The sequence below is a fragment of the Pinus tabuliformis genome, chromosome J (assembly GCF_031772625.1).
Source record: "Pinus tabuliformis cultivar Carrire ecotype Pingquan chromosome J, CPIR1, whole genome shotgun sequence".
Lineage (NCBI taxonomy): Eukaryota > Viridiplantae > Streptophyta > Pinopsida > Pinales > Pinaceae > Pinus > Pinus tabuliformis.
In genome coordinates, this window is record NC_142295.1 from 234,194,403 (window position 1) to 234,338,581 (window position 144,179).

Genomic DNA, 144,179 nt, shown 5'->3' on the forward strand with positions numbered 1-144,179 from the left:
CCAGTCAACTTTTCTTAGCCTAGGATGTTGAGTGCCTTCTACCTTTGATGCATATTTTATGATCTCTCCCTTTCTTTTCACACACTTCATTCCCAAGAGCTTCCAATCAGAGTTTCTTAATTGTAGCCAGCTTCCTCATGGTTCATATGAGAACATATTTATGTTGATTTCATCTAGTGTGACTTACGATTTTATGCAATCTTTCATAGGAGGATATCCTTTCTTCTTTTGATCATATTTCCCAAGGTGGAAATAGTGATCCATATTATCTGCAACCATATGAAATGACTTTGATAATAATCTATGTAAGCATACATACCTCATCTTTCCTTCGTGTCATATAGACTTCCGGCAACAGCTTCCTTTGAACGAAAGGGTTTTATCCTGCTTCACTGTTATGTCATCATACCATCATCCCTTGAATCCCATGAGTTGGAATTCTTGATGAAACACTTGTTTTCTCTCTAGATTGGTGAATCCTTCATACCCTCACCCAACATATGTTTCCTTATTGACTATTGCATGATGATCCCAATCGATGATGACCTCTACTTCTATCTATAAGTATCACTTGAGATTTCAATGAGGTTTCCAAGGGCCCTTATTCTTTGTAATCAATAGAATTTATTCCAGACATTATTTTTGCTTCTCGTATCAAGATCTCTTGCTTCTAATGCTTCTACCATGATGTTATAATTTGATGTATCCTGTCTTATTTACATTGATTCCTACCTATAAATTACAAGTGGAAAGTACCTTCTAGTGAAGAAGATCATCTCAGTCAGAGTAGAGAACTTTCACTTCTTCCTTCTTAATCTTCTTTGTCTCAGGTTCTTTCACTTCCTCAGTATATGGGCTTCTTCCCTATTCCTTTTGTCCTTGTTACATTCAAGACAATATCTTCTATAGTGCCCAAGTTCCTGACATCCATAGCATCTTACCTTAGCCATGTTCTTCCTTTTGAGGACCAAACTTTCTAAATTTACCTTTTCTTTTTGTCACTGATTCATCCCTTCTATCTGATCTTTTGTCACTTTCTTTCTTCAACCTGTCTTCTTCTGCCTTGCATAGGGACCATGTAAAACTAATGTAGATGTTCAATGTATTTGATTGGTTTTCCATTTTCAAATGTTTATTTGTTGGACATTTATTTTTATAATGTATTTTATTTTTTTGAAACAGGAAACTACTCATTTGAATTGAGGCATAGAGTTTCTTTCACTTCCTCATTAATATGGGCTTCTTCCCGACTCCTTTTGTCCTTATTACATTTAGGAAAATCTCTTCTATAGTGCCCAAGTTCCTGACATCCATATCATCTTACCTTAGCCATGTTCTTCCTTTTATTTTGAGGACCAAACTTTCTAAATTTACCTTTTCTTTTTGTCACAGATTGATCCCTTCTATCTGATCTTTTGTCACTTTATTTCTTCAACCTGTCTTCTTCTGCCTTGCATAGAGACCATAATTTTATGAAAGGGATAGCTTCCTCTTCCTTAGTAGATATGAGGTTACCTTGTTCATTAGTCAGTGCATTTAGAACAACGGAGATCATTTCTTTATCAGATACCATCTCTCTTAGATCTTGCAATTGACCTTTTATTTGAGATGCTTTTGAAAGGCATGAATATATCCCTTCATCCTTTGACACCTTCAATTTATATAGATCATATCTAGGCGATATGGTCTTTTTTATCATGCTTTCAGATAAAATTTCTACCAGCTCATCATATATCTCTTTAGATGTCTCCATCTTGACTACATAAAAGATGAGAGGATTTTTGATAGATTCCTTAAGAATATTTTGATCCTTTAGATCTGTTTCCATGTATTCAGTTAAGGTTGGTTCTTCGAATAGCTTGGAGACCTTTCCATGCACATGATCAATGACTTCATTTACTTCGAGGACTATGTATATCCTTCTTTTTTTTCATACAAGGAAGTTTGATATCTTAACTATCTTATGGTTCTCCTTGAAACATGAAGTCAGTTTTGCTATATTAGATTATAAGAAAAAGGTACTTACTTGTGAAGAGATAATATTCAACTTGATAATGATGATGAACTTGTTTCTTCAGATGATCCTTTTAAGAAGGTTCTTACTTCGACAAGGGAAGACTGCCTTCTTTAGGTTGATCTTCTTCCAAATGAGATTCTTGCTTCAATAAAGAGAAGATTGCCTTTCGATCTAGCCTTCCTTAGTTTTGAAGACCTTCCACTCCTCTGATGATGTATGAGTGATGATCTCATAAGTTCTTCTAGGGTTTTGGTCTTTCTCCTTGCTTCCTTCTTGAAGATAATTTAAAGACTCTTATTAGAGTATATTTCTTCGATCTAGGGTTTTGGTATGATGAATATCTTGCTTGGTGTTTTTTGACTTGCCTTGATCCTTCTTTGAAGCTCGATTATCATGTGTCTACTTGCTTTAACGCCCCTTCTTGACTTCAACACCTTAGCTATGATACCATGTTGAGAAATCTAGGGCATAAGGAGTTAAAATATTTCTCTTCTTGATAATTGCTTGTGATATACTTTTACTTCTTAGCGTATACTCTTCTCTTTGTTATATTATTATTGTGTTATTTTCATTAAGACAATTACCAATATGCACATTAGAAGACAAGTGACACAGTATGTAGGCTTGTAAGCCAGTGCCAAAACCTCTAATTCTTTGAGAGGAAACCCGAGAAAAATTCTTCTTATAGATATTCAATTAACAAATACCAAGACCATGACAAAGACCCTTGACTCTAGTATCCTCCCAAGAACCTTGTCACTAATGTTGATGTTCTGCCTCTTCTCTGCCTTGACTTCCTTCTACATCTTGAACTTCTCTCCTCGGCTTCTAGAGAAACTTGGTCTCTATCCTTCACACTACCTCTTCTAGTCTTCTCCTAGAGAAACTTGGTCTCTAGAATTTTACTGTTTTCTTCTAGAGAATCTCGGTCACCTAGAGAAACTCGGTCTCTTAGGTTTACCCTAGAATAGAAACCCTAGTCTCCTTGATGTAACAATAGGTTTTGTTAGTGTCAGTCTTGACTGCCTTCCACCAGTTATCAAATATGCTTTTACCAAGTCTGTCAAGAGTCCCAAGGTCAAATTTTATCATGTCACTAAGTTTACAGGGTAAAATTTGGTCACTGGCTAGATTTTTTAGGAATGTTTTCATTCTTTTGGAAAAATCACACATGTTGGTCGCCTACCTCACTCAGATGAAGGTATCATAATAAAAAGGATGTTTTCATTATATCAATCATCCTCATTACCATTCCACTCAGTCTCATGTCTTCATGAAGTCATTAGGGTTTCTAGGTCCAACATCATCATGTGTAAATCCAGCATTAAATGAATCGGGACAAGCAGCTCTTTGACATTAGCTTGATGAATTTTCACAAGTTCTTCATGATTTCAATCTCAAAGGTTCTAGGAGAAGAAGTTTCAATGTTCAAAAGGTAAAAATGCAACTCAGGTTTCAGCTCTCCAAAGTGGCTCAGTCTTAAAGGTGAAAAATCAGTTTTTGAAAAGGTATGTGGGACCCATTTCTTTTCAAAAGGGAAACATACTTGCCTATAAAAACCCAAAAATCCCCAAACTCACTTCACTTGCCTTCTATTTCCCTTTGTTCATCAAGCTCTCCCCTCCATTGGCGAAAAAACACAGGTTTCTAGGAAAAATTGGCAAAAATTTGCAGGCGTTGCGCTTCCAAAGACTGTGTTGTGCTTCTGAGGTCGGCGCTGCGCTTCTGGACACTGCACTGCACTTCCACACACTGCACTGCACTTGTGCCAGAGCAGCCCAAAACCTTCCAGAATTCACCCAAACTCAAAATTGAAGCTTGCAATATAGTTTCTTGCTAATATAAACTTGTATACAAGTAAGTACAACACTTTACTTACCTTTTTCCTTTAGCAAGATGAATTCAAATGCAAGATTTCTTCATCTAGGGTTTTAGGTGAAATTGTCATGCTATAAGCTAGGGTAAATGATGGTTAGTCTAGTTTTGATATTCTAAACATGCAAATCTTTCATCTCACACTTCTGTACATGTTTAAAATACATTTTGACCCACTAAACCAACTATAAATCATTAAATTACCTCACCTATAACTAAACCCTAGCTCATTCCTAGCAATTTGGGTAGTTTTCCTAGAAGCTCTGTTTTTCATTTCTCACAAGCATTCCTTTCCCTCATTTCACCTCATTTAAGTTTCATGAGTTGTTTACAGTCCCTATTCATCTCCTATAAATTCCCTTACCATTATTTCCACTCCTCATACCCATCATTTCATCTTTTCACTCATCCCTCACTGTTTTTTCCATTTTCCTGCTTCTAGGGTTTCTATCATCATGGAGGGAGATTCTTCACCAGAGAGGAAAAGACACCATAAAGGAGGCAAAATTCTCAGATATGAACCTACCAACTGCAATGAAATCAACACATCACCCTTCATCAAGTAGTGTTTTGAAGATGTAAATTGTCTAGAGATTTGCAAAAGGGCGTGTGAAGTAGGCTTTCATGAACAGTTGATAGATTGGATCGCCACTCATATGAAAGGGGAAAAGGCCATCATAGCTGGGGTTGAGTTCACATTTTCAGTGGCTGCTATTTCACTTGCTACATGGATACCTGATCATGGAGAATACTAGTTTAAGGGCATGAACTTGGATCTTGAACATTACAGGTCCTTCTTGAAAACACCCTATAGGGAGACTCATACACACATCATCCCATTTAGGTACCTGTTGGATAAGTATGCCCCATTAATGAAGGTTGTCATGAAATTTTTCACATGTGAGGGAAGGTTTTCTAGATTGTATGCCTATCACATCCGGCTTCTAATGCACTTCACAGCTCAAAAACCTCTCAACATGTGCAATTATCTGTGTAGAAGCCTTGTCAAAATGTCCGAGAAGGTACAGGTGAAAAACAAAGAACACTATCCTAGTCTTTTTCATCATAGTTTGATAAAGACTGTAGTTCTCCATCAGCTTGCAGAGAAAAACATGACATGGGATTCTTTCATGGAGACAACTTTGAAATGGCATGAGACTAATGTTTCAGTTCAGCATCCAAACATGCCAACACAGCAGATGGAGGTAGGATCATCAAGCCAATCAATGGAGGTTCCTAAAGCACCTAGACCTGAGGTGACTAGGATGTATCAAAGGGGAAAAAGGCTTGTGTTTACTTCTCATGTTGAGAAAGGGGCCAAGCCTTCTACATCAGCAAAACAGGGATCATAGGTACATGATAAAGACTTGATTGAGCATGAATTTGAGTTGGTGGACTTGGAAACAGAAAATGTGCCTTCAAACATGCAGCAGACTATCAAAGAGAAATATTCTCATATCAGAGAACTCATGGACAACATGGCAAGGGAAAGGTTTGTTATCTCATTCCTAGAACAAGAAAATAGTCAGCTAAAAGCTAGACAACTCATTATGGAGAAAGAGCAAGCTAAATTGTTGTAGCAAGCAGGCAAAGGCAAAGCAGTATTAGAGACCAATGAACCTGAGGAAACTAAAAAACAAGGCAAGAAAAAGAGGCCAAGGACCAAAGGACTCAAGAAGGCATTGAAAGAGGAGAAAAAACACATCTTGCTAGATGAAGAACTAGATATGGAGGACATAATTGCCTTAGATATAAATGAGGACAGGGAGTATTGGTTAGACAAGGTCAATGACCATTTGGAGAAGATTCTTTACAAAGCCAATAGAGATAACCAACTACTAAGGCACATGGAACATCATTACCAGACCAGAAATATGATTTGTAACATCAAGGTCAAACAGTTGGAAAACAAGCTCAAAGAAACCCTAAAAGACCAAAATGAGAAGGGTAACTTAGAGGTGCTTTCTGAAGCATCCATGAGGTCTTAACATACCTCGTTTTGCATCTCATGACCAATTTTGGAGGAATTATGAGTACTTTTGGTTTTTTGGCTATTTTGATGCCTAATTCAAAAAATTGGCTAGTCAGAGAAGCATGGTACCTTGGTGCTGCACTTTTTCCTCAGCCATCCAAATGAAAAATGGTTTGTAGCTCTGGAAATCCCATGGCATACTCTCAAAACCCATTTCATCAAATTTTTTAGAGAGAGCCAAAATTTTGAAAAAAAATGAAAAAGGGGTCAAAAATCAACATTATGCCCCTCTTTTTGACAGGCGTTGTGCTTCTGGAGACACCTTGGGCGAATGAATTTTTGAAGGCCTTCCCATGGGCCATTTTCAAAACTTCAAGATGTTCTAGAAACTAGACTTGAAAATATAGTTGACCATTCTTTCAGAGCTTCATTTGGACCATAGAAACTCACCTTAAAGTGGGCTCAAAGTCGATGCTAATCTTCTGCAAATTTCTGTGTTTTTCATTTAAATTTCACTGTGTAAATTTCCTAGTTTTCAGTTTGACTTGGTCAAAGTCAAAACTCATGATGTAATTGAAGTAGTTCGAGGTTAGATGATGTAATCATGAATAAATAGACATGATAGGTTGTTTTTATGGTTAATTAGGCCTCATTAAGGAAGCAAAACTCAAAACAAAGCCTAAGAGAAGAGTTTGTATTTGACCACCTCACTCTTACCTGTTGGTTAAGAGAATCTTGGAAACAATTCCACCACTTAGGAATTCGACTTCTGAAGGTGGAGAAGTTGTTTAATTTAGTATATATGTATAATTTCTCATTCAGAGAGAGAGGTTGGACTTTTGTGGAGAAGGCTTGTATGTTTATGTTCTCTTCAGCTAATACAGGAGCAGTTGCAGCTATATTTCAGGAACTCTAGTTCAGTGAGTCTATGGTGTTTTTTCTCTCTTTCTATCAGTTTCTAATGGATAAATAATCTCCCTTTACATGCTTTATCTTCTTCCTATGAATTTCCTTGCAGTTATATAGGCAGGAATCTTGAATTAAAGCTTTGCTTATATGGAATTCATACTTGTGTTTCCTTTTTTCTAAAGCTAATGAATTCATGTTTTTAGATGCTCATTAGTTTCTTTTAAGCTCAAAAATCTATACTAAATTGACAAACACTCCAATTTCCCCATAACACACTAATATCTAGCTCTTATTTATACTTGTCTCTGCATACTTGAATCCTATGTAGGAATTTACAGGGTAAGTTCCTCAGACAGAACACCAAAGGACACCGCTCACAAACAGATCACAGATCAATACACCAGTATTCTTGATGTGGTTAAAACCCTCAAAGAGGGAAACAGTCCATGGCCCGAGCCAACGTGGCCACTCCAGGAAATTTATTAATAAAATAAATATAATTTACATAAGCTTCTCCCACGAACGGTCACCCTACAAATAACCCTCCATGCTCTTTAAATAGAGATCATGGACCAATCGAGTGTTAAGCCACAGATCAAGTGTCAGTAATGCCGAGGAGAGAATGAACCGTCAGATCACTTCATGTCTAAAACATATCGTGACTGTCGGATTGTAAGTTACCAAAGTACATAGTAAAGAAACACACTTTACCTAAATCTACACTAGACCAAGTTATACTTAACTATTTCCTATGTGTCGAAATATCCTAACATCCCCCCTTAAGAAAAACTTGGGATAGGATTGAAGGATGTACAAATATGACATAGTAGGAGAAGGAAGGAGACATTAGAGCCTATCCCCCCTTAGTGACAACTTCCTGAACTCCAACCATAAATCGAAGTTTAGTAAACTTCGCCTCTGTGAGAGCCTTTGTAAAGATGTCTGCAACTTGATCATCGGTTGAACAATATTGTACTTCAAGAACATGGTCATGAATGAGATTTCTCGTGAAGTGCATGTGTAGTTCAATGTGTTTCCTGCGTTGATTTTGGACTGGATCTTTGCATAGTTGAATGTCACTTTGATTATCACACCAAAGTGTAGTCGGATGTTATTGCTGAAAGCGAAACTCTGACAGGATCTAACGAAGCCACAGGGCTTCCTTACTAGCTCCTATAGCACCACGATACTCTGCTTCTGCTGAAGAAAGAGAAATGGAACTTTGTTTCTTGCAAGCCCATGTAATAGGTCCAGAACCAAGAGTGAAGACATAACCTGCAGTGGACTTCTGATCATCAGGGTCACCAGCCCAATCGGAATCAGTGAAACCAACCAATAGAGGAGATGCTTTTGCACTGTAATGAATCCCAAACTAAGATGTACCCGAACATAACGAAGTATTCTTTTAGTTTCTTTCCAATGACTTTCATGTGGGTTTTGCATAAACCGAGCAATAAGGCCAATAGTAAAGGAAAGGTTAGGACGAGTATGGGTCAGATACAAAAGTTTTCTTACAAGCTGACGGTATAAGCTAGCATCAAATTTAGGGGAAGTACAAGTGACTGAAAGTTTGGCTCCAAACTAAAAGGGAGAAGGGGTTGGCTTACAGTTTTCCATGTGAAAGTGGCATAGAAGATCATAGGCATACTTGGACTGGGAAAGGGAAATACCTTCTTTGGATTGCAAGACTTGAAGACCAAGAAAATGATGCAAGTGTCCTAAGTCTGTCATTTCAAACTGCTTTTTAAGGCTGGATTCACATTTTTTATAAGGTTGGGATCACTACCAGTAAGGATAAGATCATCAACATAAAGAACAAGAATGATAAGAGACTTACCCACTTTCTTGGTGTAGACAGTATTGTCAGAATGGCACCTAAAAAAGCCAGTATCTAAAAGAAAGCTATCCATTTTGGCATACCAAGCCCTAGGGGCTTGCCTGAGACCATAAAGGGATTTCTTAAGCCGACATACAAGGCTGGAGTTTGTTTGTATAAAGCCAAGAGGTTGTTCCATATAGATTTCTTCATGCAAGTCCCCATGCAAGAAGGAAGATTTAACATCCATCTAATGGACTTCCCATTTGAAAGAGGCAGCAAGGGAAATAACAAGGCAGATAGAGTTCATTTTGGCAATAGGGGAGAAGGTTTCAGTATAGTCAATGCCTTCAACTTGTGAAAAACCCTTAGCAACAAGATGAGCTTTGTGTTTATCAATTTTTCCATCTGGTCCATACTTGGTTCTGTAAACCCATTTACATCTAACAAGTTTTCATCCCTTTCGAAGAGGAACAAGATCCCATGTATCATTTGCCAATAATGAATGATATTCTTAATTCATAGTTGCGTAACAATCTGGATGGCCTAAAGCTTTTGCAAAGGTGTCAGGATCATAATTTGCTGAAGCTTGAGCCAGTAAAGAAGAGGCTCTATTGATCTAAGAATGTGTACGTCGTTGATCTGTAGGATCACCTACTGCATCCAGAGTAGCATGGACCCATTTTGGAAGCTGGGGAGCTGAAGGAGGATCCTTAGAAGGTGGGGGAGGATTGTCATCCTCATTGTCATCATCTGAAGAAGAAATATTTTTAGAAGTAGAAGGGATAGAGAGAGGTGGCACATCTGCCGAACTAGGCTTGTAGGCCAATATATTTTCAACAAACTTTACGTCTCTTCTAATGATAACATTTTTGGACTTAAGTGGAATAAGTCTATATCCTTTGACATCTTCAGAATGTCCAACAAAAATATATTTTTCACTCTTAGGTTCTAAAGTTTTATGTTTCTCATCTAGAATATGGGTCCATGCTTCACTTCCAAAAACACGAAAGTGACTTACATCTGGTTTAATTGAGCTCCATGTTTCTTCTGGAATATTATTTAAAACCTTAGTAGGAGTGCGATTTACTATGTAATTTGCACAGTTAATTTCTTCTGCCCAAAAATTAAGACTAAGTCCTTTAGATTGAAGCATACAATTAGCCATTTCCTTTTAAGGTGTGATTCTTCCTTTCAGCTACAACATTTTGTTGTGGAGTATATGGAACAGTATCTTGCATTTGAATTCCATGCTCAGTGCAAAAGTTGATGAATTTGTTGTTAACATATTCTCCGCCATTATCAGATCTTAGCTTAAGAATTTGATGTCTAGATCGTTTCTCAACAAAGGCCTTAAAGGCTAAGAACATGTTAAATACTTCACTCTTGAGTTTTAAGAAGTATACCCAAGTGCATCTGGAGAAATCATCAATGAAAGTTAAGAAATACTTGTAGCCAGAGAATGAAACAACTATAAGTGGACCACATAAATCACTATGCACAAGCTGTAAAAGGGTTGAGGCATGCTAAGAGGCATGTTTTTCAAAATTATCCCAATGATGTTTTCCAAGTACACATCTGGAACAACACCATCTCTACAAGATACCATAGGAAGACCTGTCAACATATTTTCTTTACATAGATTATGAAGGAAGCGATAGTTTAAGTGACCAAATCACTCATGCCAAAGTTTTCTCACTTCATCATTATGAGCAACAAATACCAAGGGAAGTGTTGATGACCCAAAGTTGTTAAACTTATAAAACCTTGTAGAATCATCAGCAATGCCAGTAGCTAAAATCTATCTAGGATCTCTTAGGTCCTTAATTACAACATCGTGAGGTGAAAATTCAATTGTTTTACCTTCACCTAAATCAGTTATCTGATATACAGATAGAAGGTTGCAGGATAAGGATCGAACACATAATACATCATTAAATTGACTATTGTCTAGATGAATAGTTCCAGTCCCTACAACATTAAGAGATCTATCATCACCAAAATATATAGTTTTGGTGTTACAATCATTTAAAGAAGAAAACATGGCTTTGTTTTTGGCCATGTGATAAGAAGATCCAAAATCAATGAGCCACTCATGAGAATTGGAAGAAGAAGACACATTTAGTGCATAACCAAACCGAGATGCTTGACAATCACATGCAAAAAGTGTTATTCCTAAAGATGAAGTTGAAGTTGAAGAGTGCTCCAAATGGATGTTATGCTTCTTCATTGCTGCTTCCAAGGCTTCCATCTTCTTAAAGCATTTGGATTCTAAGTGGCCATCTCGATTACAAAAGTGGCAATGTCTATCAGTCTTCTTCCCTTTGTTTTTATTTGCCTTATCATTTTGTTCAAATGATTTTTCATTTTGAGACTGAAATTGCTTAAAACCCTTGTTTGGTTTAGGACCATTCTTTTTAGGATATTGCTTCTTAGGATTCTTTGAATTTGGTTGTTTATGGGAGACTAAGGCTTTCTTAGAAGAGTTTCCAAGATTAATAAGATAAAGATGTAAGAGTTTTCCTTGTTCTATTATTAAAGAATCACAAAAAGCATAAATAGAGGGGGACTTGTAGTCTTGCCCTTGAGAAATAAAGGCTTCTCTAGTAGAATGGAAGGTGGAAACAAACACAGAGTAGGCTAGTCCCAACTTAGTAAAAATGGAATAGATAATGCTACCATCTTCTTTCTTAACCTTGACACCTTCCAAGAGAAGTCTAAGGGTCTTGAATTTGGACAAAAAATCTTCAATGGCAGAAAAAGTATTGGGATCCAATGTAAGCAACTCATTTTCGAGTTGATGGGCTCGAATTTCATTTTTAATTCCAAAAACTTTAGTGAGTTGTTTCATTGCTTCATTAGGGGATCAAGTTCTGCGATATGGAATCTAAGGTCTGGAGAAATAGACATCCCTATCAACCCACGTGATTGATCTTGCCTATTTTCCCATTTGGTTTCCTTATCTTCATCTTTAGGTTTAGTTTTTTGGCCTGAGGCTATTCTATAAAGACCTTTGCTTCTAAGTAAATCCACAATGTAGGACTACCATTGGAAGTAGTTGGTGCTGTCAAAAATAACTTGGCATGGACTTTCCATTTTAGCAAAAAATTAAGCTATAGATGCTAAAACTAAGTGTTCCAATGGAAATATCTCGAAAAATTAGGCCAATTAAAAAAAAAATGGCTCTGAAAATGGCTTCTGAATGAAGAAGTTATGGTTTTTTAAAGAAAAGTTGTTGAAGATGCCGACGAAGTGCGTGAATGTGTGGAAGTGAATGATAATGTTATATTTTTAAACCCCCCCCCCCCCCCCCTCGACCCTCCCCTTCCCCCCGCCCCCGCTCCCGCTCGCACCCCCGCCCCCTTTCCAAACTTAATCTAATTAGCTCACTTAAAAAAAAAATATGTAACCCACTTTTATAAATAAGTGAAAATCACTTTTACAATGGTACTTTATGAACTACCCAATAAATTGTAACTTAAATAAAAGATAAAGAGACTTTAGAATTATAAGTGACCCACTTTTTATAATGGGTGAGAACACTTTTGCATAAAGTAACTTTAAAACATAAGTTACATGTGCTTTTTGAAAAAGTAACTCAACAAAAAGAAAGACTTGAACTCAAGACCTCTATTCTCATAAAGTAACTTTGGACCAAGTGAGCTAGTTTAAAAGGTTAGTAATTTTTGGAAAAGAGGAAGAGGGAGTTTTTTTGTTTTGTTTTTTTTTTTTTTTTTTTTTAAGTCACTGAAGCTTTGGGGTGCGTGCTTACTTGAAAAAACTCTTTTTTCATACAAAACAAAAACCACAAAACCCAACACGGACATACAAAAAAAAACTTATGGCTTGAAGTTAGCTTTCGCTGGAAACTGTATATTTTTCTTAATGTTTCTAATTTTCCGAGATAACACTAAGGCGCGGTGAAAAACAACACATGCATGAGAAAAATTCTTCCTTCTGTTTCTGATTTTCCCAAATCGCACAGTCGTGGGGCAAAGAGCATACGCAGAAATGAAAGGTATAGACTCAGTAATAAAAAACAAAGAGCTAAATAAATTGAAATAAACAGAGAGATGAATAACTAAAACTGCAAATAAAGACTATATACCTCCAGATCTTAAAAATACATAGCTAGGGCTATTGGAAACCTTTTCGCGTGAAACGAAAGGGTTTCCTCACTAAAACAAATGCTCCTAACACAATAGACCAGTCCTCTCGGCCCGAAAGTAGTCAGAAATAGTAGATCTAGGAAACGACAGTCGGATGCAGTTGTACTGGCTTTGGATTTGGATCACCAACGGATGCGGCCCTCAAATGGCTCTGATACCATGTAGGAATTTACAAGGTAAGTTCCTCAGACAGAACACCAAAGGACATCGCTCACAAACAGATCACAGATCAATACACCAGTATTCGTGGTTAAAAACCTCAAAGAGGGAAACAGTCCACAGCCTGAGCCAACGCGGCCACTTCAAGGAATTTATTAATAAAAGAAATAAAATTTACATAAGCTTCTTTCATGAATGGTCACCCTACAAATGACCCTCCATGCTCTTTAAATAGAGATCATGGACCAATCAGGTGTTAAGCCATGGATCAAGTGTCGGTAATACTGATGAGAGAATGAACCATCAGATCACTTCATGTCTAGAACATATTGTGACCCTCAGATTTTAAGTTACAAAAGTACATAGTAAAGAAACACACTTTACCTAACTCTACACTAAACCAAGTTATACTTAACTATTTCCTACGTGTCGGAATATCCTAATAGTCTAGACCTAATTACCTACCCTAAACCCTAGTTCAGCAAACCTAAATTCACAAGAACTCAAAACAAAGTTATGTATCTAGCCTAAAACCTGTCTCTTTGCATATATTCATTGACAAATATTTTGAGAGATCCCTCTTTGGCTTAGTAGGGCTAGCTATTGAGCTGAAAGTGGTTCGAGGTTACCTCTTTCAATCTCCCCCTCAGCTTAGGAAATTGTAGAGGATAACAAGTTCTTCCTTCAATCTTCATGTGATGTCTTCATTCCTTCTTCCTTCGCTTGAGGGGGAGTATATAACCCAAGATAGGCCCCAGAAGAATCCTTCCTTCGTTTGATCCCATAAGAGTCCTTTCTTCACTATCCCCAGAAGAAACCTTCTTTTGTTATACCCAAAAGAAACCTTCCTTCATTATCTCTTCTTCACACTTCTATTGTTGAGCTCTTGTTCACACTTGTTCTTGATCGAATGCTTGTTGAGTTACTTGCCTCTAAGTGAGGTCGAGTGTGGTTACTTATAAACTTCTTCTCATGTCCCTTAGGCCAACATGATCTCAAGTAGGGAGGCCGACCTCTTCTAGCAAGTTCTATCTTCGTTGTAGGCCGACTTGAAGAGGATAAGTGACAAGGTCTTGGAGGATAATTTACATAGACACGTTTGACCTTTTACAAAGTGTAACATGACAATGACTCTAATATTTTATGACTAGATGATAAATAATTCCTAAAGACTCTCAATGGGAGTCTTGACTCAAAAAAAAAATCTCTTTCTCACGAAACCCATGAAACAAGCAATACAATAATTTTATTTTTCTTCTTTACATCTCATTACATAAAATCATAATTACATGTCTATGAAGGCTGAACCTAGTTACACTTTTCAACACAAGAGTCATGAGGAAGCTCAAAAGTCATTATGCTTGTTATAAATAGCTCCTCATAACTCAAAGGATGGGAATTTTTTCGAGCTTTTGGAGGCCTAGCCTTGGATCTCTTATACCACATAGGAGATAGATTATTCTTTGGAGAAGCAAGTGTGACTTCGTGTTCCACTATTGGATACAATGATTCGCTCACGTAAGAGTGTACTTGGGACCTTGCACTTATAATCAGAAGCTCAATGAGTCAACATTCCTTCATACATGTATCATAGATGTAGTTGGACTATTCTAGTTATGTGTATGGTATATGTTGCTTTATTCAGATACTAAGTTAATGAACTATTTTGTTGTTTAGCTATGGAAATTATTGAATGAATTTTTTTATGTTTTAACAATTATTGCTTATTATGTGGACTAATCTATAGGTACCCAATAAATATTTCTCTTATCCTCGGACCCCCCATTAGGATAGTACTATTACATTTCTAACCGGTGGCTCGTTTCTCTCTCTAGCCGTGTAAGTCTCCCTCGTACACCTTACATTGGGAGTCTCACAAAGATCACATTCTTGCTGACCCAAAGAGGCATTGTATTCTCTTATGTCTAATTATAACCCAGGCATTTCTTGGGAAACCATTCCAAAGACGGTCAGGTCATATGACCAAATGGGACTCTTGCACCAAAGGATGTAAGTTCTATTTGGGGCTTCACAGTGGGGAGATCCCCTTACAATGTTGGCAGAATCCAACACCGCCAACATTTTTGGTGTTAAAAGGAGGGTTGGATGAAAATTTTATCCTATGAAGTCTATTTGAATCTCTTACCTTCAATGGATTCATCCCAAATCATAATCATGAGGTGTTTTTCCAAAGATTTAGATCTTTCAATCCCCGTGGAATTTATTCATAACTTTTCATGATTTAAATTTAATGGTAAGGGTACAACAACCATCCTTGGTTATGTTATTGAATTTTTTGAATTTTGCTTCTTAAATGGTGTTTATTCAAAAGAAACCCTTGCACATTTTTTTACCCTTACACTAGATGGTTCTATGAAGCAATGGTGATAATCTCTACCCACTGCTTCTATCGCATCTTTCGATCACTTGGTTCACGAGTTGATCGAGATTTTGATAAATATGAATATCAGGATGTTATTAATGAAGTTGATAAACTTAAATTGATTGAATCTCTTGAGCATTTTGTTGATCGGTTCCTTCATCTTTGTTATCAGTTTCCAAATGAGGATGTGGACTAGAAATTTTTAGATGAGAAGTTTCAATTCTTAGTCCATATTTCAAGGAAATCCTTCAAATCAAATTCATCATGTCCTTGTGATCAAGAAGAATTTCAACATCCAGAGGAAGAACCAAATATGGTCTTTGTCCCATGTCCTCCTCTCTTTGATGTTTTGTACGTTGGACCTAGACCAATTATTGAATTAGAAGATCATCTTGCAAACGAATAACTTATATTTCTTTCACATCTCTAATCTTATGGTGATTCATCCAACCTCATCAATCAATTTTATTCAAATCATGATATTCCTCCCATTAATCTTTCACCCATCGATCAAGGTGAACCCTTGGATGATCATCATCCTGATGAATTTCTTCTCTCTGAATTATATGGTAATGGTCATTCAAGTAATCTGGATGAATCTTTGTTCCCACATGAAGATTTGGATTTGTAGGAGTTTCAAAAGGAGTCTAAAACAATTATCAAAGATTTTCTTTCAGGTATATCTCCTTTCAATCAAGAAGATGACATGCTTATCATTAATATTTATGCACTAGTCTGGAACATCTATCTTCTGCTGAATCTCATGAGTTAAATATTGAATCTTGTTTTGATAAGCTGCTGACCATGTTTTCTTAGAATCCAAAATTGATTCAAATGAGTAGGGCACTTCAACTAAAGTTAATGGTTATGTCAAGTCCCTGTCACCATGACAGTATTTGTGACTTCAGTCAGTTTTTTATTTTATGTACAACTTTTTCATGGATGTCATCACATGGGATGTTGAATCCCTCCTGAGGGATACTTATTTTCTTTACATAAAAAATTTCAACCCTCAAGGAAGGAAATTTAATTTTAATATTGAACTTCCACCACTTCATCCCATTTCAACCAAATTTCAAATCTATAATGTAGGAGCAAGGAATAATCTTAATGAATCTCTTACATCATCCATCAAATAATTTCATGTGCATGACAACTTGGATTGTGGTCAACCTGATGACATGGCTTATGAAATGGATTTTTCCTTATGTAGTATTTTTTGTATGTCTTTCACTAAGGGTTGTATCTATGATCCTATTGCAGATTCATTAGAAAAATATTTTTAGTCTGGGCCCATGTCTCATGGCCTGCACTTGCATGCGCTTTTTCGAATCATATGTGGTCATAGGCCCAGTGATTATTGTTGTTGTGAAGTTCCCCGTTTGGTAGGGCAGTCGAGTGTAATGCACTGTTGTGGTTTCACTTCCTATTTCCTTTGGTCAATGTAGATGCTTGCACAATTTCTCTTGTTCACTGCACTGCTTTCATTTTTTACTTTTCACAATCACATCCTTTGGTTTAAAGGTCAGGAGAAACTTCTATGGATGCATTGGAAGTTCCACTTTACATGATCTAGCTTTGTATTGTTTAGTTTAGGTTAGGTTAAGATGCATTGCATTATCTTTTATCTTTCTCATGCTTTGGTTTCATTTTTTTTGGTTTGATTAGTCCTAAAATAAAGTCAATTTTGAGCTTTGAGATGGCTTGGCTAATATTTTGTGAAAGGAAAGTTGTAGCAGCTCATAGCCATTGGCTTATCTATCACCCTCTTCCTTGATTTGGTTTACATCTTTCATGTCAATTATTTTTCGATGGAAAATACAATCCTTCAACTAGGAAGCTACAAGAAAACCATGAAACCCGTACATATTTAAGTTTCTCATTCCCACACTCGATCCTGTTAAGAATGATTCTTGCTTGTCTATTTGTGTAGAGTAAGATAAGGGGAAAACTTTTAGCAATTAAAGCATTAGAGGTCTAAAATCATGTCTCTAAAGGAATAACCTCTTATGCTCTCAATAAGTCGAGATCCCTCTTCCGCCCATGAAAAATAATAAGTGCATATGCACAGTCCTATGGAATAAAAGAAAAATAAAAGGGTGAAAGAAGAGAAAGGCTTCTTGCATAGGAAGGTGAAGCAAGCAACTTCGTCGGGGTACCTTCCAGGCTCGCTGGCAACGAAGCAACATTTGTGTTCCTGAAGCAACTCCATCGGGGTACTATTTAAGCCTGTTGGAAGCAGAGCAACGCCAAAGAATTAAAACTCAAACTCTGATTGTTTTATTTCACGGTACTATATTACCCTTACTTACATCGACAAGATATTGATATGGATTGTTTAATGTTTGAGTTACACCGAGTAGTGGAATTGGGAAAACTATTTCTTTAACTAGTTAGAATGGGGAGTTGAAGGTAACTCATTGATCAAATCAATACTTCCTGGAGAAATGAGACTTTAAGCTTACAATGAAACCATTTTAGAGAAGTTGGGGCTCTCCTAGTGTGTTTCCAATGTTGTCGTCGCAACAAAGACCCTCCAAAATGTTTTCCTATGTCAATTTTGGAGCCTACACTAACTGTTGTTTCAAGCCACCATGTGTCGTCATGTGGTTTGATTTGATATTTGTGTGTTCTATCCTAGATTCGTATCCTCTGAAGTCAATGTGTCTCAATCATCATCACATAATCATTAGAAGTAGTTGAGTTAGTAAGTTTATGGTGAAGTGAACTCACGATCCGTCTGGACTTAGAAACCTGTCTTCTAGCCATGCACACACTCAAAAAGTACACAAAAGTGGAAAAAGCAAGAAAAAAGCAAGAAAATCTCTCACAAAAGCAAAAGTGCACTTTGAGTTGATGAAGACATGCATTTGAGGAGAGCACACTCTTTTGATTCGAAGAAGTGCACCCTACCTGGGCGCACTCCTTCGTGTCGAACACATGCGCCCCATTCAGTTGTATGCATGACCCAACTTGTTGCATGAGGGTGCATTCCTAGAAAATAGAAGTTGCCTTAACTCCTTCTTAACTAATCCTTTCATGCGACAACAAGTGGCACTCATGCACGAATTGGTTTTGCATGTTAATTTATTTAAATAAACTCAGTTAATCATTCTTTCCATAATCATTTCATCTGAGTTGAGCGCACAGCCGGAGAATCAAGAAGCCCTTCATCAACCAGTGCAACAAGTAAGTTTTCATGCTCAATATTTTCATTGCTTTTCATCATTTCACTATCAAATCTTGCTTTGCTTGTTGTCAATGTCTTGTTTTGTAGTTTGTTAGCTAACATTTTTGCTAAATATCCATCTTGGAAGTGTAAACCACTGTCGCATGCAAGAAACTCTTCACATTCTTGAAACCCTCCATCTTCCACCATGCATGTGATAACAACTATAAATCCTTGCAGATCATTCTCCTCCTCATCTTAGCATTGAATCTCATTGATTGAACCTGTTTTTGTTCTTTTTACAGTGAAAGTGCAATTCCTGAGTTTGAAGCTCCTTTAGCCTTGAAAATTGTTCCCTATGTAACCCAGTTTCTTCCTGAGCACATGGACACATAAGGAAGACCTGAAGGCCCATTTTTCCATTCCTTCAACCCTTGAAGCTGCGACAGTGCACCCTAGCTTATTGTTGCCTCTTTCTTGAGCACATGAGCACACTACGAAGCCACAAATGACCGTGCATGCCCCTTCGTGCTTTGAAAGTGTGCCCTCCTAATTTTCATGTGTATTTTTGCTTCATGCAAGTTATTTTTGGTTTTCGTTCATAGTTTCTCGTGATCTATCATCCGTGATGGCTCTTTGAACATGATTTAAAAGTATTGTTGTGTAGTTAGTTTTTTTAAGTTAATCTTGTCATTATGAGTGTGATTCCACAAACATGTTGTTGAGTTTAGGTATGTTCTATGCTAGAGAAATTTATTAATTTCTTTTCCATATTAGCACTCACATCAGCATAAAGTAAACTGTAGATAGAACATAAATATAAATCGCAGAAGACAAGCCAAGACAAGAGGACACAGGATGTGGCGCAAGCCAGGGACAAACCGCACAATGTGTGGGGAAACCCTTGATCAATTCTTCTTTTATGTTCTTCAAAGTTCAACAGAGAAAGAGAGAGAGAGAGAGAGAGAGATAATACATTTACAACAGAAGTCAACACTTTGACTTATCTAGATATGGGCATAGATCATCTCCTATAATGATGAGATCAGTTGAAGACATTCTACTTCAACTGATTCTCCAAGGTGACTCCTTCACCTATCATCGTGCTGCATCTGGTTCTCTTGTTGTACCACTGCATACTGCACCATACTGCACTAATCACGCTGCTCATGTCCATGATCTTATCCATCATCATGCTGCCCATACTAATGTACATCATCATCATGCTACCCATACTAATGTACATCATCATCATGCTGTTGTTATAACAAATGGCATTCTATCACTGTTGTTCATTGTGATAGGGTCGCTACAGGTATGTCATTCTACCACTGTTGTTTATCATGCTGCATCTTTACTTCATCATTCCTTCCGCTGAGATCATCATGTTGCACATTCATATTAGAGCCATCGAGATCATAAGAACATACGAAGATCATTCCTTATATACTTATTGATCACCAAGTATAAGTCATATCCCTACAGATGACGAATGTCGAGATATATATAGTGATCTTCTATGCTATAATAGTTATGCAGAGAACGTAGTCCTTCTACTTCAAACCGTAACCACTGCTGGCTTGTGGGTTCCATACCTGACTGTGTTCTTCATATATGACCTGTGTTCCATATATAAACTGCGGGCTTCATGTATTATCTGCGTTCCATATATAATTCAACTGCGGGCTTCATGTATTATCTGTGTTCCATATATAATTCAACTGCGGGCTTCATGTATTATCTGTGTTCCATATATAATTCAAACTGTGGGCTTCATGTAACTACTGCGGCTTCCATTTGTTAATATTGTGCATACTATAACAGCGTATATGTTAGTGCTATGACTGTGTATACATACATATACTATATGAGTCTCTCTGCGGCTACATAATAGCGTGTTAATGCTATGACTGCATATGTATACTATATTAGACTTTGTGTTCCTCATTATGTACATCATGGACAGCGTGGTATATGAGAGCGTTCCAGGATGGCTGCATGGTATCCAATATATATCTTGTGTTCCATTATATATATGTTGACTTACATATGATTCTGTGTGGTATATTAACATGTGTATTGGTGCTTCAGCGTATCTATGTCTTCCATGAATTACGTATGGGATAACTGCTCCATTGACTGTGGTGCTCCCTTTGATTGTGATCATTACAGCATGTTAGGGTTTACAGCGTATCAGTGTACCATTAACAGCGTATAGGGTTTCCTGCAAAAGATTCCATATATTGCAGTGTTCAATTTGTAGATGAATACATCTCAGTGGATTCATGACTGCAGCTCTTTTATTTTACTGCGGCTACATTTATGTTGGACCGTGTATAGCTGAGTATATACTAGTATATCCATCCACGCATAAGCTAGGGCATCATCCCATGCTTCTTGTGTATCTCTCCTTCACCAAAAACCCAAGACGTGGTGAGGAGGAGATCACATGAAGAGTGTCTCAAAATAACATCGAATCCTCTACTATTTATACCAAAAACGTATAGGATGAATACACATGACATTTGGGCTTCTTGAGCCTACATAAGTCACAGGTCGGCTTGATAATAATTACAGCGTCAAAATAAATTCATATCTCCATAAATACTTATTGGAATCGAATGATATTTAGATCAATCCTACACCTCTCGATGAGAGGGATCCAATAAAAATATCAGCTGCCATAAATAAGATGACCCACATTGAGTTTGGCCCTAGTTGCCAATTTAACACATGTGTTCATGCTACAAGTGTCCACACTTTGTCATCATCTGTTGGAGACATGTCACCATGTAAAGTAGCCTCTAAATAAATTTCACAAGCAAGCACTGATGAGCCCATCGAAATTGTAAATCCAAGTATTCCTATATATGTAGACACTCAGTGTTTTATTGACAAGATGATAGAGGTTACTTAGAGCACGATCTACAACACATTCATGCAGGAGAAGTTTCCTGAGGACTTAGAATACATGCATGCATACATCAACATTAAGAAGTCCAGGATACACAGGATCACATGCAGATTCCTAGTCATGCCATGTGTTGAAGCTATTGAATGGATCATCACACACATGGATGACTCTCACCTTGTGCTTCGCAGTGAGAGTGGCGGTCACCTCGCCACCTATTATGGTGAGGATATGCAGACATACTATAAGATGCTCAAGCCTAATGAGTACGAAAATGAAAAATTCTACATGAAATGGGCTACCCTCAACATAACTGATGTTATCAAACAATGGTGTCAAGACCCTACCAAGTTTCGCCATCACCCATCAACAATTTATCCCACAAATATCTTAAGAGACACATATCAGTACCTAATAATTATGTATTGTCGGATGTATGGGCTTAAGAAAACTAAGGTGTTCCAAGAGAATTGGATATATACACTCAATTTGGTCATGACACGTGGTAAAGTTGTCAATTGGGCGGATATATTATCATATGAATTGCAGCAAAAAGTGGTTCAGGCCAAAGCATCTTTACAGGCAAATCAAGCTCCAAAATTCTACATATCTTCTGGATGGAATCTATGCATGGTATGTGTTCTTGAAACTATATTGGAATTGGAATCCTAAAGAGAAGTTCCTAGTTTATTTCCAATACAGGGTGTTATCAAAAGGAAGCTTCAGAGGTGCATACAAAAGATTGGTCGAATACATCTTTGCAACCATTTTTCGCATGATATTCGAGATCGTTTCGCCGTGCATGATAGATCAAGTGAAGGAGTCACTTCAAGATATTGTGGACTGGTTTGCAACTCTTGAGGGCACATATATAAGATGCTTCAGATGTAAAACAACCCCTCATATTATGCCGCAATATGTGACAAATAAGGTGTCCATGCAAGAAATGGAAAATCAATTGGACAAGGCACTGTCGGGAACTCTTCATAAGAACAAGAAAGCCCATTGGCCTATATTTCCATTAAGGATCAGATTGTATGAATTAAAGAGTCACAAGGCATTAGCAACCAAAATTGAAGAGTTGATTTGCCTACACTTTGCCACCAAAGTTTGCACCAAAGACTTCCACGCAGATGATCCCAGGCGAATTGTTAGACAACATTGTCAAAGGATCAATCATAATACGAGGTATTCATCAATATGCAAACCAGAAGATGAAAAGATAAAGAACTAATACAGTGCCAAAATAACTACACATCCAACCATGAAGACCAGTTCACCCCATGATCCATCAACTCAAGACTTCTAGGAGCAGGAGTAGGAGGAAACAACACCTCAAGTAAAGAAGTTAGCTCCCAGGAAAAGGATTATGTATTCATCGAGTGAGAGCAGCAAGAAATGGAAGGTTGATCCTTTAAACACAAGAGCTACACAAACAGAGTCATAGAGGAGAGAAGGGGAAGAAGAAGAAGAGGCGCAGGAGGAGGAGGAGGAGAGTAGGAAGCAGGATGAGTTGCTTGAGAAGTAATAGGTAGAAGAAGAAGAGAGGAGACAAATAGAGGAAGAACAACAGAGGCAATCTCAGGAGGAGGAAGTGACATTAAGAATGGAATTAGAACAATTGACTCAAAATCTAGAGGAGGAGAAGTTAAAGGAAGAAGATACCATCCAACCCATGGATGTTGAGCCCAATACTCTAGATGAACAACCACTCATAGGAGGATATCTTCCATTCGTAGATATGGGGATTACACCTCCACCAGCAGATTGAGTCATGGATGTATGTAGTGTAACATTTGATCAGCTGAAGAAGAGGATCATGCAGCAAAGGCATAGATAAATCCCATAAGATCCTTAAAATCTAGTCTCAGTAGAAACAAAAAAGGTGATCACCTCTAACACTAGAAGAAATTTGAGGGCAATTATGGTGGCAAATGTTGCATTCGCTACAATGGTGTAGGATAACTCAACATACTTTTTGAATGAGATTGTCAGATTGAGAAGAGAATTGGTTGCGGTGAAGCAATAGGTAGAACATCTTGTAGCGAAGAACCAATGGTTGTCATCACAGAACTCCAACACCACGGAATGGAAATCAACCATGCAAGAACTAGGGCCAATGGAGGACCCCATGACATGACTATATGACGAGATGATACTTATACAATAGGTCATGGCTCCTCTCATTGGCATTCAAACGAATGCATAGGAAGTGGTGAAGCTCCTGAAGATAACAAACAAAGTAGTTCAGCTAGATGTAGGAGTGGACTGTTGTTGGGCATGGGATCCCTTGCAACAAGTTTTGGGGCTTAAAGCCTAAGTTTTGGTCAATTGTATTGTAAGACTCCGCCAAGTGCGAGCGCGGAGCACGAAAGTCTAGAATGAGTCATAGGGTTGTCTGCCCTAAGAATTGTAAAATAATGTAAAGTTATGTTGGCCTACACATGGTTTGTAGACCATGGGATTGTATAAATAGAGCGCGGCTCTAAGTGTAAAGACAATTTTGGGAAAAGCAAGTAATAGATAGATGTGAAGGCATGGTTAGAGCATAGAGTAAAAGTTGAAGTGTATTGGGTCGTAGTAGTAGGAAGAGGCTCTGCAGCTGAGTGCGTAGAGGCATAGTAGAGTCCGCAGCTGAGTGCGTAGGGCGGAGTCAGGTCTGTAAGTGGGATTGTACTTGAAAAGGAATACTAATAAAGATAAGTTTGATTCAGAATATTGTGCATCTATGTTTCTGTTTATCTTTATGCATTTATACTGTTTATGATTATGCGCACTTACCTGAATGTTGAATGAAGTAATAAGAATATTGGGCCCTCACAAGTTAAGTTAAGCACTAATATAATAGCACAATAAGAATAGAGATCAGGGTAGTACTTTCTTCGTACCATTACAGAGGTGCGTAGAGGTAGTGGCATAGGTCGCGAAGGATAGACAGCTGCGCGAAGCAGCGCAAGCGCGCAGGTTCGAACTGCGAACCTCCAAAAACTTCATCAAGACATCCCTAGGGTGCGGAAATTTGGTTCCAACACCCTCCCATACTACTTCGGGTGAGACCTCAGTTCGCGCTCCATGGAAAGTTGCTGAAAGGGCCAATAGTACCAGGATTTGCTTGGCTAAATCACTTCCGAACCTAGGTCAGGCCCCACTAAGCCAACAAATGGTTCCGTTGCCGGGATCAGGATCTGCATAAGGGATGTCTGATGTTGTGCCACTGGAACCCAACAAAGAAATAAATTGAAGAGTGGTTGGATAATAAGGTTCACGAGTTTGCACCACAGGGAAACATAGCTCCGCAAGTATTTGAGAAAAGGTGGCTAGATCACTACTTGTATATAGAAATCCACGAGATTTTCTTTGCATCCTTTCTGTCTGAGCTATATGAGTGAATCGCAAGGTTAGACGACAGCCAAGGAGGGTATAGGCTCGACCAACCAATAGTGTGGACTCTAGAGCTAGTTTGCAGACTAGAAGCTTCAGAGGATAAGATAGCGCGAGTTGTGGACCACTGGCTCGACTGAATAATAGGAGGATTTATTACTGAGTTCGCAATGGACATGACCGTCAATTACAATGAGGCAGAGCGACGTTTTCTCAAGGGACCGCGAGGTAAGTATATTAAATCTTTGAATACTTGGATTAAGATGTTGTTATGTGAAAAGCAGGTTATGCGAATAAATTAATGTTTGGGACTACGCGAAGCGGAAGAATCTACCAAAGTAGAAGTAGCGAAGAATTAGAAAATAGTCCCTTAATTTCACCCTCACGAGAGAGCAAGGACGATCTCACGAAAGTTTCTCCGAGAAGCGCGGTCAGTTTGATAAGGCAGCAGATTCCGCAGTTACTACCCACACCGCCACCCACTTCACCTCCTTCACCTCCATCTCCACCCACTCCACCTCCACCACCTCCATGGTTCAGTATAGTGAGCACGATCAAACTACCAGTATTTAGAGGAGTAGGGAATGAGGATCCAGACCAATTTTAGTTTGTGGTAAGAGCAGTATGGGAAGCACAAGGTGTCACGGACGACAATATTAAGAAGGCTACAATGGTGAGCGCGCAGTAGGATCGCGCATTAATGTGGTACATCAAGCACTCTAACGACCACCCAAACGCAGGGATAGAAGAGATCCAGAATGCATTGAACAGAGAATTTAGCAGGCCTAAATCAGAGACGCAGTCAATCATCAGGTTTAAAGAGATCGCGATGCTTCCAGGCGAGACTCCCTGGGATCTAGACCAAAGACTGAAGAGTACAACCCGTGAGGCCAATATGGCGTTAACGGATGCACAAAATCGCGCATGGTTTGTAGCATCTTTGACACCACACTTGACGACAGTGCTGTCACAACAGAAACTTTCTACCCAGGCCAAAGCGTTGGAGATGGTGATGAGATTACATGAGACCCCGATATAAGACCCTGGGTTGGGAGTTCAGAAAATCCACGCGCAACTACAGAATCTATGTTTGGAAATGCAAAGTTGAAGCAGGATAGGGCACCATGACTAGAGGCGCGCGAGGAAGTATGGTGCATAAAATGCAAAGGCCAGGGTCATGACAAGGATCGTTGTCCAGTGTTCACGAACTACTTGGCAGGAGGAGGGCCAATGCTGTTGAGACCGGAGGTGCAGGCAGGGCCGAGTGTTACACCTGCTTTATGGTGCGTGATCTGTCAGATAGGAGGGAAACACACGACGAACAATTGTCATTTGCTACAGAAGTATACGCAGACACCCCAACAATTGTTTTGTAATTTATGCAGGTCGGTAGGCCATGATAAATGCACTTGCCGCAGTTACGAGCTAATGATGGATCGGACCTTAGCCTATAGAATGCAGACCGAAACACGAGCCCTTGACCCAGATGTGGGGATGGCATGCACTAGATTTCAGGGGTGGGGTCGAGGACGAGGAGGAATAGGACTAGGCAGGGGCCGCGGACAATTAATTTGTTACAATTCTGGAGGACCAGGGCACTATGCCCGCGACTGTACCAACCCGATGAGGATATCCTGTACGTATTGTGCTTAGTTTGATCATGAAACAATAGACTGACCTACATTGATCACAAAGATGCGTGAAAAAGGGGTATTCCAGCCTCTCCCTAACTCAGAATATACAAATGATGAGGTCTGAACCACGCGAAGAGGACTCGAATGTAAACATGATGCTCAGAAGTGGTGCGACAACAGGAGAAGATAAGGGAAAGCAGCTAGAGGAAAGTATGTGGGTTTGCAAGGCTCCTACAAAGTAACCTGAGTTTGACTTAGAATGCGTAAAGGAGACATTCATGGAAGCTAAGAAGAGCTTCGCGAAGGCCTCCACTTCAAGTAGTAAGGATAAACAAGAGCCAAGAATGGATCCTTCAATGCTTACTACCTTTCTGGAGACATGTATGAAACTGCTGCACGACAACAAGGCAGTTAAAGGACTATAGGAACTGATCACCAGGTGCGCGGGGTCAAGAGAACCGCGCGTAGTCTGAAAATTGGGGAAGCATGCACTGCGCACTGGAAGAGAAATGAGGTTGACTGCACAGATTGGGGAATATGAAATGGATCAGGTAATCCTAGATCTGGGTTCAGACGCAAATGTATTACTGAAGCAAACATGGGAATGTATGGGCAGGCCCATGTTATAGTGGTCCCCTATTCAATTACGAATGGCGAACCAACAAAAGATTTTTCCCATGGGAAGGTTGCAAGGGGTAACAGTTGATATTGAAGGCGCGAGCACATAGATGGATTTTGAAGTGATAGAGATTGTTGATGACAACAATCCCTATCCTGCGTTGTTAGGAATAGACTGGGCCACCAATATGAACGGAGTCATTAATCTGAAGAAGCACAAAATGATCTTTTAGAAAAAGTCGCTACGCGTAGTAGTCCCACTGGACCCAATCGAAGGGCCGCGCTACACTAAACTAGTGCGCAATGATGATCTTGATTGTATTTACAAGATAATTGCGCGAGACCAGGATTGGGTGAATCCGACTGTAGATGGGAGGATCTCGTGGGAGCGCAAAAGCTCCTACACTTCGGATTCAGACGAGGAAGTAGAGCGATGGCAGAATTGGTTGCACAAAGTGACAACGCTGAATTGCAACATGATGATTAGATCACTGCATTGCGTGACAACAGAGGCACGAGAGCTGCCGACATATGATGGATTGACAGAGGTGGATGAATTCCTGAGTAAATTTGAAAGCGTATTACCGAAACAGCAACGGTTCGATGTGTTGAAGTGGGCACTGCGCGCAACACCCGCACGATGGTGGGGTACACATCAAGGAAACTTTGAGGACTGGCGCGGATGCAGAAGGATGATGCGCCTACGGTTTGGGAAGCCGCAACTACGATTAGAAGACAAATATGATGGACGAGATGACCCACGTACACACCTCGCGAAATGGAACAGGGCCTACGGGGAAGAACCACAGCGCGAATGGGTACACTTATTCTACCATAACTTGGATGTAATACCCATGAACTGGTATACTGAGACCGAAATCCGACATGGTATGGGCGAATGGAATGTCTTGCGCAAAGGATTCTTGTTAACATTCACATTTGAAGACCGGTGATCGGATATTGTTGACGATGCGCTGCAAGCAGTAAAAGCTGCCATGTTCAAAATACCACAGGAGCCATTGGAAATGCTGCAGCCAGAATGGGTGGTATAGTTAAGTAGTGCGCTGAGTGTTATAACATGCAGGTGGAGGAGGATGATGACAACCCCCGAAATATTGATATTCCAAAAACTGAAGGCTGTCGCGAGGTTCAAGGACCATCAATTGAGGATCCTGACATCACCGCACCGCTAAAAACAAAGTAGGTAAACATTGGCATAGAAGCGGAGCTGAAGTATGCGATGATGGGAGACTATTGGGATGATGCTATGGTAGATAAGGTCGCCGAGTTACTCTGTGAATACCAAGACTTGTTCCCGACCAAAATCACGGACTTAAAAGGGATCATTGGTGACTTAGGGATGATGAAGATCACCTGAAACCAGACGTGAAGCTAGTTAAGCAGTGGCCTTACCGCTTGAACCCAAAGTATAAAGAAAAGGTCTGCGATGAATTAGACAAAATGCTCGCAGCCAAAATTATTGAACCAGTGGAAGAATTCGATTGGGTGAGTCCTATGGTAGTGTAGGAGAAAAAATAGAAAGGCGAAATAAGAATATGCGTGGACCTCAGGAAGCTCAACAAATCCTGTGTTCACGATCCATTCCCAACACCGTTCATAGATGAAGTATTGGAGAATGTTGGCGGTCAGGAAGCTTACTCATTCACGAATGGCTTCTCAGGGTACCATCAAATCAAGATCGCGCTGGAAGATAGGAGAAAAACAACCTTCGCAACAGAATGGGGCTGCTTTCAGTACACCGTTATGCCCTTTGGACTGAAGAACATGCCAACGATATTCTTGCGCATAGTGGTGGCAGCGTTCAAAGAATACATCCACAAGTTCTTGGAGGTCTATCTGGACGATTGGACTATCTTTGGATTAGTTAAGCACCATGTAGCGAGCTTATGGTTGATGTTGGATACTTGCCGCCGACACCAGATTGTGCTGAACCTTAAAAAGTGCACCTTCCTCATTCCCTTTGGAAACTTGCTACGCCATGTGGTCTACAAACAAGGCCTGATGGTGAACCCTGTGAAGATTGTTGTTATTCTGAATCTGTAAGAACCACCCAGTGTCAAACAGTTACGCGCTACTTTGGGACACACTGGCTACTACAGGAAATTTATCAAGAGTTATGCTCAAATAACCGCGTCGATGGAAAAAATATTGAAAAAAGATTTGACATACTGTTGGAATGATGATTGCATGAAGAGTTTGGATGTCCTAAAGAGGAAACTTGCCTCTGCGCCAATTTTGGTCTTCCCAAAATGGGACATAGAATTTCATGTACATGTTGATGCGTCATGTATTATGTTGGGAGCCGTACTCACATAGGACTGCACGGAGGGTGTGGATCACCCGATCATGTTTGTGAGTCAAAGATTGACCAAAGCAGAGAAGAACTACTCTACCACTAAACGCGAGGGGTTGGCGATGGTGTACACACTCCAGAAATACCGACACTATTTACTTGGAGGACATTTTAAGATGTATACCGACCATTCCGTGTTGAAATACTTGGTGAACGAGCATGTGTTGGGGGGGCGCATATGCATATGGCTCTTACTATTTCAAGAATATTATTTTGAAGTCATAGTCAAGCTAGGACACTTAAACGCAGGACCAGACCACTTGTCATGAATTGAGACAAGCGAGGAACCAACAAATTTGGAGGAGGGACTACCAGATGCACAGCTCTTTGCAGTACGCATCGCAGATGGACACTTCAAAGATATAATCCATTTTCTAATAACAAGGACTGCGTCGAAGGAGGACTCAATCCAACAGAAGAAGGAATTTGTCACGACCCAATTCTTTTTTCGTTAAATTGGCCGGGTGCAGCACCGCCTAAGTAGTTAACATGTTTCATTGTTAGCTTACTTTACGAACTACGCCTTAACATTCATCTTCATTCATGAATAAACATAACATTAATGTGCGGTATCCATTAACATTATAAACATCAACAATATAGAATAGTAGGAGAACACATCACATGTAAGAACAATATTTTATTATATATGAGAAGATTTTTACAAGTGACCGGGAGCTAGGCTCAACCGGTGTTACAAAGTTGGGCGCCCACTCGTGCATGACCGCACGGTGGTCTCACCCTCCAACTGATTATACAACACAACCGAGTCTTATTATCAAGTCGGTCAGGCGCGCCCGTGCACAACCCACCGCCCAACTTACAACCTCAACCCCGTTCAAGACTTGGCGGGGGGGCGCCCTTGCACGCCCTCCACTCGCGCCCTTAACCGAACCTCCAACTCGTGCCAAGTCCGTGTACACTGCCCGGTGAGCGGGCGCATAGCCTACGCCTTCGCTGCGGCTGCTTCACCTTACTCGCACCTCCGTTAGATGATTGAAGACCGATGCTTCGATGCCAATTTTGATGGTTCAAATGCCATACTTCCATCACAAATATATATGTGACCTTCGCGTGGAGGTCGCGCCCTTGGCTGACTCTCCATCCTTCTCCAACCGCCACGCCTATGCAATAATTATGTTGCCTTTATGTGGTCAGCCCACACATGGCACGGGACTGCCCACCAACCTCGCCCGCACTTGCATTCGCTCCTCGGTCAGCTTGACATGTCAAGCTCCCCCAACTCGCCATATAAACAAGGAACGCCAACCTTGCCCGCGCATAATGTATAACGCCTCATTCCTTGGTCGCTCCTTCGTCCAATTTCATGACTTTGGCTACTTCGCGTGGTGAGAGGGCGCGCCCGGTTGGTGAGTCAACCGCAGGGTGTTACATCCTCCCCCACTCGAATCATTGTCGCCCTTGACAATCCCGACCTCCTCAGTAGCTTCCTGTCACACTTCTCAATCTTCTTCTTCCATCTCCAAAGTGAGTCCTCCGATTCCTAGCTTTCCTCCTCCAGTGCATTCTTCCATATGACAAGAAATTCCTATTTCATGTGGCAACCAATCCCTGTAGTTCTGAAGCTCAAGATCTTCTCCAACTCCAAATCTGGCTTGTCCACAATCCTGGCTGGTCCTCTCCACATTTCAGTTCTCTCTGGATGATCAGTGTCAAGTCTGCATCTCTTCAACTAACTCATGTGAAAAACCGGATGCTTCATGTGCATATGGTGTGGAATTTCCAGCTCATAAGCAACTTCCCCCACTCTCTTCTTTACTCGGAATGGCCCCTCATACTTCCATGTCAGCTTGTTTGTAGTCCCCTTAGGCACCTGAAACTGCTCCCCGGTTATCCTGAGAAACACCATATCTCCCACACTGAAGTGTACATCCCGTCTTCCCTTATCTTCCCATTTCTTCATTCTCCTTGCAGCTTCGTGCAAGCGCAACCGTGCCAGCTCCAAGGTCTCATCCCAAGCCTTCATGAACTTCTTCGCATTAGGACTCCTCAAGAAACCTCCTGTCACTACGGTATGCGGTGTGATTGGCATCTGCCCATTCACCAACTCAAATGGACTGTACCCCATCGCAGAACTCTTTTGAATGTTGTAGCTGAATTGAGCAACATCCAAGAGTTCAGGCCAATTCTTCTGATCAGCCATCACATAATGTCTCAAGTAGTCCTCCAACAATGCGTTGATCCTCTCGGTCTACCCATCTGTCTGCGGATGGTAACTCGAACTCATCAACAACTCTGTCCCGACTAACTTGAACAATGTAGTCCAAAATCTACCTGTAAAACATGGATCTCGATCCAACACGATGCTTAATGGCATCCCCCAATACTTCACTATGTTCTTAAAGAACAACTCCGCAGTCCGCTCGGCTCCACAAGGTATCTTTGTTGGAACAAAGACAGCATACTTGGAAAAATGATTAACCACGACCATTATCCCATTATACCCTTGAACCTGTGGCAACTGAGTGATGAATTCCATCAAGACACTCATCCATGGTCTCTCAGGAATCGGTAAAGGCTGCAACAGACCTCCTTGCCTCTGAGTATCCGATTTGTCCTGCTGAAAAATGATGCATGTATGTACATACTCCTCTACATCCTCCCGCGTATTCTCCCAAAAGAATCCTCTCTCCAACAATACCAAAGAACGACGCATCCCTAGGTGGCCAGCCTATGGCGAGTCGTGGCACTCCTTCAAAAGGTGCCTCCTGAGCCCAGATGACTTTGGAACATAGAGCTGTTTTCCAAAGAACAAGAATCCATCTCGGAGAAAGAACTTTTGTGTCTTCCCCTTCTTCACCTCTTCACTATAATCTGCACCTGAGTATTGGTCTCAACACTTTCCTTGAGCTTATTCTGCATCTCTTCTGACATCTGAACTCGACTCCTACTCCTAGCTGCCCGGTCTTCTCCTTCCTCCAATGCTACAAGTTGTCCCTTCTTGCTAAGGGAATCTGCTACCACATTGTGTCTTCCTGGTCTATACTCGATAGTCATGTCGAATGCTGCCATGAAGTCCTGCCAATGAGCTTGCTTCGCAGAAAGCTTCGATTGTGATGCAAAATAACTTGCTGCAACGTTGTCCGTCTTGACAACAAATGGCTTCCCAATCAGGTAATGCCTCCACACATGAAGACAATGAATGACTGCAGTCATCTCCTTCTCATGAACCGGATACCTCCGTTCTCTATCCTACAACTTCTGACTCTCATATGCCACTGGATGCCCATCCTGCATAAGAACCCCTCCTATGGCAAAATCTGAAGCATCTGTGTGTACCTAAAATGGTCACTCGAAGTCCGAAAACTTCAGTATCAGTGCTGTAACCATCCTCTTCTTCAAATCATCAAATGCCACCTGACATTTATCCGTCCACTTCCATCTCTTGTCTTTCTTCAATAGGTCTATCAGTGATGATGTTACCTTGGAGTACCCCTCTACAAACTTTCGTTGGTAGTTGGTCATGCCCAAAAACACCCTCATCTCATGGACATTCTTCGTTTCAACCCAGTCCTCGATCGCCTTCACTCTGCTCGGCTCCATCCGTATGTACCCTTGACCCACTATATGTCCAAGGAACGGAATCTCGGTCTGAGCGAACATACACTTAGACTTCTTCAAGTACAACTGATTTTCCTTCAGTGCCTCGAACACCATCGCCAAGTGCCTCTTATGATCCTCCATGTTGTCACTGAACACCACTATATCGTCCAAGTATACTACTACGAATGAATCCAAGTATGGTCATAGGACATCATTCATCAAAGTGCAAAACGTAGCAAGAGCATTGCACAACCTGAATGGCATAACAAGGAATTCAAAACTACCATACATCGTTACTATCGTGGTCTTCTTCTCGTCTCCTTCAGCTATCTGCACCTGATAATATCCATGCCTCAAGTCCATCTTGGAAAACACTGAGGCTTTCGCAAGCTTGTCAAAGCAATCAGCAGCCAATGGCAAAGGATACATGTTCCTTACCATCTGCTTGTTCAATGCACGGTAATCATAGCACATCCGTAGCTCATTCGAATCCTTCTTCCACTAGAACAATACTGGAGCACCATAGGGGGACCTTGAAGGTCTGATGAAACCTGCATCAGTTAACTCCTTTAACTGTCGTTTCAACTCCTCCAACTCGGGTCCTGACAACCAATAAGGTGCTTTAGCCGAAGGTTGCTTCCCTGGCTCAAGCTCAATGCTATGGTCCACTGCACGCCTTGGTGGAAGTTTCTTTGGTAGCTCATCAGGCATCAAATCTGCATATTTGGCTAGTACCTCAGAAATCTCGGCTGGAACAGGCGTCCCCACTCCATCACCTTTGACATCCTTGAACATCACCGCATATGTCTCCATATCTTACTCCTTCATAGCCTTCTCCAAACTCAATGTAGAAACATGCTGCACCTTGACTTCCCTCCTTTGCCTATGAGTGGGCAAAGTCCAAGTTTGTGACTGTCCAACCAGCACCACCTCATCACAGAAGGGGACAACAATTGCCTTGTTTCCCTTCAAGAAATCTTGCCCCAATATCATATCAAAGTTGTTCATCTCCATCATTGTGAAGTCCAACTGACCCTTCCAGTGTTTTATCTGCACAGGCACTTCGTGTGCCAAACCCACCACTTTAGCTCTAGAGTTCACTGCCTTGACTTCCACATTCGATGGGAAGATCATCAGTCCAACCCCTTTTTCTAACCGTGTCGTCATGAAGTTATGAGTGGCCCCCGTGTCCACCAGAGCTTGAATGGTCTTACCATGAACCATCAAGTCCACGAAATCCAGACTAGTAATCCACGATTTCTCCATAACTTTTCCCTGCATACATGTCTGTTCTCTGCTTCCGTCAAGCTCCTTCATCCTTGAATCAGCTTCACCTGTCATGAGAAACCCTGCTCTGATACCACTTGTCACACCCCGAATTCTTTTTTCGTTAAATTGGCTGGGTGCGGCACCGCCTAAGTAGTTAACATGTTTCATTGTTAGCTTACTTTACGAACTACGCCTTAACATTCATCTTCATTCATGAATAAATATAACATTAATGTGCGGAATCCATTAACATTATAAACATCAACAATATAGAACAGCAGGAGAACACATCACATGTAAGAACAATATTTTATTATATGTGAGAAGATTTTTACAAGTGACCGGGAGCTAGGATCGACCGGCGTTACAAAGTCGGGCGCCCACCCGTGCACGACCGCACGGTGGTCTCACCCTCCAACTGAGTATACAACACAACCAAGTCTTATTGTCAAGCCAGGCAGGCGTGCCCGTGCATGACCCACTGCCCAACTTACAACCTCAACCCCGCTCAAGACTTGGCAGGCGGGCGCCCTTGCACACCCTCCACCTGCACCCTTAACCGAACCTCCAACTCGTGCCAAGTCCGTGTACACTGCCCGGCGAGCGGGCGCATAGCCCGCACCTTCACTGTGGCTCCTTCACCTTACTCGCACCTCCGTTAGATGATTGAAGACCGATGCTTCGATGCCAAGTTCGATGATTCAAATGCCATCCTTCCATCGCAAATATATATGCGACCTTTGTGTGGAGGTCGTGCCCTTGGCTGACTCTCCATCCTTCTCCAACCGCCGCGCCTATGCAATAATCGTGTCGCCTTTGTGTGGTCAGCCCGCCCATGGCACGGGACCGCCCACCAACCTCGCCCACACTTGCATTCGCTCCTCGGTCGGCTTGACATGATGAGCTCCCCAACTCGCCATATAAACAAGGAATGCCAACCTTGCCCGCGCATAATGTATAATGCCTCATTCCTTGGTCACTCCTTCGTCCAATTTCATGACTTTGGCTACTTCACATGGTGAGAGGGCGCGACTGGTTGGTGAGTCAACCGCAGGGCGTTACAGAATTGGTGGTGTGCGCGGCAAACTTTTTTGTCATCGTAGGGAACCTCTACAAGATGGGCAACGATGAGATATTGCGAAGATATGTACCTGAATTTGAGCGAGGTTAGATCCTCACGGAAGCACATGGGGGTGCTGTAAGAGGACACTACGCAGGACGCGCGACCACACAAAAGATTCTTCGCGCAGGGTTATGGTGGCCAACCCTGCACCAGGATTCGAAAGCGCATTGTAAGGCCTGCGATATATGTTAAAGGACGGGAAAACCATGAGGGAGGGACGAGATGCCATTAAATCCCCAATGAAACTACAACCATTTGAGAAATGGACAATCGACTTTGTAGGCCCAATCAAACCTCAGGGAAAGATGGGTGCACACTACATCATCACCGTGGCTGAGTACCTGACACAATAGGTGGAAGCACAACCGATCAAGGACTGCACGGCTGCCACGACTACAAAGTTTTTGTTCGAAAACATGTTGACACGATTTGGCTGCCTAAAAATCTTAATGAGCGATCGCGGAACACATTTCTTGAATGAAACCATCAGCGCACTCACATAAGAGTTCCAGGTTTATCACCAGAAAAGCACACCATACCACCCACAGGCTAATGGAACAATAGAGGCATTCAATAAAATACTGGAGACTGCGTTGACCAAAATATGTAACGCGCAGCAGAACGACTGGGACCTGCGCGTACCCACTGTGTTATGGGCGTATAGGACAACGTGCAAGAAATTGACGAGATAGACACCATTTCAGTTGGTCTATGGTACGAAAGTAGTCATGCTGATGGAATACATCATACCTAGTATGAAAATAATAGCGCTCACAGGCATGTCAAACCGCGAAGCTTTGGAAGAAAGGCTTGCACAATTAGAAGAACTCGAGGAAGGACGATTTCTAGCCGGATTTCACCAGCAAGTACAAAAGCAACGTGAGAAAGCCTGGCATGACCGCCATATCAAGTTGCGCACCTTCAAGGTAAACGACTTAGTGCTGCTATATGACAACAAGTTTGAAAAATTTCCCAGAAAATTCAAAATGCACTGGTTGGGACCATATGTGGTAAAAAAGGTCACAGACAGAGGCGCAGTCTAGCTAGTCAAGCTTAATGGAGAACCCTTCCCAGGAAAAGTAAACGGAAGTTGCCTGAAGCCCTACATGGGTGGGCTGACTATCTGACTAACCAACTGAAGCACAGCCTTTGCAACCCGAGGAGCCAGACAAGGGCGCAGGACTATAAACACAAGCACCAGAAGCGGTACCAAAGAAGAGGCACGAGTCAGACGCATATGATTCAAAAGCAGGAATGGAGCAAATTCAGTAGACGACATAGCAGTGTGCTACGGACCTTCGCGTAGCACAGGTGCAGTTGGAGGGGCTCTGTGCCAAGATCGCAGCACCAGCAGAGTAACTCGGGACGAGTCACGATGATTGTGTTGGGGGCCTGTTGGGCATGGGATCCCCCGCAACAGGTTTTGGGGCTTAAAGCTCGAGTTTTGGTCAATTGTATTGTAAGACTCTGTGAAGTGCGGGCGTAGAGCACAAAAGTCTAGGATGAGTCATAGGGTTGTCCGCCCTAAGAATTGTAAAATAATGTAAAGTTGTGTCGGCCTACCCGTGGTTCGCGGACCATGGGATTGTATAAATAGAGCAAGGCTCTAAGTGTAAAGACAATTTTGGGAAAAGAAAGTAATAGATAGATGTGAAGGCATGGTTAGAGAATAGAGTAAAAGTTGAAGTGTATTGGGTCGTAGTATTAGGAAGAGGCTCTGCAGCTGAGTGCGCAGAGGCCTAGTAGAGTCCGTAGCTGAGTGTGCAGACCCCTGCAACTGAGTGCGCAGGGCGGAGTTAGGTCTGTAAGTGGGATTGTACTTGAAAGGAATACTAATAAAGATAAGTTTGATTTGGAATATTGTGCATCTATGTTTCTGTTTATCTTTATGCATTTATATTGTTTATGATTACGTGCACTTACCTGAATGTTGAATGAAGTAATAAGAATATTGGGCCCTCACAAGTTAAGTTAAGCACTAATATAATAGTGCAGTAAGAATAGAGATCAAGGTAGTACTTTCTTCGTGCCCTTACAGAGGTGCGTGGAGGTAGTGGCACAGGTCACGAAGGATAGACAACTGCACAGAGTAGCACAAGCGCACAGGTTCAAACCACGAACCTCCAAAAACTTCATCAAGACATCCCTAGGGTGCGGAAACCTAGTTCCAACACCCTCCCATACTACTTTGGGTGAGACCTCAGTCCGCGCTCCGCGGACTGTTGTCAAAAGGACCAGTAGTACCAGGATTTTCTTGGCTAAATCACTTCCGAACCTGGGTCAGGCCCCACTAAGCCAACAACTGCCAAATATCCAAATGCTTTGCAACACTTGGAAAAGAAGGATAAGGTTGCCACAAAAATTGATAGAGTTCAGTTGAGACTCCACCTACAAAATTACTCGCATCTTGGAGCACAGTCAGTTAACATCATGGCTACCTACAACCGACTGCATAATGGGTTTAAGTCTCTTACACAGAAGCACGACATGTCCGCCATTAGATCTCTTGAAGCAATCAAGGGCAGGGAAGTCATCTTTCAGGAGATCAGAGAATACATTGAACATATCAAACATGCAATGGAAAGGGAACGCACATTATTCAACAATATGTCTTTGCACCATTCAAAGTGCACATGAAGCTTTCATGGTTGTGGAATAATGTACAGTCGAGCTCCAAGAACATACTGACAGAGGCATTGGAGGTGAAGGTGCGCTACAAAGGGGGTTTGGTAATCTGTGTCAAAGCCATCACGAAGGAGTTCAGAGCATGGCACACTTACATCACAAGTGAACTCCATGAAGAAGCAAATGATCTATCCATTTGATGAGTTTTGTCCTTTAGAAGTTTTGTCTTATTAGGCCACCATCTCATTTGTAAATTGTTTTATGTAATAAATGTTGTGTAATGAAGTCCAAGGGACACATGTGGAATATGAATAGCCACACATTGGAATGTAATGAGTCATATTAGAATATGAACAATCATAGGAATTCAAGAGTCATGAGGAAGCTCAAAAGTCATTGTGTTTGTTATAAATAGCTCCTCATAACTCAAAGAAGGGGCTTTTTGTTGGGCTTTTGGAGGCCTAGCCTTGGCTTCTCTTGTACCACATAGGAGATAGATTATTCTTTGGAGAAGCAAGTGTGGCTTCGTGTTCCACTATTGGATACAATGATTCACTCATGTAATAGTGTACTTGGGATCTTGCACTTATAATAAGAAGCTCAATGAGCTGACATTCCTTCATACATGTATCATAGATGTAGTTGGACTATTCTGGTTATGTGTATGGTATATGTTGCTTTATTCACATACTAAGTTAATGAACTATTTTGTTGCTTAGTTATGGCTATTATTGAATGAATGTTGTTATGTTTTAAATATTGTTGCTTAGTATGTGGACTAATTTGTAGGTAGCCAACAAATCTTTCTCTTATCCCTAGGACCCCCTTTAGGATAATACTATTACTATTACATTGGGAGTCTCACAAAGCTCACATTCTTGCTAACCCAAAGAGGTGTTGTATTCTCTTATGTTCGATTGTAACCAAGGAATTTCTTGGAAAACCATTCCAATGGTGGGCAGGTCATATGATGGGATGGGACTCCTACACCAAACGGTGTGAGGTCTAATTGGGACTTCACATCGAGGAAATCCCCTTACAATGTTGATGGAATCCAACACCGTCAATAAACCCCTTGTTGTAGACTTGAAGATCCTTGGAGCAGACTTGAAGAACTTTTGAGCAAAGTTTCTACTCTTCCATGAAGCAGATCTTGGAGAGCATTTTGAAGCAGATCTTGGATAACATCTTGAAGCAGTGTTGTATATTTCAACAATGATTTGTAGCACACTTCTGAAGTAGAAGGAATCTTGAAGCTAGCTAGGGTAAGATCACCTATGTTTTGATGATCTAAGTATTTCCGACACACACACACACACACACACACACACATATAACACTTAAAAATCAACATTGAAAACAAAAATGTCGATACATTATAGATTAGAAGATTTAAAATGTCAAGAAATTGCACCATACAAAAAAAGGGTGCTATCAATATCACTACTTTTCAAAACGAGCATAAAAATCAGCACTATAAGTGACCTCTAAAAAAAAGGAGAACTAAGTCAAGTTATCGTTAAGTTAGTAACTTTGTTTATTGTGCCTGTTTTAAATATACTCACTCCTAGCTATCTATATATCCTTTAGATTAGATATATTTTCATTCTAATCGATATTATATCATATCCAAAATCTCTTTAGTGCCAATCAGACGCACATACTAATGGAGATCACTACAACAAATGAGAGTGGATCCAATTGGGACATGCCATTAGGTGATCCTCCCTCATTATTGTTGGCATAATTTTCTAAACCATCAATAGAGCATTACCACTTAATAAGTCCAAGTTCCATCAAATTGCATTAAATACACTAGGACTATTGTACGAATCCACCTTGAAAAGAGAATATTAGACATGGTGTGGTGACACCCAAATATTATGTGGATTTATTATTGCATTGAATTCATTCAAATAAATGATCAAACCACAATCCAACTATACATAATCCTTTGATTACATGTCATTGTGTTCCTCATATCTTTGCAATTAGCTTATGTAATCAAACAAGAGACCCACATCATCAAACCGTGCACTTGTAAATTACATGCTTATAGGCTTGATCTTAATAATTTGTTAATGAGATTGTGCTTACAACAAAATAATCTCATTGCATCCTTAAATAAAAGGGCAACCTCATTGCAACTAATTTTGTTTGAAGCGCCTTTATGTCAAGTGACTACATGATGAGGTATTGCGACCTTTTATGAATGTGAAGCCCACCTCAAAACAACAGAGTCACGTAAAATTGAAGGAGATTCTATATCATTACAAATTGAAGAATGCATCAAACACAAGGATAACCAAGAATGGTGAAAAATTAATAGCATTACCATGTGGATTGCATAAAACATTAACTTAAATATGTTGACTGGTTATGTAACAACATTATATCAATTGACGAGATTTAAGGATATGTTTTATATGTGGCTCAACATTGAGCTCACCATTGTCAAATATGCTTATGGCGACATAAATAACAATATAATTTATGATGTTTCCACAACATCCAACTCTTGAAGCTTTTGTTTATGCAAAGAAACACATAAGAACTTTTATCTTCTTTACTTTGCAATTGATGTAGAAAAAGGTGTTACACATCCCACTTCGTAAACATTGCTATTACCAATTCAAAATACTTGGGAAAAAACTAATTATGGCTCAAGGTTTGATTGTAGTGCGATTTTAGATATGCACATGGAATCACTAAACATGTCTAGAGGTGTAAATTTGAAGAAAAAGGGCTTTTATTTTCCATTATGGAACTATTAAAAGATCAATAATATGTCAAATGAGAGGTGAGTAAATCCTCTAACACTTTATAATAATGACATTACAATGTATATTAATAACTATACTTGATTAGTGGTTGAATTTGTCATTAAATATATTTGATAATTATCTCAACATTAATATCCAAGTAAAACATATATGTTTATACATTTATTTTTATTCTTTTAAAACTAAGTAACTTTATATAATTAATATAAAAGTGAATGTCATCTAAACTTTAAACAAAATTCCATTAATTTTACTAAAATCCTTTGCATATTTCCATAACCAATCTAACTCCATGATCAATAACAACAATGAATGACTTACTACCAACCAAATTGAAATTGAATAGTGTTGATATGTGCCTCATCGATTTTAAATATAACTAATAAAAAATTATATAGTGACTTTTCAATTATGTGTTTCTATGAAATAGTAAGAAAACAAATAAATATATATAACTAATAAAAAATTATATAGTGCCTTTTCAATTATGTGTTTTTATGAAATAGTGAGAACACAAATAAATATATGATTAGGAAATCTATATTAAAAAATTATTAACACCCAATTCAATATCAAAAATGACATCCTAGCATCATCGGGCCTTCATAGACTATGTATTTCATACCTACTCTCCTTCCACTTTACATTAATTATTTACCTTTAAAAAGACATATGTATTAATTATATAAAAATGAGATATAAATGAAATTGTCTTGCCTAAATATATTTCCAATTGTCATTTTTTAATTTGTGCTTTTTAATTTTCACATTTTAAATAATCATTTAAAAATAATTCTAAAATAAAATAATCTTTTTAACTTTTAAAAATATTAATTTAACTGGTTTTCATTCAAATAAACAAAACTTTCACATCATTAAATATCATATTTAAATCTTAAAAAGAATATTCAAAATATTTATATTCTAATAATATATATATTTTGAATTTGGGTTTAGAATATTTAAAAATGTTTATGTTTTGATAAGGTTTTGTTTTTTCATTTAAAGTTGCGTGGTTTTCCTTGAATAAGAGTAATGACTCAACATACATTAGCCATTGTCTTTCTTGTTGGTTTGACCACTGAATTATGATAGCTTTTCCCACTTGAAGTCGTACATTTTGAGCCTTCAATAATATTTTCCAAATTGTATCAAAATATAGCCAAAACTTCAAAAAATCTTGCAGTAACAGTAGCAGTATTGGAATCATGTGTTTTTTTATCGGTATTTAAATCATATTTTTAATAATGGTAAAAACAGATTCACACAATCAAAAACCTTAAAACACCCAAAATATTGAAATTTGACAAATATAAATTGAATTTAGAAAAATTCCTACACATTTGATCAAAATAAAGCCAAAATTTCCGTTATTTTCAAAGGCAAATCAACAGTGGTTAGACTACGGCTTTAAACATGGCCATTTCCTTTTACAACACCTGTAGTCGATTTTAATACCGCCAAATCCACGTAAAACCTTCCACTTATTCTCTCAATCGCTGCCGTCTACTCTTACTTAATTCCTCCTTTCTCGGATTCCACTGACGCTGCTCTCTACGATTGATTCTTCTATACATTTTTGACAGTTCTGAGGTTCCTCTTCTCAAAAGGTTCAAATCATTATCATTTATTGTAGATAATTAGGCAAATGATCTAAAAGGTTATTGTGGGGTGAGCAGAAGGTTTCAATTTTACTGATGGATTGTTGTTGTTTCAGGTTGTTGGGGGTGAGCTCAAGGTTTCAATTTTACCGAAGGATTTTTGTTGTTTCAGGCTTTGGAATTCTATTTGAGTTGGGTTTGCATATTTTAGCCTTTTGGAGCTGGGCTTGATCATTTTTCCTTTTGGACCTCCTTTTTCTGAGTTGGGTAGATTATTTAGCAGCTAATGCAATAATAATTTTCCTGAGGGATTCTTGTCGTTTCAGGTTTTAGAATTCTATGAGTTGGCTTTGGGTTTGCATATTTTAGCGTTTTGGAAGAGTTTTGTTGTTTCAGATTTTGGAATTCTATTTGAGTAGGTTTTGGGGTTGCATATTTTAGCATTTTGGAGGTGGGCCTGGATCATTTAGCCTTTTGGAATATTTTTGGGCAGGGAAGGGAGCGGGGGAAGATTTGGGTTTGCATATCTTAGCGTTTTGGAGGAGTTTTATTGTTTCAGATTTTGGAATTCTATTTGAGTTGGGTTTGGGTTTTGCATATTTTGCATTTTGGAGGTGGGCTTGGATCATTTAATCCTTTGGAATTGTTTAGCCTCTAATGCCCATTTGTTTCCTCAGGGAAATTTTGGAATTCTATTTGAGTTGGGTTTGGGTTTTGCATATTTTAGCATTTTGGAGGTGGGCTTGGATCATTTAATCTTTTGGAATTGTTTAGCCTCTAATGCCCATTTGTTTCTTCCGGGGAATTTTTTGGTTTGCCTGAGCGACGCTTCAGTGCGCCCACGACAACGGTAAGGGACAGCCACTAGTGTTGGCCGCGGTTGTTGCTGTGGCGACTACGAAATGTACAGTGCTACATTGGGGCAGTTTTACTTTTGGAAGAGAGATGGTGACCCAATCTAGGCATGCTCCCTTCATAAACGCGCCACTCATCAGGGCTCCAAGGCGGCGGCGAGTTCTGAAGGGGCATGCACTGTTTGTAAAGTTGTGTGGCCGCGTTACCGAGGTTTATGCATGCAGTGCAGGTTCAGCAGAGTTTGGGTTGCCGCGGCCAAAGGTTTCAGCCAGAAAAAATGCACCGAAGGCAACAACACGCATCAATGGCACGTGGCAGGAAAGTGAGGAACTGCGGGAGGACGTGTTCAAACCAGGTCGGTTTCCAGTTCAAATCCTCACAATACCCCACACGACAACGCATGGATCCACCACACCAGCAGCACCTAAGCCCTTGCTCCTCGCTCTCCCTGACCAACCTGGAGAGTACCCTGTTCTCCTGTTCTTCCATGGCTACTTGTTTCTCAATTCCTTCTACAGCCAACTTCTTCACCATATCGCCTCCCATGGATACATTGCAATTGCTCCTCAGGTATTTTTATATACTCGAACAGAACATATGCATATATTCATTGTATATATGCATGTCCAGCCTCGGACTAATGGAAGTAGCCTTCATTTACTTTTTACAGATGTACCGTGTAACTGGAGCTGACGCAACCCCTGAAATAGCTGACGCAGCGGCGATTTGTGACTGGCTGCCGGAGGGGCTTTCTTCTTATCTGCCTGACGAGACCCGGCCGGACTTCCAGAATGTGGCTATGGCTGGGCACAGTCGCGGCGGCAAGGTGGCATTCGGGCTGGCCCTGGGTCGAACCTCGCAGACAACAAAGTTAAATTTCTCAGCCCTTGTGGGTTTAGATCCAGTGGATGGTATGGCCCGTGGCCATCAAACTCAACCGCGGATCCTCACTTATAAACCCCAGTCCTTCAACTTCATCATCCCGAGCTTGGTGATCGGATCGGGCCTGGGGCCATTAAAGAGAAACCCTTTCTTCCCTCCCTGCGCTCCGGAGGGGGTCAGCCACCGTGAATTCTTCAATGAATGCCGGGCGCCGGCGTATCATTTCGTGCCGTCGGATTACGGACATGTGGATTTCCTAGACGATGAGACTGGAGGGATAAGGGGGAAGTGGAGTTACTGTCTCTGCAAGAATGGGGTATCGCGGGAGCCAATGCGCAGGTTTTGCGGTGGAATTATGGTTGCCTTTCTCAACGCCTATCTGAGAAATGATTCCGCGGCTTTCAACGACCTTCTCATTCATCCCTCGCATGCCCCAGTAAAGCTCGAGCGCCCGCAGTCTCTTGTCCCGGAAGTTGAACAGAATTCAGGAGAATCTCTGCTGCGTCGGACGGTTTAGTTCATCTTTGCTATTCAAACAGGACCTTGTGGCCTGCCATATCCATTTCATCTCTGCTATTCAAGCACGACCTTGTGGCCTGCTCATATCCATACCCATTTCCTGCAAATGTTGCGGGGCTCCTCTATGTCAAAAGACTTCCAATATCACGGTAGATAGCACTACCGTCTATTCTTATTTAAATTTGAAAATGGATTTGATTTACTTTCACACAGGTCTATTCTTCTATACCTCTATGTTCTTTTCTAAACAAGAACAAATTACATATATTGCGAGAGCAAGATTACAGATGACAACCCTATTTCTGGCGGTTTAGCAGAAATAAAACTGCTTGGAGAGGGCTTTCCTATTTTGTGTGCATGGCTACTATTAGATACATGGAGACTGTCTTTTACATCTAAAAACCGTATTTTTAGAGTGCAAGACAGAATTCTATTTGGTAATTGCAGAATCTACCTTGAGCCTGGAATTGCCGAGTTCTCAGTCACCAGTCTGAGACTCCAAAGTCTATACGAGAAGGTATGGACAGTCTGTAGTGCTGTTGGGAATTTTTTACTGTTGATAGCTTCATCGTTGTTGGGTGATCTATTCCTACAAATGCTTTGAAGGGGCAACACCTCTTCCAGGAAACATTTGTCTGATATTGTGTTCAATTTTAACTTTGACAGAAAGGATGACCTATTAGTTTCTACATCTCCCTGTCTCGACTTAGGCAAAATTGTTGCACTTGGAGTGGAAAGATTTTTGTGACATTACAAGTGAAGATTACTTTCCTTGGTGACGTGACAGAGATAAATAAGTCAAGAATATGCCATTTCTCTTTGAAATAATAAGGAAAAGCAACACTTGTACTCACCATATTTTTTTGTGAGATTCTGAGCTAAGACTATCTTGAACCTGACTCTGTCGCCTCACATAAACAAATAAAAAAAGAAGATATAAAACAAGAAGATAGAAGTGTCACTTCAAGTTTGCTCGAATCTCAAGCAGTAGAAAGTGAATGGTTCATAAACATAAGTATACAATCAAATACGTATTTATCTATGTATATATTCAGCTTGTATATGTTTAGTTTGAACATTTGAAGTTGTATATTTTTGGGTTCCAACATTTTTCCTATACTTCCTTGAGAAGAAGGGATGGGAAGTGTATCATGCTGTTGTTGGGGAATTTTGACTGTTGACATATTGATTGTTGTTGGGTGATTTATTCCTGCAAATTCCTTTGAAGGTGCAACACCCCTTCCAGGAAATCTCTGACATTATGTTCAATTTTGACTTTAACTGAAAGCATGAACTCTCAGTTTGTACATCTTCCCCTCGACCTAGAGGCAAGATTGTTGCACTTGTACTCGCAAGATTTATATGTGGCATTCCGAGGAAAGACTATATGCCTTTGTGACGTTACATGTACAAATAAATCAAGAAGATGCCATTTCTGTTTGAAATAACATAGCAAGGCAGCACTTATACTGGCAAGATTTCTGTGATATTTCAAGCTTAGACGATTTCAAGCTGCCTCTGTCATACACAAATAGGACAAGAATTTTAATTTCAACGATGCTGGCATCTCAAGCAGGAAATGTAAGTTGGAAATATAAGTATAAAATCAAGCATGTATATATTCAACTTGTATATGTTCAATTTAGACATTTGAACTTTTATATTTTTGGGTTTGACATTCAATCAACCAGCGAATTGTGCCTATGTAGAAGTAATTATCTCCCACCGTAAAAAAAAGAATGGACAAAGTGGTTGAATGGAACATTGAAAATGTCAAACCGATGAATTTTTACCAGGAAAAGGGTTTTGTCTAAAAGATGTAAACTATATTCTAAATTTCCAATCACTGTTTTGTTTTTGAGTTTTTAAATTCTGGGCACGAGGTCAATCTCTACTGTTGCATCGGTATTGTTTTTTTATATTGAACAGGAGGTTTAATTTCTGCAATTAGTTCGGTTTCGAGTAAGAGGTTAATTTTCACAGTTGCTTTGGTCTATTTAGTTAAGTACTTTTCCTTTGTCATAAATTGTTGGTCCATAGATATTCTGTTCTTGTATTCTTTGTCATAAATTGTTGGTCCATAGATACTCTGTTTTTGTATTCTTCATTTTAAATAGAAGGTCTAATTTTAGGTGCTCTGTCCTGTTTTTCTATAATTTTAAATAGAAGATTTAGTTTTTACAGTTACTCTGGTTGGTTGGTCTAGTTCTTTTTCTTTGCCGTAAATTATTGGTTGTTAGGGATCAAAGAACCTCAGAGTGAAAGTGATAGCGGCCATATGCACTTGCACCATTGAAACAGTTACTCTGGTTAGTTCGTATAGTACTTTTTCTTTGTCATAAATTATTATTGGTAGGTTGGGAAGTATTTGTATAGTACTTTTTCTGTCATAAATTATTATAGGTTAGTTGGGAAGTATTTGGGGAATTTGCAGAAGTTACAAAGTCAAAGCTATCAACTTATCAACTTGTTTTATATGCGGTTATATTAGGATAACATTGTAATACAAGTATTTTAAGAAAGTATTTATTATGAAAGTAATATAAGTATTTTAAGAATATACTTTTATTTTCATCGAGGGACAAAGCAAAATTTAAAACCATTAAATTACTTTATCCATTACAAAGTAATCTAAGAAAGTATTTTTATATTTTTATTATTATTTTTCAATCAGAAATATCTTTATATTTTATATCACAGTATTTTTATATTTTTTCTTATTATTTTTCAATAAAAATTATCTTTATATTTTATATAAAAAAACCTGGAATGAAGATACAGATACATCGTATAAAGATACAAAATACATGGTATAAAGACATGGTGAGGGATAAAGCCAGGCTTAAAACCTAACAAAATTTATCATGTCATTTTCAGTAAAATAAAATTTACTGAAAACCATTACAACAAAATTCAACATCTCCATCAGCAATCTCTTTAGCCAAGTTTATATAGCTTTCCATCGGGTTGGTAAGGATTTTCCAATCAACTGGGCAACAACTTGTGAATCTGCCAGCGACGCAATTTCACTTGGTGTAATTTCTATAAGCGATTGAACGGTTTAAGAAAAGCCAGGGATACAGCCAGGTTGTTGGTTTCTTCTCTAATATTCTAAGCGGATTTCTTGCAAATCTTCTTACAAGGATATGATAAACTCCCTCTGGGCCTGAAGGGCCAGGATTGCTTTTTGGATGCTCCATAAAATTACTGTGTATGTTTCTGTCTCGAAATCCATTCTTCTGTGTAACTGTTTGGAGGTGTTAACTTTTTTCTGAGAAGATTTTCGAGTTTTTTCCAATAGTATAGGAGATTCACAAGTTTATACTCCATCTTTTCAAAAGTTTATACTCCAGGTTTAAAGCCATCTCCTATTATTGTTGTTAACCGTAGTCTATCTATTACTTGTTTGGGATGTTTTTTCCACTTATTTGTGGGTCTAATTGGCTCAGAATCTTGCTGGGATTTGTTAGTTGTTTAGGAGGTTTTTCCTATTTATTGGTGGGTCTAATTTGCTTAGAATATTGCTGGGATGTGTTGAAGTCACAAGTTTGAATTGTAAACTTTCCACAATCCCAGTATCCCAAGGTTTTCCAGGGTGCTGAATCCATGTATGCTGTGAAAAACCTAATTTAAACAACAAAATTTGATGAATTTTTTTTAGCCAAATTCCAATCAAAAACTCCAAAACAAAACCAAATTCTAACTAAAAATTCCAAAACATAAACCACCCAAAACATAAACCACCCTTTACTGTTAATCCCAGTGCCAAAATTTGAAACCTACCTTATTGTTAAGCTCAGTTATCCAAAAATTTGAAACCCGTTACATTCAGCTGTTTGCCTGAATAGCTATAATTGGAGTTGGTTTTCAACAGTGTATGAGATTCAAAAGTTTATGCCCGCTATTTAAAAATACCACCTATTATTGTTAAGCTCAGTTCAAATTTTGAAACATGTTACATTCAGTTGTTTTCCTGAATAGGTCGACATGCATGATAATTGGAATTGGTTTCCAATAGTGTATGAGATTCAAAAGCCACCTATAATTGTTAAGCTCAGTCATCCAAAATTTGAAATTCGTTACATTCAGCTGTTTCCTTGAATAGGTCGACATGCATAACAAATACGCCTTGGGCATAATTTATTGTCTCTGGAAATGTCATCGCTTTCATGGTTGGATATCGTTATCATGGGTGGACAGCGAAATTTTCGAGGGCCTAACTTCCCGGCAATAGTTTATGGGTGGTAAGTTGTGGAGGGTTTGTCCACATATTTTCTGGTTTAATTTGCTCAGAAATAGATAAGAATTTGTTGGAATTACAAATTTGGGTTGTGAATATTTCTCAATTTAAGCTTTTCTAGATTTATTTAGATTTAATTGCCCCAAATATTTCTAAAAATGTTGAATCTTTAAATACAATCAAAAATGGAATTTAAATAACAAAGTTCAAAATTTGACCAAATTAACTTATATGCAGTAGAGTGTTGAATCTTCATATACAATAAAAACAAATTTTAAATAACAAAATTCAAATTTACCAAAAAAAAATAAAATTTTAAACAATAAATTTTAAACCATACAATTTAAAACAAATTTTAAATAACAAAATTCAAATTTACCAAAAAAATATAAAATTTTAAACAATAAATTTTAAACCATACAATTTAAAATTTGACCAAATTTGTATTTGCCTGATCCTAAATCAAAAACTCCAAAAACTTATAAATGATGGAAAAGGATAGATAGAAAACGACTTTTCCATGAATCGGTGTACAAATTGCTTTTAACAGCGGGATATTCTTGAGATGTACAAGGTAGGAAGAGTATCAGCTTTCTAGCATTTGTGCTATCAAATATGCCATGGCTTTATGGTTGTGGTTCCATATCAAGGATATCTCCAAACTTGGTCAGAGATGTTACATTCAAAAAATAAATGATGGGATGTTTCTTCGTTACTTTTGCAGAAGGGGCTTCTCGACTGTTCCTCCTTTGACCTAAATTTCCCTGGTCAGCAGTTTCCCACGAGCTAACAGCTAGAGAAACAAACCGATTTTGAGAATTCAAAAATCGAGCTATACATTCCTCCATTTGATTTCCTGCGAGAGGGGAAGGAGGTTTCTAATCAGCAGCGAAGATACTCCTCTCTGAATATGTTTCAGATCATGATCCCCATATGAGAGTGTTTGTTTGCACTTTTCTGATAAAAAATAAACCAGTGAGGTTACATTGCTCCAGAAAGGAAACATTGATGAGTCTAGCCTTTGCAAAGATATGGATCCGGAGCCTCCCCTTAAAGGTATGAGAGAGAAAAAATATTCATGACCTTAGGCGATGTGCAGAGAGAAATGATATTTTGATTAAGGGAGGAGAGCTTAAGAAGAGTGCTTGGGGTCGTTTTTAGCAGAGAAGTCCAGAATTTCAGCGAGTCTATTCAGTGTGCTATCATTAACATTAAGGGCATATAATTACGTTTTATATTCTTTAGTTGTCCTATGGAAGCATTCAACATTTCGATATTTGGATACAGTACCTTTAAATCTTCTGCAATAATTGTTGAGTCTCCTCCCATCAACAGAGTGCCACCCCCCGGAAGCATTCAATATGCGGCATTCAGATATGTTGATGAAGTACCTTTAAATCTTTTGCAATAATTTATGAGGCTCCTCCATCAACAACAGCGTCATCCACGAACTGGGAACGATCTATTTTCCTTGACCCTTTGAACCATTTCAGTGCCAGGAAATTTTCCTCTCAAGCATAAGCATGAGGCGGAGGCGGCAGCCCTGCCATATTGTTCTGGATGCGTTGAAAAACGCGGCAGCCCTGCCATATTGTTCTGGATGCGTTGAAAAACTCTTTGCTGTAAGTGTTAAATTTATTTTTCAATGAATTTTCACAGTTTCGCTGAACTGTGTTGAGGTTGACTTCAATAACCCATACCCGTAAAGGAATTTTTTTGGGGTATGTTTCGTTATTAAATACCATAAAAGAGGCCTTATTTAGTTATTTAGTTTATGAGGCCTATAGGTTTTGGAGTTTTTAGCAGGATGTATGTAACTATTATAAGTTCTGGAGTTTTTTTGGGAATGTATTAGAGTTTGGTAGGAATTTATGTGGGAAATCTTATTAGTGTATAAGTTTTGAAGTTTTTGGTGGGAATTTAGTGAAATATTTTGGAATAGGGAAATTATTTTTAGTCAAATCTTAGTTTGTGTGCATTAAACTGATTTTTTTACTACATATTTAATATATAACTCAAATTTGTGATTCCAACAAATATCTTAAATTTCACAACTCAAACTTGTGATCCCAACGAATCCCTTACTCAATTATAATCAAATTAGATTGGAAAATAAGCCAAAAAAATCGTCAATACATTTAAAAGAAAAGTCAATAATATTTCATTCTAATTTTTTGTATGCATTAAACTGATTTTTTTTTATTACATATTCAATATACAAATCAAATTTGTGATTCCAACAAATATCTTAAAATTTACAATTCAAACTTATGATTCCAACAAATCGCTTTCCCCATTATAAACAAATTAGATTGGAAAATAAGCCAAAAAAATAGTCAATACATTTAAAAGAAAAATCAATAACATTTCATTTATTAAATTAAAGAGTAAAGATAAACATGTTTTCTATTAAAATATATATATTATTAATTGAAAATAAAAAATAAAAAATAATATATATATATATATATATATATATATATATATATATATATATATATATATAATTTAAAAATAAATATATTCAAATATAATTATTACAAATTAGGATATGAAATTACATTTTTTTTAAAATCATTAATTAAAAATATATATTTATATTTTTTAATAAAATTTATAATATGAAATTATATAAAAATAATATTATCAATTAAAAAGATTTTTTTAAATAAATAATATAATTTAAAAAATATTTCTTCAAATAAGAAATGTTCATAGTATGGAATCAGTATAATAATATTAATAATATTAATAGCAAATATGAGATATTATTATTAATTAAAAATAGGATTATAAAACTTTGATGGTGTTATGGAAAGTGTTATCAGCCACGCCATTATCACTCTAAGCATTAAATAAAGATGTTGTGGTCAATGAATCTCATGCACTCACATATGTTCAGGAGTCATGACAATGTAGAGCATTAAATTAGAAACATTCATGACCACTTAATATTCTTAGTGTTGTTGGAGACACTTTACAATTATTTGGAGCCTTTGTTGCATCATCGAATTGCTTGTGGGATTTTTCCTCCTCTTTGTCAACACTTGTGGTATGTCAGTGGAGAAAAGTCCAAGCCTTCTTGGTTTGACCTTCTAGTGCTCACTATATATTGTTGGTTGTACACTAAGCAAACCTTAATTGTTCATGGGGGTGAATGCAGTTGATTGGTGCGCTGACTGGTGGGATGGCTAGTACAAGGATTCTTCTAGGGTCTTATGGAACTCGTCTCCTCCAAGCTCGTTGGTAATATTGTTGACTTATAACCCTTCCATGTGGTATTGTCGTTGCAATTGTTGTGGTTCTAGTTTTTTGGTTCAAGACATTGGTTTTGACCCTTCGGCTAGTGACAACAACTTGTTGTATCTTGTGGGGAGGTTACTTGGTATTTCTCCATTTCCAGGATACCTCTCTGTTGCATAGTTTTGCTTCCAAGACTTCCCTGTGGATCCCTTGGCTTTTGCTATATTTGACACCCCCGCCCCAAAAGTTCTTTACCTTGCCTACTTCACATTGGTCTTCCCTTGACCTTCAATCCCCTGCCCTTCTCCTGTCTCATGGGTTTCCTCTAGCTGGGAACTTAATTCTCCTATTACCATGTTGTGGCAATGCATGTGCTCGAGGTGTGGCTTTGGTGGCCAAGGCCCCACTGGCAGGCCTCAAGCCCAGTCTCAAGCTCAGTGAACAGTGTATCTTTACCATTCATCCACCCCCTGGAAATTCAAGATGAAATCCATTTACCCAAAGCTCGGGTAATCCGCAACAGGAATGCCACTTTGACTCTGAGATTCAAGCCAATGTTGTTGATTGGGTTCTAGACCCTGGACACACCTAGGGTCACAAGAATCAATACTTCCACTCCATTACTTTGTACTGGCAAATGAAAACAATGTTGGGCCATGTCATCTAAGAGAAGCAATAAAATCATAATGAAATCACTGTTCAACTCAATAATATCTAGTGATTCCAAAAGCATTTGTGCTCTTGCTTAGTCAGCGTAGACACTTCATTGGCACATACAAAGACACATTTTTGGTGTGGGAGACATACCTCACTAGGTCCGAGCACATTGGAACTTGCCCTCGCAACTTCTTTTGAGGAGGTTGAAAGCCCAGGTTAACTATAATTTTACGCTTATATTTTGTGAATCTCATTTTACAATTTCCTATGTTGTACAACTATGGTTTATTTTATACATCGAACTATTATTTTGTAATCTCTATGATGGCATTGACATATATATTTCATGGTCTAGAGATAGTTATGTAATAGCTCTACTATAGGTAATTTTGATAAACAGAGAAACTTTGCAATATATTTATTTTCGTTGGTATGGTTTTCCAGGTTATGATAGTACCAACCTAGATCCATCTCAACTCCTGATGTACCAAGCGTCTTGAGGGATCAAATCTCAATAGATTTGATCCCTCTCAACGCTCAGTAGATCTGGAGTTAAGATGAATCTAAGTTGATTTGATTATTAACAATTATTAATTATAACTACTATTATCTTTTTAATGTAATTTGATCGAGTCAAAATGTTTTAATTAATAATTATAATATTAAATACATTTTTTTTTAAATTTAATTTTATATATATATATATATATATATATATATATATATATATATATATATATATATAACCAAATCAAAATGTTTACATAATATTACAACATTTCTTCTATCTTAAGTTGGAGGCCTCTTGACACAAAAATTGATATTTTTGTATGATTAAATTATGAATCAACATAAAAATTATTATTTTTATATGATTAAATCATATCAATGAAAACTCACAAATTAACCCAAAAAAAAACTATAAAACTAATAATATCGATAAACAAAATTAAAATAATATCATTGATTAAAAATAAGATCTTTTTATAAATTAATATCTTGAGTGCATAAGAAAAAATTAAAGTTGAGTATTGTCAAGTCTCACTAGCACAACTAGTTGAGGATGGGCTTCATTAGCAAGGCGACCCGAGATCAAACCTCACGGGGGTCGTTATGTATATGCTAGGGGGGAGATATGCTAAAAAATTGAGTTATCTTAGGGTTGGTGTGCCTAGTCTGGGTGCGATCCCTCAGTGACTTTGATGGATTAGATGCCCCTAGGTCACGGTTTCTCAAGCCACAGGTCAAGTCTACAAAATCACAGACAACTCGACAAGCAAATAAAAAAATAAAATTGAATATTTATCAATCAATGTAAACCATTAAATTCAAAATTTGATATTCTCCTATAAAATTAGAATTACGTTAGCAAGCTAACAATCTTGTTAAGACCTATGAACTTGTAGCGAAAACATTAATATGTCGTTAATAACTTTATCACAAAATCTCCTTTCATGTATAAAAAATAATGTATTTTTGAAAATTATTTTCATCACTTTATATATTTCTATTGAGTTGAGTAAATCACCATTCCACATTCAACTATTGTTAACTTCCATCCTTGACAAGGATGGTTTTATATATTAATATAATAATCAATTTGTAAGATTGTCTCTTTTTAGTCCTTTCATTTTTAATTACCAAGTAGTCTTCATGAATTAATGTTGAGTAAAATTTTAATTAATGAATAATTGTATCTTTATTGGATTGATTACTCAATTTTGTATAAATGTCATGTTATCTTCAGCTTTAGACATTTTGTCATTAACATCCCAATATGAAGCTTTTACATTTTGAAAGATGTAAACGATGAAAAATTTCTTTAAAATGATTTCTTCCTTCTTACATTTTGTTAATGTGTAGTGTTCTATCTTTTTTGAAATGTTGAAGTATTTTTTCTAAACTTTTGACTAATTTTCCTTAATGGTTATAGAGTCTTTTGAGATATCTCACCCTTTTACCCCTTCAAATGTTGGCATATATCTGGTTATTTGTGGTCTTGTGAGGTGTAGTCGCTCATGCTCTTAAAGCCAATTAATGTATACCCATCAATCCAATTTTCAAATTTTAACTATTAGCTATGGGTTCTATTTTTTATTTTTTATACATTTAAGATAAATTCAATTTACATTTAACTATTATGCCACTCCAATATTGCAACAATTGTGAAAAGAAAAGGAATCTCCTCTTCAACCAATGCACGATCTTCGTGGACTGACCTCAATCCTCCCCTGCGCATACAGGATTTCATATTAACAAATATAGAACAAGCGCCCTAGTCTTCAGAAATAGCAAACACAGTTCCTTTGCATTCATGGCTAACATGACTTTTCATGAACTCTAAATTACACGCACACAGAGTTCGACCATTCCAACATAATGAATATTATTTACGTAAGTTTTCAAGAGGCCCTCTTTATGGCCATATTTACATTGAATGGCACTTTTGGCCTCGTGGCACTAACTCGACCCTCAAATCTTCTCGAACTCTCTCTTTTACACACTTCTCTCCCCCTTGGATATTATGAAATTGATTACATTTATACAAGATAAGATTTTGAACTAATTCATTTCAAATCCATAGACTCTTCACCTAAACCTCTATTCAAGGATTTTTAGATCCACCAATCTTCCAAGGAATCCAACTATCCTCAAATCTCTCTAACTCACTCAAATATTCACGAGATCTATCCTAAGGAATATCTGATTATAATTGCTTTCCTAATTACGTATTTTTCTAGAAATCCTTAAAAACATAAGAAAATACAAATGATTAATCAATTACATTTAATTAGGTAATCAACTCCCATGTAAATAAATGACCCATAGTCTAGTCAAAATACATTTTGACTTGGAAGTTGAATGTTCCAGTGTCATAGTCTCACTACATAATACATCAAGCATGTCATCTATCAATCAATCAACCATGAAGCTCTATTGTTATAGACATACATGACCCATCTTGGGAATTTCCCTTCGTTGCATACAATGACTTAGGAAATCACTAGTAGGTTATGTAATAATGCATGTAAAAAGAGACTAATTGTTGATTTCCTTATTGGAACACTTGGTGGAGTAATTCCTTGCTTGAGAAGAAGTCACTAATTTACATAAGCATGCAAATGATGGGTTCCTATGTTGCTAGCATTTACACTTGCTTACAACCACTTATTTCTCTATCAATGTAAGTCAATTTACTCTAACACCAATAGAGAAACTTTCCATGTCTCTACCAATTCACACAAGTTTCCAATTCCTAGATTCATGATGTTGGATACTAGTTGTTATGGGCTTTGCATGGAATAACATAAGAAAGCATAGCATGGGCATATTCATAATGGAACGAAGACCATGAAGAATGAGTTTTATATGATGAGGTAAGGAATGGAATGGGAAACTATCTCATTTTCCCAAAATATTGGTACCTACTTTTACAAGGCACCTCTCCCATTCTACTTTACTTAGATGCTAACTTTCCTTCACCACCTTCTACATGCATTCATATTTTTCTCTCCAATTAAAGGTGTCGGTAACCTTCTTTTTTTTGATAAGTAAGAGATGAACCTTCTATTAATCTTATCAAATTACATAATATACAGAGTGCCCCAGACAACAGGGGTGGCAAAAAACTAGTGACCGAAGCTTACAAGATTCTTACAAACAGCACAAAGTGGTGCCTACTGCATCCACTAAATGGACCCGATGGCAACAATGAAAAGTCCACTAAACAAAACGGGTTCGAAACCCTCAGGCAACAGGCAAGAACCAATCCTCGCCGTTGAAAACCTACCCCCAATCCAACGGCCAACAAGCAAAAGGAATCCACAAAGGGACCCACAATCGGGCAACTAGCACAACCAATCCCAGCCGTTGAAAGCAAAGTCCCGATCCAACGGCTAGCGGGGATATCGCGTGGATGAGAAGCATGGAGGTTAACCGCGCGATGAGAGCAGTTTTCTCTCACCTCTCGTTGCCACGTGTTACCCCCTGAGTGGAATCGCATGCATCTTCCACAAAACCAGATACCAACCATGTCCCATGCGATATACCAAATAAGGTTTTGGGGTTTTGTGTCCATGGTTTCATGGAAAGCCCGGGGTCCATACAGGGACCCACCGTGGACCCCACTGCCCCTTGCAAAACGGACCCGACCTCAACTCTAAACTGGGTCCAAAAAACAGAAACAGGTCCGGAGCCCTAAGGCAACAAGCCCACTCCATCTCAGCCGTAGAATACATAATCCCGATCCAACGGTCATTAGGGATATTGCACGGACGAGAAGCGCGGAGGTTAACCGCGCGATGAGAGCAGTTTTCTCTCACCTCTCGATGCCACGTGTTACCCACTGAGTGGAATCGCATGTGCCTACCAAAATACCAGATACCATCTAAGTCTTGCACGAAATACCACTTATGGTATTGCGTTCGAGGTTTCGCGGAAAAGCCAGAACATTCCCGCAGACCTTGCTGAGCCTTCCACCTGGAGTCGCCAACAGAGACCCGCTGAGCCAAATACACCCAGGCAGTTCGTTCTGTGTCACTGCCCGACTTGAAACCTTCGTCATTCATCCGAAAGTGAACAAAGTTGTGGAGAGCAACCATATCCCAAAATCGTGGACGAATTAGGTGATATCAACCTCACTCCTGTCTCCCGAATCCCTTCGATCAGCGTTGTTCATCCATAAATCCCAATCTTTGGCTGCTAGGATGAAACAGTCCTCTCGTAGTTTCCCTTCAGGTAACAACTCCCATGCATGCCGAGAATCCCTGTCCTTATTGGCCACACCTTCGTTGGCCAACCAATCTGCAAGCATATTTTCCTTCCTTCTAACATGAACAAATCTAATCATTTTAAGGGTCTGCAAGTGAGAGTGGATACAGTGAAAAACCTGTAGCAGCTTCCAGTGCTTCGACACTTTATCTGGCGAAGTTCCATTGTGAATCTTCTTGGCTGCTCTGATGATCAAATCCGAATCTGCTTCAATGATAACATTCTGTAAATTTGCCTCCACCAGGATCTCCAAGCATTGATCTAATGCCAGAAGTTCAGCCATGTTATTGGTACCCTTTTCCAAGTGGCCATGGAAGATATATTTTGTGTGCCCCTGAGGATCTCTTATAGCACCCCCAAAGCCAGCTTCCCCCGGATTTCCCTTAGAAGCTCCATCAATGTTTACTTTGAAGAAGCCTTGAGGAGGGGGCTGCCATCTACTGGTGTTAATTGTTCTCACTTCCTTCCTTATTCCTTGAGGATTGAAGGATTGAAGGCCCAAATTAAGAATAATAATCCCCTCATGAGGCAGAGGAGGATTCGTGGGAATTGACCTCAAAAGGCTTTTAACTGTTTCTTTAAGCTGTTTTAGAATTTGATTGATTATGTGTTGTGGCTCACTAGATTTATTTATGAAGATCCGCTAATTGCGTTCTTTCCAAACATTCCAAATGACAAAGTCGTACTAGCATCCAGGCTTTGTTGATGATCTCACTCTGAGAAGTGCTTCCTCCAGTTTTTCAGAGTGTTGGATATGCTGAGACTGTCCTTGTCGGTTTGTTTGAAGCTTGAGGCCACCCAGTCCCACACCCTAGTAGAAACAGAACAGAGGTTGAGCAAGTGCTCAATCATTTCCTCATGTGAGCCGCATAGGTGACATTTGGAAGGGCCACTGAAGCCTTTCTTGAGGAGGTTTTCCCAAGTTAGGATCTTTCTTTGGTGCACAAGCCAGATAAATAAATAGCATCCAAGCTTTGTTGATGATCTCATTCTCTGAGAAGTGCTTCCTCCAGTTTTTCAAAGTGTTGGATATGCTGAGACTGTCCTTGTCGGTTTGTCTGAAGCTTGAGGCCACCCAGTCCCACACCTTAGCAGAAAAAGAACAGAGGTTGAGCAAGTGTTCAATCGTTTCCTCATGTGAGCCGCATAGGTGACATTTGGAAGGGCCACTGAAGCCTTTCTTGAGGAGGTTTTCCCAAGTTAGGATCTTTCTTTGGTGCACAAGCCAAATAAATAACTTTATTTTCATCTAGTGAGGAGTTTGCCAAAGCTCCTTCTAGACTTTATTAGCATTTACAAATTTGAATCCTGTGATTGCTTGTTTCACCTCTTTGAGGTTAAAGTTACCTTCATTATTCTTCCCCCATCTTAATTGGTCGTGTGAGGAGGAAACTAGAATCCGTCTGTGCTTTAAGTCCATGGTGAGAGCCTCTGCCATGGCCTTCAAAGGACTCTCCTCACTGTAACTTAGTTCCTTCCACTTCCTCCATTTTTCATTGTTCCTTCCCTGATCCCAGAAATCTTTTACCAATAATAGGCCTTTGCTGTCTGTGTCTCTTTTGAGGGCTACCAGGTCAATCCTATTCCTATTTCCAGCTGTCCTCCCATAATCGAGCTCGGTCCCCTGCTTGGATTTCCCAAAAACAATGTTGTTGAACAATGCTTTTGTTCTCCCAAGCAAGGTTCCATATGTGTGAGCCTCTGATTTGTCCTGTCATTCTAATAAGATCCTTTTCCTGCTAGTGCTTGGCGTACTTCTGTTTCCAAAGCTTGGCCCAGGGGGCATTCGGCTCCTTGATCCATCGCCACCAAAGCTTAGCTCCCGAAACTTTACTGAGAGTTTCCGGATCATGCAGCCCCAAGCCACCATGGCTTTTGGGCTTACAGAGCTTGTCCCAGGCAACTAAAGCCCACTTTTTTTTCTCTTCCCCTCTACCCCACAGAAAGTCCCTTTGAATGTTCCTTATCTGCTGCTTAATACCTTGAGGAGCAGGGATAGCTGCAAACATAAAAATGGGAATGGCTTGCAAGACCGCCTGTGTGAGCACAAGTCGCCCTGCTAAGTTTAAGGATCTGCATGTCCATTTTCTGATTTTGTCCTGAAGTTTATTTAAAATTGGTTCCCATATTTTCTTACTGAGAGGTTTATCAGTAAGAGGAATGCCAAGATATTTGGAAGGCAACTGTTCCCTTTGAAAACCAAGAATCCTGGTAATGTTTCTTTGTATAGCAATATTAGTGTTAAAGAAAAAAAAATTGGACTTGTTTAGGCTTACCTCTGTACCTGCTGCCATAGCAAAGTCATTTAAGATATCTTTGATTGCCCTTGCTTCCCTGACTGTGGGTATGCCCTGCAGCATAGTATCGTCCACAAATTGTTGATGAGTATTAGCCTCTCCATCTGGGGTGAGCTTGATCCCTTGAATTTGACCTTCAACATTTGCCATTTTGATTGCCCTGCCTAGCCCTTCCATCATGAGGACAAAGAGGAAAGGGGAGAGCGGATCGCCTTGTCTGAGCCCTCTGGAAGGTGTGAAGGTATTTGAAGGAGCTCCATTAAGAAGAATGGAAAAACTGGTTGTGGTGATTAGTGCCATAACCCATCTTATCCAATTCTAGTCAAAGCCATATGCTTTCAGAGTAGCTCTGATATAAGACCAACTGAGTTTGTCATAGGTTCTCGCAATGTCCAACTAAATAATCATGCTTGCTTGCTTGTTGCTTTTGAGAGAGTGTACCACCTCATGTGCTTGGATGATGTTGTTGAGAATTTGTCATCCCTTCACATAGCTTGTTTTCTCTTCCGAGATTAGGGAAGGTAGTAGAGGCTTGAGTTTATTGGCTATCACTTTGGAGATGATTTTATACACAACATTACATAAGGCTATGGGTCTAAATCCATCCGGAGTCATAGCATTTTCCTTTTTGGGGATTAAAGCTATGAAGGATGCATTCAGTGCTTTTAGAACCTTTTTGTATTTTCTTGAGTCCTCCACAACCTCGAGGATGTCTTGTTTGACTGTATCCCAGTAGGATTTGAAGAAATCAACATTGAATCCATCCGGGACTGGTGCTTTTACACTTTGCATTTCCTTGATCACTTCACTAACCTCCTCTTCTGAGACTGACCTATTGAGATTATGGTTGTCCTCTCTAGTGACCAACTTGGGAATACACTGGGTGAATTGATTAATGAACCTAGATCTATCCTCCATTGGCTCCTTTGCAATATTAGAGAAGTGTTGTACTAGATTTGATTCCATGTCCTTGTGGGAGACAAGCTCAACACCCTGAGAATCCTTAATCTTTGTGATTATGTTATGTGCCCTGTGGGCCATAGTGGACTTGTGGAAGAACTTAGTGTTTCTTTCTCCCTCTTTGATCCATTGAATCCTGGATTTCTGTCTCCAGAAAGTTTCCTCTTGTAGGCATCGCTCCTCCCATTCTTCCTGCAAAGATTTGGTTAGCTTTTGCCTCTCTTCATTGAAGCCCTCTATGATATTGATCTGATTGATATTCTGGAGTTTCTGTTCAGTCTCAATTCTACCCTTGAGGATATCGCCAAATTCCTTTTTGTTCCAAGCTTTAAGTTTGGATTTAATATATTTTAGTCTTTGCTGGAGCATGTACATCTTAGTACCCTGAATATTCAGATCCTCTTTCCACCATTTGTCAATGTTATTGGTGAATTTGGGGTGTGAGAGCCAGGCATTCTCGAATCTGAAGGGCCTGTTCCTCGGAGTGCCCATAAAGGTAGCTTCTAACTAAACTGGCCAATGATCCGAACCCCCAAAGGGCAGAATGGACGCTGTGATGGCTGGTCCTGTGATGAGGAGATCCTCAGAACTGATAAATCTATCAAGTTTTGAAGCCCCTCCCCTTTTTTTTCCACGTGAAGGTTCCATTTATTGTCTTAGTGTCCACCAGTCCCATGTTCACGATGAAATCTTGGAAGGCTTCAAAGTCTCTGCCTAGATATCTTGTGCCTCCTTTTTTTTTTTTTTTTTTTCCGAAAGATATCTTATCATATTGAAATCACCTGCAACTATCCAAGGCATATTGGGATATCGTGCTCTTAGATCTTCCAGGGAGGTAAGAAGCTTGAGTTTATCTGCTTGCTTCTGAGGTCCATAAACATTTGTTATCATGTATATCTCTTTATCACCTACAGGACTGCACACCAAAGATAGATAGTTCTTGGATGCTTCAGCATCCAGGATTCCAAATTTCTGTGGATCCCACAACGTAAGAATCCCACCTGCCGAGTTATTTGCCTTAACCTCTAAATACTCATACTTGATTAACCATTTACTATGAATTTCTCTTATTTTCTCCATTGAACATTTGGTCTCCTAAATGAAGATCATATCTAGTTTTTCTTCTTTTATTCTGTTACTCAAATTCCTTTGTTTCCTTCTACTACCTAAGCCTCTAATGTTCCAACTTGTGAGCTTCATCAAGAAAGGTTGGTAGAGGAGTAGTTGGTAAGATCTTTCATATTACCTTAGTTAATCAGTAGTTTTCCACATCCGTTTAGCAGTTCATTCTGTCTTTTCCTTCCTCTTTTCCTTCTTGAGTTCTTTGGAGATTGTGCCTGTAAGTTCTCCATCATTTTGACCCCACTCTGCTCCTGGCTTTCATGGTTTCTCTTGACACCAGTTCCCTTCAATTGTGCCCTCCATAGAAAGAGTTGCTGAACTCGATCATAGTCTTCTTTTGGCAAGGAGTCCACTCCTTTGTTCCTGCCTTGTTCCAGAAATAGTTCTAGATCCAGATGTTCCCTGTCTAGAATCTCCTGTAGTTCATGGTCCTCTGTTCCTGCCTCACTTGGAGTCATCTCATAGTCTTTACTGATCTCCATGCAGCTTGGTAGATCCTCCTTCTGCTGGTTGTTTACTGTGATATCCTCCATTTCAGCTTCCGTTTCCTGCTCCTTAGATGTGTTTTCCCTGTCCTGGACTATCTCCACATTCTCCTCTACTTCCTCTAGGATTTTGAAACTATTGTGTCTTGTATTTCTATCTTCACTGCTTTTCTTGTGTGGCCATTTACCCCCTTTCCCTTTGGCCCCAACCTTGGTAAAACCCTCGTGATCTCTATCCAAAGAGGTTTTCCCATTGCCTTCCATACTGTTTGTTGGGTAGTCTCTAAATAGATGGCCATGTTCATGACATTTGTAGCACCTAAAAGGTATGTGCTCATAGTCCACCATTTGCACCCAATCTTCATTGTATACTTCTAAAATTATTGCTTCCAGAAGGGCTCCAGATAGATCCATTTCTACACATATTCAGGCAAAGGAGGTATATTTACCTTTGAGAGTTGCCTCTGATATCTTCAGAAAATTCCCCAGCTTGTTGCCTATGGTTTTCAAAGATTCTGGTAGCCAGTAATCCAGAGGTAGTGAGTATAGTATGATCCAAACTGGTACAGATGTAAATTTTTCATCCGAGACAAAATTCATCATCCATGGTTGCATGTAGAGTCCTGCCGCAGCATAGAAATATGGCCCCCCTTCAAACACTCTATCTTTGTCCTCTAGGTTCACGAACACCACCGTGAAGAAGCCCTTAGAACCTAGATGTAAATGTATTTCTCCCTTTGGCTTCCAATGGCTTCTAATCCAGATGTGTAATGCCCTTTCCGTTGGCCATAACCCCATGAACTTGTAGATAATCGCATGTTCTTTCATATGGTCCCTGTGCACTTGAATCGCTGGATCACTCAATATGACCCGGGGTATGATGCTCGATTTAGGTTTGCAGACTCCCTTGGTTCTTGTGGAAGTCGTTTTTCGTTGTCGCCTCCCTTCTCCGTTTCTTTACTTGTTTCCTGTTGATTCCCTTCTTGACCCTGGGGTTCATTTCTTCCAACTATCTCCTTACCTTTTGCTTCTGAAATCTTTTCCAATGGTTTTTTGAAATGCTTCCCTCCTACTTCCTTGCCTCCTTCTGTGACTACCTGACTGTAGGAGGGAGCGGCGCTCCCCCTGCACGTCCCGCCATGGAACCCTAATGCAAAACCCTAGCTTCAACTTCGATCCTCGTTCAGGTTCCGCTCTCGACTTTTTCCCGTTTTGATTTTATGTTTTCATTATTCTTTTCAGTTTTCAATCAAGGTGTCGGTAAGCTTCATTTAAGGCACATGGTGGAAAAGTTGTGAGTTCTTAAGCTAACATTTGGCAACAATGATCTCCTTTTTGACATGCCCGTTTTCATCTTCCCCTCTTGTGGACTCAAACCCTTTCCCCTCCTTGTAGACATCTTGGACCATTATATATTATATTTCAACGTTGAAGATAACATTAGGGGAAATTTGAAGTCAAAATTGGACCTCAATAAAAAATTCACTAAAAAAATCAACTTTAAAATAGCTAATAGGATTCAAGACGATGATGACATCCTTTGGTGTAAATATTCTTGGAGGGAAAAGAAAAAACTACATCTTTTAATTGTATTGTCAATTTATCTCCCTGTCAGATTACTCAAATGTCAAGTGTAGGCACTCGTTGGATGCGAAATTAAATTTTGCATCCAACAAGTAGCCACATTGCATACTTTTGAGTAGACCCACACTAAGAAAAAATTTAAATACATAAAAAAAAAAAGTGTGTTTCTTGAAACACACTTTTTTCATGTATTTTCAAATTTTCTTGATATGGGTATACTCAAAACTATGTAATGTGGGCACTCGTTGGATGCAGAATTTTAGTGTCTACACTTGACATTTGAATAAATTTACAAGGAGATCCAAAGAAAATAAAACAAAAATGTAGTTTTTCTATTTTTCCTTTGCAAATACATAACTATTATTTGATTATTTTAACTATTATTTGATTATTTTCCCTAAGACGCCCAAGTTAGACCTCAAAAGTCCCTTAATGTTTGAATTGTTATATATCATATTTTGGCATTATGCTTTTACATACGATAGAGTGCACCATTGTAACTCCACTACAAGTTCAACATAAAGTACATTTACAACATCTAGATGCCTAACAAAAATCTAATCAGGGCATGGCCTTGAGGTATATAGTTGAAATTCATAAAAACAATTTTTTCATGTTTACATGAGGGGCCATGTATTTAATCTCACATGACTTGACATTCGTCATAATGATCACATCTATGGTTTTGCAAGGGTCAAAACTAATATCCTTGATTTGTAAACTATTGTGGATATTCCACTAGATAGTTCCTCACAACAGATCTATTAAAGTAAGGGAGATCTATAGTATGAATGGTTAATTCCTTTAGATTCCATATTTTTTATTATTTGTTTTGTTATTATGCATGCAATAGATAAAATGTAGAAAATAGAGAACAATGAAATACAAACACAAACAAATCACAATGAATACCAAGACATGATATGGGAAATGTTTTTGGGAGAAAACCCAACTGGAAGATGAGGTTTCTCTGCTATCTTTTGTCTGGAATGGAAATAATGCAAATACAAAGGAAAAGGAACTCTCTATGGAGTTACCTAACACATGTGCCCATTGCAATACCCATTCCAGTCTTTGATGTATATATATGTACTTTGATATTAGGCTAGTGAGTCAGAGTCACTTTGCAAACCTATGTGCTTATGTGTTTATGATATATATTTTTGGGGCCATCATGCCCAAGAATATATGTCAGTTTTGGTTAAGTGGTCAGAGAGCCAAGATTGTAAATATGATGTAACTAATGTACTTATTTTTATAATAATATAAAATAAGTTCATTGCAGAACCCAATCCACGATAAAAGAGTATGGGGGGCGATGCAACTCCATGGTGGCAGGCAACATGGTGTTTGGTGACAGGTGTTGGTTACAAAGGGCATCTATGGCTCACATGGCTTTAGTGTGCACCACATGGTAGAGAGGCCATGCAGTAATGGAAAGAATATGCTTGCTTGGAAAATAGATGGAGGATTATTATTATGATCAACATTATTATTATGTTGATTATTATGATTACCATTCTCATGCCATTTGTTAGTATGATTATGGTTATGATGAGGATTATAGACAAAGATGGTTCTGGTGATTTTAGTGTTGAGAAACTAGCTAGTGAGCCCTAAGCTTGGTTTCTAGACAAGTTGAGAGATGTTTCAATTTATGGCCTTGAGGGATCCTAGAAGCCCTACAAGCAACATCAGCTCCATAAAGCCCTATGTTGAGAAGTTCCTGGCTTGTCCTAAGGCATCCTAGAAGTTTGGCACCGCAGAGGGATTGACAAGGCCTGGAGAAGGGTGTGCCACTTGGGTGTAGGTTCGAGGAAGAAGAGGTTTGTGGTTGGAGTCATGGTTGTTGGGTTGGTACCTTGGTCATGGATATGCTAATGTTTTTGGTTTATCGTTGCCTGTGGAGTTGCAACCCTGACTTGGGGGTGATCTGTGGTTGAGCTTGATGAACCATGTGGTCTATGGTAAGGTGGAACATGGAGAGCTTGTAGGCAGTCAGTTTCATTTTGGAAAGATAAGTGTTCCATTTTATGTGTTATACCGATTATTGAATTGATGCTGAAACTCGGTGCATTTGTATGTGTTTATGCGTTTGTGTGTAATTTCATATGCATTTTCATGTTCTGATGATAAACACTAATGTGGGTATATGTTGTATTTATTGGTTACATAATGATGCAAACATTTACATGAATATGTCTACGAACCTTAGTTTGGGTTTGGTGCTAATGTGTTTAAACGTGGAAAATTAATCATTAATTCCACTGTGCAATTAAGTATGCATGGTTTATATGGTTAAATATTTGTAATTTGAACAATTGGAATGCATTCATGCCAACTAGAAAAATTCCAAGCTTAGGAACAACCATGGTAGAATTGGGGTTTTTCACTTTTGTAGTTGAATTAGAAATTTCTAAGTTACGGGCTTGTGATATTGTTGCCCAACAAGTGGATGGGGACATTACACCGATGGATTGCTACATAACACAAACCCCCTTTGTAATTGTTGAGGTATTGTCATTGATGTCAAAGTAATGGTTAAGCATGGTCGTGATTGTTGAGAGGTTTGTAATTGATTTCAAGACAAGATAAGCCCTTAGTCTAGTTGAGGTGGTGGAAAAGGACTTTAAGCCCTTAATGTTCAAATGAGAGCTAGAAGTATTGCCTGAAGTAAATCAAGATTTTGGTAGATAGAATCAAGGAAAACAGAAGAATTGATTACACCATCTTACGGTTTTCATCGAGATCTTTCCAAAGGTAGGTGGCATGCCTCCTAACTCCTCACGGTTGAGGAGATATGAATTTTTGAAATGCATATGTTGATCTCCTTGCCAGAGCTCAAGTCGGCCTTACTACATGTCAAGTCGACCCTGTTTGGGGGTCAAAACGACCTATAAATAGGTCATCTCCTCACTCATTTTCTCACTCACCTAACTCGGATTTTTTCCAAGAATAAACCAAAGGTTCACACCTCATGAACCTAGTGTGAAAAGAAGAGTTAAGTGTGTCTAAGTTTGAGGGATGATGTATTGCTTCTATGAGACTTCTTTCATTGTTTTGGGGCTCTTTTTGTCTACTTTTTGAGAGGGATAGTATACTTGTTCATAAGGACATTTCAACCTTATTTTCAAAAGGATTTGTTGACCTATTCTAATGTAATTTCATACCTGGTGCAAGCTCATAATTTGGCCCGTTATGAACTCGAATTTCTGACCTGTTATTGCCTCTATTTTTGCCCTAATTTGGACCTTTGTTTCTTCCCTAACTCAGACCTATGTTTCTGCCCTAATTTGGCCATGTTTTAGCCTCATTTTTTTCCTTGTGGAAGCCTCATATTTGGCCGTATGATAGCCTCAACTTCAGCCCTATGACAACATTAGTTTCAGCCCTGTTACATCCTCAGATTTGGCCCTATTGTAGCCTCAGATTCAACATTGTTTGCCTCAGTTGTGGCCTGGTTATGATTCATTTTCTCCATTGTCCATGTACAATATATAATGCTATAAATGTCACAGTCTTGGACACATAGCACGTGATTGCAAAATCAAATTGATATGGTATCCCAAGCAACTCAAAGAAGAAAATATTCCTACTAGACAGAGAAAATCCCACCATAGTTTGGAGAAGAAAACAAGAAGTGCCAAAACAACTTGAACTTGCTTTGAACGACCAAAATTTAATCTTGAATTGTTAAATCTTGCATGATGCAAACTTAGAGCCACGTCTTTTTTATTTTTATTTTATTTTGCGGCATATAAATGGCCAATGTGCAAACCAATCTTGTTGCAGAGTCCTAGAATGTTTTTGAATAGAAGGTTTCTAACTTTCCAATTTACAACATGGTAATACCAACAATTGATGGAGGGTATATATGATGTTATTAATCTCATCTCATCATTGAAGAGTGATCGTATGAACTCTTTTTTTGGGAGTAATTGATGAGGAACATGATGGACATACTTCAATGGAAGCTCCAAAATATTTTGATCTTGAACATTTATTATTTTTGAGAAAGTTTGATTACCATTTGAGGTTCTTGAAGCAAGCTATAAATGTTTATTGGAACTGTGTTATGGTGTTGAGGATATTTAATGCAATATATTTTTTTTCTCAATCATATTTATACACAATATTATGTACTTCTATTTATGCAGAATCTCTTCTACTCTTTATCCAAATGGCACCTTTATGTTCCACAGAGCATATTGCACTTGGAATTCTCATAAATAAAAAAATTGCAGGTGATACAACAGAGCTTGGAATTATTTGAGAAGGAAAGAAAATGAATGTTGTAACAACATTGAAGCCTTGTGTTCATCTTGATACAATGACTGTTGTAGGTTATCCACTAGGAGGAGATACAATCTCAGTTACTAAGGGCATAGTTTCATGTATTTAAGAGTTGTTTATCTATTGGGTATCCTAATTGATGAAACAATAAATCTTGGAAACTGTTGGGATCCAACTTTTAATGATAGTGGAGAGTGCACTGTAATATAATTTTAGGTTTAGAAATCAAAGGAGGCTGAGAATATTGGGTATGTGATTCCAACAACTATCGTTTCTCATTTTCTAAATGATTATGATTGAAATGGGAAGTACACAATATTTCCTTGTCTTGGCATGTTACTTCAGAATTTGGAGAATCCAACACTTAGGGCATGTTTGAATGTAACTATGAGAGAGGGTGTATTGATTTGAGCAGTTGAACCATCTCCGACAAAGGAATTATTGAAGAAGGGATATGTCATTGTAAGATTTGATGGTGTACCAATGGCCAATGAAGGAACTACTTTGAGCTAGCCCAATTGTTAACAAAATTTCCAAGGAAGGTAGTTTGGGTCTTCAAATTGAGAAGGACATGCTATAGTTTTGTAATTGTAGCATTTCCAATGATTATTAAGAGATGAAAAAGGAAACATCGAAATCTACTTTTTAGTGGAAAGAGAGGTCTTGGGCAAGAAGAATTATTAAACATAGGGTTGGTGAAGTTTTAATTGTATTCAAATATTTTATGATAGCCTCTGTGGTACTCCTTATCAGGTAGACTATGAAATATATATAAAAAAATTAAACAAAACTACAAGTTTGGGTGATTTTGGAAGGAGCTTGACTTCATATTTAATGATTGATAGGACAGAGACCCCAACAGAAGGTTTGGTTGAAAATATCTATCATGTTGGAACTTACATAATAGAAAAAGAAATAGAAGAAGTGTGTAATGGTGCACATGAAAGGAAAAGAGTACCATGACATGTTGAAGATGTATCAAATATCTTTGTTCCATAGTAATAATAAAATTGAAAATATGGTTGAGTTTTTGAAGGACCTGTTTGATTCAAGACAGTAAGAAATGAGGAAGTCATTTACAAAGGAGATACAATAACATAGTGAATATTATCACAAGAATGAAGAATTCAAGAAATGAATTTTACTTGTTTAATGTGCTTAAGTTATAATGGTTTCTAGAAGAAAAGAGTGACAATGAACTTGGAGGTTTTGAGAATAAAAGAAAAAACCTTGTTTTTATGATGAAGATGAGATAATGAGCTATCAATAATATCTCAAATTGAACATGCACTCATAAGTTTATCTTGATAGTGATGGCAAGCCTGACAGTGTGATATATCTTGGGAATTAAAGAATAACACCAGGATTTCTATCATTTGTATATAACATTTTGATAAAATCCTCGATGTGAAGATGTAAATTGGGAAGCACATGCTCAGGGGGAGCAGTATTTAGTAGCAGAAAAAATAAAGGGAGTAGCTGACAGGTCATGGAGAAGAAGAAGATATGGGGAGCACCCCATTTTCCATTGATGTCAAAGGGGGAGAGAATACCAAAAAGTGGAGAAATGACAGAAGTATTGCCATCAATGACAAAGGGGGAGATTGTTTAGGTATTGTTATGGATGTAAAAGCAATGGTTAAGCATGGTCAATATTGTTGATAGGTTCATCATTGATGTTAAAGCAAGATAAGCCCTTAGTCCAGCTGAGGTGGTGCAAAAGTACTTGAAGCCATTAATGTTCAAATGAAATCCACAAGTAGCCCCTAAAGTATATCAATATTTTAGTGGGTAGAATCAAGGCAAACACAATAATTGATCAAACCATCTCTTAGAGCTTGCTGAGACCTTTTCAATTGTAGGTGGAATGCCCCCTAACTCCTCATGTTTGAGGAGATATGAATTTTTGAAATGCATATGTTGATCTCCTTGCCAGAGCTCAGGTCAGCCCTACTAAATGTCAAGTGGGCCCTATTTGGGGGTCAAAAGGGCCTATAAATAGGTCCTCCCAACACTCATTTTCTCACTCACTTAACTCAGACCTTTTCCAAGAATAAATTAGAGGTTCACACCTCATGAACCTAGTGTGAAAAGACGAGTTGAGTGCAACTAAGGTGGATGGATGATGTGCCGATTCTAGGAGACTTCTTTCACTGTTTTGGGGCTCTTTTTGTCTACTTTCTGAGAAGGATTGCAAACTTGTTCATAAGGACAATTCTACCTTGTTTTTAGAAGGATTTGTTGACCTATTCAAATGAAATTTAAGGCCTAGTGCAAGCTCATAATTTAGCCTATTATGAACTCAAATTCCAGACTTCTTGTTGCCTCTCTTTTAGCCCTAATTCAGACCTTTGTTTCTTCCCTAACTCATACCTTTGGTTTTTGCCCTAATTTGGCCCTATTGCAACGTCATTTTTAGCCCTATGGCAGCCTCAAATTCATCCTTGTGATAACCTTAAATTCACCCTTGTTGCAACCTCAGATTCAACCTTGTTGAAACCTCATATTTGACCATATTTTCCTGTTTTTGGAGCCAATATTGGAGTGGCCTTGGAGATAAACCCAACCTTGTTTTAGGCCTTTCTTGAAGGATCATTTTGGAATGTTTTAAATGAAAAATTGAATATTGTGTAGGCATCTATTTTCTTTGCATTTTATGGAGATCAAGTACATGCTAGGTGGTTGTAGTCAAAGTTGAGAGTGAGAATCTAAAGATTGTGTGGTGAAGTGACAAACAATTGAGATAGAATGAATTGTTGAAGACCAAAAATATTAAAGATAGATTGAAAGTATAACTTGGAGCTAATTTTGTGATCAACTAGAGTTTGGAGACTCTTGTGGGTTGGTACCCATGAATTTTTTTGATTTGTTTCTTAGCTAGGGGATTGGTGTCTCTTGTCGGTTGGGGCCCATGATTCATTGAGTTGGTGCTCAATTAGGGGATTGGTGTCTCTCGTATGTTGGTGCTTACAAAATTTTTATTTGGAGTTGATAAACTTGATTATACTCGTTATATATTAAGAAAATTTGAATTATTTTTCTCTAAGTTATAAATCTTTTGTATTCATGTGTTCAGTCTCATATGATTAATATGGTGATGTATTGATGGTTAAAAATTGGTTAATTATGTAAATACTAGTTCAACCACCCCCCTCTCAATATTTCAAATAATAATGCACTCTCATTCCCACTCACAAGTAGTCCTTCTCTACCATGAAATAAAATACAATAAAAAATGAATGGAACCCTTTTTCCTCCTAGTGATTGGTTATAACACTATTGGATAGGAAACTAGGGGTTAAGTTTGACTCATTTAAACTCTCAATTAGAGTTACAAATTTGACCCTTTTAGAGTCTTTTTCATAGTATTCATGTGGCTAGCCCCTTTTCAATAAGTAATTGGGGCTAACATGGCATCCCCTCAAATTACGGTTGGATTGATGTATTTCTTGCATTATTAGAAATATATCAGTGTGTAAAATATAATCACTAGGTATGATGCTTAAGAAAGAAAGTTTTTCCCCAAGGCATCATTTAAGGCCTTAAATTGGCCTCAAAAGGTTTTAGACCCCAATTCTGAAAATTGTGTCATGCTAATAAAAATGCTCCTATAAGTTGATTCCTTCAATTTTTCCACTTGGAAAGCATAAAGATGGATGAAAAATTGTGTAGTGATCCAATCTAGATCATACCTCCCCATTTTTGGAGGCTTTGGGTCCCCAAAATATTTATTGAATGAGATGAGGAAATTGTTTCCCTACCTCTTCCTGGAGTACCATTTAGCCTTGCTTAGAAGTTGTCCTTTCAGCCCAATTTTCCAATGGTAAAATTGTTCCTCTCTTGTAATTCTTAACCTTTTCTGTAAAATTGTATCCTCTATCAGCTCTACATGAGCATCTGGAGCTATGTCCTCTATGGAAGGTAGGACCTACTCCCCTTCCTAATCCAACATGGAAGGCTAAAAGTTTGAGATTTTTCACATTCTCCATTGAGTAGATGTGCATGTATGAAGGTACATTGAGTTTGTAGGAATTATCTCCCACCTTTTCCAGTACCTTGAGATGACCATATCACAAAGCCTTAGTTTTATTACCAGAACCCTATAACCTCTCTTTGTTCAACTCTAACCATATCTACCTCCAACTCTAAATAACCTCTCTATCATATGTTGATCATGTCTGGACTTGTATTTTTCCTGTGATTTGTTCAATGCCCATAATACTTGTAAATGGATCTACCTGATCTTATCAACAATATTTTCATCTCTTAAATCATCCTTTATGATATTCTTCCTCACTCCTTGTTGTCCACATACTACATCCAAAGGTGTAGGTGGAAAATATCCAAAACAAGTCTTAGATGGTGACTTACTAATTAAAATGTGGACTACTATGACGTAGGAGTGGTATACATAGACCAAAATTTGATCCCAGGTTTTCAAATGCTTTTGATTATAACCCCTCAAAATTTGTTATGGGAACGAACCCATCCATATAGTCTAGTTATAATCTGTCAACCGAGACTCGTGCTAGTCGAGTTGGGTTGGTTATTATCTTGACCTCGTCGTTGACCACTTCTATTTGTAGATGGATTGTTATATACTTCTTCAATTTTATGTCCATCTTCTCCTACAATGTAGTCCAAGATGCATTGATAAATACAATAAATTTGTCTAATATGATCAGTTGCCTAGTGTCCAAAAATGCACCCAAACATGTTCAAAGAACAAGTTTGTTGCTTCTTTCCCCTAATGGTCTTTTTACAGGGGATGAGAACACACAACTTGTTGAACATGTTAAGTACCATGAACAAAAAATCATGCATTCCTAATTTTTAGTAAACCTTCCATAAAGTCCATGGAAATGCTTTCCGAAGGAAAAATCAATACAGGTAAGGGATGGTATAGACCTTGTTTCACGCTACTAGGCTTATCAACACAACAAAGAATGCATCCTCTAATGAACCTAGCTACTTCATGGGCCAATACCAGGGAAAATTTTAGGGGCTAATATTCGCAAGTGGGCTAATTTTCCATGCTTTTTCCAAAAAAGAGATTCGCCAATTTCCATTTTTTCTAAAAATGATTCGCCCAAATTTTATAGTATAAAATTATTTTACTTTAAAAGTTGCCAAAAATTTATATATAGACTATATAAAATTATTAGAAGTTTGAATATTTTTACAAAAATATCACCAAATATTTTAGAGATTGTATATTATGGACTTGTGAGATTCACCAAGGTTTCTAAATTTTAAGAAAAAATTTCATCCTTAACATTTTCCCTGGCCAATACACATATCTCTGCAAATTCGCAATTGTCTCTCGAAAACCAAAATGCCTTACAACATTTGAGGTGTGAGCCTCTCTAATCAATTGCAATCGCTCAAATTTATGAGCACATAGCTTATCCAACTTGCAAAGTAACCTATTCTAGAGATGATAGTCAATTGTGTTGTCATCATGTCCACATGACCTTGACCTTATAGTTTTTGCTACACCTCTTTGAATTCCTCATCCTCTGTATATGCATATGCATCGTTGATGAAAGGATCCATGGCATCAGAACTCCTGGAGTTGTGACTTTTTATGCGAGTGGCCTTGAAAGCATATCGATCAACTTGTTTCTGCTAAGCTTCTTGTACTTGAACACTAAATGATACTATTGTAAAAATCCCATATACTTGTAATGTTTGGTCTATTGTAACTTACTTTGGGCATGTAGGAAACATAACGACTTTGATCTATGTGGATGTCTATCTTCTTTCTTATTATAGAGTGTTTCCACTTTATGACGACTTGTACTAGGGCATATAGTTCCTTGTCTTTGGTATGGTTGTTGATAACTACCCCATGATACACTTCATAATGGTAGCATATAGTCCTTCCTCCCTATATCAATACTTCTCCCATAGAATACTCAAGTCTTTCATTTGTCTCTAGTTCAAAGGGATGTTGAAAGTTTGGTAATGCAGGAATTGATGCTTGACTTATTTTCTTCTTTAACTCCTCAAAGGCCTTATGTTGAGCCTCCCCCCATTGTAAACTCTTGTTACTTGCTATTATGGCGTGGAGTGGTGCAACTACTATTGAAAATGAGGCAATGAATTTCTTTAGGTACTATGTTGCCTCCAAAAATCTCCTGACCTCAAAACCATTTGTCAAAACTAGCCACTTCATGATGGTCTACATCCTAGGGGGATCTATTTTGAGCTTCCCTCCACCAATCACATAATATAAATACACCAAAGACTACCATGCAAACTCACATTTCTTAAGATTTACCAACAACTAGTGCTTCTTCAAAGTCTCTAGCACCTACATCAAGTGTGAGAATGCTCCTCCTAGGTAACATTGTAAACCAATATATCATCCAAATAAAAAATACCAAACAAATGTAGATAATGACACATTATGTCATTCATTAATCTCATGAATGTAGCCGGTACATTATATAGACAAAATGGCATGACTAACCACTTATACAAACCTTGTTTGGTATTAAAGGTGATCTTCCAAGAGTTTCCTTGACTAGCACCTAGTGATACCTTCATTTTAAATCCAACTTGGTGTAGTTTTTCACTAGCTGCAATTGTTCCAATAGATCATCTATCCTCGGTAGCATGTATCTATTGTTTAGCATAATTTTGTTTAAGACCCTATAATCAGTGCACATGTTCCAAGTCCCATCTTTCTTTGGCACAATTATGATGGGTGACCCATAATGTGATATACTTAGTTAAATCACACTCTACTCCAGTAGTTGTTGCAACTTATTCTTCACTTCATTTTCTTCCAAAACAAATTATCTATACAACCCATTGTTTGGAAATGGAGATTCTAGATACTATTGGATCTCGTGCTCCACTTCTCTCTTGGGTGGTATACCTTTAGGCTCCTCAAACACTCCCTTGAATGCATGTAGCAATTCTTCTAGTTGTTTTCTTTGTTCGTGCAACCTCCATGGATGCACTTTATCTCATTGACTCTTTGGATTGGTTTTCTCTTAAGAATAATAAATAATACCTTTTATTGGAACTAATCAATTTATTGGCTTTATTGGCACTTATTAGTGAAATATTTGACTTTCCCTCAATGTGCTCATTGATGGTTAAGGCTTTTCCATCCTTAATGAGGAAATATTGGTTGTATCTTTGCATAAATATTGCATCCATGATATACATGTAGGGACTCCTAAACACAACTCTTGATACATCAAGTGGCACTACATACAATTCTACTTCATCAATATAATCAACACTTCCAAAAAAATTAATTTATAGTGTTTGGTTACCTTATCTCTGCCTCCTTGTTGACCCATCCCAAAGGATATTTGATAGGATGATCATGGACCTCCAATCCAAGTTTGTTGACTAGATCCATTGTTATGCCATTTGCATGTGAACCCAAATCGAACAAAGAATCAATATTTCTATTCTTAGCTTGGACCAAGCTTGGTCATCTCCTTATCTTCTTGATGATGAAGGCTACTTAGAATCATCTATTTATGCACTAAGGTGTAGAAGATATTTTTTTCCACATCAAAGGTTCTTTCCATTTGATTGTTCAAAATTGTGGTGATAAGATTCTTTTTCTTCTTTCCTTCTTCAGTTCTTCAGGTTTATCTCTAGATTCCATTTAAAACACTTCTCCTCCATGTTCCCATGAATGTATTGATTGCACTGGTTGCTAGGATCCTTGCACTTAGGTGCAATGGCTATAGTCTTCTTATACTTTCCCACTTTCCACTTCTTCTTCTCTTCCTTGGAAGCTTCCTGGTTTTCCTTCTGCTTTGAACCACTTTACTACCCTTTCTTTTTGCCTTTATTTTCCACATATTGTGCCTATTAGTAAGCCTCATCGACCATTCTAGGTTTGAGAAACATCACTTATTTTGTAGATGGCTTTGTAGAACCCCCAGATATGTAGAAATTTCTCATTTCCCACCCCGGTTTTCAGTTTCTCCTTATTTCTCCCATATAGTTAAATGCCCTTTCCCATAACCATACATTTAACAAGCTAGAAAAAATAAATTTGCTGAAAACACAAATTCTGGAAATTTTACAGAATGCTGGAAATTGTAGAAATAAAAATCAGCAGTAATAAACAGCCATTAAAACACATTTAAACACTAAGATTTTTTGTCAATGTGACCTTGGAAAAACCCCCTACAACTCATAGGAAAAACCAGTTTGAGAGCTCTTCTTTATTTATGGAAAATGCCTTTTTACAGTAAGAGAAATATTCAGCAAAAATCAGCAAGCAAACTTTTACAACTTATCTCAGCCTTGTTGAAACTCAGCCTTGCTGAAACTCCGCTCTGCTGAAACTCCACTGCTGAAACTCCGCTGCTGAAACTCCGCTCTGCTGAAACTCCGCTGCTGAAACTCCGCTCTGCTGAAACTCCGCTGCTGAAACTCCGCAGCTCACTGTCCAGAAATCTCCCTTGCTCTCTTGCTCTCCTTCTCTCAATCTGCTCATGAAAGAATGAATGACCTTTTCCTCCTTTAATCTAACCCCAAGTGACTTTTGGGTGATCCCTAAATCTAATGGCTGAAATAGATTGAGATCTAAGGTTGAGATTAAATGCTCATTTAAATCTCACTTTTTATTTTTTAATTCACCCCACTTTAATAAAGACCCACTTAGTCATTTATTTCCAAAGTCACTTTTCCTTTCTAATTTTTCATTGACTTTATAAAAGTCACTTTAAAATTAGACTTTGTAACTTTATCACTTAAAGTCACTTTTAAATTAGATTTAACTTTATAAAATTATAAAGTCACTTTAGGAGAAAAATTAAATTCTTTTGGACACTTTTCCCTAGGCCAAAGATCAAAGCCTAAGGGAACCACCTGTCCTCCGGTACCAAATTTCAACACTCCCTCTTACCGAGGAAGGTGTTCCTCACCACACCCATCTTGTCTCTGAAGTAGACATGCTTGCCCTGTGGTAAGGCTTTGGTAAGAATATCTGCAACCTGCTCATCAGTGGAAATATACTCAAGCTTCACATCTCCCTTCTGAACATAGTCTCTGATGAAATGATATCTGATCCCAATATGCTTTGACCTGTCATGAAATACTAGATTCTCCGTGAGTTTAATGCAACTCTGATTATCACAGTAAATCACTGAAGGTCTCAACGGCTGACCAAATAAGCCAAACAACATCTTGCGAAGCCAGATAACCTCACAACTAGCTAGACTGGCTGCCATATACTCTGCTTCCGCTGAACTCAGTGCTACTGACTGCTGCTTCCGGCTGAACCATGACACTACTGCTGAACCCAACCCAAAACAGCACGCTGAAGTGCTCTTCCTATCAGAAGCACAACCTGCCCAATCAAAATCAGTGTATCCTGCCAATCTCACTCCATCTCCCTGCCTGTAGTCCAAACCATAATCCACTGTCCCCTGCAAGTACCGCAAAATGTGTTTTGCAGCCACCCAGTGAACCTTCTTAGGCTCACACATAAACCGACTCATCGTGTTGACTGCAAAACAAATATCTGGTCTAGTGTTGACCAAATACATCAAGGAACCAATCAGCGGCCTGTACAATGTGGGATCCACCAACTCGGAATCCGAAGCATGAAGCTTCTTCTAGTTGGTGATCATAGGTGTCGACATGGGTCTACAATCCTCCATGTGGAATCTACTAAGGATGTCCACAATATACTTCCCCTGCCCCAGGAAGAAATGCCCCTCCTCCTGCCACACCTCCAAGCCCAAAAAGTAATGCATCAAGCTGATGTCCTTCATCTCAAACTCCGTCGCAAGATCTCTCTTGCAGTGCTCTATGAGTCTCTCTGCACCTGTAATGACCAACTCATCCACATACAACACTAGAACGAGAGGCTCCTCACCAATCACAATAAAGTAAAGGTTCGGATCTGCCTCACTCTTTGTGAAACCCATCCCCTGCAAATATGTATCTATCTTGGAGTACCAAGCTCTGGGAGCTTGCTTCAGGCCATAAAGGGCATTCTTCAGTCTGCACACATGGGACTCCTTCCCATGCACCTCAAAGCCCTGTGGCTGCTCAATGTACACCTCCTCCTGTATGAAGCCATTGAGAAATGCAGTCTTCACATCCATCTGGTGGATCTTCCAACCCATCTCTGCTGCTATCGATATAATGGAGCGGATCGAAGTATATCGAGCCACGGGAGCGAAGGTCTCCTCATAATCAACTCCCTCTACCTGGGAGAACCCTCTAGCCACAAACCTTGCTTTGAATTTCTCAATGCTGCCATCTGCATCATGCTTTACCTTGTAAAGCCATCTGGAAGTAACCACATATTTTCCCTCAGGCCTCGGCACCACCTCCCAAACATCATTCTTCATGATAGAAGAATACTCCTCCTACATGGCCTCTCTCCAGACCTGCTGGCTAGCTGCCTCCTCATAGCTAGAAGGCTCAGAGTCAAGGATGCTGGTAACCATCGCCATATAGCTACAAAACCTCTCAGGTGGTCTACTCTCTCTGACCGGCCTCTTCGGCTCAACAACAGATGAGGCATCTCTCAAGGTGTCATGAAGCCACTTGGGCTTCCTCTTCCCTGAGCGCACTTCTCCCACCGGAGAATGAAACTCCTCCTCCTCATCATCATCAGGAGCCTGAACTCCTGACTGTCTGTCTGCTGTCCTCCTGCCTGCACTTGAACCTGTAGAAGCTGAGGTACCGTGTGAACTGTCCATCAGTGGACTCCCTAGTGAACTGCTCTGTGAACTGCTCTGCATGCTGCCCGGAGCACCACCCCTCTGGCTCGGTGAGCCACTGCTCACTGACGGACCTGACATCCTCATAGATGTACCTCCTGATCCTCCTGATCCCTGCCCACTGGATCCCTACGACTGACTCAACTGCTGCTGAGGGTCTGGCTGATCCAGATACTCTAACTCCTGTGACCTCCTAAAGGCCCTGTCCTCCTCGAACTTCACATCCCGTCTAACAACAACTCTCCTCTGTGCAAGAATGTAAATTCGAAAGGCCTTTGAGGTCTCACTGTAGCCCACAAAGATACCCTTCTCTGCGGTGGGCTCTAGTTTGGTCCTCTTCTCCTTGGGTATATAGGAGTATGTAATGCATCCAAAGATATGAAGATGACCAATATCAAGCTTCTTCCTAGAGAAAGCCTCCTCCGGAGTCATGTGCCCCAAGGCACGATGCAAACTCCTATTCTGCAAGTAAACAGCTGTGTTGCAGGCCTCTGCCCACAAGAACAATGGTAACCCCTGATCATGTAACATGGCTTTGGCAGCCCCTATGATGGATCTATTCTTCCTCTCTGCAACCTCGTTCTGCTGGGGGTTGTAAGGAACAATGAACTCCCTCCTAATGCCTGCCTCCGCACAATAGTCAACAAACTCTCCAAGGGTGTACTCTCCTCCATTGTCCGACCTCAGGGACTTGATCTTTCGACCTGTCTGTGTCTCCACAAGAGCTCTGAACTCCTGAAACCGCTTGAAGACCTCACTCTTGGTCTTCAAAAAATAAATCTAGGTCCTCCTAGAGTGATCATCAATGAATAAAACATAGTAATCATATCCACTCAAGGAAACATGAGACATCCGACCGCTCACATCGGAATGAATCAAATCAAGTATCCCAGTCGCTCTGCTGTCACTGTTGGGAAAAGGGGATTTGGCAAACTTGCCCATCGCACAACCTCTGCAAGTATCAAAGTGATCAGTACTGAAATCTGGCACACCTGTAGTGATTTCCCGCAATGTCCTCAAGGCTTCATGATACATATGTCCCATCTTGTGGTGCCAAATCTCACACTGCTCAAAACTGCTAGCTCTGCTGTCGGTACTACTGCTCAATGCCAAAAGGGGTTGGAATGAAAACTTGTACACCTATCACTGAAGCTGCCACGTCCTGGTTCTTCCCCTTCTTCTTCTTCTTCTCCGGGACACACAACTGCATAATATCCCATCTTTTGACAATTCCAACACTTCACTTTGGAATAGTCCTTCTGTGTGTTCCCTTGTTTACCTTTACCTTTGCCTTTGCCCCCACCACTGCTTGTGGAAGCCTGCTTCTTCCCTTTGCCTTTCTTGCCTCCTGCCACCAGTGCTACATCATCATCCTGCTCAACTGGCTTGGCTGCCCCAAGCTGACCTTTCCTGTTCTCTGTCTGAATGCAATCATCCCAAAACCTCTCCCATGTGGGAAGGGTCTCACGTGCACAAACCCCATCAGCAAAGTTCAACCATGAACGGGGGAGGCCATTCACTCAATCTGCACCAACTCAGTGGGTGGAATGGCCTCTCCAATTGCTGCCAACTCATCACTCACATTAGTAATATTTGTGAGATATCCAGCTGCACTATCATTACCCATCTTAATGTTCGTCAACTTCTCCTTCAGGACCATCTTCCGGTTCTCATTCGTACTCTGGTAGAGATTGGAAAATGCTGTCCACATCTCATGGGCATTGCTCTTTCCTCTCACATGAGGAATGCAATGGTCTTTGATTCTGTCTAGAATCAGCCTCTTACCCTTGTTTTTCTTTTTATTATAAGTTGTCAACTCAGTAGCATCAGTAGGCACAACAACAGGGTTCTGTGTGGTATGCACCATGATATCCCAGACTTCTGCCTCCTCAAAGATACTCTGCATTCTCTCCTTCCAAACGTTGTAATTTGTATGCCCATCTAGCCTATCCTCCACCCTCAATCCCAATGACATCCTGCTGTCCTAAAACTGAAAAATAGCACCTCTGTAGTAAAGATAAAACTTTTGTTTATGAAAAAATCAGCTTGCTGGAATTTTCTGAGTGAAAAGTCAGCAGCTGTAATTTTTCCTTTTGCTGTCCCAAACTGTCCTTCAACACTCAAGCTCTAATACCATGTAGAAATTTCTCATTTCCCACCCCGATTTTCAGTTTCTCCTTATTTCTCCCATATAGTTAAATGCCCTTTCCCATAACCATACATTTAACAAGCTGGAAAAAATAAATTTGCTGAAAAGACGAATTCTGGAAATTTTACAGAATGCTGGAAATTGCATAAATAAAAATCAGCAGCAATAAACAGCCATTAAAACACATTTAAACACTGAGATTTTTGGTCAATGTGACCCTGGAAAAACCCCCTACAACTCTTGGGGAAAACCAGTTTGAGAACTCTTCTTTATTTCTAGAAAATGCCGTTTTACAGTAAGAGAAATATTCAGCAAAAATCAACAAGCAAACTTTTACAACTTATCTCAGCCTTGCTGAAACTCAGCCTTGCTGAAACTTCGCCTTGCTGAAACTCCGCCCTGTTGAAACTCCGCTGTATAGACTTGTTGAAACTCCGCTGCTGAAACTCCGCTCTGCTGAAACTCCGCTGCTGAAACTACGCAGCTCACTGTCCAGAAATCTCCCTTGCTCTCTTGCTCTCCTTCTCTCAATCTGCTCATGAAAGAATGAATGACCTTTTCCCCCTTTTCCTCCTTTAATCTAACCGCAAGTGACTTTTGGGTGATCTAAGTGACTTTTGGGTGATCCCTAAATCCAATGGCTGAAATAGATTGAGATCTAAGGCTGAGATTAAATGCTCATTTAAATCTCACTTTTTATTTTTTAATTCACCCCACTTTAATAAAGACCCACTTAGTCATTTATTTCCAAAGTCACTTTTCCTTTCTAATTTTCATTGACTTTATAAAAGTCACTTTAAAATTAGACTTAGTAACTTTATCACTTAAAGTCACTTTTAAATTAGATTTAACTTTATAAAATTATAAAGTCACTTGAGGAGAAAAATTAAATTCTTTTGGACACTTTTCCCTAGGCCAAAGATCAAAGCCTAAGGGAACCACCTGTCCTTCGGTACCAAATTTCAACAAGATACTTGAGGAGTATATCCAGGTTCTTATGAGAGACACCCAACATTATTTCCTTCTCCCTAAATTTTTTTGTTTACTCCTATACACTCCGCCCATGTCTCTACCTAAAGAAATGCGAGCTCTACATACTAGATATGGTAGAATTTGGAATTTATGAGAGTTTTAGAAATCTCCCTCCAACATAATGATTTGTGTGTGGATTTCCCACTAGGTCAGGGCATGACCCTATAATTTAAAATGAGCAAATTAAATTTTTTCTTCCTCACCTACATGGTGAACACGAAGGTAAATCTCTGATTTTTGTAACCAATGATTTAATTTCAAAGCATCAATCTTATCTTGATATGGTGATGTCCATATTTGCTTCCATCTTGAAGAGGGATTGTGAATAGTTCATGATGCTCAAACTTGATTTCTCTATTTTGGGTTCATTCTTGGAATCCTTCTTTGGTTCTTCTTGATCCCTTGATTTTCCCTCCAATATGACCTCTAAGTTGGAACCTCCATTTTCTTCGATTCCAAACCTTTCTGCACAAGCTACCATAAGGAGGTTCATATTGTGGTTTATTTATATGAAAAGCACTTCTAGCCTTAAGAATATCTCTTCTATTGATTATCAAGGGTTATAATAAATAAATTTGTTGGCCATGGTTGGTGTTTTATGAATTTATACTCAAACCATTGCTTGGATACCATATCTGGCCATTAATGTATTGATTGCAGTGATTACTAGGATCCTTTCACTGAGGTGCAATGGCTGCAATATTCTTATCCTTCCCTAATTTCCACTTCTTCTTCTCTTCCTTAGAAGCTTCCTCATTTTTCTTTTTCTTTGAACCGCTTGAATACCCTTTCTTTTGGAATTTATTTTACAGGTATTGCGCCTATACATAAGCCTCATGCACCATTCTAGATTTGAAAAACATCACTTTCTTTTGCATATGGCTCTGTAGACCCCCTAGATACTTGAGGAGCATATCCAAGTTCTTGGGAGGGACACCAAATAATATTTCCATATCCCTAAATTATGTGGTTTACTCCTATACACTCGACTCTTATCTCTACCTGAAGTCATGTCACTAAATCCACTAGTCCTCTACATAATAAATAAGGTATAATTGGGAATTTATGAGAGTTTTAAAATTCTCCCACCTAGTTACTGGAGGGTCGCATTCCAACCTAAGGGTTTATGTGTGGATTTCACACCATGTTTGGGAATGGCCCTCTAATTTCAAACGAGAAAATGAATTTTTTTGTTCCTCCCCTACCTAGTGAAAATTAAAGTAAACCTCTCGCTATTGCAATCAATGATTTAATTTCAAAGCATCAATCTTATCTTGATATGGTGATGTCCACCTTTTCTTCCATCTTTAACAGGGATTGTGAATAGTTCATGGTGCTCAAATTTGTTTTCTCTATTTTGGGTTCTTTCTTGGAATACTTCTTTGGTTCTTCTTAATCCCCTGATTTTCCCTCTAATATGACCTTTGAGTTAGAACCTCCATCTTCTTTGATTCCAATTTTTTTTGTACAAGCTACCATAAGGAGGTTCATATTGTGGTTGATATCTATGATATGCACTTCTAGCCTTCAAAATCTCTCTTCTATTGAAACTTAAGGGTTATTATAAACAAATTCATTGGACATTACTAGGGTTTTATAGATTTATACTCAAACTATTGCCTGGATACCCTAATATTTCCTACAAATACCCAAAGAAACCTACTCTAATACCAATATGATCTATAAATTTTCATGGATATATGACTGGATAATTCATCGCATTAGATATGAAGCCAAAATATATACTATGAAGAGTTAATTCCTTTAGATTTTAGATTTGTTATTATTGATTTTGTTGTTATGCATGTAATAGATAAAATGTTGAAAATAAAAAACAATGAAATACAAACACACATAAATCACATTGAACACCAACATATGCTCCTGGAAACTCTTTCAAAAGAAAACCCCATTAGAAGGTGAGGTTTATCTGTTTTTTTCTTTCTAAAATAGATATAATGCAAGTACAAAGGAGAAGACCCTATATATGGAATTACCTGATACCTGTGGACTATGGGATATTATAGAACCCAAGTCCCCTCTATTATGAACTCTCACTCCCACTCCCAAGTTGTTTTGCTCTATTATGGAACAAAATACAATAAAAATTGAATGGAACCCCTTTTCCTCCTAGTGACTATGTTATAACATAGTTTGATATTCAACTAGTACTTAAATTTGACTCCTTTAGCTCTCAACTTGAATTACAAATTTTACCTTTCTACAATAATCTTTATCATGTGGTTATCCCCTTTTTAATGAGTAACAGGGGCTGACATGGAATCCTCTCTAATTATGGTGGTTAATCACGATAGGTCAACTTTTGGAAGGCATAATTTTTATGTCTAAACTCTAATTGACATCCTTCTTTCATCATTGGAAAGTTCTCTCAGTGTAGAATAGTGTTATATGGTCTAACACTTAAGTGAGTAAGCTCCCCCGCCCACCCACCCCACCTATTAAAGAAAAACATCATTTAAGGCCTCAAATTGGTCATTGAAGGTTTTAGACCCCAATTCTCCAAATTGTGTTCCACTATTAAAATTGCTTGTGGAGGTTGATTCCTTTAACTTTTCCACTCCAAAAGCATCGATATGGATGACAACTTATACAGTGATCCAATATGAATCAATGTTACACTTGCTTTACATTCTTATCTCTAAATGCATATGCTTATTTATCTTGTACATTTAGATAATAAAAAATTGATACATGTCCAAGTCACATGATTTGAAGTACGCTTCATGCTCATTCCAATAATCCTAGCCTTGGAACAACACGTCTTTATGTCTTTTTCCTTGATTCCATTCATTGGATTGCCTAATATTATAGCATGCATCTTTATTGCGGATGTAATGTTTCCCCTTATTGGCATTGTACAATTTTTCCCACAATCTCAAGAACAACTTACTGATTTTCAATTATAATTTATTCCCCATTTTCACTTGCTCGCTTCATACAACTTTTCACAATAAATCCCTTGAATTAAAAAATGTGGCTCCATGGAATTAGAGAAATTTTGAGGTCTAAAATGGGTCTCCAAAGGAATATTATAAAATAATAGTGGCAATAATAAATTAAGATTACATTACATCATCAAATTTTAGACGAAAAAAAAAAAACTATTTTTTCAACTCATATTTTCAACTTATCTCCCTATGGTTTTACTCAATTTTTGAGCGGGAGCACTTGTTGGATGTGGAATTTAATTCCTAATCCAAGGAGTACCCATTCTGCATACTTTTGATGGACCCCGCTACACCAAAATTGAGAAATACATGAAAAATGTTATTACAATCACATTTTTTCATGTATTTCTCATTTTTCGTGAAGCAGGGTGTATCGAAAGTATGCAACATGGGTACTCCTTGGATGAGGAATTAAATTCTACATCCTACAAGTGCTCGTGCTCAAAATTTGAGTAAAAATGTAGGGATATAAGTTGAAAAAGTAGTATTTTGTTTTTTAATCATTTTATTTTTTTACTCCAAAAATGGTGAATCATCCCCCATGGTTGACATCATCATCTTGAATCATATTGGTTCTTATAAAGTTGATTTCATTTGTACGTTTTTGTTTTGAGGCCCATTGTAGACTTAAAAATTTCTCTAATGTAGGCTTGTTGACTTGAAAGGTGCTTTTTGTAACTCAATACGAGGGAAATGTGTAATTCCTTCCTTCCATGCTTAATATAGAACTGACAAGTTGATCATGAAAACACTAACATAATTGTGGTAATTTAGAAATAGGAGAAAAAATGATGATGTCGCATATAGTAATTGTAGCTTCCCTATTGTTGCTTGTTACTGAAATTTGTTCACGGGCTCCCTGAAAGACATCACATGCTCGTGGAATTTTCTATTCCTCCATATGCACTGTGAATGGCCCACGAGATGGGCTTCAATTGTTGTCTGTGTGCTCTCCCCTTCTCGGGTCGCATTTGGAATCTCCTCCTCATTTCTTGTCACAAGAACCAAATTGTCCAATGATCCTGAGTTTTTTCTCCATCTTCATGAAACCTCTAAATGGGGCCAAGCTTTGCCTCTCAGTGAACCACAACTCCCTAATTGCAGATATAAATCTTTGAACTTACATTTCTCTAGGCATTCCCTATTCCTATCTTGAACAGGTGTATGGTCCCCATGCACTATCGTTCAAATCTACCGTCCACGCATTGGGCAGTAGAAGGGATGCTACAGTGCTTGTTTCCACGGGTCTCTTGGGGGGTGCACGTGGAAAAACCCCAAAAAAGGCACAACCTACCAAGCTTCGAGCCAAGCCAGAATAGGTATGGGGGCTACGGATTCATCGTAGAAGAAATATTTTAGCAATGTTGTGAAGGGGGGCGACTTCAATCCTACTCTAAAAGCCCTCTCTGACTTGTCTTACATCATTGAAAAATCATAGGAGACCCCTATTATTAAGGTAGTTGAAGATGTCTCCATTGTGCAGGCTTATCCTTTTATTAAAAATGTTATTATATGTTGCTTTAATGGGTTTTGGCCCTCAACTCTAGCTTTAAGAGACGGTTTAAATAAATCCTAGACCATAGATTATTCTCTCCAACTCTGTTCTAAGGGTGTTTTTGTTGTTTACTTCAATAACCCCGAAGATCATCTAAAGTCTCTTGAACATGGACCTTGGTTTTGGAGGAATTTTGGCATCTCTTTAGAACCGTGGTTTCCAAGTTTTAACCCCCTATACATGGAGAGTATGGATATTATTATTTGGGTTAGGTTTCCTAACCTACCTATTCCCCTTTGGTATCCATAGTCGCTAAAGGAGATTGGCATTACTCTTGGGCACTTCATTAAGATTGATGAAGAATGATTCCAGAAAGGCATATACACATTTGCAAAAATCTGTGTTGAAATAGATCTTTGTATTGGCCTTCCAGACACAATCTGCATTGATTGGCTAGAGGACTCTCTCATGTAGAATCTAGATTACAAAAATATTTTCTTTAGATGCAGATCATGCCAAGAGGTTGGACATCTTCAACACAATTTCACTTTCCATCCAACCTTGAGGTCATAGAAGAATATGTCTCAGAAAGGATGACAGGCATCACAAACAGCCAAACATATATCTTCTCCACCAGAGAATTCAAAGTCGCAGCCCCTACTACCTATTAGAAAACACCAGATGATCCTCCTTCAAGCAATCTGACCCAAATGCCGACAACTAAAGTTTATTCCTCCGCAATTCCGTCTATAGGGCTTGGGCCACAAAACATGGTAACATCTTTAGATCATCTCCAGGGGGGGAAAGTGGCCCCATGAGTTTGACAATTCAGATAGTGACAAAGATGTAGGCTCCGTCTATGTTGATGTCCCAGATGTCAACCCTACAGAGTTTTAAGCCATTGTGGTGAACGCACCAACCTCTTCCAACCCCACAGGTTGGATAGACATTCAGAAGAAAAAAGTGAAGAAGGATTATTTTCGATCCTCATAGTGATCACAAATTGTCCTTTTATTTATCATTGTAGACATATTTTGTTTTTAGGATGTTCCTAATGTTTGTAGTAGGTATGTAGTCTTTTGTTTTTGACAATATTTTTCCAAACAAGGATTGGGGTAGATCTTTGATGAATACACATGTTAAATGTGTATATACAAAATGTCTTTTCTTTTTTATGATAATGAAAATATAGGTTTTTTCTCATATATATATATATAATTGACAAGTTGTATTTAAAAAAATCAATATGACCAATAAAATATTTCAATGTCTCATATATATAGATATATAAACCTAATTTTAGGACCAAACCAAATATCAAATTGTGTATGAGATCCCCTTGTCTATGGTACAAGGGACCCCTCCCCTCAACGATTTGAGTGCTAAAATATATGGAGGTGTACATGCTCTATCCCACTCCAGATTTGAACCTCTAACCTCTTACGAGGCAACACACATTCTTAATTGTTATTAGGAAAGTAATTGAAAGAAAAATAATAATAATATGTAATTCCATATGCACTTAATATGGAGTTGACATGTGGCCCACGGGGTTTTGGATTGACGGCGAATGGGTGCACTATTAAGGCACTCCTTGCGATAGGTCACCGGTTCAAATCCCCGGTGGGTACTTAGGTTAGTCTTAACTAGAAAAAAAAAAAAAAAAAAAAAAAAATATATGGAGTTGACATGTGGCATTTAAAAAATAATCAATAAATAAAAAATATTTTAATATCTATCAGAAATAAAATATTTTAACATCAACTTTATAAATATGAGGTTAATATGCATTTAGGGAAAATAAATCGTCTTTTTATCAAAAGTGACTTTTGATAATAATAAAAAAGACACTTTTTATAACCTAATATGAGAAAGATGTGTAAATATTTCCATGCTCAATATAATGTTGACAAGTAACATTTAAAAAGAAAACAATGGTAAATAAAATATCTCAATGTCATATATATATATATATATATATATAATCCTTAAATAAATATTTTTTATGGTTGATATGTAATTTCATTAATATTTAATATGAAGTTGATATGTGGTGTTTAAAAAATATTTATTAATAAATAAATAATTCAATGCTACTCATAAATAAAATATGTCAAAATTAGTGTTATACATATGGAATGGAGTTAACACATTGTATTTAAGGAAATTATTATTTAAAATTTGATATTAACTAAAATATTTCAATATCAACTTTTTATATATAATAAACAATTTGAAGTAAAATAAAATGAAAAATATATAATTAAAATATTTCAGTGGTGTGTTATTTAATATGAGATGTTTGACTTATAGTATTTAAAAATATATCAATAAGAAAAAAAATCAATATAAAATTTAAATAAAATATTTCAATAAAAACATTAGATATATATATATATATATCTATATATATATATATATATATATTTCAAAAAGAAAAGTGTATTTTATTAGTGATTAATATAGAGTTGACCAATAACCCTATGGGGTGCGTGCCCAACAGGGGGATAGATGGGTGGCTGATAGCCCCCGCATGAAGACATGATAAAAGATATAATGCGAGGTGGTGGGAGGGTAGGCGAGCCTCCCCCCCTTATTGTTTCATTTAATCAGCAAGTGTGTGATCATAAAGACTCTCTAGGCTAGCAGCAGTACAAAGGGATGTGTTTAATGAATTGGGAGGGTGCCTGGCTAGGCCATTTGATGGCTAAGATGTTTGGGAAAAAAATTTGTGGCCTACACAATATACCAGTGTGGGTCTCGAAGGAAATATTATGCATGCAGTCTATGGCATAGGCAAGAATCTGAGAAACTTCGGCGGGTAGTGCGAGCTTGGACTCCATGATGGCGAGCCTCCATCGGTAAGTGCACTCGTCTTTACCTTCTGGTTTGTTTATGTTCATCCTAGTGTGTTTACCCAGTTGGGAGGTCTCCCCCACTTGTTCAGTGGCTTGGGTTTTCCGTGAATTAGGCTCTAAGCAAGCTTTGGGCGTTGTGGGCGACGAACTATTTTTCTCAAGGTCCCGTGTTGTTATGGTGGATTGTGCATGGGGTTCTTTGGGGATGCTTTCAGTATTTAGGTTCCATTTTCTCCTTTGTATTCTGGGACTTGTCGTGTTCAGTGCTCTGGGGAATTATTTCTCCGACATTTAAGTATTTGGCTAAGGTGGAAACTGTGCTACTTCTTGCTGTGCCTGGCAAATTCTGGAGAGCTATAGGACTCCCTTCTTTGGACCTGGCACGGGGGCAGTGTTTTGAAGCATGTCAGTGTTTCATGCTAGATAGGGGGGGTATGACAGTGGTGGGACTATAGGTCACTAGGGAAGCATAAAGAGTTATGTGTCTCGAGTGTGGCTCCCCAACAACAAGAAAGGTGTTGGTGGATTAGTATCTGGCTAGAGGTGGAAATTATTGGCCGCGGGAACAGGTGTTGGTTTTTTTTGGGGGGGGGAGGCTCCTTATAATTTCTTTTGGTGTTGGCGGAGGTGGCTTGGTTGAAGGATCGGTGCATTCTTTGGGAGTTTCGAAGTGGTATTGGGGCAAAAGGAGACCAATAGTTTGTGTTTGCGTTTGTTGGCTTTCTAGTGTTTCTTGTGCGACCAAGGCTAATCTGAAGCTGGCCTTGAGGTCTTCTCATGTGGCCAAAGCCTCTCCAACCCCACCTAGCTTAAAGGGCGACGGTTGTCATGGGGGCACTATAACTGGATGTGGTCATGGAGTTGGCAAAGTTTCAAGTGGGGGTCATCGTCGTGGTGGTGGCAAAGTTTCAAGCAGGGGTCATGGTCGTGGTGGTGGCGCGAATAGGCATAGAGGAAGGGGTGGAAGTAGGAGCCCCGTTGGGCATGGGCATGGGGGCCCTCCTCGTCATGTGGCTACGTCCAGGTCATGAGAGCAGTCTGTGCAGGAAATGTTGGAAGCTTAGGACAAGACTTGTCGGGAGGAGCATGAGGCATTATGGAAGCACTCTAGCAGCTACAATACTTCTAATGTCACCTCCGTGAGCAAGTGGTTGTGGTGTGGCGTGGCCAGAATCTTCTTTCGGAAAAGATGGACAAATTGGAAGCATGGCTAACTCATCTAGAGCAACATGTAGATTGCCGTTATCACACCCCCCCCCCCCCCACAAGGACAAGGCCAAACAATCCGATGTCCATCACTTCCGACAATTAGACATGGTGACTGGGGTGTTATGTATCTTACAGGTGTTTTGGTGTTTTTGTCCTCATTGGATTTGGGTGGTAGCCCTTAGTTTATTTTGGTTGTTTTGTAATGGTCAACAAACCTGGTCGAGGTGAGACCACTAATTTTTTGATATTGTATGTAAAATATTTTGACAATTAATAGAAAATCTGATTCATAAAAAAAATATAAAATTGACCAATATATTTTATATAAACAATCATATTAATAAAAAAAATAAAGATTTGAGGTATATTCATCTTTTTAAATTTTATACCAACAAAAAAATATATAATAAACATTTAATCTCTTTTTAATTTTTAAAACGAAATTATATTAATATTAATATTCCACAATTTCAAATTTTGATCCCCATATTTTATATTAATGTTTGATTTGACCAAATTTACTATTTTTATTTCACATGCTTGCATGAAATAAAACTTTGCATACATTGGAATAATCAATGTAGGATAGGGTTTGATTTTGTGGCCTTCGTATATCTACGCTCGTATTAATGTTCCACACTTTTGGGTTTTGATCCCTCCCAAGTTTCTTTGGTTCGACAAAATTTGGTATTTTTATCTCATATCCTTGAACGCGAAGTAAAACTTTGCATGGACATGAATAATGTAGTAAAATGTTTGATTGTGTGTTTTTTAATATTGGGTCTTTTTTCAACGAGGACAAAGTTGTATAGCTAGTGTTTTTAGCTGTTTAGTTTAAATATAACTATATATATATAAGTAAGTTTAGCAATGGTGAAGCTACATAATTGTCATTTTCAAGAATAACAGTTGAATAGGACAGGGAATTGAACGAGTGACTTAACAATACACCAAATTGTCGTCTATCCAAAACTCCATGGACAACTAAATTAGAATATTTAAAATATGGAATTGTTTTGCATTTTATTTATTTTAATTAGGATTGATTAATTTCAATCATATATTTATAAAATAAAAAATGGGTCTATTATTTTACTTTAATTTAATACATTGATTGATTAAATAGTTTTATTATTCTTTAATTGTGATTGTAATTTAATTATTTTTATTCATATGTAAATTTAAAATGTAAAAGAATTAAACTTTTTATTAGAGTAAAATATATTATTTTTAAATAACATTATTTTTTATTTGAATGAGGAAGTATTTGAATATTGAGATATTTCAATTTTGAATTTTCCCTCAATTATAAGTTCTTAGTATATGTATAGTAAAGTGTTTTCCAAAACAAAAAGAGAATTGAAATAAGATACCATGTAATGCAATGTTGAGTTAGCGGATTATTTTTAGTACGTTGTACGCATTGAGTCACTTGACTTAGGGAAGAATAGATGTCAAATTTCCCCTCTAACAACTTGTTATTTGTTGTATATGTATTGAAGAATCTTGCTATTTGTTGTATATGTATTGAAGAATCATGGTAGATGATATTTGTTAGTAAGTCATGCTTTACTTTACTAGCTTTTCAACATGTCACAGGTGGAAAATGCATATATTTTTATTAATGAACCAAATTAAGAAAAAGTGAGACCACATGACCCATTGTCACCCTTACTCTCCATGGTGTAATATATGCCATTATTGACTATAAAAATTCTTCCTCATCACTTCTTTTCTAGGAGCAAATGCATCAATCTCTCAAGTGTCATGTTATTGTTTCTTTAAGTAGATGATGATGGTAGAGAAAGATGTTGCACTTTACTCTAGAAAATTCAAGTCCTAGCTCATTAAAGGCAACTAAGAATGGGATCTTCAATGATAATTAGTCAATTGCTCCAATAACCACAAGTGAGATATTTAGTCATTAATTTGCAATCCTATACAAGTGAAAATAACAAAAACTATTTCTCAACTCAACTTACATGTGCATCTTCAATTTACTTCATTCTTCTCTTTACCTATTTCCATATTATACTAATTATATAAATATTGATGATGACAACCATGATGATTATTACTATTTATTGGTGTATTAGACTTTAAGAAAAATCACAAGGAAATGAATGATTTGTTTTATAATTTTATTTCCATTAAAAAAAATAAAGAATAAAAAAATAGAAGTTTTTTTAAATCTTTATAATTTTGATGAATTAATAAATTAAGAATGTCAATATTATTACAAATGTTTTAAAAATTTAATATGCACATATACATAACATTTTAAAAAAAGTTATTTTTATAATATAACTTTTCACTATAAAAAAACAAATTATTTTATTTCATAATACTTTAAAAATGATTTAATATTATATTAGATCATTAATATAGTGAAAGTTATTTTGTATGTTAACACCATTAATTATAATAAAAATCAAGTTCTGCCACTGCCATTATATTTCTCCAGAATCACATTTATTTACTCTAGAAAACTATGCACATGTTTTGATCGCTCATTCTCCATATATTTGGCTCAATCAGATCAGACTCTGAAGTAGATGGGACCCAGAGGGTAAGAGATCATGGCAATTATGTATGCAATCCACTGGCATCATTGATCTATGTAGCTAACCAATATTTCACATTGCAAGATTTAATGTGCCTAATTTAGATAGTTGTGTCAGATATTTACATTGAAACTACAAAATTTAAGTAATAAAGAGAAATTGTTGCGTGCGGGAACCAAATGTGTTTTTTTTACAAGTTCGGTTATGGTTTTATATATTCCAAAAAAGAGAGAGGAGAAAGCTTCTGATACATATGGGGCTTGAAAGAGTCATGTTGAAGGAGAATAGGTCGGGAACGCAATTCCAGGTACCTTTAGACATGAATCCAAAAATTCCAGAGTTTCCAACTACATTTCTGGCATACTGTTGTACAAACTATGAAAGAAAGAAAATACACTTACATAACATAACTTCAGAAACTAAGAAATGCGGGTGAAAATTCAAAACACTTATGAGGCATTTTAATATTTGTTTACAGATTGATCTTGTTGAGATCTTTGTTTACTGCTCTGATAGTTGGAGTTTTCTCCCTTCTGATTCAGAGTAATGTTTTTGAGGTAGCTGACTCTCTCCTCTAGGTGAGTGCACTAGTTGGTGAGAGAGTATATTTCAGCCTTCTGACTCTCCAGTTGTCTCTTCAAAGCTAAGTTTTCAGATCTCACTTGAATATTTAAGTCTTGGATTGTCTCTCTTACCTTAATGATCATGAATTTGTGAGCTCAACATGTAGTGCATTTCTCATTTTGGGAAGCTCAGTCTACTGGATTCAAGTCCATGGCTGAGCGGTCTTCTGCTGTCTTATGATCTGAAATATGATCCTCTGTGGTATGTTGGTTCTTCCTGTTGTCTCTGCTGGGTGAAGGCACTGTTGTTGTTCCCCGGAGCTTGATAGGATGATGCCTATGGACCTTCTTGTTGATTGGATGAAGATCCAACTTCCCTTGATTAAGGCTCCAGTCTGCTGGCTTGATTTGATACAGGAGGCAAAAGGAGGCTAGCTTCACTGAAGAGAAAGTGAAAATGGAGGAGTGAAGAAAGTGGCCAGAAATGAGAGCACATATGGGCAAATAGACAAAGGAAGAGCAGAGCGAGGATAGCTTGAGGCTCATGATGGGATTCCGAGCATGAGGGGAGCAGGGGAAGCAATCCAAAGGCAACGGGCATTTAGGGGACGACTTAGGATCGCAGAGAGGGAGAGCGAAATGGCACAAGAGGGCTAATGGAACATGGAGAAGGAGGAAGGAGCACGGGCAGAGAAAAAAGGAGGGGACAACAAAATGAAAGAGAGAATGATAGAGTGGGAGATCCACATGTAAATCAAAGGAGGATCGAGGAGTGAAGTGAGGAGTGGGAGGCTCAAAATTTAAAGGAGAGGGGGGAGCGATGGAAGGCCAATTCAACTGGGTAGAGATGGTGACCTGGGAAAGCCCAATTAGAGGAAAGAAACATAACTTAGATCAAATGGAAGAACAATTTATGCACAGAATGATGAGAGTGGAGTCATGAGATCTCCATGACCTGTCAGCCATAAGGGAATCTCTACGAGGATAAATGTGGGTGCTCCAGATTACATAAGTGTTGAAACTCAAAATATAATCTTTGGAAGAGATTTTTGACATGAAATTCAAACAGGGACGAAGGACTAAGAAATAGGCGTGAAGAACACCTCCTCAACTACTCTTGTTTCTCCTTCAGGCCTGGCTATTGCCAAATTGGCATGGTGGTCAGCGGAGCTGTTCTTTTCCCGCAGGATGTGTTTAAAAGTGACATTTCCCAGGTCTTCCATATTTTTCCTTATTCTGTTGAGGATTTGGTGCATGGCAGCATTTGGAGGGGTTCTTCTACTGATCATTCCTTCAATGATGATAGCTAAATCTCTCATTATAATAGGATCTCTAATTTCTTTGTTTTTAGAATCTTGGTGCCCATTAGCAGGCCATAAGCCTCGACCCTATTGTTAGAGGCTTCCTCCAACCCCCACTCATAAGTGACCAGATTATTTCCGCTTGGTTCGAGGAGGATCCCTCCTGCACCAGTTCTACCCGGATTGTTTTAGGAGGAACCATCAAAGAAAAGATAATGGTTGTTCAGATTTCCTTTCCATGTTGAAAATTATTCCTTATTTAATCTAATTTTCCAGTTTTGAGTTGGGGGTCTAACATTGGGATTGATATTCCAATTACTTCTGATAGTTGCTTGGCTGATCCAATTCCTTTCTTCTTGCTGGAGGTTGCTACTGTCTATTTCTTTTAAACCTTTCATGTTTAGAAATTCTAAAGTGAGGCCCCAAGTCTTTGACAAAACTCTTCCAATATTTTGGGTTTGGTCTTTGAAGATGTTTTGATTTCTTGAGAGCCAAATCTACCAAAAGAGAAATGACAAGAGACTTTCCCATAACCTTTTGATGGTTTGCTTGTTCTTCAATGAATATGGGTATTTTTTTTTCCATTCAGTGAAGAAGTCATTAAAGGTTGTAGAGAAGTTTAGCTCCATTTCGAGAGGGCTTGTGAGCCGCTTCCAACACTCTCTAGCAAAGGGGTAATCCAAGAAGAGGCATTGAGTGGATTCTTCTTCATTTAGATACATTGAGAACCTTGACAAGCCAGAGAATCCATTTCTTTTGAGGTTATCGACTGTGAGAATTCTGCCTTTTAGGAGAGTCCAGCTAAAAATCTTGACTTTGGGGAGGCTTTCTATCTTCCATATAGATTTCCAGGGGGCCCAATCTGTTCATCTTGCTATGCCTAGAGAATGATGTATCCAGAATTGACTCAGTAAGCACCCCCAATAGGATCCTAAATAAATGTGTCTTCAACTTCCAGATTTGTTGGGGATGATCCTTTGAGATGCACTACAACAAAACCCTATGATTAGCATCCATTTTTTCTTCCTTTTTTGCGTCTAGAGCCCATTTTCGGTGCTCTTTGTGTCCATTTATTAAATATGGTGCAAAACTTGATGCAAAGTTTGCATCGAGTTTTTCACCAGGTCTTACACCAAGTTTAGCACCAGGTATTGTAATAGTTTTTGCACCAGGTTTTACACCAGGTTTGATGCCAAATTTTATGCCAAGTTTTGTGCCATCCTTTGCACCATGTTTTGCATCAAGTTTGCACCTAATTTTGTTTCGCCAAATTTTGTATCCTTTATTGCATCCACCTTTTGCGCCTACACTTGCATCAACTTTTGCATCATCTCTTGCATCCTCTTTTGCATCATTTTTTAAATCATTTTTTGTATCCATTTTTACATCATTTTTTGCATCCCCTTTGCATCAAGATTTGCATCAGGTTTTGTGTCTCATATTGCATACTTTTTCATCGAATTTTGTTGCATCAACTTTTGCATCCTATTTTTCATCCATTGTTGCAGCCATGTTTACATTCACTTTTGCATCCCTTTTTGCATCTTCATTTGCTTCTATTTTTGCATTTATCATTACATCCACTTTTGTTGTGACACTATTTGTGCCATGTTTTGTACTTACTGTTGTACCCACATTTGCTTCCAATTTTGCATCCATCTTCGCATCCACTTTTGCATCAAAATATTGCATCTATTTTTGCATCCACCTTTGAGTTGGATTTTGCATCTCATTTTGTACCTTCTTTTGCATCTACTTCCATTGCATCAATATTTGTTATCCAAATTTGTTTCTGTTTTTTCACCCATGTTTGCATCCACGTTTGCATCCCTTATTGCATCTTGTCTTGCATCCAAGTTTGCATCTTCTTTTGTGTTTTTTATTACATCCACTTTCTCATCCACTTTTGTTGTGCCACAATTTGTACCATATCTTGTGCCTATCATTGAAACCCACATTTTCTTCCAATTTTGCATCCACATTTTCATCCTCTTTTGTGTCCAAGTTTGCATCAAATATTTTTTTATGTCTTTTGCATCCCATTTTGCATCTACGTTTACATCCACTTTTGATGCATCCAATTTTTCATCTAATTTTGTGTCCACTATTGCACCCATGTTTAGTCCATGTTTACATCCATTTTTTAATCCAAGTTTGCCTCCTTTTTGCATCCAAGTTTGTGTCTTTTTTTTGTTCATTGTTGTATCCACATCTATTTCACAACAATTCATGCTAATTTTTATGCCTACTATTACACCCATATTTTCTTCCAGATTTTCATCCATGTTTTCATCCTATTTTGTGTCCAAGTTTGCATCAACTATTGCATCTACTTTTTCATCAACTTTTGTGTCAATTTTTTTATCTTGTTTTGCATCTACTTATGTTGTGCCCACTCTTCATCCAATTTTACGTCTATTGTTGCCCCCATTTTTTTTGAATTTTGCATCCATTTTCCAACAATCATATATTTTTTTCATTGATGATATTTCTTATGACATTAACAATTATGAACAACTCATGACAATGTCAATAATTATGATGATGATGATAATGAATATGATGACGATAACATGAATTGTGATTATTATGATAATCAGAATGATGATAAATACGATGGGGCTTACAATGAAAATGATGATGGCGATGCTAATGACCTTGGACAATCTTCCCAATTTTTAAATGTTGTCATGGTCATAATCATAATCATTATCTTTGGAGTCATATTCAAAGTCATCATCATTATAATTATTTTCATCTTGGTAATAATTAACAACAATAATGGCATGAATGATGATTATGATGTTCATGATGAAGTTGACAACAATGATGATAGAAATTACATTAATTATGATGATGGGGATGATGAAAATTATAATGGTGATGATAATGGTAGTGATGATGATCATCATCGATCATCTCTAAAAAATAAAGTTGTCATTTATCTTGCATATATCATGTGTCCTAACAACCCTTTTTGAGCAGTCGTAATATTTTTTGGGTTGATGATATTTCTTACGACACCTATAATTATGAACAATTGACAACAATGTCCATAATCATGATGATGATGATGATGATGACGACGACATGAATGGTGATTATGATGATAATGCAATGATGAGATTGATGGTGGTGATGATGATGACAATGAAGATGATGACACTCCATCTAAACTAGGGAGGTACTCATAATGAGACAAAAAAGTACTCTCAAGTTGAAATATTCATATAAGAAGGGATCTAGATTGATAAGCATCAACGATGCTTTACATCATCATAGCCAACATTGTCAAAATAGAAATGCCTTGAATAACAAGTTCTATCTCTCCATTAGATCATAGCACAATGTTGAGAGGCATAAATTTGGACACCACTGCCTCTTTAGGCACTTACCCCACTAGGATGTTCATCAGGCATTTCCTCGCATGATCATTTCCTAATCCACTGTCATTATATTTGACACCAGGAAATGTTGATCCTCATGACTATTCTTATCTTGGATTAATGTACTTGACTTATGGCAGTTAGTCCTACTCAAAGCACAAATTCTCAAAGAATATTGGTCCCAGATGTTTATCTAATCCACCATTCTCCCTACTGGTGTCTTTAGTAGGCTTACGAATGTTAGTTTCGACCATAGTACACGACAAATGGATAATATGGTGTCAATGCTCACTCCCTCTCAACTAGGGAGGAGACATCCACAAGCATAAGTGTTTCTCAAGAAGACCCATCATTTTTATAGAGAATAACATCATTAATTTGTTTTCATCGCATGACGCCTTTATGATTAAGCATTCATAGATTTGTGGCAAAATATTCCCCCTTTTTTCATTTGTAATGAAAGAAAATAAAAAAGTGAAAGCCAAAATCATTAAAGATACACTATAATGATTTATCTAAGTCTAAACTCTAAGGTTGAAGTGAAAATTTATGTAAATATTATATCTATGAGTTGTTCAAAACTTATGAAAACCTTATTCCCTAAGTCCTATATATAAGAAAAATCAATAGAAAGAAAAATAAGGCCTAATGAATGGTAACTCATGTATTCACATCCTCTTTGGAAAACATATGAATATATACACTCCTAGTCACACTTGATCACATGTTTGTGATGGTTAAATCATGAAGTCCTCTTTTCCCCTTTCATTTTCATTTCATCATTTAAGCACCTTATTGAGGATCTAGGGAATTTTTCTTGCCTAAGGGTTTCACATGTGTACTCTTGGTTTAATTATGTCACACTATGGTCAATAATGTGACGGAGTGAAATAATTAAGTTTGTGGAGTTATTAGAACAATGTATTAAGTTAGTCACCACACAAACATGTATTACATCTCATTGATCCACATGTGTGGGTTGGAGACTCATAGCTTGAGAACGTTAATGGATAATGCTTTAGGGCTTTGATGGTATATCTTACAAAATTTCTTGGTAAACATTGTGATTCATCCTTTCTTTTCCTCGAGACACTTGATAATATTGAAGTCACTCCCAATAATCCATGGAGATGTGGAGTATAAATTACTTGTGCTGGAGATAGAATTGAGAAATAGAGGTTTTCCATTTGCGATATTGGAGTCATAGACATTGGATACATGGTAGTAGTCCCAGATGTCAACTAACTAGAATTATATTGTCATAATGTGAAAAGAGGTAAACATATTGGTAACCTTGATGTCCTGATCATTCCAAATAATAGCCATTCCACCCGAGTATATCTAGTCATCAATCACTACTACTTGGAAATTCCTCCCCCATTTGCTAATTATATGAGGTAGAACCTCACTTAATATTTTTATTTCTTATATCAACGTTATTGATGGGTGCTTTGTGTACCATTTTTCTTTTAGAAGTATTTGTTTTCCTTTACTATTGAGGCCTCTCATGTTCTATGAGACTATTTTCATGGAGAATTTATAGAGAAAGGAAGTATAATGTGACTAAAAGAAACATGTTCCAAGATTTAAGTTCTTGGACAATGCCACTTCATGACTCCTATATTTCCTTAACCTGGGACTTAATGGTGAACTTGATAGCCTTAAGGGAAATTAACCAATGAAAATCTCAAAAAGAGGTGACTTTTGACTTTATCACATACAAGTTAATATACTAGAAAAAATATCCATAAAAATTTCATCAATCAATGAATCTTTAAAAACAATATCCAAAACTATTTCATCAAGCAATGAATCATTACATTATAAATTACAATCTATAAACTTTTTGGGAACTTTTTGCTAAACCATGTTCAAAACCAACATATTTAATATTACTATTTAACAATAATATGCACAATAACACATTTTCATAAATTAAATAACATGTTACCAATCCTAAGAAATGTCACTAACATAAAACTAAAAAGCATGCAACTAATGGGAGTGACCACTCAAGGCCACCATAAGACAATTAATCTATTAAGACAAGGATTAATGGGGAAAAAATATACAAAGGGCAAAGGAAAACCTATTTTAACTTTATTGTTGTAGATTTTAACCCCATATAGAAATTACCTGCATACGAATTCTAAAATACCAAAAAATAAACAATGCGAGAGAATAACACATAAAACACATATACACAGAGATTTTCCCCTGGATCCCAAAACCGGGACTATCAGCTTGATTTTTCATTATGTTCCTTTCAATGTTACAATACAAATTTATACATGCTGAAGCATCCAATACCATGGACTGAAAACCATCGCGTTCAAAACCATGTGCGAAAAATCATGCACAAAACCATAGGTAGGTCCGCCCAAGCTAACATAGGGTCCAAAACCAAAAATTTTCAGGGCACTGCCCCAGACCCCATAGAGTGGGGTTACTTGCACCCCTCAAACCCCCTATGATTCCCCCCGCTACGCAATCAGTGCAACGAAGGGGTGGCTCTGCCCCCCTTCTAACCCCTCGGTTAACTACGTGGGCTAGTCGTGGAAAGAATATAACACAACCCAACAATTGTTTTATTAGGTGCAAGTTGAACATCTCAAGATATAATGAAGAGCATAATTAATTTTATTGCATTAAGAAAACCCAAGCACATTATATAACTTACCAAGGAAGAGATGTATAATACCCATCTCAGCGACAAGATGCATGGCATTAAGTTACTTTTTTTATAGATAATTTAAACTTATATCATAAAATCACAAATTTAGCATGAATGGATGTTTAAAATCCATTTTTATAAAAATAAAATATAATTTTTGTTATAAAAAAAAAAACCAAAAACTAAATATATATTTTTTAGAAAATAAAAAAATACTAAACTGAATATATATTAAAAAAGAAAACTAAACTTAAGCAAATAATTTTATTTTATTTTATTTTTTATTTTATTTTTTAATTTAAAATATTTTTTAGAATTTTTTTAAACACTCCCCTCCATTCTAAGAAGCAAAAATAATAATAGAAATAAGGACAGACCAAAAATATTCCTTTCCTTGGTAAGTTTTTCCCACCATTCATTCCACTCACTCGAGTTATTTCATAAAACAGAGATAAGTGTTATTTCACACTATTTTGGCAAAGCCTATTGAGCTTCTATTATGATATATCTATTACTTGATGAAGTCCTTGATATATTGATCAAGTTTTGATTCCTTGGAGATTAATTAGAGCAAAGAAAGCATGGGTACTCTTAATTCCAAGTTCAATGCCTCTAATGGTGGACACAAGGCAAGGGAGGAGTTGCTATCATGGTCATAATTCCAAGTTCACTGTATCTGATGGTGGACGAGGCAAGGGAGGGGGTTGCATTCATGGTCATGGTCGTGGAGTTTTCTCTTTTACATTATATTTAGGGAGTTCAAAGCAATTTGAATGGAATCATTGTTGTCACTAGGTATAATGGATTAAGTGTGATAATGGATAAAATGAAGTAATTATTTGTGAGCATTTGTTCTTTTTTCCGGGGAAAATAGAGTTCGTAATTTCTATTAAAAAGTAGATAATAGAGATTACATGCTGTTGATGCCAAGGCATATGCAGTAGTGTGGCGTAGCCACTGTTCAGTAATATTTACATAAAACTGTCCTGTAGGTGTCACTATGGATACGATGGGGCTGTATCCAATACAAAAATATATAACAGTATTACATAGAGGTTCAAAAATATGCAGAGTTTTGAGGTGTATAAACCTCGAGCCAAGAACTAACAAAATAACGTCGATCAGAGCCATGCAGATATATACAAAAATTGACAAGTGGATCAAAAATTTCAGATGGGGAGGATGTCCCCATGTTGTAGACCATCAATATAGGGACGGTGGTAGAACCTGTGCATCCCCACTGGACTGTATTCTTCAATCATCCAATCGCCTAGAGGCCGATCCGCCGCTTCTTTCGAGAGCCGGTCAGCAGTTGTATTTCTTTCCCTGTAGATATGAGAAACAGTGATCCGGTCAAAATGTGTTTTGAAAAAAACAATTTCTTCCAAGATGTGTTTCAAAGAATATGTATGACAGATAGATTTATTATTTGCCCAATCAATCACTATCTTTGAGTCCCCAAAAATTTGAACTTGTCGACAATTTTTAGATAGTGCAAAATATAGTAGATGTCTCAGTGTAATAAGCTCAGCATGATTATTGGTACCCGGACCGAGTCCCAATCTCAGGTGGAAATAATGTGTTTCTGTTATATGAAATAGAATACCCCCTCCACAACCATGAGCCGATGCAGCCCCATCGAAATAGGCCCAAGGCATATCCCTGTTAATAATTTCGGGCGTGATATTCCTGGGAGGATTTATTTTGTTTTCAAATGGAATTTCTGTGTAAGCTGCGCAAATGGAAGGCGGAAGAAGCTGCCAGTTAACCCTGCCCTCCTCAAATATGATGTCGTTGCGCTTGTTCCAAATGTACCATGACACCACTAACGGAAGATTTCTTGCCTTTTCCGAAGTCACAGCAGTCCACCAATGCGCCCAGGCTGTGGGAATATCATCTGCGTGCCAAGCGGTGGTGATATTGAGGGACTGTTTGACCTGCTGCCAAATGTCTAAAGTGACTTCGCATGTGAGGAATAGGTGGGACGTAGATTCCTCCGCCTTTCTGCAGAGTACACACCAGGTAGGTCCAGCAAAAGCCCGGTTTTTGAGGTTGTCCCCGGTTGGTATTTTATTCGCCAATATGTTCCACATTAGAAGTCTGGCCCTAGGCTGTGCTTGAAGCTGCCAGATATCCGACCACCAGTTTTTGTGAATATCAGGCTTCTTGGCCTCAATGATCTTTAAGTAGCCGAGCTTTGGTGCATATATTCCAGATTTAGCAGGTGCCCAAATGAGTTCATCTTCCTGCTCATGTAGCTTGATATGTGTTTCAGAGAGTGCCTGAATGTATCTTTGCCAATGTTCGGTCCATTCATCTGTCAAATGCCACTGTTGATCCGTTACCCATGCCTGAGTGAATATGGTAGATCGATGTGGGTCACCAACCTGTGCTAGATATTTGATGCCCCTATTGTTGAGGTGTCGGATCAGGTCTTCCGGCAGGAGGTGAGCGTTCCCTGACCCAGGCCAAGGGTCTAACCCTATACGGACTTGTGCTCCATTACCTATTTTCCATAATAGGTTATCCTTGATGAGTGGCAAAGCTTTTAGAGTAGCTCTCCAGATCGCAGATATGCCCTGATAATTCCATGATGGTCTGCGAAGCCAATCAGTGATATTGGAAGGCCAAATGTATTTTTTATGTATAACTTCGGCCCATAAACTGTCCATCTTGAGGAGTGACCAGCCCTGTTTTGTTGTTAAAGCTTGTGCAAATTCTGAGAGGGATTTAAGCCCCCACCCACCCCATTCCTTTGGCATGGAGACGAGGGACCATCTTGTCCAAGCAAATATCTTTCCCTTTTTATTACCATTCCACAGGAATCTGTTACATATTTGTTGTATTTTTTGTAAAATGCCTTTCGGAATCCATGTGAGGGACATCCAATAAACTGGTGTGGCCTCAAGTACTGATTTGATCAGCTGTAACCTGCCAGCTTTTGACAGTAATCGGTGGTGCCAGCAGGTGATCCTTTTTTCAATTTTGTTAATAAGCCACACCCAGTGTTCAGTTTTATATCCATCCGGCCTTAATCTGAATCCGAGATATTTGATACCTTCCAGTAGATTATTTTCCAGGAAGGGAAAGAACTGCATAGCCAACTGAGTTTCCTGTTGTGTACATCTCATCAATGATCTGGTGGATTTGTCCCTGTTGATTTCCATGCCCGTAGCTTTACAGAAAAGTAGGAGGATATTATATAAAGCAGTGCTATCTCGGACGCTACCATTGAGAAAGATAAGTATGTCATCTACGAACAATAAGTGGGTAAGGGAGAATTGATCAGTAATTTTGAGACCACTTAGCTCCCCATTCCTTTTTGCATCCTCAATGAGCCTACTCAAGCCCTCCATAACAATAAGAAAGAGTAGTGGGGAGAGTGGGCAGCCTTGCCTGATTCCCCTGTTGATGTAAAAACGATCTGAGGCTGCGCCATTTATGAGGATGGCAAAGGAGACAGAAGATACACACCCCATAATCCAATTTATGAACAGATGAGGAAAGCCCAGATGGATAAGAATCATTTTAAGGTATAGCCAGTTAACCTTGTCAAAAGCCTTAGCAAGGTCAATCTTTAAGGATACACCTTTGAGGTTTTTCAACTTGATGGAATGTAAAGCTTCCTGGGCGGTGCCTATGGCTTCTTGGATATGGCGATTTTGGAGGAAAGCAAATTGTTCAGCAGATATATGAGAGGATAGGATCGGTTTAATACGGTTGGCTATGATCTTGGCAATGATTTTGTAGAGGCAATTACAGAGGGAGATAGGGCGAAAATCATTGAAGGATGAGGGGTCATCGGATTTGGGAATCAAGGCAATGAAGGTCTGATTCATAGGCGGATGAATGTGCCCCGAGATCCTGCTTTCCTCGACAACTGCTAAAAGGTCCGCACCCAGCAGATCATAAAAAGCCAGGTAGAATTCCACAGGCCAGCCATCTGGTCCCGGACTCTTGTCTTTCTTAAACCATTTAAGTGTACTTTCCAGCTCCTGTGTAGTGACTGGATTTGTGAGGTCTTCAATATCTTCCTGTCCAACAAAACGAGGGAACTTTTCTGCTAGTCTAATGATATCTGGTAGGTTTACAGCATTTGGTGCCGTGAAGAGACTCTTGAAGTGTGTTACCCCCAGGCTAGCCAGTTGCTGGTGAGTAGTAGCCCATCCATCTGGTTCCCTTGGTAGCCTCCAAATGGTGTTTGATGCCTTTCTGCCATTGGCAAGGTTGTGAAAGTATTTTGTATTACAGTCCCCCGCTTTGAGCCAAATGGCTCTGCTTTTAAGTCTCCAATGCTCCTCCTTTTCTTGTAAGATTTTTGCTTTTTGCCCAAGCAATTGGTTTAGTAGTGCTTTGGAAACGTCGGAATGATAACCAGTCCCTCTCTCATCAGTCAATGAAGCTATCTGAGCTTCAGTATCTTTCAGAATCTGTTCATCTCTGTTCCTCTTAGATTTCGCCCAGTTCTCGGTCAATACTTTGAGCTTTTTGAGTCTCTCACAGAAATCATGCGCTTTCCTCTGTTCCCGCAGTGGGGGCAGTGATGCCCAGAAGTCCGTGACCAAATTGATATATTCCGGTTCTTGGAGAAAGCCAACAAAGAATTTAAAGGGAGACCGCGGCTTTGAATTGTTGTCACTAATCTGAAGAAGAATCGGGTGGTGGTCAGAGAGCCCCCCTGAACTAACCCATTGTCTGTATAAGGGGCAATTCTGAATTAGTTCCTCATGCATCATAAACCTGTCCAGTCGCCTCCCCAGAGCAGCCTCACCAGTGCGCTGATTGTGCCAAGTAGGTAGCTTCTTATTCATGGGAATATCCACAAGATGATGTGAGTCTAGGATCATTTGCATTTGATCCGCGATAGGATCACACTGAGCATTATGTCCCCAGGATTCTCCAGCTCCCAATGAGAAGTTGAAATCCCCCCCTATCACTGTATTCCTTGTGATATGGTTACCATTGAGGAAATCTTGCCAGTAAGGTAGACGATTCTGGTTAGGCCCATAAATATTGATAATTCTGATCGGAATACCCAGGTCACCCAAGATTATATCCATACCGAGGAATCCTCTGCCCCCCCAGGCAGAGAGTGGCCTACATTTCCTTGGGTTGATACCAATGAGTAGTCCTCCAGATCGACCACACGCATCCAGACCATGTAAAATCCATCCAGGAAGCAAAGCTTGTAGACATCTCACCGCCACCTCAGATGTGCACAGAGTTTCTTGAAGAAAAATGATATCACACCTAGATTCATGTAGGAGTCTTTTCAGAGCCAATCGTTTTTTGGGGTTGGCTAGTCCCCTACAGTTGAAGGAGAGCCAGATCATGGGACACCACAGGTCATGGGCTCAATAGCTCTAAGTGCCCGTTCAATAGTAACTTGTCGCCCCATGGCGACATCTGCAACAGCATTTAGCTTTGCTGAAGAAATTTGTGAGGGTCTGCCTCGCTTTTGTTTACGGTGGCGTCCAGGGGATGAACCCAGACCTAATATACGAGGCCGTGCACGAGGTCTCAGGTGATAATGATGTGAGCCGGATTCACCCGGAGAGGATGGAGAGTCAGAACCGCCCAGAGTCAGATTGTGCGAGGGAGGGGTGGTAGAAATGGCGGGTGGAGGTGGGGCGATGGTGCAGAGTATGGAGGGGAGGGACACAAACTCAGAATGGGGTGCATGCAAAGAAGAATTTACAAATGATTGCATATCAATAGAGAAAGATTGAGAAAAGGTGGGGGTGGAAGCATTACCCGGACGAGAAGGTGCAGCCTCCGCCGGTTTAGTAGCAGCCACAGCGGTCTTTGAGCGTGTCCGCGGCGGTCCTGGAGCAGCCGATGCCTTCCGTCGAGCATTCATTGAAGCGCTATCCCCCTTCTTCTTGGATGGGGTCTCCTGTTGTGTCTGTGCACCTTCCATTGGTATATTATCTCCGGCATTTTGATCCACAGTGGTCTGTTGACGAGGTCCTTTGGTGTCCTCAGAAGTCACCCCCGAATTCAGTGGACAATCCTTGTAGAGGTGACCAATTTTGTGGCATCTACGACAACGGAATGGTACGCCTTCATAATCAAGTGGCTGTTTGCGGGAGACATGGCTGTGGTGCAGGGTGATCTTTTCCTCCAATCCAGGCCTGGTGTCCAAATGGACTAGAATTCGAGCCATTGTCCTGATACCCGATTTCTCGTACGTCCTGTCGTGCTCCAGGTAAGTGCCTAGAGTGTCCCCAATTTTTTTGAATGTATACTGATTCCAAAATTGCCATGGCAACCCAGGAAGACGAACCCAAATGGGACCAGCCCCCAGTTGTTCTCGTTCCGGGTCAAATAGGGGATCCCACCGTTTGAGCAAGACTGGCGCGAGCTCAATGTGCCAATATTGGGTAAGGACCCACTGAGTGTATTCGGGCCGGTGAAAATGCAGGGCGAACCAGCCCCTTGTAAGTACCATAATATCTGGAAGTTCTTTAAAGAAAGACCCCCAAATCTCTTCCACCCAAAGCTTGAGTCGCTCCGCAGAGTATGTTCGGCCCCGAACTCTGCCAACCAGGACCTTACGAGCAGCGTCCATTACATCCGGAAGTGGTGCTTCAGGCCCAAAATTGATGTTGAAGTCAGAATCAATGGCCCGGAGGCATCGACCTTTTGTCACCTTCTCAGAGCGTTTGCCAAATGGAGTCCCCTTCAGTAGTTTGCGGCACGGGTCGGTGGAGCTGTGCTGGGCGGATGCAGCGGAGCGAACCGGAAGCGGCGGGGTAGTGAAACACCCTGAGCGAATCGGTGTGCGAGGGGTTGAATAGCTGGTGCCGGGGAGAAGGGATACAGTGGGGTGAATGGAGGGCTGATGTGCCTGCAGCATAAATGAAACTGATGGTGAATGAGAGCTCGATGGGGGCGGAGGCGGAGGGGGCGGAGGTAATACAGGGCGGAGATGGTACTGGAGCGGGGCGTCAAGGAAAGGCGAGCTCAGAAAACATGAGCCCAAGAGCTGTGCCGTCGCAGGGGAGAGGGGTGGACAGTCGAGGGGCGAGGAGTCCGCGGGAGTGAGAACCGGAGATTTGTTTTTACCTGTAGAGGACAAGTGCGGCTGTTGTGACGAAGCACCTGTCACTAAACCCAGCGCAACGCTCCGCGGTATCATTTGAGGCCGCCTAGTATGAGCCCATATATCTTGATGCGGCATGGGGTCCGCCTCATAGTCGACCAACTCCTCATCACCCATTTTATCTTGTCGGTAAGAAGGCGTAAACGGGGTTCGATCGGGGGGCCGGTCTGCGGGTTGTATGGAAGAGTCAGTGCGGCAGAGAGAACCCAGGGGGGGACCGCAGATGAGAACAAAACTCCGAGTAAACCGATGTAGATGCCGCGGTTCAAGCCGACAGTTCGCCCATAAACCGATAGCCAAAACTGCAAACCGCCATGGGTAGAGGTTCTGTAACAAACCCTAGTTAGGGTTCCACCATTGTCGCCTTCCTCCGCCGAGCTCCAGGGTGGATCGATTTTTCGTCTAGATTAAAAAGTTCTTAGTCTATCATTCGTGAGCATTTGTTCTTGAACGAACATTAGGATCCATTTTATTACAGAAAAAAGCACATGCATTAAAAACAACTCAATATTTCATGTGACATTCATATTATGTGCGACTTACTTTTCATTAAAAACAATTTACTTTTTCATGTGACATTATTTTTTTGTTAAAATTTCTTCTATTTCTAATTTGAATTACAATTGTAATTTGAAATAACGCTTCCAGTAAATATTAATTTACCAATTGTGCATGGAAATCATAAGAAACATTCACAATATAATATGAAGAACAAATGGGTACCTAGTTCATATGAATTAAAAAAATGCTTCTACTACTTAATGTGAATTACAAGTGTAATCTTAGTTGGATCTCCAATATATCTTAAGCCATATTTTCACTTTATTTTTAGTACTATTAAATGTTATTATCTCCTACCTCATTTTATTGTTAGCATTGTAATAAAAATATGCATTTTTCTATAGAATTAGTACTAACATGTAATATTGATTTTTTTTCCAGAACGCTACAGGTAATGACCACGAAGATGATGATATAGACTATGTTTAGATTACATCATATACATGAGAGATGATGATGAGGATGGTGATGGCATTGGTGATGATTATGTGGATGATATTATCAGGATGGTCAAGATGATGATCATGGAAATGATCATGAGGATGAGCTTGACTATGATTTTTGTGGTGCTAGCTAGCCTTTCATTGTTTTTTATATTTAGTTGGATGTCTTAATATGGTAATCATAAATTTGAATTTTAGTTGATTTGAATAATGATGATGATACTATCGGTACTATCTTGTTACCTTATGAATATGTTGAAAATTGTTTACAGATTTTTTATGAAGAATTATTGTGTATGATGAGATTCCTATTTTTTTATGGATGTTGTGAATTTACCTTAGCATAGTGATATCTATGAACATTTTTATTTGGTAATCATACATTGGATTTTAGTTGATTTGATTAAATATGATGATGATATTATCATTTTTATCTTCTTATTTTATGATATTGAAACTTATCAACATTATTTTGATGGAGAATTATTATGTATGATGATATTACTATCTTTTGATGGATGTTTTGAATTTACCTTAGAATAATGGTGTTCATGAAATATTTTGATATGATAATCACACATTTGAATCTTAGTTGATTTGATTAAAGATGATGAGGATATTATTAGTATTATGTTGTTACTTTATATATGTGTTGAAACCTGTCAATGCTTTTTGATGGAGAATGATTATGTATGATGATATTACTATTTTTGGATGTAATGCTATGAATTTGCCTTAGAATAATGATATTTGCGATAAGTGTTGATTTAGTAGTAATATATGTATATTGAAAATTGTCAATGATTTTTAATGGAGAATTGTTATATATGATGATACTGCTATATTTTTTATGCATGTTGTCAATTACCCATAAATTTCTTTACAAATACTAAGTTATCAATTTGAATTGTGATATCTTCTTAAATGTGTTATACATGAAAATACCTCCTCATCATCTTGGAGGAGAATACTATGTTGTTGGTTGAAATACCCCTTTCTCCTAAACTATATAAGACTATAATACAAGTTATGTACCATGAGGACCACGTTATCCTAGTCTATAACAAGTTGTCCCCTTCATCTAACTTTTCTTACCAAAATTATCACATTAGAGGAATTTTCAACTCAAAAATAGCCACCTAAGAAAAATTTAAGAAACTAATAAAATAATGCCATGTAAACAACTTTTTAATATATCATTTTTATTATTTTTTTACCAAAATTATCCAAATAAATGTCACATTTATCAAAATAAATGTATATGTATTTTTTATTTAAATTAATATATTAGCACAAGATTTAATAAAATTTAAATTAAAAAAGCAAATTCAAAATTCAAAGGAAATTTAGATTTAAATTTGAATTACCCAAATAAACGTCACTTTTATAAAAAATAACCGTCTAAAAGGAAAATTTAAAAAAATTTAAGTTTAAAAGGAAAATTCAAAATATAAATTTAAGTTAAATTTAAATTTAAGTTACTCAAATAAATGCACTTTTATCAAAATAACCATATATTTATATTTTATATTTATCAATACAAGATTTAATAAAATTTAAATTAAGAAAGTAAATTTAAAATTTAAATTAAATTTAGGATTTAGGATTTTATATTTAAATTTATTTATTTAGCACACCATGATTTACCCTTCATTGAAAACATTCTCTATATTCTAACTTTTATAGATTAAGATATTAATTTTAATTTTTAATATTTAATATAGTTTTGGGTCACTTGGGCACCATTCACAGTTAAATTAAGTTATATTATTAAAAAAAAATCGAGTGCCTAGTCACACTTGTATGTCTTTTAAATTTTAAAGGATTTTGATTGGCTTACACATTGTGACATGGAAATTCAATGTTAACATTTTAAAATGAAAATTCCTCTAATGCTCAGTCACGAGGAAAAAATCTCGAGTTAACTAGAATTTGACACTCTTGTTCACTTTCGGAAACTCATATGGCACAATGTGATCTCTTTATCCTCATCTTTAGATTTTTCCTAAAAAATAAAAGCATACAATAGTGGGAAAGAGCCATAAAGCATGGGGAAGCTTTTTCCTAAGCACAAAAGCATCTAAAAAGTGGAAAATGCCATTTTTATATGAGGAAACATTATTCACCCAAAAGATTTTGCCAAAATCGAAATAATGAGGAATTTGAGAAATATTCATAGCCTTCACTTTCCTATATATTGGAGGCTTGAGGAAAGGATGGGAATTCGTGTATTGTCACACTTCTGAGATCTATCTTGAGAGGGAGAGTTTTGGAGCTAGAAGTTGAGGGAGGTGTTGTTGCAACTGCATATGATGGTTGTAACTTTCCTCCAACTCCTTTATTAATATAGATCAATTGTTCTTCCTTCCATATAATACTATTCATTCTTTACTTATCTTATTTAACTAATGAATGTACTGGATTTTGGTTGATATTTATTTATTCAGTAATATTTATATGTTTATGATAGTTTCAATTATCAAGATATTATGTTGTGAAGTTTTATTTGTTCTCTCTCTTGTGTGTAGGACCAAGATTTGGAGCTAGCTACATTAAAAACTCCAACAAGACCTGCATGCGAGGACTCACATGAATTCATTCTCCTTTTCTTAATCTATACTCTACATCTTGATCTACTAAGAATCCTGAGCCTTAGAACAACCTTTCTCTTAATCAGTTTATCCTAGGTTTCTGTGATAAATTGAGAGGGTTTTATGTTCATCTAACTGTGCATTAAATCCTACAACAAAATGATATTTAGAAACTGTAATATATTTCACTATGTAATAAAATTAGTAAAATGGAAATAAAAGTAAAACTCTAAACAAGAAGCCAAAAGTGGATGTAACCATTAATGTAAAATTGGGAGTAGAATTGGATGTTAAACTAGCCATCAAAACAAGATGCAAATAATGACACAAAAGGGTTTTAAAGTAGGATTAAAAAATGGTGCAAAACTAGACACAAAGAAGGGAACAAAATATGGCATACAAAAAGATACCAAATTTGGCACAAACAAGGATGCAAAAATAGACACCAAAATGAGGATGCAAAGAATGGTGTAAAATTAGGATGCAAAATTGGGTGCAAAAAGGATGTAAGAAAAGACACAAAACAAGATGCAAAATGGGACTAAAAAATGGTGAAACTAAGTATGCCAAAAATGATGCATAACTAGATGAAAATTCAAACTAAAATCTAGTTGCAAAATGAGATGCAAATGTGGACACAAAATATGGCAGAAAAAATTATGCAAATTTGGATGCCAAAAAGGATGCAAAATTAGACACCGAAAAGGATGCAAAATTGGACATAAAAAATGATGAAAGTTTGGACACAAAAGTAGAAAAAATGGTGTGAAAATGGGCATAAAAATGTCTCAAATTTGGATGCAACATTGGATGCAAAATGAGGTGCAACGAATGATTTAAAACTTGGTGCAAAAACAAATGCAAAAGTAGACGGAAAAAATGGCTCAAAATTGAATGTAACATTAGACACAAAATGAGATTCAAAGGTGGACACAAGACATGGTTCAACATAGGGTGAAAATTTAGATGCTCAAAAGGATGCAAAATTGGATGCAAGAAATGTTGTTAAAAATGATGCTAAATTGGATGCAACAAATGATGCAAAATTACGTGCAAAATAGGATGAAAAAAAGGGAGACAAATGAAACAAAAAAGTGGATGAAAAAAATGGTGCAAAAATGGATGAAAAATTTGATGCTAAATCAGATTCAACATATGGTGCAAAATTAGATGCAAAAAATGGTGTTAAAAAAGATAGATAATTTGGCGCAAAAATAGATGTAAAAAGAAGTACAAAATTAGAAGCAAAAAATGGCATACGACTAGATGCAAAAATTGGCACAAACAGGATGCAAAAAATGCACTAAATCATATGCAAAAGATGGTGTAAAACTCGATGCAAACTACGACACAAAAATAGAAGCAAAGAATGGCACAAAATAGGGAGCAAAAAACGATGCAAAAATAGATGCAAAAAATGGCACAAAACTAGAAGCAAAACTTGTTGTAAAACCAAATGCAAATCTTGGTGTAAAATATGATGCAAAAAATGATGCAAAATTTGGTGCAAAAAATGACGCTTTAAAAATTGTACAATAGAGCCAGATTTAGCGCCAGGTTTCTCATCCCAATGGAGAGAAAAATACACTAAAATTTGGTGCTAAATCTAGCGTAAATTGCCTGTTTTGTTGTAGTGATGGAGGACTAAGAGATCCCATTGGCTTTTTAAATTTGGAGGTAGATTTGGAATGTGCCAGTCATGCCAATTTCTGTTTTGCCATCGAGATATAGAGTGCAGGGTTGTTAGCCCCTTATCTTGCATCCATTCTCTTAACTCCTAGAAACCTTGGAAGGATGATAAATGTTCTTTCCCCATGATTCTGTCTCCCCAAACCTTGATACTTTTTCCATTTCCGAGTAGCTTTGAAGTGTACTTGGTGATAGTAGGTAACACTTTTTTGACTAGTTTCCATACTTGTGAGCAAGGCCTTATAGGGACATTTTCATCTAGCAAGTGAGTTCTTTGATGATTCATATGTTTTAAAGCCAAAATTTGTTTCCACTAGCTGTCCTTTCAAGTTATCATTCTCCATATAATTTTGGCCCCAAGGGCAACATTCATGATTCCTGGCATCCTTATGGATAAACCTCCCCTCTCATAAGGCAAAATTACTTGTTCCCATTTGACCAAGCAGAACTTTTTGGTCTTTTTTTTATCTCCCTACCATAGAAAACCCCTAATTATTATCTCCATTTGTTTTTGGATGCCAGTTGGAGCCAGTATAGTGGCATATTGGTAAATTGGCAGCGCAATAAGCATGCCTTTGATTAGGATTACCCTGCACACTATGTTCAACCATTGCATGCCCCAACTTTGGATTTTTTCCTTCATCTTTTCAGTTTGTGTGCTCCCTAACTCAACCTTCAGATTTTCTTTTGATATGGGTAGTCCTAGGTAGAAGAAGTGACTCCAATTTGCCGATATGGGAATCCCTAGGATCTATGATATTCTTTGCATGGTGTGGGAGGAAGCATTCCAGTTGTATATTCTACATTTTGCATTGTTTAGGAGACCACCTGAAACCTCCATGAATTTATCTAAGACATTTTTGAACCTTTTGGCAATAATGCATGAGGCTCCACCCATCAACAATGTGTCATCTGTGAACAACGAGTGATTAATGCTTCTTACACCATTTGATATGTGCAAACCAGTTAGTGTTCTTTCTCTCCTGCTCTTTTCCAAAGCTCTACTTAACAAATCTTCCATTATTATATATAAGAAAAGGGAAAGGGGACAACCCTACCTCAACCCTTTGGAACTTTGAAAGAAGTCACTCGGTCTTCCGTTTATCAACAGGGCTATCCATGGTCCCATAATGCAGGCGTTGATTACCTCAATGATGACGTTTGAGAAACCAAATTTCTTTAAGACAACAATAAGGTAAGGAAGGTTTACACGGTCAAAGGCATTGGCCATATCCAATTTTATGATGATTCCATGTTCTTTTTTCAGCATGCTTGAGTGTAGTGATTCCTGGACAACCAGAACGTTGTCAATAATCTGTCTATTTGGAACAAAACCTCCTTGGTTTTCTGAGATAATTTCAGGGAGAAATTTCTTAATTCGGTTGGCTATGATCTTCATTATTATTTTGTAAGAAGAGTTGCACAATGATATAAGCAAAAATCTACTAAATATGGAAGGCCTTGCGTCCTTTGGAATTAAATCCAGATAGGAGGATTTAGTAAAACCTCCCATCTATTTTTTTTTAAAAACACATTCCTTATCATTCTTACTAAATCCGTTTTTATTATATGCCAGTGATTCCTATAAAAAGCAATTATGAAGCCATCCGGACTCGGTGCTTTGTCTGGATGTAGGCCCCAAACAACTGCCTCGATTTCTTCTTCTCTGATTTCTTGCATAATTTCTGAATTTTGGACATCACTTATCTTGTTTGGAACATGCTGCAAAAAGGATTCGAAATTTGCTCTTTCTCCATTTGTTGTTAGGAGGTTTTTAAAATGTTCATGTGCTTCTTCTTTTAAATCAGCAGCTCCTCTAATTTCCTGTCCCTCTATTTGGATTTTGTCGATCTGATTTTTGGCCCTTCTGATTTTCATAGAATTATGAAAAAAGGTTGTGTTTTTATCCCCTGCTTTTAACCATAGGCTTCTTGACTTTAATCTCACCACTTCCTCTTATTTCCGGTTTTCTCTGTATATTTCCCAATAGAGGGTATTTTCTTGAAGACGATCCTCTTTGGTCTCCTCCTCATTTTCTTTTGCCTCTTGAAGTTCCTCCATTTTTTTTAATAACTCAACCTTTCTTTTCTTTGTTTGTTTTTCTTTTTCTATGGCCCATTTTTTCAGTTCCTTTCTCAAGTTTTTTAACTTGGTTTCCCACACATAATAGGGGGACCCCGTGACTTTTTGGGACCACACATCCACAATTAGATTTTTGAAATCTTCATTGTTGTTCCATGTTGGGCAGTATCTGAAAGGTATTGGGCCTTGATTTTCCAACAGCCCCATAGAAATTACCACTGGCTTGTGGTCTGATGTTGTTGTGTGAATGATTCTTGATCTTGTTGAATTGTAGTTGGAGATGATGTTGTCCTGAACCAAAATGCGATCTAATCTTTCCTTTATATTGCTGCTTCCTACCCTCTTGTTGCTCCAAGTATACTTGCCATTTTTGGGAGGAGTGTCTATTAGATTGTTTTTTTCCATTATGTTTTCGATGGCATCCCTTGAAGGGTCTGAATGGTAAACCCCACCAAATTTCTCCTCCACATTAAGGACAAGATTGAGGTCCCCTCCCAAAATTATTTTTTTGTTTTGAGTATCATTTAAGGTCTCTTGAACCGTATTCCAGCATTGTTCTTTTTCCCTGAAGTGATTGGGAGCATATATGTTGACAATGCAAAATTGCTCATTGGTGGTTGTCTCTTTTAGATCTGTTCTAATCTAGTGTTGTTCCTTTTTTTGCTGAAGCAACTCCCATTTTCCTTTCCTCCATAAGGTGCATGTACCCCCTGAGGCCCCTATAGCTTGTTGAGCTATTCCATCGTAATTTTTATATTTTTGATCATTTTCTCGAGTCTTGGAAACTAGTTTTGGTCTCCTAAAGCATTAGAATATCTGGGGCTTCCCTTACTAGAATATCTTTTGCTGCATTTACTTTAAAAGGAGTCCCCAAACAACGACAATTCCAGGAGACCACAATCATTATTTATTTAGATGATGGGCAGAGGGGCCTTTCCCTCTTTGGTGGTTTTGGTTTTTCTCATTGTTCCCGAAGCTTTTCCCAAAAAAGGATTCCATGGGTTGTTGTGTTCCTAATGCCATTTATTTTGTTGTTGCTTCATCTCTTAGTTCTTTGTTATATTTTCTTCCTGCTTTATTTTGGTGATCTAGGGTTTGTAGTGATTCCTTTGATTGGTTTCTTGTCAAAATTCTATCAACTGAGGGGGGAGGGGGGCTGGGAGGGATAATAGGAGTGGAGGGGGTGAGGATAGGGGGAGGAGAGAGATGAGGGGAGGAGGGGTGGGATGTGGAAGGGATGGGAGGATCTTCAAGGGGTCCAAAGGAGTTGGGATTGATGAAAGATGTGGAGATTAGGGGAGGGTTGGCTAGGGGGGTGGATGAGGGGGGAGCAATAGAGGGTGGGGATCCTGGGTTTGACTTAAGGAGGAGAGGGGTTGTTTGTTTGCCGATTTTTTCTTTTTAACTTGTTCCCATTTTGCTTCCGACTCTTCTAAATTTTCACTTTTTTGTTTTTTTGGACATCTATTTGCAAAATGACCATATTCATAACATACCTTGCATTTAAATGATATCTGCTCATAGTCCAGCTATTGTATGTGCATCCATTGGTCTACATTTATCTTCACTGCCTCCCGTAAGCCCTTCCCTAAATCCACTTTGACGCATATCCTCGCACAAGCATGCATGTTCTCTTTTGGTTCACATCTATCAATATACTTCCCCACTGCATTCCCGACGGCCTTGACAAATTCATCACCCCAGCAATGTAGGGGGATATGGGGGAGTTTGACCCAAACTGGCACTGCGCTAGGGACGTCCATTTCAAGGTCGAAGTCGGTGGTCCATCTATTTAAATACAAGCCTCACATGCCCATGAAGTTTGGGTTGTTTCTAAAGATTAGGTCTCGATCTTCCTTTGTTTCGAAATGAAAGGAGTAGTACCCTCTTCCACAAAATCTTATGGATTTTTTTTCATTTATTGAAGAGGACCAATTCCTCTCAACCCATTTCTGAACCAAGCATGGTGAGGGCTATAGTCCTGTAAACTAGCCAACCAAGCCCCTTTCAGATAGAGACAGAGCCACCCAGTGGGGAAGAGACGGAGGTAGAGAGATCTCAGGGATGTCTTTGAGTTTCTTCACAAACTTGGATACCGAAGGTCTGGTTCTTGGAGGGTCAATGACAAAAATCAGAGATGCAAAGGCATCTGCATTTTCATCGTGCTCAGAGGTCAAATTTTCTGGAGGAGGGTCTCCATCCTCCTGTGGATCCAGTGGTTCCATGTTCGCAGTAGGAGGTCGCTCTGATCAGGACAAAGCTCGTGCCTTGGGAGGCCCTCGGGCACACTAGGGAAGGGAACACGGAGACAGGGCGTGTAGCCCAGCAGTCCGATATTTTTGTGCGGGAACCAAACGTTGTACACATAAAAAAAAATTATAATCATAGTGGAAAATACTAATATTGGTGCAATAAAACAAAGCATCGTAAAAAATTTCGATGAATATTCTTGGGAAGGTATTAATACAGTGGGCCACAATTATGATATGAGTCGTTTGGATTAAATCACTGTCAAAACATTGTCCCTAAAGGAATGCTTAACCTAAAATGTATTTTTAAGTCTTCATAATTTTTTTTAGCAAACCAACAAAACATTATAACATTACACTTGACAAAAATCCCTTCCTACCATTATATTTCTTCAGAATCACATTTACTTACTCTCGAAAACTATGCACAAGTTTTGATGGTTGGTTCTGCACGCATCTAGCTCAATCAAATCAGACTCCGGAGTAGATGGGGAACTGGAGAGCAGGAGATCATGGTGATTTATGTGCATCATTAATGGTCTTGTTTTGTGTAGTATATTATATAAACTCATTTAATATGAATCTCTTACAGTAATATAACTGTATAGTTAATATGTGGATTGTACACATTTATCATATCTATGGTCGTACTTGTCACTGCTGTGATTAGTTTGGATCCGTATAAAACTGACGAAAGATTAAAAAAAAAAATTGAAACCAAATACGTGGATTGCACGCATTTATCACATCCATTGCCCTCTACTAAATTTAGAAGGTGTACTTTTAAATGTTGCAGCTAGTTTGGATCCGTGTAAAACTAAACCTAAAACTAGAGTGATTGGGTGTTTTGGGTAATAATGGATTTGGCCCAAACATAAATATCAAAAGGTACCCAACTACGTAATGGAAATCAAATTGGATGGATTAATATAATAATATGTAAATCTGAACTTTGACAACTATGGCTAGGTGTTTTGCGTAATAAGGATTTTGGCCAAACATAAATATCATAAATTTAATTAATATACATAATTTTCTCTATTATTAAATAAACAAATCTACAAATCCTAAGCAGTTTGAAGAAAGAATACACCAAAGCAGTTAAATCCATTGGATCTAATTTAATATACACACTAAATTTAATTTACGCATATAATCTACGAATGTGGAATTTCTTTCTATAGAAACTGAGTATGGAGAAATGTAATCTACCTGTTGTGAAATCTTGGTCTTAAGAGACAGATGTACACCAAAGCAGTTAAATTCATTAGATCTAATTTAATATACACACTAAATTTAATTTACGCATATAATCTACGAATGTGGAATTTCTTTCTATAGAAACTGAGTATGGAGAAATGTAATCTACCTGTTGTGGAATCTTGGTTTTAAGAGACAGAGGTAGTTTGTTCCTCAAAAATCCTTTCAATCCGATTTGATCACCTCAATCCCACTAAATTCTCAACCAAATGAACTAGAGACTATTTATTGTTAATTAAATCAAGGCAAGGTACTCATGTCATTCATTACTTTGACCAGAACGTGTTATATTCTGATGGTAATGTTTTGGATTTGGGCCAGATGTATGGCAAGTGCTATTTCATGGACTATAGCATCATTAATGCTATAGTCCACGTAACCCGGAGAGCCCATCGCATGCATGGATGCATGGATGCACATCGATTCACTCACCTGCGGCAATGCCCGTTCCTGCCCGCCTCCGGCGCCGGCCCGCCTCCGGTTTGAGGACATAATGGCAAGTGCACCAACCTATCCATTAATGGACTTAAACTCTGCCGCCGCCTCCGCCGTTTACCAACTCAACCCACGCATTAACGGTGCCGGGATCCATAAACTCTGCGGCCGCCTCCGCCGTTTACCAACTCAACCCACGCATTAACGGTGCCCGGATCCATAAACTCCATTCGCTCTTCAGATTTCAGTCCCTGCAACCCCCTGCAACCAGCGAAGAGCGAAGAAGAACACGGCAGCAGAGCAGATTGGTGATCACGGGTAACGTTTGGTTTCATTCTTTTTAAGTCTATTTATTAAGATGAAAGAAGAAAGCTTTATGTTGCCATCTTGCAAATTAAAGACTGCATCTCATCAATAAAATCGTTGTTGTATTTATATTTCTGTCCATAGACAGATGACTATTTCTACGGCTCCATCCGTAAATGTTCTGCTAGTAATCTTCTGTCTTTTCCAGCTCTGGATTCTGTGTTTTGTTTTCAATAAAAGTATTTGTAACATGTTTTGCAATTCATAGAAACTAGACGGTGGATTGTTAGCTCTGCATTTCCCTGCGAGTATCAATGGCCGAGTCTTCTCTTTTGATTCAAAACCGAAATCGAAACTGCTAGAGTTGCCCAATTTGGGAATTCAGTAATAAGATTCATTGTGGAGAAAATCTCTGTGAGAACCATAGAAAATTGAAAACAAAAGCTCTGAGCTAGATTTTATAATAAAATGTATAAGCATCATTTTTTTGGGCCATCTCTTGGCAAATTATAGTCTGTTGTACAGTCCTCACTGGAGCAGGTCATTGCTGCCATTATTAATTAACAATAGGCATTCGCCAAAGCTGAAAATGATTTGTTTTATACTTTCCATGCTTCTGTTGGATATGATGTTCTAATTATGTTTCAAAAAAATTCTTAAACAAATGACAGTATAAAACCATGTTGACATGTTGGGCCACTCACAAAAGGCAGCGACTTCTTCCTAAACAGTTTACTATGCTCTGAGCCTAATTCTGTTTCAGACGTGTTCTTAAATAATAATAGAAAAACATGTTTGTTGTACCAGTTGCTTAGTCCACTAAAATTTCGTAATAACCAGGACCAGGACCGGCGGCCATAGTCAGCATTCCTTCTAATATCATAGACTGAACTGAGAACGCTGGTAATGCTCAAAGTTGGTGAGGTTTTAATTTTCTAAACATATAAATATTTCCTAAGATGTTTAATAATCTCGTTGTATATTCTAATAATATGCATGGAAGCAACTTTCAGATCGGTTGTGTCCAAGTACTTCACCTCACAATGAATACAGCGAGGTGGTTACTGTATTAGGTTTTCACCTCTGCTTCTGGTCTCTTCCTAAATAATTGATCTACTGTTTCAATTTGGCACCCAGTGGTCAGTGGTCTTGGTTAGATTGTGGGCCATCTGAATTAAGAAACTTAATGTATGTTCAAATAATTTGATTAAATTGCATGTCCTTGCCAAAACATTTTACGGGAAGCCCAATGTCTGTAGTACATATCGCTTTGTAATTGGAATTTTTACTTCAATTTTATCCATGAAATCTTGGAAATATTTCAGTTTTATTTAAAAGTGGATAGTTATGGTAACCACAAAAAAATAGATATGAATATTGATTTTTATTTTAAAGTGTTTTTATGATGTTTTTAACAACAATATTGTTTACATATTCATTATAAGGAAGTAAGAAAATGGAGGACAATAGACATGAATGGGAGGTAACTATCAAAGGCACCAAGCAATTGTTCATTTGTCTTGTTGGTGATTGTGCGGGGAACTTGAGTCGATCTAAGCTATCTAGCCTTAATCATCATCGGGCTACCAACCACAATCTCCCACCAATTCCTCCACGTCAAAGAGGTCGAGTAAGAGATGCAAATGCTACATGGGCGGTTAAATCTACAAGTGTAGTAAAAAGGCAAAATGCCAAAATACAATATGATTTAGATGCAAGGCTATGTCGTGCACGACAACAAGCATATAAAAGATTTGTTAATGAAGAAATTCTTTCAGCTGTAAGTATTTATTAGTATTTATTTGTATATGCTTTTTTATTAATATTGTCAATGATGAAATTCTTTCAGCTGTAAGTATTTATTAGTATTTATCTGTATATGTTTTTTATTAGTATTAATTTATTGTTGTGGACTAAATTCATTGAAACTTGTTTTCACAGTCAGTTGTTACATTTGATCAGCTTAATGATACTTCAAAGCAAAGGATTTGTGAAAAAATTCAACGTTGGGATCAAAGTCTACCTCGTAGACGTATGGAGACAATGAAGCGCATAGACATTGCTTTAAAAGAGAAAGCAAGGATTGGGGTTCCTGATGATGTGGGGGAAGAAAGATTAGATGGGCACAACTATATATTAAACTTTGATGAAACTAATCAAGACAATGAGAACACAGTTGAGTCCATTTTTTTGCGTATATTAATTTTTTAGACATTTTAACATTAAATAATATTTATATTGATTATACTCATTGTTATTGATATGCGTAGCCTAATCAACAAAATTCCCCAAGTTCAAGCCACCAACTATTACGCCGCTCACCTAGATTTCAAGGTTTTCAAGGGGTTATTGGGCCAGTAAGTTTTTAATCCATATAAACTATTCCACTAAAAACATTACTATATAAATTGTTATGTTTTACCATAATGATGGGATGAGAAATGGATGTTTTGTATTATATATCGTTATCCTTGATTTGTTTTGATTATGTGTGTGTGTGTTATTTCTTATTTATGGTGCAGGTGTTCCCTTTGGAACCATCACAATCAATGAAAACCCCTTGTCGAAGTCTTAAGAAGAATGGAAATGAAATGGTTCAAATGCTAGAACCATCTTCACGTCCAATGTCACAATGCAAGGTAAGCTATTTATACTATTGTAAATTTAGCATATTTTTACATTTAATTTTATTTGATTCATACTTATATCTATGTATAATCTAATGTTCAGAGTAATGAATATACATTTCCCAAAACACCTTTGCACATGTATGATGGTGGACATGATACTCACCAAAAATCACATTCTCCTCAACCATTGCGGCATTCACCTAGACTTCAAGATAAATTAAGAGAGGTAAGTTATATACTACATATCTTAGCTCATAATAACATTGACATATATTTTTATGACTAGTTAATGCATTTTCTTTTCATATTCGTTACATGTTCCCCATATTCTCATTATATCTATATAGATTTTGATATTTGTTGATAGCTAGTCAATGCATTGTCTTTTCATATTCGTTACATGGTCCGCATATTTTCATTATATCTATGTGGATTTTGATATTTATTGATAATGTTTTAATTTCCACAGAAAACAAAAAAGATAAATTTTGATGCTATGGTTAAAAGGACCAAAATCACACCAAAGGACTTGAAAGCACGTGGGTTCAAGTCACGCAAACAATACATAGAGCATATATGCTCAACTAGCATTGCTCTCACTAAACCCACTAGACTTGCTACTTTGAAGGCTAAACATTCCAGCAAGTTGTGATTGGAGGAAGTTACAAGCTTGAATCTTAGAAATAAATGTTAAATTTACCTTGTTATTGAATTTACATAATATATGTATTTACTTGATATAGCAATTGCAATTTGTGAAAGAAATATCCTCGCTGTCAAATCTTTGAAATCAACGTTGAATATTTGCAAATATACTCTCGCGAACAAGCTTGTCATTGAATTTTCTTAATATGTGGATTTGTTTGACCAACCTTCGTCTTTGAATTTGCTTATTAGATAGATTTATTTGATATTTCATTCACTCCATTTGACAGAGTTGTCAACATTGTTGTTAAATTCCCAAAAAAAATTAGATTTCGGTAAACGAGTGATATGAACCCAGCACAATTTTAATATTTTCTATTTTGTAAACGATTTTAATAAAGTGATTTTAAAATATTATTGCAAGAGTTCATAATCATCTTTTTAATTTGGGTTCAAGTTTTTTATTTCTCATTCAAGTTATTCTTTTGTAATTGTGGCCAGTATTGTGAAATGTATTATGTATATATACAAACAATTTTAATAGTTGAAAGGGTAATGATATTTTTTATTCATATTTATATAGGTATTATTTTATTTTTATTTTGAATTGTAAAATAAATTCTATAAGTAAATGGGTTATTTTGGAAATATTTTAAGAAAATGTATTTAAAAATAAATTTCTATTTGAAAAAAATTACATTATTTATATAAAAATATTTATCATATAAATCGATTATTATCAAAATATTTATGATTCAAGCAATGTTCTTAAATGGTATATTAGCTAGTTTACATTGAGTATAGCATGAAACATTTTTTTTTTTTATAAAAAAATGTAATGTATTATAATAAATAAGATACATATGGAAATTTGGTATCCCTAAGTTAGTTAAGTGGTTAGTGAATTACTTTAAATGGTTAACTGTTTTGAATTTTATATGGCAAGTATTGTGAAATGTATTATGTATATATACAAACAATTTTAATAGTTGAAAGGGTAATGATATTTTTTATTCATATTTATATAGGTATTATTTTATTTTTATTTTGAATTGTAAAATAAATTCTACAAGTAAATGGGTTATTTTGGAAATATTTTAAGAAAATGTATTTAAAAATAAATTTCTATTTGAAAAAAATTACATTATCTATATAAAAATATTTATCATATAAATCGATTATTATCAAAATATTTATGATTCAAGCAATGTTCTTAAATGGTATATTAGCTAGTTTACATTGAGTATAGCATGAAACATTTTTTTTTTTTATAAAAAAATGTAATGCATTATAATAAATAAGATACATATGGAAATTTGGTATCCCTAAGTTAGTTAAGTGGTTAGTGAATTACTTTAAATGGTTAACTGTTTTGAATTTTATATGGCCACTATTGTGAAATGTATTATGTATATATACAAACAATTTTAATAGTTGAAAGGGTAATGATATTTTTTATTCATATTTATATAGGTATTATTTTATTTTTATTTTGAATTGTAAAATAAATTCTATAAGTAAATGGGTTATTTTGGAAATATTTTAAGAAAATGTATTTAAAAATAAATTTCTATTTGAAAAAAATTACATTATCTATATAAAAATATTTATCATATAAACCGATTATTATCAAAATATTTATGATTCAAGCAATGTTCTTAAATGGTATATTAGCTAGTTTACATTGAGTATCACATGAAACATTTTTTATTTTTTATAAAAAAATGTAATGTATTATAATAAATAAGATACATATGGAAATTTGGTATCCCTAAGTTAGTTAAGTGGTTAGTGAATTACTTTAAATGGTTAACTGTTTTGAATTTTATATGGCCAGTATTGTGAAATGTATTATGTATATATACAAACAATTTTAATAGTTGAAAGGGTAATGATATTTTTTATTCATATTTATATAGGTATTATTTTATTTTTATTTTGAATTGTAAAATAAATTCTATAAGTAAATGGGTTATATACAAACAATTTTAATAGTTGAAAGGGTAATGATATTTTTTATTCATATTTATATAGGTATTATTTTATTTTTATTTTGAATTGTAAAATAAATTCTATAAGTAAATGGGTTATTTTGGAAATATTTTAAGAAAATGTATTTAAAAATAAATTTCTATTTGAAAAAAATTACATTATCTATATAAAAATATTTATCATATAAATCCATTATTATCAAAATATTTATGATTCAAGCAATGTTCTTAAATGGTATATTAGCTAGTTTACATTGAGTATCACATGAAACATTTTTTATTTTTTATAAAAAAATGTAATGCATTATAATAAATAAGATACATATGGAAATTTGGTATCCCTAAGTTAGTTAAGTGGTTAGTGAATTACTTTAAATGGTTAACTGTTTTGAATTTTATATGGCCAGTATTGTGAAATGTATTATGTATATATACAAACAATTTTAATAGTTGAAAGGGTAATGATATTTTTTATTCATATTTATATAGGTATTATTTTATTTTTATTTTGAATTGTAAAATAAATTCTATAAGTAAATGGGTTATATACAAACAATTTTAATAGTTGAAAGGGTAATGATATTTTTTATTCATATTTATATAGGTATTATTTTATTTTTATTTTGAATTGTAAAATAAATTCTATAAGTAAATGGGTTATTTTGGAAATATTTTAAGAAAATGTATTTAAAAATAAATTTCTATTTGAAAAAAATTTCATTATCTATATAAAAATATTTATCATATAAATCGATTAGTATCAAAATATTTATGATTCAAGCAATGTTCTTAAATGGTATATTAGCTAGTTTACATTGAGTATCACATGAAACATTTTTTATTTTTTATAAAAAAATGTAATGCATTATAATAAATAAGATACATATGGAAATTTGGTATCCCTAAGTTAGTTAAGTGGTTAGTGAATTACTTTAAATGGTTAACTGTTTTGAATTTTATATGGCCAGTATTGTGAAATGTATTATGTATATATACAAACAATTTTAATAGTTGAAAGGGTAATGATATTTTTTATTCATATTTATATAGGTATTATTTTATTTTTATTTTGAATTGTAAAATAAATTCTATAAGTAAATGGGTTATATACAAACAATTTTAATAGTTGAAAGGGTAATGATATTTTTTATTCATATTTATATAGGTATTATTTTATTTTTATTTTGAATTGTAAAATAAATTCTATAAGTAAATGGGTTATTTTGGAAATTTTTAAGAAAATGTATTTAAAAATAAATTTCTTTTTGAAAAAAATTACATTATCTATATAAAAATATTTATCATATAAATCGATTATTATCAAAATATTTATGATTCAAGCAATGTTCTTAAATGGTATATTAGCTAGTTTACATTGAGTATCACATGAAACATTTTTTATTTTTTATAAAAAAATTTAATGCATTATAATAAATAAGATACATATGGAAATTTGGTATCCCTAAGTTAGTTAAGTGGTTAGTGAATTACCTTAAATGGTTAACTGTTTTGAATTTTATATGGTTTCTATCTCCAAAACAAATGCATTTCAAGCTAATGAAATGGTACATGGTGCTAATTATTATTCTAAAAATGTTTATCCAAATGAATTTTAATTTTTATTCATATCTTTTTCCTTTTTTTCTTTTTCCTACTTTTTTAACACCCCATATAATAGGTTTTACAATGCACATTTAAATTTATTTTGAATGAGACTTCTTTTTCTTATTATTGGTTTGATTTATTTCTAAACTCTATCATAGGGAAACATAGGCAAAGTCTTCTACCCTATAAGTTGGAGAACCACATTGACCTCTATCAAGGAGGTGCTCTTCCAAATGTGTCATTTCATAAGACTACCATGATTCTCATCTCACATGATATTCATCTAGCATTTGAGATTGAGATGGATTCTTATAAACATGCCATATGGGTGGTATTAATTAAATGTTCAAGATCCATCACCAACATATGTATATATTGGTTTAAGTAGTGAACATTCACTACAATATTTACTCAAGAAATAAACTATTGTTCACAATGATAATAAGCACCTTGAAATTCCACAAACATAGAATAGCATTATGATGAATGTTACGTGAAGTCAATCACTTATTTGTTAGTATAAATTAAACATCATGATTAATTACCAAAAGGAAAGCACAAATAATGACACTGATCTCCTATCATGGTGACTATCAATTGAATTGATGATGGTTTTGCAATTTAACACTATGGTTTAAATGTTTTCAAATAAGCTTAATTGTGTCTATACTTTATATGCATATACAAATTCTATGGATTTTTATGATAACAACAAAACATGAATAACTATAAGACAACCTAGAAAAAAAAAACATTTTGTTAAAGTTGAATTCTGTTTGTGCTACTTCAAGATTTCACATATTACCACTATTGCATGAGGAACACCATTCTAAAAAATATCAAACATGGTCAATGGGGTCTAGCATGGGTGGTTAAAGTAGTGTGTGATTTTCCTTTGTATCTAAGTTTGATTACCTATGAAGTACATGCTTGTTTCTCATGGTTAATTTGCCTCCACAAGGAACCACTTCATATGGATGGAGATCAATGCACTTTCTGGTAAATTTGGGAAAATATATCATCCCTAGCCATGATCAATTAGATTTTTTTTCTCATTTACAAGTTATATGTTAAATTTACATTCTTGGTGAATAAATTTCAAACAAATAAAATATTAGGAAACTTTGGGGTGGAGAAGAATACCATACTATAAATATATTTCTTATTTTCATAGATGACACAAATGGTAACCACATTTTTCAAATATTGTTTTCTCTGAATAACATTTAATTCAATAATTTAAAAATTGTGAAAATTTCTTGGAGTTTTATTAATGAGAAAACCGTGGGAATTAATTTTAATATATTTATTGGATGTTTGTTGACCATTAATAGGGATAATGACTATCTTATCTTAGTTGTGGATCACTTCAATGAAATTATCATGATGATACCATATAAAAAAAATACTTTTAGTCCATTATGTATAAAAATATACTTTTAATGCATTACGTCAAATACTTATTCTATGATAAGGTGTGGATGTATTTTTGTTTACCATTAATAACTGTAACACGATTATGAGAGTAGATGACAGAACTAGATTTCACCAACATTGTTGTCATTAAATAACACCAATAAGAAGAAGTGTATCACACGTGAGAAATACCATTACACCAAATACTAATAATAAAAAATATAAGAAAGAAAAAAAAAATGGTTTGAAGAACTTGCTCCACAAGTAGGAATGACTTAAAAGTCTTAAAAACGTGGACAAATCCATATTCAAAACGGTATTTAAATGTGTAATTATATTTTATTTTTACTAATAGAAGGATGATACGAGTTAAGGGGAACACCCTATCGATTTAGATGAAAGAGGGATACTAAATCCGTAACTTGTACTCCAAATTGATTCAATGGGTAGTGAGGATTTATTACACTAATTAAAATACTAAACATGGCAATGATCTATTTGAGGTCTTATGTAATAAAAATCTATTTATAAGAAATATCAAATGATTAAAAATAAATATTATTGTTGAAAATATGAATCGATATACAAAATATCTAATCATAAACTTACTTTTATACATCACTCTCCTAATAGATCCTTGCCTCTAAATCTTGAGGGAAAAAGAGCAGCTCATGCTATATGGGGTCCTTTTCCTACCTTTTTCAAATTTTGTTTGTGTATGACCAATTACACTTAACTTTAATGGATAAGAGGTTTTAAGATGACCATCAGTAACGAGGACAAATAACTCAGTATCCTATTATATTGAAGATGCTTAATATGGTGATAAGAGTAAATATTGCTCAATGCACATACTAGGAATCATATGATTAGTAATTCCATCCCACATAAATGCAAAATATAGTTGTAACAAAGAAGATAAATTTTTTTATAGAGAATGTTCAAGTTGAAAAAGCTCAAACAATCCGATTCATGGCTTTCCTCAATGATTTCTACTTGCATTTCCGCTCACAAATAGTCATGAAAAGTATATGCACAGTTTCCATATATGCGCACATCTTCCGTATATGCCCAGTTTCCATATATGCACACATCTTCCGTATATGCCCAGTTTCCGTATATGCACACATCTTCCGTATATGCCCAGTTTCCGTATATGCGCACATCTTCCGTATATGCCCAATTTCCGTATATGCGCACATCTTCCGTATATGCCCAGTTTCCGTATATGCGCACATCTTCTGTATATGCACACATCTTCCGTATATGCCCAGTTTCCGTATATGCGCAGTTTCCGTATATGCGCACATCTTCCGTATATGCCCAGTTTCCGTATATGCACACATCTTTCGTATATGCCCAGTTTCCGTATATGCGCACATCTTCCGTATATGCCCAGTTTCCGTATATGCGCACATCTTCCGTATATGCCCAGTTTCCGTATATGCAAACATCTTCCGTATATGCCCAGTTTCCGTATATGCACACATCTTTCGTATATGCCCAGTTTCCGTATATGCGCACATCTTCCGTATATGCCCAGTTTCCGTATATGCGCACATCTTCCGTATATGCCCAGTTCCCGTATATGCGCAGTTTTTGTATATGCACACATCTTCCGTATATGCCCAGTTTCCGTATATGCATAGTTTCCGTATATGCGCACATCTTCCGTATTTGCGCAGTTTTCGTATATGCGCACATCTTCCGTATATGCCCAGTTTCCGTATATGCGCACAGTTTCCGTATATGCGCACATCTTCCGTATATGCCCAGTTTCCGTATATGCGCACATCTTCCGTATATGCCCAGTTTCTGTATATGCACACATCTTCCGTATATGCCCAGTTTCCGTATATGCACACATCTTCCGTATATGCCCAGTTTCCGTATATGCCCAGTTTCCGTATATGCACACATCTTCCGTATATGCCCAGTTTCCATATATGCCCAGTTTCCGTATATGCACACATCTTCCGTATATGCCCAGTTTCCGTATATGCGCACATCTTCCGTATATGCCCAGTTTCCGTATATGCACACATCTTCCGTATATGCCCAGTTTCCGTATATGCCCAGTTTCTGTATATGCACACATCTTCCGTATATGCCCAATTTCCGTATATGCGCACATCTTCCGTATATGTCCAGTTTCCGTATATGCTCAGTTTCCGTATATGCGCACATCTTCCGTATATGCACACATCTTCCGTATATGCCCAGTTTTCGTATATGCACACATCTTCCGTATATGCCCAGTTTCCGTATATGCACACATCTTCCGTATATGCGCACATCTTCCGTATATGCCCAGTTTCCGTATATGCACACATCTTCTGTATATGCCCAGTTTCCGTATATGCGCACATCTTCCGTATATGCCCAGTTTCCGTATATGCGCAGTTTTTGTATATGCGCACAGTTTTCGTATATACCCAGTTTCCGTATATGCCCAGTTTCCGTATATGCACACATCTTCCGTATATGCCCAGTTTCCGTATATGCCCAATTTCCGTATATGCGCACATCTTCCGTATATGCCCAGTTTCCGTATATGCGCACATCTTCCGTATATGCCCAGTTTCCGTATATGCACACATCTTCCGTATATGCCCAGTTTCCGTATATGCACACATCTTCCGTATATGCCCAGTTTCCGTATATGCACACATCTTCCGTATATGCCCAGTTTCCGTATATGCCCAATTTCCGTATATGCCCAGTTTCCGTATATGCGCACATCTTCCGTATATGCCCAGTTTCTGTATATGCGCACATCTTCCGTATATGCCCAGTTTCCGTATATGCACACATCTTCCGTATATGCCCAGTTTCCGTATATGCCCAGTTTCCGTATATGCGCACATCTTCCGTATATGCCCAGTTTCCGTATATGCGCAGTTTTTGTATATGCGCACAGTTTCCGTATATACCCAGTTTCCGTATATGCCCAGTTTCCGTATATGCACACATCTTCCGTATATGCCCAGTTTCCGTATATGCGCAGTTTTTGTATATGCGCACATCTTCCGTATATACCCAGTTTCCGTATATGCCCAGTTTCCGTATATGCGCACATCTTCCGTATATGCCCAGTTTCCGTATATGCACACATCTTCCGTATATGCCCAGTTTCCGTATATTCCCAGTTTCCGTATATGCGCACATCTTCCGTATATGCCCAGTTTCCGTATATGCACACATCTTCCGTATATGCATATACGGAAACTGGGCATATACGGGTGATGTGTGCATATACGAAAACTGGGCATATACGGAAGATGTGTGCATATACGGAAACTGGGCATATACGGAAGATGTGCGCATATACGGAAACTGGGCATATACGGAAGATGTGCGCATATACGGAAACTGGGCATATACGGAAGATGTGCGCATATACGGAAACTGTGCATATACGGAAGATGTGCGCATTTACGGAAACTGGGCATATACGGAAGATGTGCGCATATACGGAAACTGGGCATATACGGAAGATGTGCGCATGTACGGAAACTGGGCATATACGGAAGATGTGCGCATGTACGGAAACTGGGCATAGACGGAAACTATGCATAGACGGAAGACACGCGCATATCTTCCATATATGCCCAGTTTCCGTATATGCGCACATCTTCCGTATATGCCCAGTTTCCGTATATGCACAGTTTCAATAAAGGTTAAAGAGGTTAAATAACAAGTACATGTTTATTAAATGGGTTGATTCTCACATGTAAAATCTATGGAATATGAACATAAACCATAAACTATAATTCATATGTAAAGAAATAAATGAATATTCTAGGGTCGAGGATGTGAAAATATATTTAAGCTGTCATATTTTTTTCGATATATATTTTGTGTATACTTAAGAGTCGTTATTGTATGGTAGCTTATGATAAAAATATCTATGGTTACATATTTGTTAAGAGACTTTGTAAGAATATTTTTAAAGTGATATTGGATTGTAATGTGTGGTTATTGTTTTTTATCTAGTATCAAGTTAGAAAGGCTTATGTATTTTTAGACAGATTAATCTTGAGGTGCGAGGTATAAGTCTTAAGATTACATTTTAAACATCAAATAAGATATAAATATATAAGTAACTTAACTTATAAACTTGATAATTTGTAAATAATAAACGAAAAATCTAATATCAAGTTAGAAAGGCTTATGTATTTTTAGACAGATTAATCTTGAGGTGCGAGGTATAAGTCTTAAGATTACATTTTAAACATCAAATAAGATATAAATATATAAGTAACTTAACTTATAAACTTGATAATTTGTAAATAATAAACGAAAAATCTAGTATCAAGTTAGAAAGGCTTATGTATTTTTAGACAGATTAATCTTGAGGTGCGAGGTATAAGTCTTAAGATTACATTTTAAACATCAAATAAGATATAAATATATAAGTAACTTAACTTATAAACTTGATAATTTGTAAATAATAAACAAAAAATCTATTACAACTATTCATCAAAAGTAATGTAACATTGATAGAATATAACATCGCATCCACATAACGATTTAAAATTCAATGAAGATGTTGTCATCAACACAAGTATAAATTTATGTATTTTTATTCAAAATAGGTCCAACTATACATGTTTCTTTTTTACAAAATAGAACATCATTTCCAACATAAATAATGGAATCTCATGCCCATAAATGACATAATGGAAAAACAACATCATGATCGATCTAAAGTATGGATCTATAAGTCACCCTCGTCCCTCTTGGCACTCCCAGGTGGATTTCCAAATTGATATCTCTGCAAAAAATTACAATAATCAATTAGTTGTAAAAATTGAAAGGAATATAATCAATTTCATTAATTCACAATGATATTTTGATCAAATACTCGTTCTCACCGTGAGGTTTTGAGGCAATGGAGAAGACAGCCCTTCCTGGGTAGATGGCGGAGCACTTGGTGACAAATATAGGCATGGTTCAGGGGTGCTAGATAAAGGCATGGTGGATGTGAAATAGGGAAAAGGTAGTGGGTGTGGGCGACAATACACCCCCACCGGTTGTACGATAGTGGGAATCACTGTAGGCCGGGGGATTAACCTAGGGGGGAAATTGGAATGTTAAGGGTGGACGATTGAAAAATGAGAATGGTTGCTGACTGAAGGGTAGGGGTGAGCATTGGGAAGGTATTACAGAGGTGGTTATAGGCATGGAAGAATTTATGGAGGAAAAAGGTGGTGGGTGTGGGCGATGATACATCCTAATTGGTTCAGCAATAGGGGGGAGCACCCTTGGGGAGGATATTGGGGTGTTAATGGCTGAAGCCGTGTTCCCAATGCTAGATCTTTTTTCATTAGCATGTTCATCAAATAAACGAATTCGACAACTTGGAATGTTGTGAGATGTGGGTCCCTCAGCTGTAACAATAAAAATAGTTCATATAGTCATGCAAAAGTGTTGAACATGCTAATATATCGCACTTAACATAAAACAATGCATAGCATGAAATTTCCATACCAATATTGGGTATAATAGAATCTTGTATTATCTCAGGCGCGTGGTCCACATTTCTTTGTTTTTGAGAAGCTGACCCCAATTGTTCATCCATTCTTTTTTTCCTTGCATGAACTCGTCCAACCCTTTCAAATTGTAGATTATCTGTCCCTGATTTTGACTTGCGACCACATCGCCTCTTTTTATTTACTGGACTCAAGAAACTGTGTTTTCTCTTAGTAGTGATCTTGGATGGAGTTATAGTATTGAAAAACATTTTGTTGTATTCTTGACATGCTTTGTCTACCAAGTTGTTCAATGCATATGCCTGTTCCAAATTTGTAGGTATTATGGATCTCAATTTCTCAAGGGTTGATGAGTTAACACGTTTCATCTCATCATGTTCAGAGAATGCACTATCTTGTCGTACATTGGTTGATTCAACATTGTATGAGAAATTCTCTAAATTATCAATGCTTGTTTCATTATGATAATTCAGATTGGTAGGAGAATCAAAGCATGGCGAAAGCTCTGTTTGGATTTCTGGGCCCAATATAGGTGTTTCATTCAAATCAAATAAAATTCTAGGCCTTTCTGTCCTGGGATCAGTGACACCACGTGCTACATTTTCACCCAAAATAGTGTTACTCACTAACATCTCAACTTTCAATACATGTTTACAGATATTTCCATTCAAGGCCCAATTGCAATTGCAGAAGTGTAGATTAGAACCCTTATATATGACATTGTACCAAATGTCACGAGTATCCTTATTTTGGCTACGAACCTAATAGTCATTACTCTTTTCATCAGGCACACAATCTTCATTTGGGATTTTCTTAGCTCTACACTTGGATGAATTCAATTGTTCCTGTATTTTTCTGGGTCGTACAAAACCAGCTTCTTTTAAACGGTGCATATGATTGTAATATAATACAACATTTGTCAACAAAACATAGATTAACCAATCAACCCTTCTGTGGCATGCATTGTTCTTCTCACATAGGTACCTTTCCTTGATATACCTATGGTAAGATTCAATGGCATTGTTCGTATCTTGATTTGAATGTGGAAAATCTCTGTATGCTTTTGCCCACATATCTGTAGAAAGAAATTTATTAGTTATATATTAATAAGTATACATATAACATGAAACATAGAGTCATTAAAACCACCAATAAGAAGCTTACATATTTTATTGTTGGCTAACCAAGTATTTCTAAAATATTCCAAAAATCTTTTTTGTTCACTGAATTCTTCAAATAAGCTTTCAACTTTCTTTTTCACAGATGCATCATCTTTACACATGTGCACGATATCTCCTAAATCACGAAAAATGCTTATTTGGTTTTCCCTCCCTTGGACCTTGTTTCCAACATTTTTCAACCATGCACGACGAACATGCCACACACATAATAATACTTTGCACTTGATCGTAGACCTGCAATAACATAATTTTTAGTGAGATTATACATTAACAATATTTTTTATGCCTCTTGTAAAAATAATAAACACATCACCTCAATGCTTCAATTTCTGCAGTAGCATCATCTGTGATGAAGGCGAGAACATGCCAATCTGGTCGCTCTTTGTTTCCAATTGCAAGTAAGGCCAACATCCATTTAGAAAGATCAGCTATAGTATTGCGTGATGATATCACCCACGCTATTGGAACCCCATTGTGATGCTCGTCGAAAACCATTAAGGTGTAAAGTTGATACTGCATTACAAAAAATGTGCATAATTATATTTATATAAGATACATGCATATATATGAGGTTAAATAAATAAATCGGATTTAGGATAAATATGTACTCACCCCGTACTTATTTGTACTAAAGGTTGAATCCATTGAGATAATATTATTGTGAGAGTATTTCAGCATCATTGAACACAGCCACTTTGTTTGTATGCCTATGATGAAAGGGATATTTTCAACAAGATCTTGTTTTTGGTAGAAGAAAAAACTCTCTGGGTTTTCCTTATACCAGCACTCTACACTTTTTGGATCACTTTGATCTTTAGCATACTCTAGCCTTATGATATCATTGTAAATGTTACTTATATCTTTTCTGTTCATGAATGTATCTCGAGATATTCCTGTGTATAACTCACCAGATCCATCCTTCACATCAGAGATGAACTTGTCCCATATCATTGTAACATTAAAACCTCTTTTAACGAAATGTTGGACACTAGATCGCATATTCCAACTTAAATGTGGTGCATAATTGAATCTCATGGGCCTACCGATTGCATCTGTCCCATGACAAATAACATTGGATTTATCAATATGTCTACATGCAGTATATGTTATTACAGCATCATCTGGTCTCATTTGAAGTCGTCGCACAAAGAAGTGACATTGGCAACCAACTTTAATACTTTCATGTCGATTGCGGTTTGTCTTTGGATCTGATGATGCACTCCTAATTATCCTTGTTGACTCCGGGCCATATGAACACCAATAACTGTACGTAAAAAAATTACTACAAATTAGATATAATATTTATGCATATTGAAAAAATTATACGTATCTTGAAAAAGCATATAGAGACTCACACACTGTACTCCAGGTATGTTGAGTAATTGGTGCGTGTGATATCCTCTATTCCTCTACTTCGATGTTTCTTAAGAAGAAATCGAGTGGGTGCACTTTCATTTGATTCCTCTCCACTTATGAAATCATCAAGTCGACAATATGGAATCACCGCAACTTGGTCCCCCCCAATCTCTGTCCATGTTAAGTCTTCTGCTGAAAATTGTATCATATCTTCTGGGTCTTCAACTTCCAACTCGTTAATCTTCCCCCACTTACTCATTCTTAAAATACCTGTACGAATTGCATTGAAAATAATTTAGTTTGAGTAAATATTATGGTCTTGATCAATGCATAGCGTACCACTTTGGGATTAAGTAATATTCAGGGGATCTTAGATGACATTGTACGATAAGTAAGATATTAATAAGCTTAAATATCTCTGACAAGTTTAGACTAACCATGTACAGAGAAAATTTTAAGAACCCCTCCTAAATTTATATATATAATAAATGGGCGAATCTCCATGTTATATAGGAAAAATGGAAGGCCATTTTATCAATAATATAATATGTATATATAATTTTTTGGCGAATCTCTCACCAGGCATGGCGAATATTTTACTCAATTATAAAATCTTGTGTTTATTGAATACACAAATGAAATCATTGCATTTCTTTAAAATATCTTTTGAAATCAAAATTACCGAAATTACATATCGATAACCTAGTGGGTGTAGGATAAAATTCACCCATGTCATTCACAGAAAACATGAGAGAAAACCTAATACTATATATAAAACCAATAAAAATTCAAATTCATCACTTCTAGGGACCTCATAGCCACCCTGCCAATACACAAGTACGTTCCTATTTGCAGTTAGAAAAATTACCCAAATTACAATCTGTTTACTCCAACATATGTTGGAAAGTTATAGAAGGATGACTAGTGCAATAGCAATCAAACCAGAAGGAAGATTTTCGGTGATAACTCTTTCTACCCTTGGTGAATCCGGAACACTAGAAGTAGGAGTAACAGGTTCAGATACGTCAGGTTCTTCGCCTATATCACTAGCAGATGAAAAACTACCAGTAAGCTCTGAAACTGCAACAGCTTCAGGATTATAACATGTTTCTAAACCTTCGTAATCCGGATGAACTACCACTGAAGACTGTCCTTCTTCAGGTGAACCTACTCTACTGCCACTAGGATTTACAAGGACTTTCCAACCTTCGAAATGACTCGGGACCTCTTCGGGAGGTTGGCCTCGAAGTCTACGAGACCTCCTCAACAAATCGGCCACGGTGACAACTTCAGGAGACTTGCCCCGACTGGTAGGGGACTGTCTCGGTAATTCAGCCACAGTTAAAAACTTTTAAACTACTGCACACGCAGACAAAGTAGAAACTCAAATCAAACCACCTAAAGTCTCTAAAGAACCAAACAAATTTGAATCAGACGCCTAAAGAATCTAGGGCGTCAAACCATACGCAAACAGTAACCTTCCAGACCGAAAACACTAGTTGGTGATGAAATCCAACGTCGTCGAATTCAGTGCAGAAGTGGTGGGTGAAACAGTTACCCCGGCAACCTGCTTAATGAATAGACTGGACCAAGTTCCTCCACTTTTAACCGTCTCGAGTGAAGTGAACCCCCCAGAAAATCCAAGTGAGTCTAGCCGACGTCTGTTCCAGGTACAGTGGGATCTTCCCTCCACCGTCACCTCGGGTAGAGCCCTAAAGATTATGGTCACTAAGGTCACCAATAGCAACAAATACACCTGGGGGAACAATCTACGATTCGATACACACGCAAGGGCAGAGTAGTGTTATAGACATTTTTGTGCCTCGCGACATGGAGCATGAAATGTCAATAATTACAGGGATCCTCAGTCCCTAAACATGTTGTTCTTACCCCTAAAAGAACAAGGTCATCAAACAACAGCAATCAGTTCTCCACCTGAAAACACTTCAAAACAGGCTAATTTTGGATCATGTCAGCTGCTCCACTGAGCATCTGCGCTGGAATGCAACTGCTCCTCCTTGTACCTGCGCTGGAAGTCAAATCTAATGAGGGCTACCTGCGCTGGGCGAGATTGGCCAAGTGGCACAGTCATTCTGCAAGGTGTCAACTGCCCAGGAAGCTTCCAAACTGACACTTGGTTCATGAGATTCGCCCTGTGATGAGTAAGAGGTACTTGATCACCATGTGTAAGCAAGGATCTCCAAGTGGACTCAAGAACTGAAGATTAACTGAAGAGGGAGAGGACACAAGGCAGCTTTATGTCAGTCTCAAGCTGACTCATCCTCTCTTCTTCTCTCCTATATATAGAGCTCTTCTATGAGGTCTAAGGAGGCTGGAATTTTGTGTAAAGCAAGGAGGTGCTGTTGGTTTACAGTTAGAGCTATTGGGTGATTGTTTTACTAGAGGTGAAGAGGAGAGTTCTTGCTGCTGGGGAGGTGCTGCTGGATTGGAGCCATCAATGGTTGTAACCTTCTCAGAACCCTGTTACTTCTATCAATAAAGTTTTGCATGTTCTCCTATATACTTGTATTGCATTGATGTATTGTATTTACTTGTATATTTGATTCACTCTAATCCATGCATCAGTTATGAGTACATGTATCTTGTAGTTTCCTCTCTTGTTTTGTGCAGGATCTGTGTGTAGCTGGACCGGCAAAGAGAGCAGGGAGCTGGGAACAAGAGACAAAGAGAGAGGATAAGGATCGACTAAGTGAAAGACACCAGGTTGGTTAATCTTTTCTTCCTTCTCTCTGTACTTTCATAAAGGAAAATATCAAAGCTTTACTTTCAGTTGTTGCTAAAGACTGTCACCTTTAGAGTAGGGATAGGGTCATCCGCGTCGGATACTTTTCCCCACAACAAACTGGCGACTCCGCTGGGGAGCCTAGTATCTTGTTGGTGTTTGTAGTATTTTGCTATTCATTTCTTGAAGAAAAGAGTACCAAATCGAAAAGCTTTTGACTATATCAAAAGCGAAGTAGAGGGTCTGCTACTCTTGCTCATTTGCTGAGCAAATTCAAGATTTAAAGAGCTTATCTACAAAAGACTCTTTACTCTTTGTGATAGATCTTCATCCTCTTGATCATCCCTTAGCCTGTACTTGACCTATAGCTTTTTATTTCAGCAAAAACAGTGCATTTTTGAGCTTTTTATGACCCGGAATTCCTTGTAAACGCAACTCTCGTGTCTCAGTGCAGGCTGTCCACAGGCAGTCTGCATTCCAGCGCAGGTACTCCCTTCGGGAACTGCGCTGAGAATCAAACTGACAGACCAGAGCCTGCGCTGGTCCAGTTAGCCAGTGTCTTGCTGAGGTTTCCCTTTGTGTCTGAGCCCTGTTTTCACTGATTTTTGCTGATTGCTTGCTGGTCATTGTACTTGCTGTAAACCATTCTCCTTCACATTATTCCGCCTCAGTTGTGTGATGAAACTGTGAATGTTCTTTTAGTATTTCTTGTTTCAGTTACAGTTTCCCATTGTGAAAAGCGAACCAGTATAGCTGTGACCTCTTAGATCCTGAACTGTAAAAGTGTCTTTGTGATCTTAAGAGCTAGTTTTATTACTGTTCATGGCTGTTTGAGTTTGTTTGTTTTTCATATTATGGTTTGAATTCATATATTTTTAGTGTTGAAACAAGTACCTGTAAGGTGTCTTTTCATTTTAGACGAAACTTGTTTGTTTACGCTTCAAATTGAATTCGAAAATTATACAACAATTTCCTTTTGTCTACATCAACATTAAGGGAAAAGAAAAGAAATACATGCATCTTGCATTTGCATTTTTGATAAGTTTGTGTGTCTGATCTAGGAGAAAGTGCATTAGTTTGTGCTTTGTGCTCTGTGTGGAAAGATAGTGTTTTTCTCTCCCCTCAGTAGTTAGGATTTTCAAAGCTAAAAAGATTGTAAAGCTTGCTTATCATTTTAGCTGCATTTAGGAATTTGTACCAATACATCTCGTGGTGATCCTGAAAGACAAACTGCTAAACAAGATCAACTTAAAATATATTGAATGAATCTAAAAACGCATTGTAACATAACGCTCACAATAGAGGTCTAGGTAGAGACGTGTTCCGGCGTCGTTAAACGTAGTGACTGTCGATCTCTACGAAGGTGGGTGATTCCTCCTGAGGGACGATAGCACTAATACGGACTTGTGCTCCCGCGTACCGTCGCGTATATTGGGAGACCCCTATAGGCATTTATCCTTTATCCTTAGGAAGCCGTGTCGGCCGCCCTACTGATCGCGATGCAGTGAACACAGCATTCACGAAGATCGACCACCCGTACCGTAAAACGTATTCTGTGGTTTCGCGAAAGGTTTGGCACACCCTCTGCCTAGATCTCCAGAGCAGTTTCTTTTGGCCCTTTTCAAACTCTATAACTGAAAAGGTCCAGCCGAGCATTTGTCACTTCGGGCTCGTTAATACATCGAAGGCGACTAGAGTCATCTTTAGCTTTTTCTCGACTCTTAAAACATGAAAAAGCAAAGTTGTGTCTAAAAGCGTCTAATAAAATTCATTCAATACGGAAACATAATTCCCCTTTTTGTATTTTAGTTGATCAAGTAATCCGCAACCGTGGAGGAAAGTCAATTAAAACTCCGTCGTTCGGGGAGACTCGCGAGTCAACCGTCTTTGTCTCCGGAACCGAGAGTAGTACGGACGAAGCGAACTCGCTTGACCAGGTCAAAATCTCCCATTAAAGTTAGAACAACAGTTCCGACAACATCTGAGATTCTGGTCACTCCTAATATTTCTGGAATCCCTGCCTCTATTGAAGAAGTTCAACAGCAACAGAGGGACAGTTGTACTGATCCTAGTCTGAAAACAAGTACTTGCATAACTGAACCAGTTCCATCTGAAACCAGTCCACAGAGTCTTGTTGTTCAAACAACTGTCGCTGTCGAAGCAACCCCTTCTTCGGCACCAGAAATCTTTTACGGACCTGACGGTCTTCCTCTTCCTCCTGGTCTGATCGCAATAGAGGAAATCGTAGAGGACCAGCAAGCAAATACTCCGACTCATCTTGGAGTAGGCGACACTCTTTTTCCTTCTGCATCAGAAGTTTGTCTATCGCCACAGGAAGTTCCTGTAGAATCGTTAGGCAGTTTCTTGGATAGACTTAAAATGTCTGAGCAACCGTCAACATCTAGAACTGTGCCAAACGACACAGCGACAGCAGAACCTCCTGCTGCCAACCCAACGATGTTTGCCGGCATACCAGCCGTCCCGACTAGCTCTCATCAGCTAGAAGGAGTCCACCCAGGGACTATTATGACAACTTGGTCTGTTCCAGTTTGTTCTTCCGGTATAATACCCGGTAATTCTTATGTTGAAACTAGACAAATTGATCCCTTTGGGAATCAGTTTGGGCCATCCAGTCCTCAAAGGCCATCTATACCCTTGAGCTCCGGATTGTTACCGTATGGGGGGAAATATGCCCTTTCACTTCCCCTTCCGGGGGGATACCCATACGGCAGTTTTCAACAACATTCAGGTTTGACTGAAGTAACGACGAGTGGTTGGGTACCTATGTTACCCCAACAACCAAGAGTTGTATATTCCATGCAACAGTGTGTACCTATGTCTAGTATCCCGACGACGCCAGCAATTGTAACCGTGTCGCAAGTTCAATCGATGCCTGTTGTATGTCAACCCCAAGTTGTAATGCAACAGCCTATTGACCCTGCAACACAACCACAATCGCCAACTGCCGGGACGACACAGATACAAACGGGAACTATAACCCCGCATCTTGGACCGTCGGTTAGTGTCGCACAGCAAAACATGGCTTCACAACCATGGATGGTGCAATACCAACAACCTCAGTTTCAACAGGTGTACCAGGGATCTGAACAACAGATCTTTGCGAATAGTGGGCAACCCTATATTCAGAACGGGTTAAATCAACCACTTTACAGTGGCCAAGCCCACCAGCCGTATCAGTCATATCAACATCAGTTGCACTATGCTGGTATGCAAAGACCTACTGCTCAGGCGATTCCATCGTATCCTGGATACGCCTCGCCAAACCTAAATCAGCAGTTGCCATTTGTGGCGACTCTAGAATTACCCGATTTACGTCGATTGACGAACGATCCAATCGCCTATGCCCATTGGTGGCCAGCGATTCCTCACAAACTTCCTTCGGACATTCCTAAATTCAATGGAAATCCTGGTGAAGATCCGTCGAATCATGTGATGACATTCCATCTGTGGTGTTCGTCGAATACCTTGAATGATGATTCGATAAGGCTTCGTCTTTTCCAGAGGACATTGACTGGTCCGGCGGCCAAATGGTATATTGAATTACCTAGAGCCTCGTTCGACAATTTTAGTTCCCTAGCCACGACTTTCTTAACACACTTTCAGTTACCTATAAGGTACGAAACTGGAACAGAGATCTTGACCAATTTTAAGCAGACAACGGCCACACATATATCAGATCATATACATGAGTGGCGCCGTCGGCGCAGAATGGTAAAAACCTATGTTCCAGATCAGCTATTAGCTGAGTGGTTTATAAAGTCGCTTCTGCCAGCTATAACAGAAGATGTGGCTAAGGGAGGCGTCGTAACAGAGGAGCAAGTTATTGCTCGTGCTCAATATTTGGACTTAGTATATACTCAGTCGGGCACGCTCTATGATAAGATACCTGACGCCCCCAGACCAGATTTTTCAATCCCTCCTCCTCCCGAATCAAATAGTGACTCTCATGCCGGTGATGGCGTGATTGGAACTGCAAACGCTAAGTCGACAAGGGATTCGAATAAGAAAGCCCGTAAGACTTCGAATCAAAAAGCAAATCAAGAGATTCTTGCTTCGGAGGTAAATGCTGTATCTACGGATAAAGGCAAAAACTCCAATCAACCAGGAAGCAAGAAGAAACAAAACGAAGGGAAGAAGAAGAAACAAGGTGAGTCATCCCCTCAAAAAACTTCTTCAAGCCCTCCTAGGAAAGGGAAACCAACGAGTCCATGTCATATATGCGATGAGGATCATTGGACAACAGATTGTCCATATAAAGCCGAGTTTAAAAGATTCTTAAAGAATTCACAAACCCCGGCTGTATTGACTGATCCGTTTCCCAATCCAAGTCAAAATCTGGTTGATATTGGAGATACTTCCCGGTGCCAGGTACTAATGGTGTCGACCTCTGAACAGCAAAATGATGCTTTCATTTCGACAAAGTGCAAAAACTGTGGGAATCCGCAGTCGTCGAACAGTAAAGGAAATGATCAACCAAGCAGTTCGACGACAACTTCGACAAAAGTTGTGCCACCATTTACTACGGGAAGCCTTCCTATGATCCAGGGAAGGAATCACTCTCTCCAAAATATCGGAGTCATTTTCCTAAAAGACCCTACTTTAATGGGTACTTCCGCATTGCCGCCTTCAAATAATCTGGCGGAAATGACCACAATGGAATATGAGACCTTCTGTTTCTAGCGGATCTGAAACTTCGAGGATAGTTCCTATCTCAGGTCAACCTCGTTAAAAAATGAAAAACCATGAGGATAGTTCTTTTACTATGTCAACCTCATTAAAAAATGAAACAATCCCCTTTCCAGATCTCAATGGTAAACCTTCATTCCAATCAACAAAGTTGAATGCAATGAAGCTTGGGGGGCATGCACCTCGATTTGAATTGTTATGCTGGGGGCATGACTGATATATCGAGCAGTTTTAGCACATAGTTCATGCTCGTTAAAAAATAAACGCAAGATTCGAGCAGTTTTAGCACATAGTTCATGCTCGTTAAAAAATAAACATAAGTTGTGAACAATCTTCCCCTAGAGTTCAAGCTCACCCAGAAAAAATGAACTGGTAAATAACCGTGGTTAATGTAACCTTTGACAGCCATATTAAAGCCTTGGTCGTGTTTGTGCACCGTCACCTCCATCCGTTCATTTGGCCAATCGTTCATCTCCATATGTTTGTTTACCCATTTTGAGGAACAGCTG

At 37.8% G+C, this 144,179-nt stretch overlaps 3 protein-coding genes and 1 long non-coding RNA gene across 4 annotated transcripts; 2 read left to right on the forward strand and 2 right to left on the reverse strand.

Moving 5' to 3' along the window:
* The first annotated feature begins 42,221 nt into the window (after window positions 1-42,221).
* Window positions 42,222-45,176, forward strand: LOC149226601 (chlorophyllase-2-like). The gene is made up of 3 exons (XM_089377533.1): window positions 42,222-42,361; window positions 42,469-43,777; window positions 43,878-45,176. Exons 2-3 carry the CDS (start codon window positions 43,298-43,300, stop codon window positions 44,604-44,606), a joined length of 1,209 nt encoding a protein of 402 aa, XP_089233659.1. The 5' UTR covers window positions 42,222-42,361; window positions 42,469-43,297; the 3' UTR covers window positions 44,607-45,176.
* Window positions 45,177-49,515: 4,339 nt separating this feature from the next.
* Window positions 49,516-50,416, reverse strand: LOC149226602 (uncharacterized). Its single transcript, XR_016247062.1, has 2 exons — window positions 50,139-50,416; window positions 49,516-49,805 (listed from the first exon to the last, which is right to left on the reverse strand). It is a non-coding gene; the product is annotated as an uncharacterized LOC149226602 (long non-coding RNA).
* A 6,953-nt stretch (window positions 50,417-57,369) lies between these two features.
* Window positions 57,370-106,240, reverse strand: LOC149226603 (uncharacterized). Its single transcript, XM_089380244.1, has 3 exons — window positions 105,079-106,240; window positions 102,787-104,610; window positions 57,370-57,992 (listed from the first exon to the last, which is right to left on the reverse strand). The coding sequence occupies exons 1-3, from the start codon at window positions 106,238-106,240 to the stop codon at window positions 57,370-57,372; spliced, it is 3,609 nt and encodes a 1,202-aa protein (XP_089236370.1).
* Window positions 106,241-121,357: 15,117 nt separating this feature from the next.
* LOC149226604 (uncharacterized) lies at window positions 121,358-122,112 on the forward strand. The gene is made up of 2 exons (XM_089380245.1): window positions 121,358-121,681; window positions 121,843-122,112. The coding sequence occupies exons 1-2, from the start codon at window positions 121,358-121,360 to the stop codon at window positions 122,110-122,112; spliced, it is 594 nt and encodes a 197-aa protein (XP_089236371.1).
* The last annotated feature ends 22,067 nt before the right edge of the window (window positions 122,113-144,179 follow it).

What these genes read in the sequence shown, in the direction of transcription:
- LOC149226604 (XM_089380245.1), top strand. Translation starts at nt 121,358, where the DNA reads ATGGAGGACAATAGACATGAATGGGAGGTAACTATCAAAGGCACCAAG. An exon ending in ATGAAGAAATTCTTTCAGCT is followed by an intron (nt 121,682 to 121,842) that starts GTAAGTATTTAT and finishes TTGTTTTCACAG; the next exon opens with TCAGTTGTTACATTTGATCA.
- LOC149226603 (XM_089380244.1), bottom strand. Translation starts at nt 106,240, where the DNA reads ATGGATATAATCTTGGGTGACCTGGGTATTCCGATCAGAATTATCAAT. An exon ending in GGCTTTTTATGATCTGCTGG is followed by an intron (nt 104,611 to 105,078) that starts GTGCGGACCTTT and finishes TAAATGGCGCAG; the next exon opens with CCTCAGATCGTTTTTACATC. An exon ending in GGCTCATGGTTGTGGAGGGG is followed by an intron (nt 57,993 to 102,786) that starts GTATTCTATTTC and finishes TCAATCCTCAAG; the next exon opens with GAATAAGGAAGGAAGTGAGA.
- LOC149226601 (XM_089377533.1), top strand. Translation starts at nt 43,298, where the DNA reads ATGGTGACCCAATCTAGGCATGCTCCCTTCATAAACGCGCCACTCATC. An exon ending in ACATTGCAATTGCTCCTCAG is followed by an intron (nt 43,778 to 43,877) that starts GTATTTTTATAT and finishes TACTTTTTACAG; the next exon opens with ATGTACCGTGTAACTGGAGC.